The sequence below is a fragment of the Cydia strobilella genome, chromosome 14 (assembly GCF_947568885.1).
Source record: "Cydia strobilella chromosome 14, ilCydStro3.1, whole genome shotgun sequence".
NCBI lineage: Eukaryota > Metazoa > Arthropoda > Insecta > Lepidoptera > Tortricidae > Cydia > Cydia strobilella.
Window position 1 is genome coordinate 13,204,136 of NC_086054.1, and position 144,179 is coordinate 13,348,314.

The following is a 144,179-nucleotide window of genomic DNA, read 5'->3' on the forward strand; positions in this document are numbered from 1 at the left end:
TGTTTTACGCAATGAATGTAGTAGACAAAATGACTCCTTTTCTCATCAGGTGGTGCGGACGCAAACGCCAATTTGGCCACTTTCAACAATTTAAATGTATGGTGATATTTAAGCGCTCTAAAAAAACGCCCCCAAGCGCGAATACTAGTATCACAAATTGGTATTCTTGCGTCTGCACCCCATTTTATCGGTAATATCGGTCATAATCGGCGGTCGAATTCGGCGAGCCAAATTGGCGTTTGCGTCCACACGACAAATTAATCAGATTGGCGAAAAATTGTCCCCGTCTGGACAGGCCTTTATTAAAAAACGCCCGAGCACTGGCAAAGCAAAATGGGCTTTGTAATGTTTGTAATTTTTCTAAATAAAATACTCCAAGGTTATTTGTTTTGTTTTTATCTATAAATATGATAACTTATTATTATTAAGTATTATCCGAGAGGTACCACGTTCGTTTCGCTATGTTGGCACTCACGTTGCTTGACTCAATTTTCACGTTTGACGTGTTTCCTATTGTGCATGTGTCACTAGACGTGTGCATAATGAGGGCTAAGTGCGTATGAATTCGCCGCTAGGGGCGCTAGTGTAGATGGTGGTCTTTTCCATAGTTCGAAATGTCAAATGTCACTTGTCACTTCAATGACTGACAACTGTTCTTTAGTCTTTTCATAGACCTAGCATTACATAGGGACTTCCGGTTCGAGCGCCATCTTGATAGTTAGCATCGTGATTAATTACTTTGTTTTTTGCTCATTAATATTGTTTAAAGTGTAATATCGATAGCTTATCATACAGTAAACTAATGTGGTAGTGTGCAGTGAATGGAGAATTAATTTTGAAGCGCGTTTAACCACCATCTTGGAGTCAACGGCCGGTAGTCCACGTGCTTCTTGTAAAGTCTAGCTATCGATTAACAAGAGCCAACAAATCACCGTACACTGTCTTGTACAACCGTACAAATTTTGTCGTTTTTAAACCTCTTAATACCTTGATACTGGCGAAATAGTCCCACTGGGCTGAAGCCATAATTTTAAAAGAAGAAGCATTACATAGACCAGCTATACGCGTGCGCCCGTAAGGGATAGACATAGATGACGTCATAAACGTGGGGATACCATATTGGTAAAAATTACCCCAATATTTGATACCACGTTGGGGCGATTACCCTGGAGGCAAAGTTAGCTTGTTTGACGGTATTAAAAAATTGTTAAATAAAATGTCAATGGGCCGTTCTTTTTAGGCGTATAAACAATGAAATACCTCCTATAATTTGCGCAGGTGGTACAAAACTAAACATGTTTAGTAAATAAAACGTAAAATAAAATGTATTATGGGTTTTATCTTAAAGAAATCACAAATCGCAATCACACCAATTAATGTACACCACATTTAATCTTCACAACATTTGTTTATTTATTTTTTGGAATTAGAATTACGAAAAAACTTCGAGGTCAAAATTACCCATAAAATTATGATATTTTCATCTGGTATCCCTAACATGATTGTTATGCAGCTAAATTAAGAAGAAGTTTAAAAATGGCTGACCTCAGACTCGTACCTACCTACGTAATTTGGGCGGATAATTTTACAAATAATGTTTTGTTAATTTGCGTAAATAATTGTGATATTTTTATTGAAATCGTTTGATTCTACATTGCTTTGAGTGTAACGTAATTTTACGATGTTATTCTCACATATTGCGTTAAGAGGAAAGTGTAAAATACCGTTCTTACGTGTGAAAGGTTATGATCTCATATTTATGCTCAGAGCGGCTATTACAGCCGATTACAGAACAATTCACTAGTATTTTATCAAAGTTCAAGCATTTAAAACGCTAACCATCACTATATTTCATAAGAGAAAGCACAATTTCATACAAAACAACGATAATTAAACAAGCAACGAACAAACATGACATGTCATGTACTTATTTGTTTGCCACAACCTCGGTTGTGGCAGCGGTGGAAAAGTGAAACTATGACAAGGACAAACAATAACAGCGCTTTCTCTGCTACTCCTACTGAAAGATACATAAGACTATCCCGTTCGGTCATTTTCCCCCACCCCTCATGACCGATCCAGTTATACTATATTCATGAGTCTTTTGGACCACCATCAACAGAGGCGCCAACTGGTGAGCAAAAAAACGATAGCCCTCATTGATTCCCTAGGCTAGTAAGAAGGTCCCTTCTCTTAAAACGTATATATATTCTATGACCTATGACTGACAGGAGGAGTAGGAGGACAGATAAATAAAAAATGTAACGAATGATGAATGATACACAGAAAAGGTCCAAATTATAACTTCAAATAAAACAGTACTTTATGGTGATGAATTAATCCCAAATAATAAATTATTTTATTAAGAAAGGGACGATATTTAAAAATCACTTTTCATCAAACAAGTTACAGAAATACTAATGTGAAACAAATACTCTAAATGTAAAATCTATTTCTTGGGACGGCATCCGAGCTACGATTCGGACCTTTAAGAAATTACAAAAACTTTGATAGAAATGTTTATAGATTTTTAATGATTTAATTGTTATTATTTATTGATTTTGATAACTAAATAATTATTATAATAGTATACAAATAAAAGTTTTCAGATTTTCGTATATGGCAATTAATTCGTTACTTCCGGGCAATCCATTCGTTCCATTCCAAATTCCAATCAACCGTTCATTTCATTCACTTTGTGCCAATCACATTGTCTCTCGCTTTGCTGCCGTTTGATTTCTTAGTTCACACCGCCATCTTTCTTTTCCAACAAATTTTGTACGCAGCAAGGTACGTTGATGTTTCAAATAATTTGTATTAAATGGTTTTAATGATCTTTAATTGAACTTATAGTTTCCTTTGTAATTCGAGAACTCTAGTAAGTATATATTGACGATTCCTTTTGGCTAATATCAGCGTGGAACATTTTCAGCCATGTGGTCGGTCAGCGAACCGAAATTGGTTTTTATGTGTACTGCGCACTATGTTTTCGGATATGAAATCTTATGAATAGCCTGCATGTTTCATTGTGTAAATGGTTATTTTGCTTTTTGATTGCCAGTTAATTGATGACATTGACATGTGTATAGAAATTTAAATCGTTTTTTGTATTTTGTAGCCGGCACATCGTTTTTTTTTTTTAACGTGGCGGCAAACTTAACTTTGGTGTTGTTTTAGGAGAAACCATGGGTACCGTTGAGCGTGCTGGTGATGCGACTTCGGAGGTGGAATCCGGCGAGGAGGAGGAGATTGTTGGTGGTGGTGAACTGGCGCAGCACCTCATGAAAAGGTCAGTTCATGTTTATAGGTTATGTTCTTTGTGAAACTATTTGTTCCATGTAGTTCCTCAGTTCTTGTAGTTAGATATGTGAAATAACCTGTGCAGGGTATCCTTTTAAGGAAATCCCCATTAGTCACTTAATAAATTCATACGACCGCGGCATGATCATGTCCCACAACCCACAAGTAACATAGAATTTCTTTTGAATGTGGTATGTTCATTAAAAAAAGTGGACTGGACCATTTTATTGAAAGGAAAGTCAAGTAGTGGTGCAAATTAAATTACTATCTTCATTAATTACACATGAAACAGAATATTGTAGTACAATTAGGTTTACAATTTAATATATGTAGAATCTAGTTACTATTAGTTTATAAAACTTGTCCTAATGGTTCTAGTTCTACATAGTGAATATCGCAGATTTGTTAGGTCCTCTTTTATAAATATAAGGCTTGTGGAAAAATACTGTTATTCCAATAAGTTGAAATATAAACCTAATGAGATACCTACATCTTATGCCCTGTGTGGCATCAATAAGCAAAAAACTGGTACTTCTAAAAATTACATGCATGGTAAGACCATGCTTCCCCGTCACATGTTCAAACTTTAATTGAATGTGTCATGTGACCCGAATACTCATCCAATGAGTAATGATCTTAATTTAGGCAGGAATGATTCAAGAAGCTTTAACAGTTAAACTAAGTTCTGGTTAGTATATTTTGTTATCTACCTACCTACTTACTACCTTATGTCATTACAAATGACACAAGATAGTTTTATATTGTATTGATAAATAATTTTAAAACAAAACTTTCTTTTGGTTTCGCATTGTTTCACCTTTCTGAAGTTAAATTTTTCTAAAAGGTTTCTAAATTGATTTGATATTTCAGGTTTCTATAGCGCTTGCCTATCTAACCGTTAGTGAAACTAAACTTTTGTCTGGTTTTCTAAGGATTTATGAAGCCGTTAATTTCTCAAAGTGGCCTCTGTAATGTAACAAGTGCTTACTGACTTAGCAAGGTCTTCTATCACTACATAGTATAGAACAAAGTCGCTTTCTGCTGTTTGTCTGTCCCTATGTATGCTTAGATTTTTAAAACTACGCAACGAATCTTGATGCGGGTTTCTTTAATAGATAGAGTGATTCAAGAGGAAGGTTTATGTGTATAACTAGCGACCCGCCCCGGCTTCTCACGGGCGCAATGCTGACATTAAATATACTACACCCTGTGCAAAGCCGGGGCGGGTCGCTAGTAAACAATCTCACTCTTACCTGATGATAAGTGGACAGATGTGTCACAAGCATTGCGCTACAGCATGGGTATGGTGACAGATGTCATCCCCATACAATTTATAACTTAAAACGCATAATATTACCAAATTGTACATGACATCTGTCACTTTACCATGCTATTTGAAAATATTATAGTTGTGGATTATGATTATGATGTAAATTATTCTATGGCTATGGCTTCATAAAGTTCTCATTGAAAAAAGTTTCATCTGAAATATATTAAAAAAAACCATGTGTACATGTCTAAAAACACTTGCTTACTACGCACGAAAGCATGCTACTATGGAGCATTCCTGAAATAGCACGCCTCAGCTGACCTTGAAATATTTTATAGGTCAATCGTCTTTTCAACATGCTTCCTAATTCTACAGACGAATAAGGATAGCATCTAAAAAACAATAAGAACTTAATCTTTTCTTGTTCAGTCTTTAATGTAAGGTCAATGACCCAATGATGATTCACTTCATGCTCTAGTTCAAACTCAATCTAGCATGGAAATGAAATCACTATCTTGTCTTCACCTAGCTGATTTATAAGCGCACGATGTAATCATCCTAGATAAGGTATCAAGAAGATAAAAATAACCACTCATTATTAGTCAGAGGTAGATCTTAGCATAGAGTAACTTATACTAGAGCGGTACTGTCATAGTAAATTTTGTTACCCCAGTAAATTCACTGCCATCTGTCGACACACTTTAAAACTAATAATAAATATTTATAAAAATACGATAAAATGTATTTAAATATGGATAAATGATTTTTTTAATTTGCAATAATTATTTTTATGATTTTGACCCATGTTCTTTCACTGATATGCGTTAAAATTGTTAAATAACAAACGAAACCGTCAACGCCATCTATACGACAGTAGGCCAAAGCTAGTAGCGCCCTCTGAACGAGAATAAAATTTTCTTGATTTTCGAGGCACGTTTTTTCCTTAGACTGTATCCATCTATTACGGAGTTATATCTATCTTTGATCTTAGTTAACTACCTAGCTACCTACTAGACTTTTGTAATTGGCTGGTCTTCTGTAGTCCTCTTAAACAGCTTGTAATGTTATATTTTGTTATTAAACTGGCTTGCAAATAAAATATGTAGATATTAAACAGACCAAAAATGAGATAGCGGAACCATCTATACGCATTTTGTAGCAAATTGCGGGAACAAGCAAAAAGCAGCATGCATTATTGACTAAAGAAAGGGGAGGCTTTACCCAACAGAGCACAAAATCAGCTATTAAAAATATCTTGAAAGTCTTCCTTTTAATCAATACTGTTAAAGGATGAATAAACTTTTTTCTTTTTATCAATCAATTTAATTTAAATAAATATCCGTAAGATTGTTAGTAATTACACATTTACAAGACCTATCAAACTATGGTATGTAAGTAATTTAAAAATATAATAAACACGTACACATTGCCATGGTTACGTATCCTGAGAGTCCTGAGTTACCCTTCAAAATCATGTTTGCTTTGTTGTAGTAAAAATACTTCTAAGACCACACCATTATATCGAATTTAATGGTCACAAGACAGAATAACAAAAAAATGTTGCAAACCGGCCAAGTGCGAGTCGGACTCGCGCACGAAGGGTTCCGTACCATTACGCAAAAAACTGCAAAAAAATCACGTTTGTTGTATGGGAGCCCCCCTTAAATATTCATTTTATTCTCTTTTTAGTATTTGTTGTTATAGCGGCAACAGAAATACACCATCTGTGAAAATTTCAACTGTCTAGCTATCACGGTTCATGAGATACAGCCTGGTGACAGACGGACAGCGGAGTCTTAGTAATAGGGTCCCGTTTTTACCCTTTGGGTACGGAACCCTAAAAAGCTTAATTTATGAACAGAATTTCTAAAAAGTAAACCTTCCCTACTATATAACGACCTAAAGTGAAAAAGCTGTAAGGGTATATCAATAGATTCCGACCAGTCTTTCTTAGAAAAGAAGTTAGCTATCATGACTTGGCACTTCAAAAAAGTCTAGCCTTACTAGTTTTTCTACCATCATTGTTCTCTTCACCTTGGACTGAAAGTGCGTAAAAGATAAATGAGTGGGTTAATGACTGAAGTAATCATTCTTACTTTGCTAGCTATATGTAGGCATTAGGATTATATCTTGAATTTGTTCTTATAGAGCATTCTGAAGTGATTGTTAAGTGATGAATACCTATTAATCATTTCTGTTTGTGTTATATAACCCCTAGAGATGAAATTACTGATGTGCCGCCGGAAAGTTAATTGCCCCAAATGGAACAATTTCGGAAACTTCTCAGTTTTTTGTATGTAGAAACAAACATTCGGTAGAGTACATCTGTACTATCTGTAGATGTGGGATGAGATGATAGTCTGCAATCTAGTATAATCACGCTTCAATCGTAGTGTGTTTGCTGGATATTTACGTGCCGTCAAAGATGTTAAACAGCCCTACTCCGATTGTTTACATCGTACAAGACGATTGGCCCTATTTTTAAGAGGAAATACGTTCTTGACAGCTCTAGGAAACTCTATAAAGTCATTAAAAGACTCTTCTATAAACAAAATAAAAACGTAGTAGCTCCTGGTAATGTTTTATTTCTGAAATTCCGTTCGTAATAGTTGGATGAATTTGTTTTAGGGAAGGTTTCTTTTATGAAACAGATTCTTTTAGGCTAAGTTTGGTGTAGAGACTACATACAGCATGATTTTGTTGCCACGCTGTATGACCTACAGCCCTACAGGTCATACTGAACAACTTTTACTTTGGGGGCAACCCCGAAAACGCGAAAAATATTTTTGCCGCTGTTCTATGAAAACATGATTCGCCGAAATATACGGGACAGCAGATTATTTTTGCTTTTTCTGGGTTGGCTCCATAGTAAAAGTTGTTTAGTATTGTATGGTCATACATAACAAATCACTGTAAATGCTATACCAAAAGCCAACAATCTATTTATTTACCCTTGTTACAGCGGCATGACCCGCGGCGAGATGCTCGCGGCCATCACCAACCGCATCCACGCGGAGGCCATAGCGTCCCTCCCTCCCAACGTGAGACGGCGAGTTCGAGCGCTCAGGGCGCTCCAGAAGGAATTCGTTGACGTCGAGTCCAAGTTCTACAGCGAGGTGCACCAGTTGGAGTGCAAATATGAGAAGCTGTACAAGCCATTGTTTGAGAAGGTAGGTTATTCAAACAAAAAAATTACGGAGCAGTTATAGGGGCACTCTGTCAATGTGAGGCGGCGAGTGCGCGCTTCGAGCGCTGCTAAGGAGTTTATGGTGGCAAGAGTCTAAATTCTATGGCTATGCAAATATCAGAAGTTTTAAAAGTTATTACTTGAGAAGGTAGTATACTTGCTAGGTAGTGCTTGTTGCATCTGGGGTCACACCGGCAACTTGAGGCGGCGAGTATGCGCTTCGAGCGCTGCATAAGGTTTATAGGTACCTTCTAGACTCATTTAAAATTATTTTTACACATTGAGCTGAAGAAAAGGTTTGCACGGGCTGCACGGCGAATTAAGTTTCTAGAGCCAACGAATTTAGCTCAAAATGTATCATCATGTATTACCCTATGTAACTACTCAATGTCCTTGTCTAAACAGCGCGCTCAAATCGTGAACGGCACGTACGAGCCCAATGACAACGAATGCCTGAACCCGTGGCGCGACGAGACCGAGGAGGAGGAGTTGGCTCGCGCCGTCCAGCAGGCCGCGCTCACCGACGGTGAGGAGAAGAAGGAGGGAGAGGAGGTCAAACCGCCGGCTGAGTAAGTATCATAACAATTCTAAAACACATTGGTTGGGCTGTAAAAAGGTTGCTCATGACGAAGTCAAAAACTCCGTATGATTCTGTAAAATTACGTGTCGCCCCCTTTTAAAATCTAAAAAATGTGGGGATGCCTGGACATGATGATGCTGATGATGCTCTACTGACCGATTTCGGCCACAGCGACTGTGTGCTCTGGAGTAGGCAATTTTCAATTCGCGTTATTAGCGTGCAGCTGGTCCGCTCTCTGGTGCGCCCTTAGGTGGCTCACGTACCCTATCTTCTTGCTAAATACTCGAGCGCATTTTGGGCACGTCAGCGCACCACCTATTTACATAGTTGTAGGGAATCGAGGTTGGCGGCCGAGCCTTAAGCTCATCTCGTTTCCTGTCGAGCTCACTGCGGCGTTCAGTCTCGAAATCGCTGACTCGATCGTGAATGAGGCGCCGCCACTCGGGCCGCTGCGCTGCCTTCCGCTCCCAGACCGAGGGCTGCAGTTTGCATCTCTTCATATGTCTTTTCAGAACATCCTTATATCGTAAGTACTGGCCACCACTTTTACGCTTACCATTATGGAGTTCTGAAAAGAAGATGCGCTTCGCCATTATGTCCAGGCTGAACGCATGCATGAACGCTTTTTAAAACATTACGGAAAAGGCTTCTTGAAACAGCCCAAATCTAGGGATCGGAGAGATGGCAGCCATACTAAACAGAAAAATATTATTTCCACACATTATTTATCTAAGCGTTTCGTTTTCTGCAAAGTTGTGGAGTTAGTTTGATAGACTTGATAGAGAATACTACCTCCCTATGCTTTCCGGCTTCCTAAGTGTTACTTAGCAAAAACTTGTACATGATGACCTTCTTATCACCAAGATCTGAATGCCATGAGGATCCAAACATGCATCACCAACTGAGGCTCCACACCACCCAAACCCCTCAAACTTGTTTAAACCTGTCTCATAACCAGCCATACCATTTCAGGCCCCCAATGGACCCCAACGTTAAAGGAGTGCCCGATTTCTGGTACACGATATTCAGAAACGTGTCCATGCTGTGCGAGATGATGCAGGAACATGACGAGCCTATCCTTAAGACCTTGCAGGATATTAAAGGTAAGGTTGTCATTTAATTTGATGATATATTGAGTTAAATGTGATATAACTATCGAATCTGTAGGCCTAGCACAGGAACGGAACTCTCTAATAATTAATACAATGAGAAAAAGAAGTCTTTTAGTAACAGTAAAAGATACTGTCACGCCCCTCCTGTGCTAAGCCTACTGCTCACATATCGTGACAATCGGTTAAGACGGTAACTGATACTGATAGACAAATAACAGTGTGCATGACAGAAATTACTTTTTTAATAAAAGCCATGTAGGCTATGAGACAGCATTATATACAGTACCTCCTCCTAGTGTAAATTTTATTCGATAGCGTGACGTGACGTCCGCGTTTGCGTTAAGTCTCATTTTGTATGGGATTTTGAGTTTCCAAAACGTCCCGCTTGGCGCGCTGTTCAAAATGAGGCAAACTCGTACGTCCGCCACACTAAACTCTAACTCAAATGATTTATTTGTAAACATAGGTAACAGTGTTGGTACAAAATGTATGATATATGATAAGCTATGTTTCGCCAACAGGCAAATTTGAAATTAGGTATACACATACCAATTAAAATATGTACATTGTTGCATGCATTATATACTTAACTAAAGAAAAGAATATATGCTATCAAATGAAATTTACAACTAGGGGTTCAGAATTAGGAAAAACCGCAAATGATGATTTTTTATCACCAAGACCTGAATGCCATGATTATTAAACATGCACTACCAACTGAGGCCTAAAGCTTCCTTACCCACCACAAAATTCTACAAAAACCAAACTAAAAGCAACTTTTATTTCCAGTTCTAATGCACGAAGACCCAATCGGCTTCACACTAGAGTTCCACTTTGCGCCCAACGACTACTTCACAAACACGGTGCTCACTAAGGAGTACTCCATGAAGTGTAAGCCCGATGAGGAGAACCCACTAGAATTTGAAGGCCCTGAAATCTATTCATGCAAGGTATGTTTATATCATACTTGTTTGAGTTGTAAAACCAAATTGGTGTAGATCTTTCTCTTCTTAAAACGCTAATAAGAATAGCGTTTTTCCGCAGTGTGTCCCACATTGAACGAAATTTTTGTCAATACAAATTGTTGCTGTTACTAAAGTTTCTTCCTGAATTTATACCAAATTGCTTCAGCAACTAAAGAAAGGACTGTATCGCACGCGCCTTATTATATTTTTGTCCCCGCCCACCAATATAATTATGCGCGTCCTTTTTTTTAGTAAAACTGATCAATTTCGCTGATGTTTATATTGATTTAAAGAATTACAAATTTGCACAAATTATTACTGATTTCAAAATACATAAAACATAGGACCATAGGACATAAATCGAAACATTTTGCAAAACGCAAATACACTATTTAAATGATGACAAACCTTACACCGATATCTGAATACATTGATGTTCAAAAACATGCACTACCAACTGAGGCAATATTCCACCTGCACCACAATTTTCCCACTTACCATCCACTACAACCTCCCCTAATTACAGGGTTGCGAAATCAACTGGAAGAAAGGCAAGAACGTGACAGTGAAGACGATAAAGAAGAAGCAGAAACACAAGTCCCGTGGGTCTGTGCGCACGGTCACCAAGTCGGTGCAGGCGGATTCCTTCTTCAACTTCTTCTCGCCGCCCGCCATGCCGGAGGACCCTAACTCCACTCTAGCGTCCGATATCCAGGTAAATACTTCATTTTGACTGTTTCACCCTTAAGGCTACCCCCACTCTAGCGTCGGCGTCTAGTCAGCGCTATGGAAAATGGCGTCGCTGCGCAGTTGCGCCAACGTTGCGTCGAGCAGCAGCCAGAGAATTGAATAGGCCAAAGACGCGGGGCTTTCCCCATTTACCGGTCCCAGGTGAAGGCGGCATAGGGAGACACCCACGTCACAGATTATATAATAGTTCTTACGAACAGATACTTATCTCTCAAAGAAAACGCAAATACCTACTGTTTTGATACCTACACAAAAATACAATGGAGTGACCTTCAACGCGCCGCTCCCCGCACCGCGCGCGCCGACACAACGCTAGGGTTGCCGACGCTTCTTTTAAATACTTAGGTGTCTTAGGTAGATATCTAGCTATAAATGTGTCGTAAAATACATTACCTACATCTTTAAAACAATTTAATAGTACCTACGTAGCTTGTAACTATTATCGTAAAAATAACAGTAGGTGTAAGTACCTACATTGAGAATGTCTACTTACTTTTCCTCATCCGTCGAAAGAGGAAAAAGCTATATTTTTTATTTGTTTTGTTGTTTCTGTATCCATCCACACTACAAGCTGTGTTATTTGTTCGTGACGAAGACATTTCTTTGGCATAGCGCGCGGTGACGTGCGTGCGTGAGCGCGTGTGGCAACCAACTGGCTAACTTGAGTCCCGCCGGCGGGAAGCGAGTCATAGGTATAAATCCGAGTTCCATAGGCCTGCCCACGTCTCTAAATGGAGCATTACTGACCATTGAACTTTGTGCAGGCGCTACTGACGGCGGACTTCGAGATCGGTCACTACATCCGCGAGCGCGTGGTGTCCCGCGCCGTGCTGCTCTACACGGGCGAGGGGCTCGACGACGACGATGATGATGATTACGAGGAGGAGGTACGCACTAATACCACTACCACTACACATCCAGGGTTCGATAGAGCCATTCCATGAGCTGTCCCGGATAAACGCGTTTTTTTTTTCAATGGAATTTACTGAGCATTTACATCTATTGTGACAGAAAAAAAAGTCGCGTTTGTACGGGACAACGGTAGAAAATTTTGTAGATTGCAATGAGCATCTTAATCATTTTGAACCCTGAACACGTCTCATATTCATGTTATAAGTTGGCTACCATAACTCACAAACGAATCTGCATTAAAAACGCATGGTGTTGATACACGATGCATTATTTAACCTAGCTTTTGTTTGTAGGCAAAATTTGCCAAGATTAATGAAATTTTGATTAGTACAAATAATGATTCAAAATACAATAGATTGGAAGGCCTTTTGATCGGCGGGTAAAGGATAACATTTAGAACACTTCATACATTTTATATGTGTGTCATTTGTTATATTGCGAAACCTACTAAATCAATAGTTTAAAGTTTATATAGCCGGATTGCTATTTTGTGAGTTTTGGTGGTCAATTGACGATAAAGCGACTTTTGCAGCTATCACAAATTCACCCATTGCTCTTACTAAATGAAAGGCGCATAAACGAAATAGAAAGATTGGGTTTAATGGTATCATTTCTCACATCATTAAAACTACGGTGGTTTAGATGGTTGCATTCTAAGATGTAGCCATGTAAGTGACAGTGAAGACAAAAAATGTAGTTTTTTCATGATGCTTGCATACATATTACTACATTTCTCTTTAGATTTGTAAAAATCATGTTTGCTGACAATGCTTTCTTCCAACAAAAAAGATTCATAGTGTCACGCGAACACACATTCAGCAAAAATACTGCTGAATGTGTTTTTGAATATCATGCTAGCTCGTTGCGGTCTAGTCATGACAGACAATGAGCATTCACGCTTTCAATTGCTTCGGATAATGGTACTCCGTTCTTCATCATTCTAGCTTTTAAATTAGATATTCTATAGCGTTCTGTTCGGACCCATCATAATACCAATCGATTGATTTTCGACGGCGGTTACCCCGATTCATTTGACGGCCATAATATTGTGGGTTAGGTTTCGACAAGTCTTAAAAAGTCTGATGTTTCAAAGGCTTGAACTCGTGTATTAGTAACTAGTTACCTGGAGTCTTTATGACTTCTGAGGCCCAATTTTCATTATTAGTCGACCATTAAATTATGGGTGTAATAAAAATGTGTAGAATGCTATTAGGTATCGCCTTATTTACGTTTTTATCGATCATTGACTGTTTAAATCTTTATATACCTAAGCTGTGATCATTTATTATAAGTAGTTAATAATATTACAAACCTATCTATATTCTAATAAGACTATTTATATTTACATTACAGCATAGTGAATTCTACAGCCATCTAGCTCCCATACGTTTTAGTTGCATGGTAGATTTTTCAAACGCTTACGTAGTTAGTTTTGAGTGGATTTTATTTTGTCCCCTTCCCACCCCTGTTCAGACGAAGGCCCCTTGTTTGTTTTGATTTGCTTGAAAGTGTCAGTCATTTGCGGTAGCAACATAATAGATGGTATGCAGACTAATTTTTCTTTTTAACCCACTAGATATCTTTATTTTTGTCTGCGAGTGTTGAATGCTAGACAATATAAAGAAATGAAGAATGTTAGAAATTGAGGGACTTGGAAGTTATATTTGCATGTGTTTTGCGATTTTGCCTTGTCGATAATATCGACTGTACCTAATCTACATACCATTTATTATGAGTTTGCAACGCGTTGGAAGTGTCATGCGTCATGTCATGTATCCACGTCTGGAGGCGGGGCAGGGACCGGGACCAACGTCGGTGTTTGTTTCAGGAGGATTCGTATTCCGACGAGGATTCCGGTACTGAGGAGGTCTCTGACGCGGAAGACTGATGCGACCCTAGCCTTATGTAGCACCGAGAGGCCTTAATGCGCACATATCTATCACATAATATATTATTTAGATATTAAACACTATATCGCCTAGCGACAAGTGATAGGCTGTTAATACTCTGCGATGAACCCGGTAGAATTATAAATTCATAGTTAACGCCGCTAGATGTTATTAGGATATTATACTCGTGACCCTGATCTATGCATGGTTTATCCTCTGACCAGATAAATATGTAGTAGACCAACCGGTTGGCAGCTCGCGAAAGGTGCCTTCGATGCATGTCTGTTAAGATAACTTTATTGCATTTCTAGTTTAGTGTATACAATAATTTCGTTTTTATTTATTATTATAATATTAATATGATAGTGTAGTGTAGTGTATTTTTCTTTATTGGTTTTACATATTTGATTGTACTTTAAATTTTAATGTGATATTATGATTCACGAAGGCTATTAATGTTTTTTCTACTATGTATGAAATTGTAAGTGTCATTCCAAGGAATCTCTAGTGCCAAATTGCATTTCTACTCGAGCATCGCAATACCTGTGATCTTTCTCTCAGAGATATTTTAATAGTGACTTGACAATAGCTAAATCGATAGTCGTATATTTTAATAGTGACTTGACAATAGCTAAATCGATAGTCGTATATTTTAATAGTGACTTGACAATAGCTAAATCGATAGTCGTATATTTTAATAGTGACTTGACAATAACTAAATCGATAGTCGTATATTTTATTTATGTAACTTTTTATTGAAGTTAGCATAATATCGTCAAGTGTATCAGCTCGTCAGGTAGTTTACATAATGGTTATGGCTTGTTTTGGCATGATGTCGCGAAGATAATAAAAATTATATGCTTTTTATTCATGTGTTTTATTTTGGCTTGGTTCATATTGCATGTGTCCCCCTGTCCGTTCGTGTGTTGAATGCTGATGGCTGCAGAATTCACTTGCATAGTTACGAAAATAATTACAAAAGGTAATATTTATTCTTTAACTATTGATAATATATTTATTTATTCATTAGAAAATATTAGATTCACTGTATAACTGTCGGTTTCTCATTCTGTTAAGCTTTTGAGTGCCATTTGTAACTTAAAATGTTTCGTGCACACGCCAACATTATTAGTAAAAGCTACAAAACAACTTTTATGGAAGCATAGAAGCTTGTCAGTGTTTATATTGATTTAAACTAACACTATTTTCACAAATAATTTTAAACTAACACGGGACTAAATCGCGTAAAAACTTACGTTTATTTATGGCCTGACGTTTCGAACGTGACTTTACGTTCGTGGTCACAGGCAGACTGGCGAGGAATTGTATCAACATCTTGCTGCTCGGGTTTTGTGAACTACCCGCACTTGATCTTGATTATGAACTTGTAGGCGTACTTTGTCTACACACAACGCTCACAACATCACACGTCACGTTCGAAACGTCAGGCCATAAATAAACGTAAGTTTTTACTTGTCAGTGTTTGCCATTGCACTGACTATTAATTCTTGGCACTTAACATTAAAACGGAGTATTGGCGCTCAAGGGGTAAAAATAGCAGTTTTATTAGGCATTAGGTCCTCCCAATGGCCACTCAATCAAAACAACATATATATTATATAGGTCTAAACGGGCATTGCGAAAGTGCAATCTAGTAAAACTACTATTTTCAGCACACGATTTTTCTTTGACCAGAGAATACCTAACTTTCCTGTGCAGTGTCAATGGTATCCACTTTATATCACTGCAAAAGCCTGTCAAAACAAACTTATTTAGTTTAACAGTAACATGCCACTCGCTTACCTTTCACTAATAACGCAGGAGGAAGAGGAATGCTCAACCGAAGAAAGCGAAGACGACGAGCCAGCTCCCCGGAGGCCCCGGCCTAAGAAACCCAGCAAGGCGCCCCAAGAGAACCCCGCAGAGTGCAAGCAGCAGTAGCTTGTACATGACCCTAGCTTGATAACCCATGGGGTAAATGGTACATGGTGCTGTCAATTCTTCGTGCGAATAGCGGTGCAAGTTGAAGGAATCCGCTCGAAGCCGCATCGTTGCATATGTAAGGATTTTTTTTGTTGAAATTAAAGCCAAATCTGATGCATTTTTACATAGAAAGTGTCTTTTCTTTTTGTATCTGAAATTTTGTGGAATGCCGGCGCGACAATGAATGTAATGTAAAAACAGTTTCGTAAACTAGGCCACTCGAGCATATTTTACACGTTATCACATTTTTTAAGTGATGGTGAGTGTGCTTTGATGTAAGGTTTTTCTGTTTTATATCTCGATTTACTTATTGTGATAGCTGGTACTGTCGAGATTCTTGTCGCCCTTCGTAAAGAAGTTTTGACAGTTGTAATCGTATGTAACCTCGCAATAGTTTTCATTTCCCATACATTCCTTCTTATTTTGAATGTTACAATTATTTTTATTGCAGTCTTCATTTAAAAACTAATATAGTAAGAATTATCCGCCTTTAGCGTGGCCATTGAAATTGCTTCTCTTATAGTTTTGGTGCGTTGCGCCTTCCTGCCGTCCTAAAAGCGCAGTGGAGTATTTTCTGCGTTTTTCGTTTCGACAGTTGATTAGCGGTTAGGATAAACACATGTGATGTAGCAACAGCCGATAGGTTTTATAAAAACGCATTGTTTTAAGACTAATACATAGTTGTTTGTTACTGATGCATCGTTTAGAACGCAGCGCAAGTAAGCCCGTTACATAGGCGTAATTGTTATGTTAAGGAACACAGGAGTTGCCAATGTTTTATGGTGTAATAAGACATTGGATTTAGTATTACAATATCAACCGCATACACCAGCTATAAGGTATTTGTACACGTTTTTAAAATAAACTTATTAATTAACGCAACTTATTTTATTTCACCTCCTTTTCTTTTCCCTAGCAGTGTTGGCAGAGATATTTGATAAATAAACAACATTAATCGCGAATCCGCGATGGCCATTTATTCAGTATATAGTGGGACCAGATTTTTCCCCTTAGTTTTGATAATTCTGAAGATGGCCGCCACGTTGGCTACGCGCTCTGACTATTACAACCTGTACTTTCGCAGTGCTGCGTACTGACCGTGCTAAAGAATTTAGACTGCACCGTACAGCCGAAGCGGGTGCACATGTTTTGTATCCCAAAATCCTAACGTTACTTTGTATTTAGTTATTAAGTTGATAAAGAAGTACTATCCTGAAGTGAAGCACTGGTGGCCTAGCGGTAAGAGCGTGCGACTTTCAATTCGGAGGTCGTGGGTTCAAACCCCGGCTCCGTACCAATGTTTTTCGGAACTTATGTATTTGATATTTACCAGTCGCTTTTCGGTAAAGGAAAACATAGTGAGGAAACCGGACTAATCCTAAAGCGAGGTTTAGACTAGCAAGAACTTGCAGGCAATTTCCATTAGGTGTCTGATCAAACTTTTGAATGCAGTTTACCTTAGTAGTCGGCAATGTAACGTAAATTGCATGCAAGTTCTTGTAAGGCCTAGTTCCCCCTCTGTGTTGGACGGTCTGACGGCAGTCGCTTTTGTAAAAACTAGTGCCTACGTCAATTCTTAGGATTAGTTGTCAAGCTGACCCCAGTCTCCCATGAGCCGTGGCAAAATGCCGGGATAACGCGAGGAAGATGATAGTACATAGTACTATCCTGGAGTTTCTTCATTATTCACCACAAGAGCTTAATTGAGGAGTACATCGAACAAAAACGTCCGATCTACTTATTTCCTTTAGGATTACAAATGTGCAAGTTGCGAAAAGTTTCCAAGAAATTGGAAGTTCTCGCAGGAAACTTCATTTTGGAAACTCCGACGACACATCAGTGCTCACGATGTTGCTGTGGATATTGATCAAGCAGGTTACTCAAAACAAAGATAGATATAACTCCGTAATAGATGGATACAGTCTAAGGAAAAAACGTGCCTCGAAAATCACGAAAATTTGATTCTCGATTAGAGGGCGCCACTAGTTTTGGCCTACTCTCGTATAGAGGGCGTTGACGGTTTCGTTTGTTATTTATAATTTTAACGCACATCAGTGAAAGAACATGGTCAAAATCATATAAAAATAATTAATACAAATAAAAAAATCATTTATCCATATTTAAATACATTTTAACGTATGTTTATAAATCTCCATTTTTAGTTTTGAAAGAACATGGTCAAAATCATATAAAAATAATTAATACAAATAAAAAAATCATTTATCCATATTTAAATACATTTTAACGTATTTTTATAAATCTTCATTTTTAGTTTTAAAGTGTGTCGATAGATGGCAGTGAATTTACAGCGGTTACAAAATTTACTATGACAGTACCGCTCTATCTTATTATATCCTCTGCTCAAAACTAGGTAAGAAAATGAAAATACTGTTTTCGTTGGATCAATTTATTGACAGTTATTTTAACAATGTATCACGATTTGTCTTTTATTACATACCACGTTCAGATCTACATCGTGATAACTAAATTAATATTGCATTTCCTAACATTCTACTAAGTGGTCAAGCGAGCCACGCTCAGAAGGTATTCCTAACCCTTTCAACGCCACTTAACAATTGACATATCTAAAAACGTCCACGACAACTTTCGGCATCCTTTTAGCGTTGAAAGGGTTAAAAAGTAAACTTATTTTCGTCAAATTGCTTTTATGCCCTGAACTCTTATCTTGTAAATTTATAAAAAAATCCTGTTCTTTTTTTCAAACCTCGATAACAAATAATTTGCTAAATTATTACTTACATAATAGTTAAGGGTACGCGAACCCTTCATCTCATAATAACTTCAGTAGTTTTCTAAATCACAAACATTTGGGTAAATTATTAATCCTAACAATTTTATTAGCAGATAACATACATGGGGTTTCTAAGGCATAGTCAACGTTACACTGCTGGGTGCTTAGCCAATGTGCCAATCGTTAGCGCTCTGTAGCGTAGCCTAGTAGTCATCTCTCTTTATCACTCTTCCATATTAGTGTGACAGTTACGTTTCGTTCGCTTATACGGAGCGTTAACGATTGGCGCGTTGGCTACGCACCCTGATGTCACGATAAAAATGAAGAGTACCTAGACTACCTAGATAGGGACCAAGCTAACTCTGCATGGGATTTGCAATGTGATCATTAATGTCATATCTATGAAAATGTCACTCATAGAATAGAAATAATTTATTCGTTAGCACAAATAGAAAAATATACAAAACAGAGAAACATAAAAAGAAAAAGATAATGACACTTCCTCACTTTGTTCAAGTCGGTGCAAAGTTAGCTAAGACAAACTATAGTATATTACACATAGCTTGGGTACGGTGACAACTGTCATCTTTATACAATTTACACTACACCTTATCAAATTATATGTTCACGATAAACTCGAAAACTATTGAACGGATTTTCATGCACCTATCAATATAGTGATTGTTGAGGCAGGTTTAGGTTATTTAGGTGTAGGTATAATTTGTTAAGGTTTTGTGTAACCCGTATGAAGCCGGGGCGGGGTGGCTAGCCGCTAGTAACAATCATAACCTTAAAACGAAAATAATTATGTATTAAACGAAATTAAGATGACGGCTGTTACCGTACCCAAGCTATGAGAAAAATACTATAGTCACTGATAGATACGTTACAACAATGTATAGTCTAGGGTTCCGGCTTAGAGCATGCCGAAGTGTAAGTTTAGCCTAGTAAACCATCGGTGTAGGTTTTTTACAAGATTAAAATGGCAGAATTGACTCTCTAAATACCTTAGCGTTAAAAACATTATTGTCATCATACCTGCCATTTTAGTCGAGAAAAAAAAAACAATATAGCATAGAGCCGGCGGCAAAAAAGGTTCACTTGATGTACAAAATGCGCACGGTAGTGCATCAGCCAAGTTATAACATTAGAACCGAACACACTCCACGCTAGCGATTGCTTAAGTACAAAATTAATAAACTGACAACACTTATAAATGTTCAAAATTCTACGTTTCACTAAAACTCAAATAAATATAAAAAATCGGAACTGTGTGGCTTTATTAACATTTTATATGGGTGCCATCAATACAAAAGGACATAACAACCACATGTAGGTATATTTGTGACGATTTTAAGCAAAAGATAGGTTTTCTATGATATTGGAGGCAAACGAGCAGACGAATACCAGAGTTGTAAGTGCGTTGCCGGCCCACAGATTTGTCGGTTATCAGTAAGGCGTATTACTTACTACAACTTTAGGAAAATATCACCTTATTGGGCTCCGAAAGTGGCTCCCTTTTGCAAAAAAAGTCACATTAAGATAAAACAGCGAATAATATAAATTTGAGCCACGCGGTTTTTCAGTCTGACAACGTTCTTTTAGCACCGAATTACTTTAAAATACGCTACACTACATAGCTAGGGCGACATCGCTATCATACTACGCAAACGAGGGAATGATGCCATATGACTTGTCTAGTTTTACTATTTTTACTTACAGAAAATTGACACGTAAGTTTTAATGCTATCAGGGTTGGAAGTAAACTCGGAGACGGCAAAAACATTCGAATATAATGATGGGTGGGATGATAAAAACTGCAGTTAACTGAGAGAAGTTTGACGGGTTTGATCTAATATGATTACAGTGGAAGACATTTTGTGTCGTAATCACGAGAAAAAGTCTTCTAATTATTTTTTACTTATTCGAATAAATCATTATTTATTCTTAAATGTGGAAGGATTTCGTAACGAATAAGTAATCATAAATCCGAGTAACCCGAGTATCCGAGTTGTCTCAGAGTAAGCTATTGTTCGATATATATAGATATTGTATTATGAACCGTCTATAGCGAACATAAATACTTATATGAAAACCCTCATTAATAGGCTGTAACAGCTATTTACAAACGTATCTAATACATTTTAAAATAAGCGCGAATTTTATGTCAACATGAATAATTTATTAAAGTATAAAATACAGCTAATACCTATTGATTTGCTGAAATAATAGTAGTGATACATGTATAATTGTTTTTACAATGATATGCTCATGTATCACTACTAAGCGAAAGTATAGGCAGTTAGATCGTACAAAGCAGTTAAGTATCAGCACAAAATAGCCGAATCAGTCAAAATATAAAATAAGGAAGCCCCAAAAATAAACACGTGACTGGGTGAGTTAACAATTTACAAAAAAATAAATACGAGATAGTCGAAAATGAAACATTCCAAACAAGCATTTAAGAGTATATAAAAAAAAAACATCACATATATTTTAGGTAGGCCATTCCACGAGAATGTCGTTTACGTAACGCTACCTTGTATGGCATGGCAGCTACCTCAATCAAATTCGTAAAGTTCGAGAAAATACTGCCAATTTGTTAGCCAAGTCATGAAATATTACCAGACCCAATATTGCTTTCTCAGCATTTTCAGAATTATTAGAAGAATGGCTTTAGGTACGTAAGCTACATTCTCGTGGAATGCCCCTTTTGTAGTCGATCAGATCACTCAAACTTAAAACGCTATTTAAAGGATGGTATTTGAGTGAATTGCAAAAAACAGTGTACGTAACACAATGGAATATTCTCAAAAATTAAGAAAATGTACGTCACACAAAGGAAGCAAAAGTCGATGCCGCAATATGTTTCACCGCGTGTAGAATAAAAGTAGCGTCGAATTCAGGAATCCGCAAATACCATGCCAAATGAAAGCCAAGTAATTTATCTATAGAACAATGTGAAAACAGTAGTAGAAAACGGCTAGCTTATCAATGCTAGACAAAATACTGAAACACATTTTCTCACCACTGCTCGAAAACCAATATAGCTGACGACACGTGCGTTTGTGCCGGATTAGGTTTAAAGTTTTTAAGAAGTAATAATAAACGCATGCTTTCATATTCTTCCTTCAAACGTGCGAAATAGCGTAACACAGGTGGGTATCACAAAGGGACGAAATCTGTCCCCGATTTTCAACCCAAGATTATGTTCTATAAAATATACGTTAAAACCGTCTAACAGACATTTTGATAATAAGTTTTTGTTTGTATAAAAGACGTCATTTAAAAAAAAACACGCTAAGCCAATTTACACCAGTTATGAATTTTTATTTACAGTGGAGAAGTGTAAAATTCCTGTTAGCATTTGAGTATACACTATATGTTTAAAATTATTGTATGTGCAATATTTATTTTTTTACAGATATTTTAATGTTCAAGACATAATTTCATGATTCTGGAAAGTACACTTTTTTTGCAATTCACTCATTTAGGGTTGCGAGTTTTTTTATTGAGATTATAATATTTGGCGGTTTAAAGGATCAAAAAATAAACTACACACAGAAAAATGTCTGGCAACCCTTATTTCTTTGTCCAATGTGCACTGCGTCTCACTCTCTCATTAAGCAAAATGTGAGACGCAAATATACATTGGACCAAGATATTGGACAGATGGAATACCATCCTTATACAAATGCGATGTCACATGATTTGTTATTAACAAAACACTTGGCGGTTTTATGTCGGTGTGTTTTTTCGTTTATATGTGACACAGCATCTCACATGGTATTACATAAAATAGGTTTATATACAATGTCCACAATACTCCGTCGTTCGTAATACTTGACAACTTTAAGTACATACGTCGGAACAAATAATTAATAAAATTATTTAATTAATATAATAAATTTTACCTAACCTCTTCAAAACATGTGTAGACAACAGTAATTAACATATGTGCAAAAGTGCTAAACACACACACACTTAGGGATAAACTATATCTCGCTCACTCATAAATATAATATGTTTTATTTATTTACAGTCCATTTGGAATAAAAAACTAATGCGATAATGCAGACGGTTCGGCAAAATATATGCTCGACTTGGCAGGGGCACTACCGTGCCCCCAGATTGAACAGATTATTGTCTCATTGGATGATTAGATTTATTAATTATTACCTTATTACATGAATCACATAAAGTACTCGACAAATGTAGTGGCATCTGGCATCAAATTTTTGCAGTATTGCAAATTTCTTGAAATTACTAAGTACGAGTAAGAGCTGTTTCCCACTTACGTCCAGTTTTTTGCGGGTACGGTTTTCTGCAGGATCCAGTTTTCTGAAAACACGTGCAGTATCCCGCAAACAGAATGCTCGTGTGAACGTTATTATACTAGCACATATACTACTAACGAGATCCCGCAAAAAAACTGGACGTAAGTGGGAAAGAGCTCTAAAAGGTTGTAGGCCCCTCAATATTTGCAATATGACCAGTCGGAAGCACGCTATTAGACCTATGGTCTGTTCTTAATTATTTAAAACAATGTAGATAAAATGGACATATGAAATGAGGGTGAAACAGTCAATTTCTTATAACATAAAATTCTCGATTACAAAAATATTTTTTTACATAATGGCGCCACTACCGATCAAGTTTTGAACATTTAAGTTCAATTCTACGCGAACGAGATAGGATAATATGGAGTCGATATAAAGGCGCCACATTTTTAAAATGATATAACCGTGCTGTTAAAAGTCAGGAGTTTTAACCGCATGAGGCCGTTTATTTATTATTTATAACGGCAGTTTAGAATGGTACTGCCATTATGTTACGAGTGACGCCGTTCTGCCATACAAACAAAATGCATAATTTCAAATAGCACGATGAATGATGGTTAAAGTTTATAACAAACCAAAGTTAAAATATCAAAGGGTATTTCCACCAAAGCTGACTGAGGTAGGTTCGCTAGTTACATTACTAATACGTCACTTATAGCGCAAATATAAGCGAGGCTTGATGGACTTTTCATAGGTTTTAGACGTATTTGTAAAAGTAAAGTTTATACTCAGTGGATAAATGTTTAAAAAACTTCCATGGTTTTAGTTTTTACGCAAAATGAAAATATGGTTTTTGTTTTCAAAATTTTCTCACCCCTTTTAATTTTAATTTCATTAACATTTTAGGCCTTACGCGTGACCTAGGGCCTTACCGCACCGTGGCTTTGTGCTCGGTCACGCCGGGGTCTTGGTCTTCTTATCGAAGGGTCGCCGCCGCGGCTTGGGGACCCTGTCCTCTTCTACTAGAGACGAATTTTGTCTCCCTGAGAGCAATTATGCCCCCTACGTGGGCTTCGTGAAAAAGTTGTCACGAGTACTAGATGTATTTGAAGTACTATTATGTGAATTGATCGTAAATTATAATTTATGAAATTTTGCAAGAAAAAGTTATGCGTTTCGTTTTTATGCAAAATGAAAATATGCTTTTTGTTTCAATACAAAACTACCGCATACAGGCCTTACCGCACCGTGGCCTTGTGCTCGGTCACGCCGGGGTCTTGGCCTTCTTGCCGAAGGGCAGGTGCAGGCGTCGCCGCCGCGGCTTGGAGACCCCGTCCTCTTCTACTAGAGACGAGTCCGTGGATTCCTCCTCGGGAGGCGTGATGCTCGATGGGCTTGGGGCGTCCACGCTCATTGAATCTGAAATAAGTTTTATCGAAAGTTTAATGTTTAAAAGTAATTAAAAAGATTGAAAAACCGTGTAAAGTGTAGCCATTTTTGGCGAGTGTAAATTTTGTGAAGTGATCACGATCCTCAGTAATGAGGAACCGACAAACAAGAAGTAGGTACCTTTATAATGTACTCAGTCTCAATCAGATCAGAGGCTTCTGTTTGGCCAGCGTCGGTCTCACTCTGTCCGGATCTAGTCCTACTATGTCAGTGGAGCGACTGGAGCGAGACCGCATGATCTGGGCGGGAGTGCGACGCGGCGGGGGGAGCGGGGCGCCGCGGAGGGAGGCGCGCAGGGCTGGTTGGGAGTGAAACCGCATGATGTGCGAGGAGACGCGATATACTTACTCTCAGTCAAAGGCTTCTGCTTGGCCAGCGTCGGTCTCACTCTGTCCGGATCTAGTGCTACTACGTCAGTGGAGCGAGACCGCATGATCAGTGCGGGTGTGCGGCGCGGCGGGGGGAGCGGGGCGCCGCGGAGGGAGGCGCGCAGGACTGGTTGGGAGTGAAACCGCATGATGTGCGAGGAGACGCGATATACTTACTCTCAGTCAAAGGCTTCTGCTTGGCCAGCGTCGGTCTCACTCTGTCCGGATCTAGTGCTACTACGTCAGTGGAGCGAGACCGCATGATCAGTGCGGGTGTGCGGCGCGGCGGGGGGAGCGGGGCGCCGCGGAGGGAGGCGCGCAGGGCTGGTTGGGAGTGAAACCGCATGATGTGCGAGGAGACGCGATATACTTACTCTCAGTCAAAGGCTTCTGCTTGGCCAGCGTCGGTCTCACTCTGTCCGGATCTAGTGCTACTACGTCAGTGGAGCGAGACCGCATGATCAGTGCGGGTGTGCGGCGCGGCGGGGGGAGCGGGGCGCCGCGGAGGGAGGCGCGCAGGGCTGGTTGGGAGTGAAACCGCATGATGTGCGAGGAGACGCGATATACTTACTCTCAGTCAAAGGCTTCTGCTTGGCCAGCGTCGGTCTCACTCTGTCCGGATCTAGTGCTACTACGTCAGTGGAGCGAGACCGCATGATCAGTGCGGGTGTGCGGCGCGGCGGGGGGAGCGGGGCGCCGCGGAGGGAGGCGCGCAGGGCTGGTTGGGAGTGAAACCGCATGATGTGCGAGGAGACGCGATATACTTACTCTCAGTCAAAGGCTTCTGCTTGGCCAGCGTCGGTCTCACTCTGTCCGGATCTAGTGCTACTACGTCAGTGGAGCGAGACCGCATGATCAGTGCGGGTGTGCGGCGCGGCGGGGGGAGCGGGGCGCCGCGGAGGGAGGCGCGCAGGGCTGGTTGGGAGTGAAACCGCATGATGTGCGAGGAGACGCGATATACTTACTCTCAGTCAAAGGCTTCTGCTTGGCCAGCGTCGGTCTCACTCTGTCCGGATCTAGTGCTACTACGTCAGTGGAGCGAGACCGCATGATCAGTGCGGGTGTGCGGCGCGGCGGGGGGAGCGGGGCGCCGCGGAGGGAGGCGCGCAGGGCTGGTTGTGACTGCGAGTGTGATGCTCGTGTTAGGTCTTCACCTGTCCAGTTTACGCTGAAAACGGGATGATATACCTACATTAGTTCCACCAGAACGTATTACCTATACTTTAAAAACACCCAACTATATACACGGTGGCTAAAAATAAGTGCATTCCCGTTGCCAGGGAGGTTTTAGGATTATACTGAGCAACTTTTACTATGGGACCAACCACGTAATCGCGAAAAAAAATTTTACCCTCCCATACAAAATAGACCAGCCAAAATGTATGACATCCAATTTTTTTTTCGCTCTTCACTCGCAGCTCTACTCTACGGTCGTCGATCAAACTACCAATTGTACCGACTTGTCTCTATCTCTAAGCTACCAGGCATCACTCACTTGTCCCCCCCCAGTATGAAGTGCACGGGGTCCGCCCGCCGGCGCTCGTCGGCGGGACTCCTCCGCAGGTCGCCGTGGGAGCTCTTCACTCGCAGCTCTTCTCTGCGGTCATCGATTCGCCGCTCGCGGGCTTCTTGAGCTAAGCGCTCTTCTAATTGTAACCTATAGCCAATAGATTAATGAATAATTTGGTTGGATAAAGTGAGATTCGGTTAACCCTTATGAACAATTTAAATTTTCTGTAATCTATGTTGTTGGTCAGATATTTAGTTTTATTAAAAAGTTCTGACATGAATTAAGCTGATTAGTTATTAGAGTTAGACCAAGATAATTATGCAACGACTTTGATAGCACACGCAGTGCAAGTGTTATTTTAAACGTCAACTATGAAATTATAACGTATAAATAACACTTGCACTGCGTGGGCTACCAAAATCGTTGCAGACTTACCTCGGTCTAACTCTAGACAGACACTCAAGAAGCAATCGTGTAATAATCTGTACAAGGATCAAAGTGATTGCAGGGTACAAAAACGAAATTATTTAAAGCGTCACAAGTCACAACTAAAGTCACAAAACTTGCGCGGTGACAAGTATCCTGACCGTTCACTGCAAACGAAACAAAATATGAATTTCAGAAAGGTATAAACACAAATATACAGGACGTTGAAATGGCCTGAGTGGCTTCGAGAAAAGGATGGTACGGCCGTGCCTCTTTGTTTTGCTAGACTTGCCGTGATCCAAGATTATGCAAATATGAACAAATTATTAAATAAAAAGGAGATCCCCTGACAACGAAACTAAACATTTTAAAAACGATTAGATTAATGAATGCTTTTGACTGCTTTGTCGCATATCGCGGAGTTTTCAATACATGAACGTTAATTTGGATACTAAAATATCCGAAGACGTTTCTCGCTTATCTTAAGTCCGAGTAAAACTAAACGACATCACAGTATTTATAAACGGTCTAGTTGTTTAATATAATGATAAGTTAAGCCCACCTAAACCGCGGGACCGATATATAAATAAATATCAGGGGACATCTTACACAGACCAACCTCGCCCTAAACTAAGCAAAGCTTGTACTATGGCTGCATACATAGAAAACACCCATGACTCAGGAGCAAATATTTGTGTACATCACACATATAAATGCCCTTACCGGGATTCGAACCCAGGACCATCAGCTTCACTGGCAGGGTCAACACCCACTAGGCCAGACCGGTCGTCAGGTAAATACTAAATACGGGTAAATGTGACTGCGGGATACGTATAACTGGGGGCTTTACACACTCAAGTGCTTAGAGCGATTTCTAACATTTGCCACTAAACGCAAATGTATGAAATCCAAAATGTGAAGGCCAGCCACATATACCCGTATTGACATTATATGTGTCGAAGTTTAGTCAAAGGTCCAATTTTGTAGCTTACCATAAGGACGTAATTTGCTTGTATCTTTATATGAATAACCTGTCAAAGCGTCCTTATGGCAAGCGACAAAGTGGGACCTTTGGATTGGAAACGACACATATTTTATATTACTCTAGGTTTGGTTATTTAACAATGAAATACTTTACCTAGCTTCAGCCAATCGCAAGTCCAGAGGATAGTGGGGTGCGTCCGCCTCGCTGCCCGATGAATCCTCCCGCCATCCGAAGTTGTCGGCCACTGCACAACAACCATGTTACAACGATTACTCGTATAACATCTAATGTACCGTATAACCGATTATTAAATATTAAATTGATTATATTGTAACTGTTTTATACTTGTGTCACAAATTCATTGACCCATATCGTCGCTATACTTACTCAACTTTATATCTGCAACAATCATTTGATGAAAATGTAGCTTTTCTTTCATTCGGAATACAGGTGTTTTTGTCATCAAATAAGTGTTGCAGATAGAGGCGATATATGCCCATTGGATGGTTTCGGACCCACTAGCTTGAAGTGTCTACTACTTATTAAAATTAGTGGGAGAAAGCCTGTAACCACAAGGTGTTGAGATCAGAAATGATAGACAATAGAAGTTTTAAATATTTTTTAGTCTTAGTTTTTTTTGAGCTATGTTAATAAATAAATAAATAATAAATAATTATTATAGGACATTCTTACGCAGATTGACTAAGTCCCACGGTAAGCCCAAGGAGGCTTGTGTTATGGGCACTCAGACAACGATATATATAATATATAAATACTTAAATACATAGAAAACACCCATGACTCAGGAGCAAATATCTGTGCTCATCACACAAATAAATGCCCTTACCGGGATTCGAACCCAGGACCATCGGCTTCACAGGCAGGGTCACTACCCACTAGGCCAGACCGGTCGTCTTGTTAATGATTAAGAATATACACGGTGGCTAAAAAATAAGTGCATCCCCGTTGCCAGGGAGGTTTTGGGATTATACTGAGCAACTTATAACGTTTTTTTAAAGTTTCGTTATATCACAAACCTCTGGAAGGACATTAAATTGTATAACTTTGTGTAATAAGCAGACAAGACAACGGGAAATAATAATAATAACTTTGAGCACATCTAAAAATCTTAATCTTATAAGTAAATTATTTTACGAGCTAAATTACCTACATAATTTTTTAATGTACAAATTGTTAATACATAGTCAATTAATTTGCTACTCGTGACTAATAAAGTGATAAGAAGTTAATGTGTAAGTAAATCACCTATTTTTTAACATTAGATCATTATATAAAAACCCTTATGTCAATTCTTAAAAGCATGTATGAAATATCATATTTTCGATTAGACCATTTCATGCACCTACGAGTAAGTAATGACCTGTCGGTCCGTGGATACTTTATGGTAGTCAATAGTAAATTAGTGCGTTATCATTATTAATAACTATTTTAAGAAATAAATTAAATCAAGTTAAGTACATATTTAATGACAATACAGTTCAACGGACCTTCAAGTATAGAAAAGCAACATAAAGCTCAACATAGGCAAAAGCTGGCAAATTAAAAATATCTTACCTTAAACAGAAAAACGACCAAACTCAAGGTATCTTATAGTTTGCGTAGTCACTATTGCGTACAGACAAGGAATTTGCAGTAGGAATTTCGTACTCTGTTATAATGACCATCAATAGCTTGTGATCTCATATGGGGCATTTTCTATGAATAGGGACCTTATTGTCGATGGCGCTTACGCCGCACAGCGTCGCGCGTCATTGTATTTATATCAGAGCATCGTTTATAATAGCGTAAGCGCCATCGACAATAAGGTCCCTTTTTATAGAAAATATTATTGTCACTGTGATAAGCTACGAAACGGTACAGATATACAATTCCTTAGCAGTACAAAACGGGCACTAGAATAACCAAAGAACGCTTGAGTAGTCTGGCGTCAATGGAGCTCGAACGAGTCTAGGTAAAACTTGCAAAAGGTGGTTCAAATAAAACACAATCACAATCGTCAAAAGCTTTCAAACGTGCATTGTACAACTACTGTATTATATATCTCTAATCAAAATAGCTACCGTTTAAAGAAATTAACGTGCATGTTATGGGGAATACATCTTAGTCTTATAATTATAACTATAAACAATATGACGAATCCTGTTTCCACCGTGATACAGTTTAATACTAATACGGGGAACAGATGTAGCTTACTTTATTCATAAAATGTTAAAGTACCTATATTATTTTGTTGTTATCTTTACTGGACAGTGCAGTTGACTGACCAATTGTAGACCTTATTCTAACGACTTAGGGACGTCGGTTGGTCACTTAACTGTACTGCGCCTAGTGACCATAAGGTCACTAAACTATGTAGTTGTATAAAGATGTAAGCATATATATGTCTTTTATAATACTGAATAAAGATATTTTGTATTTTGTATATTTATATCAGCTTTTACGAAACTTTTCTGTAAATAACTGGAAAGAATAGGTAAAGTAACTGTTTTTTCAACTAATCTGATCAATATAATCGGAAAAACTCACACAAGAATCAGTGCTTTTAAGATTATAACCACATTCTAAAAAGTCTAATCTACGAATGCTAAACAAGCATGTTTTTTTTACACAACAAACACTGCATTAATATTTTGTCAATGTATATGCTGTGCATATTGCTTCCCCTTCGCAGGTTGTATCACATTTTGATATATCTTTCTTTCTTCCGGGGTATAATTTTTAAAATAAAATGACCATCGAAACCCGTTTCTTCTTGAGTGTATTAAGTAAGCAAATGCACAATGCAAATGCAAATGTACAGCACAAAATAGGTCGGCTCCGGATCCGGACCGCGGTCCGCCATTTGGTGATCCCTGTTTTAACCACTTGTCAGTCCGAGCCAACAGCATAAACATTCCATCAAAACTTTCTAGATTTCAACACGAATCTAACCAGTATATATTTTTGATAAATGCACTTTGGGTACCATAGTATCTACGGACTGATAACTTGATAAGTCATTAAGGTAATTTGCGAGAAGCTTGTAAGCAATTCTGAAATCTACGTTAATCAGACAAGGAATTTAATTAATCATGCACAAGGAAAGAAACCCACACCAAAATTATGTACAATTTAATTTATAATAAATTACTAGTGTGAAATGAGTGAGAAGTTATACAGTCAAAGGCATAAATATATAAGATTGGAGCTAGGAATGTTGTAATTCTTGTTCTTTATAAAAATAAACAGTAAAAAAAATAATATATATATATATATATACATTCCCAGTTTCAAAAATATGCGTACGCTCTTACACCTTAGACAATAAAGACGTGTTCACATATTTTTGAGCCATTTGTCTGGATCGATATTTTTGCCTTCGACTGTACCTACGTGTTGAAAACGTCATGAACAATGTGGCAACTAACGTTTAATTGTAAAAAAAACTACTGAGTGTCAATCTTGGGCTCGTTTATCAAAAGCTTGTAGCTTGTAATAGGTACAAGTGGAAGTCCCTTTCTAACAAAAGCTGTCAAAAAGGGACTTCCACTTGTATTACAAGCTACAAGCTTTTGATAAACGGGCCCCTTGCCTTTTTGTGCATCCCAAATACAAACAGGAACATTTGTGTATCATAAAATTATAATAGCCAACACACACAATTCGCAGTTTTTGCACAAAAACACCAACATTAGGGAATAAACGGCGAAGTGGGTAGACGCCATAAGAACTGTGCGCAAAAATTATTTGACAATGTGGTTGAGAAAACGGTTTTAAATTTTAAATTAAGCTCTAAGTAAGCACAAGATAAAAGCGTTATAATATATAGATAGAAAGAGTGTTGAGTGTTAAGCTTATTTCACACGAGTTAATTATTGTATAGTATACCAAGAGATGACTCAAGATATACTAAGAAGGCATAGTGGAGGCATTACAAGTGCCCCTTGAAATGGCTTGTGTATGGTTTCGGCGCACAATAAGACCGTTTCTTTAAATACACATTTGGTGTATACCACCACCATTCCTATTTTGACACTGAATCGCACGAGTGAGTATTTTAGTATCCTTAAATATTCCCTCATACAATAGGTACACCCCAGGCCAAAAGTATGGAAACAACGTTGTTTTCTTTAATATCTTTGTAGTTTACAAATATATACAATATTTTTTGTTTTTTGTTTGTTTGTATTTGTAAGACTTACATTAGGCAAACCCAAAAGATTAAAAATACACGCTTAATCATAATCATATGTTGAATTGGCAACTATCACAGCCAGAGTAATTTAGTTTTAAAATGTTCCATTATCATTTTATTATTTTTACCAAATTGTCAATGAGTAGTATAAAATCCATCGCTTAAAATATCACACTTTTCTATTGAAATACAAGCTTGTTTCCATACTGTTGGCCTGGGGTGTATTTAAAGTAATGAATAGTGTCCCAAAACCAATGTACAATAATCAAGTGTTTTAAGTATTATTTCATACATGCTCTAGATAACTTTTAAAATAATATACTACAGCCTGAAAGCTTCCTATCGATTGTGATATAAATTACGTTTTTTAAATACTTTTATTCATAATATAATAAAAAAGTTAAACACCAAAAAATATATTTTAATACTCATATACTTAATGAAATAGCTTCAAATGTCAGATCTATAAGGAACTCATCTCTTATAGTACAACCGGATTAAGTTTCATCTCGAAATCCTACCAAAGTTATGAAATTTGGTATGTATGTTAATTAAAGGTCTCTTTTTCATGTCCACACTATTTGACATTTGGGGACCTCGAGGAATCGCAGCCATCTTGGAAAATGTGTACCATCCTGGAGAAATTTGCGTTTTACTCTAAATATACGTTCTCTATGAAAATATGGTGTAAGGCAACATTAAAGCTTATTAAATTCTACATAAAAAAGTTCTAGATAAATTTGCGGAAAAAATACATCTTGTTATAGAAAATAATAGCTGAATCCAGATTTAGCCCTTATACCCTTTCAGGGGATATTCTCTTAATATGAAACTTGGAGGAATATGAATTCCACTTTTGTCTATACATTTGTACACGTTCTACTCCAATATCAACATTTTACTCGACTGCGACTTAAACAGAAAGTAGGGTTATGGGTTTAAATACTGAAAATCAGTACACCCTGTAGCTCAGGATACTGGACGGTTTTTTAAAACGACATATTGGTAGATTCCTCTTGCCCTTCACAACTTGTTTATACCTGTTTTATTAAAGAAAAATCAATACAGCTTCCTTGAGAGGACGCCGAATAGTAAATCATATTTTTACTTCTAGCGCCTAAACTATTGCGTGGATTTCAATAAAATAGACATCAGTAGATCCATAATTGGTACACGAGTGCTATGCAATACAAATTTACTAAAATAAATGGAGGAAAAATGTGTAAAACTTAAAAATGTGACTATAAAAACAAATTTTAGGTCTTAAATGGGGTTTAAACAATAGTGACAGTAATGAAATTTGACACCTACAGTCCCCGTGGTCCCCGAAGCTCCAATTTTATGACACGCAAACAGGGATCCCTGAAATTGTAGGTGTCAAATTTCATTACTGTCACTATTGTTTAAACCCCATTTAAGACCTAAAATTTGTTTTTATAGTCACATTTTTAAGTTTTACACATTTTTCCTCCATTTATTTTAGTAAATTTGTATTCCATAGCACTCGTGTACCAATTATGGATCTACTGATGTCTATTTTATTGAAATCCACTCAATAGTTTAGGCGCTAGAAGTAAAAATATGATTTACTATTCGGCGTCCTCTCAAGGCAGCTGTATTGATTTTTCTTTAATAAAACAGGTATAAACAGGTTGTGAAGGGCAAGAGGAATCTACCAATATGTCGTTTTAAAAAATCCGTCCAGTATCCTGAGCTACAGGATGTACTGATTTTCAGTATTTAAACCCGTAACCCTACTTTCTGTTTAAGTCGCAGTCGAGTAAAATGTTGATATTGGAGTAGAACGTGTACAAATGTATAGACAAAAGTGGAATTCATATTCCTCCAAGTTTCATATTAAGAGAATATCCCCTGAAAGCTAATAAGCGCTAAATCTGGATTCAGCTATTATTTTCTATAACAAGATGTATTTTTTCCGCAAAGTTATCTAGGACTTTTTTGTGTTGAATTTAATAAGCTTTAATGTTGCCTTACACCATATTTTCATAGAGAACGTATATTTAGAGTAAAACGCAAATTTCTCCAGGATGGTACACATTTTCCAAGATGTCAAATAGTGTGGACATGAATAAGAGACCTTTAATTAACATACATACCAAATTTCATAACTTTGGAAGGATTTCGAGGTGAGACTTAATCCGATTGTACTATTAGCCGTTATATTTACTGGTAAACAATAGAAAAATATATAATTACATTAATTCTTAATTAGGTAACAGGGCATCTTTGTGACATGTGACAATAATAGAACTAGTAATATTAAAATTCATAAATAAATAAAAGATAAAACATGTCTCCTTGGGGGTGTAACTACTCGTTCCTCAAAAATAATTTGACCTATTTCAAAATTTTCACTCCATTTAAGTTATTTTACTGAAAACAGTTGATTTGTTAGAAAAAATCTAAGAATCATCAATAAATTTAGGTTTGTTTTATGACATTCCTTAAGATTGTATTGATTATTGAAAAAAAGGCATGTTTCCATTAATTATAGAAAAAATCATCACATTGCACCAAAACATTTGTATATCACCCCGCCTACAACTGATTTAAATAATAATCTAGGTATGTTGAATAAAGTTCAACTGCTATTAAAGTTAAGTACGAGATGTAAGAATGTGTTAAATATATCGCTTTGAGCAACTAAAAATAATTGTAGATTACTTTATAGGTTAAAGGTTATTTAATATAAATAGTTATCACATAGCCTTAGTATGGTTATATGTTGATTTCAACTCGCACTTACTTGTCTTTTAAAATTTAATTCTATATTAATTAACGTATATTCAACAATACTAAAACAACATCCATCTGATATGAAATTTGCTGTAAAATTAGCTGCGTTTGCTTATATTCATATTGCTTTAGATAATTAAATGTAGAAATGGCCATGATGCCCATGGTTTTTTTTGTTACGTCGAATCAGAAGTGAACATGTTTCGTGATAATATTAGTAAAATAAATTATTTTAAGCCGATATGCACCAACAGAGCTAGCATACTCTTGCATTCAAATGAACGGTAGATCTCGAACATCATTATGAAATGTTACGTAGACCATTTTATCTGTTTGTATGAACTTATTTTGTCTACATAATAAACGGTTTATGAGTATGAACGTGGCACTAAATACGTATAGCACTTAATATTCAGAGTAGGTAGTAGAAATTTTAATAACAAAACTTCCGTGAGACTCGGACATATTAAATATATTAAGAGCGTTTTTCAACTTAAAATACGTAAGTGACCAGTTCTTAATATAATTAATAGGTAGTAGAAAGACATCTGAGTAATTGAATCAGATTGAATGCATTTACCAACGTAATAATTGAGCTATAATGGTACCTTATTATAGAAATGCTCTCTAAAAAGTAAACATATGGCTTACGCCTTACGGTATAATTAAGTTTGATTTTGCGAGGTTCAACTATCCGAAAATCTTAAAACCCCATCGTTCATTCAAGTAACAAACTCGCAAAACAAGTTACACTCCGTCTAAGCTAACTTTGCACGTCGGTGCAAAGTCGGTTCAAGTCGTTGAACAGAACAAAGTGTGCAGGTGTGTCATTGTCATTGTAAACCTCGTATTTTCATAGGAATTGGACATTAATGATGCCATTATCACACTTTTTCATTGCAAATGCCATGCAGAGTTAACTTGGTCCATCTTTATGACTTTATTAATCTATTTTTCGCATTGTGTTTCCAGCTGTGTTTAATTATCCAGACTGTTAACTGAAAATAAATCTTAATAAAAAAACATAACGTCCTGCGATGGCCAGTTAAGAGTGTTTCTTTTATATTAGTTCCTTGAGTGAACGACAGATATATACAAGTTCTATCAAACAGCACATGCCAAAAACTGATCTATGCGCTTATTTACAAGGTAGGTAATCCAATGTAGATAATGATATAATAATATAGCTTTAGGTCTTACATGGGACTACAGAATAATATCCTAACCCACATTGTAATAAGAAGAAAACTAACTTTAACTTTACTAACAACTTATGTTTAAGGAAATGTGAGTTAAGGATGCTATTCGGCTTAGGGCCACCCCACACTAGCGTCCCCTGAGCGTCAGCGTCTGGTCAACTCTATGGCTGTTGCTCGACGCAACGTTGGTGCAACTAACTACGCAACGACGCCATTTTGCATGACGCCGTCACTCATAAGACGCTAGTGTGGGGTGGGGTCTCTCTCTAACGCTTGATTTCCTGCTACGCTGACGTCGGTTAACGTTCTATGGGACTCGTCGCTCGCTTCGTCGCTCGTCAGCGCCGCGTGCGCTCGCAATCGCATTAGCACCAATCGCGCGCTCAATGCAAAGCTCAAAAGCTAACCGGTCCGCTGTACGCACGCGTGCCCAGTGCAGGCGAGCAGAAAAGCGCCCAGTCGTAATTATGGACGTTGACACAGAAATAGTAATTAGTGAGGTGCGCCAGCATCCTGAACAACTGTGGGATTTGTCTCATATTGTACAAATATCGGTAAGGAAGCGTGGACGCTAATTTGCGTAAATTTTCATTATCAAAAATTTCAACACGTAATTTTGCACACGACTGATCCGTACAGCGATCGGTTTCGCAGTACGGGTATTTTCTTTTGTCTTACGCGACCGACGGTACGCCCGGCCGACGTCAGCGACCGATGTCAGCGTAGGAGGAAATCAAGCCTAAGGGCTACCCCACACTAGCGTCTTTTGACCGTCGGCATCTAGTCAAGTAGCCAGCGCTATGGAAAATGGCGCGGGTTGCGTCCAGCAGCAGCCATAGGGTTGCCTACACGCCGACGCTTATGTGGGGTGTTTAAAAGACGTTCTAGTCTACATGTAGATGTTCGTAGAGCAGCGATTTGACGTCGTGGTCGTCGATCTTACCTGAGCCGCAGATCGACGCGTCATCGCCGACGCTCAGGTCGTCCTGCGAGCTGCTCATGCGAACTAGAACATGGAAAACGGTTTGTAGAACTAGTAAATGGGACATTTTTAGAAAAAGTTGTAAAAACCACTTTTGAAAATGAAATAATTTATCTCAAAATCATAGGCTCTTTCGATCCCAAAGAGACAAAAAGCAACCCAATATTTCCATACTTTTTCATATCATCCATCATCATTATTAAGTCTTCGCAAAATAGTATACGGAACGGTAAACAAACTTAAAACATTTTTTCTCTTACGTTACGAGGATCAAAAGAGAAATAACACAAATATTCTAATTTATAAAAGTGGTGTAAACAAATTTTTAAATAATTGGTATACCCGTTTAAAGAAGAGAAGCGTACCATATTGATTTTAGTACATTGACCCGCCTGTTCACATCTCTATTGCACTCGCATTATTTTATTGGTGTCCCGCCCATGATGCCGGTTGTCAATGTCACTGTGCGAGCGTGACAGTTATATAATAATGCGCGTGCAATAGAGATGTCAACAGGCGGGTCAATGTACGAAAATCTATATGGCCCGCGTCTCTTCTTAGCAGTGAATGAATGAATAAATGTTTATATGCACCAAACAAGCGTAGGGTAGGGTGGTCTAAGACTGCGCGGTCGATAAGAATGCGCATACGTCATAACTTAAATACAATGTGAAGTTCGTGGCTAACTTCAGTGCTGTTTTGAAGTGTAATAGCACCTGTTACTGCTCCCGGAATCAATTTAGTTTACTGTGAAAATAAGATACTCTAGGTTAAGTTTGAAGTTTTTATCACATTTTGATCGTATTTTTCTTCAACGTAAATGTATTGTCACTAATAAGACCTAGGTAAATTAAAATATGAGATCTTGAATTTGGATCGCGTATGCGATGGCGCGTTTGAACGGCCGTCGCTAGTTCACGTCATTTTGCATAGGTGGCGTTACCAGTATGTTTTAGTGAAAATGGAGGAATGTGTAAGAATGCGCATGGTACGAATGTGTAAAAATGCGCGCGCAGTCTTACACATCCATTTCCACATGAATGTGAAAAATGGCTCAGAAATAACCCAGGAAAAACTATAAATATTCCAAATGTTTAAAATCTTCACTCCAGCTTATCCCAAAGCTGCAAACCCCGCATGCGCTGCTGAAAGTTTTAAACCTTTAGGAATATCACCTTGTAATCCTGAGTTATTCACTGAAGCTGATTTCTTGGCTAGTTCTGTAACCGAACGAGAAAACACGAGGCTAATTTTGCTGAAGCCAAAGAGCAATCTACAATTTATACAAGCTATGTTGTTGTAAATGATGTTGACCCTCTTGGGCATGCCCGTGATGTGGCGAAATCTATAAAGATCCAATTACTGAAGACTGGATCACGTGTATCGCTTGTAATGAATGGTGGCATGATCAATACACAGCGCACACGGGTGCTGCCGCCTTTGCTTGTGACTTATGTAAATAATTAAACTTGGCTGGATATGCTACCGCGTTTCCTTAGGTATCGCGCATTCTTACACCACCCGCGCAATCTTACACATCCTGCTGCGCATTCTTACAACGCGGGTAGTGTAAGAATGCGCATTTCTCGTTTTCCAATTATGCTCTAATATATCAAGATTGGTTGATCTCATTTACTAATAGAGTTTAAAATTATGTTGTCTTGTTATTCGGGAAGAAAATAACAAAAGTTGACTTCAATGATACCGTTTGTTTTTATTTTATCACGTCTCAAACCTTAAGTGCGCAGTCTTAGACCACCCTACCCTATATATACAGGTGTTGCATGTTTGTTTTTGAACGATCCTAGTTTTGTCATGACTGGCGTACAAATATTGTTTTTATACTATGTAAATTGACTATGTACAAGGTACTATAAACCTAAACTTATAGACAACGATTCTAATTTATAATTTCATGCAATTCATGCAATTATATACATAATTTTCCAATTAGATTTTATATAAAATTGATGAATAAGTAGTACCTACAATTGGCGGACATATTTTATTTTACAATCATATTAGAGTAGGTAATAAAAATTTAACATTACAATTTACATTTGTTTATAAATTCATCGACAGAATAATAACAATGTTAAATTAAATAATTAAATAACTTCTTCCTAAAAATATTCTTTTAGTGAAAGCCTTTGTTTTATCCCTTTTTGTAAAATACTGTGCCTTTTCATTTAAGAAATAAATAGATCTAATCTAATCTATTCTATTAAAAGGTATTTCTTAAATGTATCGGTGAGAATATTAAATATCTTAATAGTCATACAATAGGAATTTTGTCGTGATAACGCTAGATTGGTTTTCGGTAAGTTTAACTTATTCCTATGTGTCTCTCTTTCAGAGTTAGTGACCCAAACAGTTATATATATTTATTTACAAAGATACACATTTCAAACACATATAGACATGGAAGTGGATTGGTAAAGTGGCTTACAGTGGTCTAACAAATCAGCTCCACATAAAGTGCGGATGCATTTTTTTGTATTTTAAAAATTATTTCAGCATCCGTCGGAGTTTCCCCAGAGTATGAGTCCGTACCGTAGTATTGATGCCACATAACCGTGATATGCAGAAAGAGCTGCTTCTTCTGAGACTACATTCCGTAACCGATAGTGACCACGAGTGCTGCTAAAGGACTCAAAATGTCCGGCTTGATTTGTATTATACGTTTAGGTATTGTTAAAGCTCGCTTTCAATTATTTTGTGATATATCTCACTCACCTCTAGCGCCAGGACGACCGTTGGAGTTCCTGTACAGCATGCCCTCTAAGAACTGAATGCCGTTGTTGTTGATTATGTTGAAGCCGCACAGCCGCTCGATCTGTTTCCATCTGTGCATCCTCTCCTGAAAATTAATAATTTGAATTGGAAAAAACGATTCCTTAAAAAAAATTTTTGGACTGGATATGTACATGTATCCAAAGGTATTATAATATTTTTAATTTATAACAATGTATGGTTGGTAGCAGTGCAGACATGTTAGGCCTGCGAAATCCAAATCAGAGGTAGTGATATACTTACGTAACGAGCCCTTGCTAGCGGAAATATCATTTGATATGTGCCAATTGCTTTTCAGTAAAGCCTTACCTTCAGTTTTTTAAGGAACAAGTTGGACAGCGCTGAAGAGAAGTATATGACAGTTTTCTAGTACATACCGATAGCTCCTGAGTGACTTCGTTGAGCGCCGTGCGCGCCTCGACGATAGAGCGGTCCACGTCGTCTATGGATTTGCCGTGCGTGGATACAAACGCTCCGACCAGACTCGAGCGTTTCTTGCGGAGTTTTTCACACTAAAACATGAAAAAATATTTAGATAACAGCTGAAATGTTCCTTTCGCTGATTCTAAGATGCAATGTTTTGCGAGTGCTATTAAATATGCCACTCTAGAGAGCCGTATCTAGCTCTGACTGTGAGATACTTCACATTTAAGTAACACAATTCACAGCCACTTTCTCAAATAAGACGAAGCGAATCGTTATCGAAAATAAACGGCCTGCGTTCCCCCTCCCCCATTAATTTGTAAACACATTGGACACTTACCACGTCTCTGGCTTCTGTTTCTTACGTAGGTACTAGGTACGTTCTGTTTTCCACTTCATGAGTAAGGACAAGGAGCAACTGTTACAGTCCGTATGATATTGTCATTGATGTCCACACCTATCCGGTCCACCTGTTGTTTCTTACGTAGGTACGACCTGTTTCAACCTCATGGGTAAGTTGGAGCCACTGCTGTAATCCCGAGGGAGTTGCCCACACCTGTTCTCCATCACTTAGTCCCGTCTAAACATCTGTGTAACATTGGAACACTTACCCCTTCTCTGGCTTGCTGAAGCTGTAGGTCCGCCTGTTGTTTGTTACGTAGGTACGACCTGTTTTCAATCTCATGGGTAAGTTGGAGCTACTGCTGTAACCCCGAGAGTGTTGCCCACACCTGTTCTCCATCCCTTAGTCCCGTCTAAACATCTGTGTAACATCGGATCACTTACCGCTTCTCTGGCTTGTTGAAGCTGTTGGTCCGCCTGTTGTTTTTTACGTAGGTACGACCTGTTTTCCACCTCATGGGTGAGTTGGAGCCACTGCTGTAATCCCGAGGGTGGTGCCCAGCACCGGTCTTCGAGTTCGCCTTCCGCACGCCTCAATTCTCCTCTTAACATCTGTGAAATATAAAGGATCACAGTGAGATTCCAACTGATCATAGAGAAGTCGATCGCCCGTCATAGAAAGAAAACGAAGTGTCGGAAGCATCGGCCCGGGCCCGGACCGTTCTAACGTGAGTCATCCTTAACTTTGTAGAAGTAGGGTATCTTGTAGAGTTGTGTCAAAGGCTCACCTCAATCTCAGCTTTCAGCTGGGTGACTTCAAGATCTGAGGAGGCGGAGTTGAGTAGCGGCGTGTCGCCGGCCTCTCTAAGCTTCTTTTCTAGGTTTTTCTTCTCTGTGGTGGCGCTTTCCTGATAACAAATTACTTGATCTCAGTTGATTAACTCTTGGCTAAACAGGTAGCTTGGTGAAATTAAGTGGCACATAAAGAAACGTACATCATAGGAGAATCATCAGCGAAAGATTTGACAAGTCAGATTCGCAACTTTTATATTCTAATACCCACAGACATGTAAACATTCTCAACTATGCTATTTCAGAGATTAAGATGAATTAGCAATACGTGACCATCTCAAGGAATGTAGTAAACATTTCATGACAGGGTCGCCATGTGAGACTCTTAAATATCGTACGTAGCCTTTTTTTGTGCTGACTAACACGTCTAACTCACCACCACTCCACAACCAACTGATTAACAACATGTCGGTACCTGTTCTAACCGCGCCTTCTCTAGTTCCTTCTGCATATCATCCAGCGCCAGCTCAGCCCTCCGCAGCTGCTCCATGTCTCTCAGCATCCTCTGGACCTGGTGCCGACTGGCGCGACCAGCCCGCAGCGCCGCCCAGCCGCCGGCGACGGCACCGAGCATCAGCGACGCCAGCAGCCAGTCCTTCCAGCGACTGCCTTCTGGAAGAAAGCCCGGTCTAGGTAACTAGTATGGGTTGTTTTGATGGTGGCATTGGGAACACTTACAACCGGGCCGTTTTACACTTGTATCACAGAATAAGCAATAGTATTATCATACAGAACGGCCACGCACCGCCCCGCCCCGATTCGAATCACCTCGCCCCGCAGCAGCAGATTGACGACCTTTTGCCGACCGCTCAGTACTGTTTTTAAGCAACTTACTCACACAAACACACAATGACGCATGCCGCGTGTACAGACGTGCCGTTCACACAGAAACGCGAGTGATTTTTGATGTATAGCGTGTCCGCCCTGTGCTAGTACGCTACGCTTTTTTTTCAATTTTGTAAAGTTTTACGTTATTCGTACTCGGAATCACAATCCGTTTTGACCCTAAATAGATAAAAAATGAAATATTAAATAAAATGGCCCAACTAGTATAAAAATAGAATAGTATGGTCATTGTCAATCGTTATCGTCACTAAAGGCGCAAAATTCAAACGGTCTAAAGAGCCATCTCTTCTGGACCTTTAGGTAGTGAAGATAAGAAGTATAAGAACTTGCTTCCTTTAAAAAAAACTTACGCGTGTAGATTTCTCATGTTTGTCGCCGTTTTGTAACAGAAATGATTGACAATAATTGAAAGGCTTATGAACGTCAGTTAGTAAGTAATAAGAATAAGTGGAAGTTAATTCAATAACTTTAATTAGAACAAGGGAATAAATGAAGGCTACACGGAATGAACATGTCCAGTCACTTTTTTCGGAAAATGAGATTTTCATCTCAAAATGTAGATTATTTTTATCTATTGCTACCTTGCTACACACAACTTTTTATTAAGTTAAAAATGACCTGGTTACGGAATTACCATATATTTTAACATGGTTAAATTTTAAAATCGCGATTACTCGAAATGTGACTAAAGTGACTAGACATGTTCTTTCCGTGTACCCTTCAAATGTTAGTGATTTTCATAAGTAGTACCTGTGAATAACACATACATATTTAAGAACTGTAAGGTAAAAGAGAGCATTCTCAAAATATTTTTAACCGATTGGGTAAGTAAGTAATGATAGGTACAATAAACAAATTTAGTTTATGTCGTGGCGAAACCAGACCTGCAGACGTATTGGCTTTACCCACGAGATAAAATAAGTGTTTTACGATATTCACGACAACAGTATACAAAGGTATGCCTACTTGGTTATACACAAAATCTCACAGATCAGCACACCTATAAGAGCCAACCGCAATAGCGAGCGTCGGCGTCTAGTCAGCGCTATGGAAAATGGCGTCGCTGCGCAGTTGCGCCAACGTTGCGTCGAGCAGCAGCCATAGAGTTGACTAGACGCCGACGCTCGGGAAATGCCAGTGACGGGTGCTCCTAAGCATAAGCATAGCTCATAGCACAAATGTGCCGATTGCGCGATACTGGTATCTTTTTAGCTGTAACTATTAGAAAGAGATGGGTAGTCGACACCATGCGCGTGCACGATGCAAGCGAAGTTAAATAGTAGATTGTTAACCAAGGGATGAAATGATGCCTTTCTCCCGAGTTTAACACTCTACTTTTCATTTCGAATACGAGGAAAGTAAAATGCATGTAATTTTTTAAAAACATGACTAAGTATACATTTATATAGTATTCCTTGAGGGTACTTTCTATTAACAATTCAGGCAAAAGTATCGTTATTTATGGAATGGAGAGTCAAATATCGGAATGGAAATTTTATAAGAAATCCATTTAAATTCAAATTTCAATTTCTTATCGTAAAAAAATTAAAAAAAATCGTACTTCGAACGTAAAATGCTCTAGTGCAGACACGTATCATTTTCTTCACACCTTTTAGAACAACAATGACCCTCTTTGAGAGCATGAGAATCAAAAAGTTTAAAACTGCAAATCTTGAAATATAGAATCAAAATTGCAATAGCAACATCTCACGCAGCCAGCGAGGTTGATCGTCCTTGTGATAATTGCAGCAATAATTACAGAAGATTCACTGTAACCTTAATTTAAAAGTAAAGGTTAGGTATAGTTAGTGGCAAATGACTCGGGTAAACACGAACATGCCTTCACGACGGTGTAAAGTAAACAATCACTGCTTGCTATTGCTCCCTGTTTGTCTTTTGACTGCTGCCTGAAAAACCGCCAGTGCAGTATCCTCAGGCAGCGCTTGAAGCGTCTGTCCCTGGTCCTTACTCTGCTCACTGCCCTGCCCTCAACGGTACTATTACTAGTTAACTAGGCCGCCCGGAAAACTGCCTCTGACGGCAACCTACACTTTTCCCAGTTTTCCCCGCTCACTGTTTTGCATTGAGCGGTAACATGTAAATGGTGTATTAACTTTTAGGTTAAGAACAAAACGCAGTAAAACCAGGGTTATCAGGATACTGAGTAGTGGCTAATTTACATGTGAATCTGATTGTAAAATGGTATAATTACGTACCGTACAGTTGATTTACATATTATTCGACACGGGCCATATTCCACTTGTTTTGACATCTGTCTTTCATCATAAACGACAATATCACTACAACTTATACAACAAAGTCCGCCACCGCGTCTGTTTGTGTGAATGTATGTTCGCGATAAACTCAAAAACTACTGAACGGATTTTCATACGGTTTTCACCTATCGATAGTGATTCTTAGGAAGGTTTATGTGCATAATTTGTTAACCCGTGCGAAGCCGGGGCGGGTCGCTAGTTTTCAAATGAATATTTTATTATGATGACCTATTAAGGTGATATTTGGGCGTATGTAATGATGTTTCTATAAATAAAACTGGACTATGACACTTTGACACTCATATGGATGTGTTGTAGGATATTTTAGCTTATCAGGGCAGTTACACAAAGTGTGAAAGTGCAAGTAAAATGCCATATTTTTATAGGAATTTGACGTTTATGGTGGCACTGCCACACTCTGTAATTGCAAAGTCGGTGCAGAGTCACTTGTTCCGAGTTTAAGGGCGTGTGGCCTTTACGTCACATATAGCCCACATAGATAGGTCGTCATTGTATTCAAATCGGCCTGGCCTGGACCTATATCGCTTCGCCTACGTAGTACGCTACGTTAGCAGGCATGGAACTCTGCAATTTTTTTAATATTTACTAGCAACCCTTCCGGGCTTCGTACGGGTAGTAAAAGCGTGATTTTTCCCGACATCATTAGCAAACATCGTTTCAACCAATTTACACAAAACCTTAACAAGCTTAACAAATTATACACCTGTACCTTCCTTCTTTCCGTTTTTTTTAGTGTTTGAGCTTACTGAAGACTTCATTCAGTAGTTTTTGAGCTTATTGCGAACATACAGAGTACAGACAGAGACGCGGTGGAGGACTTTGTATTATAAGGTTTAGGATAAGCACGTATTTCATGTTTTATTTCTATGACTGTTTGATAGTATCAAATCAAATTCATATCATATGATATTTGAATTATAAGGAAAACTTACTCAAATGACTATAATTATTCAGAAATAAACAATTCATTCTGACGAAAATATATATAGGTAATATGAGTTTTTTTGTTTATTAAAGGTCGGTTTTTGCATCAAAACATGTTACTTACCGTTAAACATTCGCAAAATTTTATTGTATGAGAAGTTTAAAATTCACTACTGAGTGACGGTGATCAGTCCGTCGATTTGTGAGATTTTACGAGAGAAAATAGAAAATATATAATTATGTAAGTAGGTAAGTATGCATTATTTCTATAGAAATACATTTTGACATAAGCTCTTCATGCCACACTATTAGATTTGGACTGGCTACTCTAGCTAGAGCAACTGGTTATTGTTTATTACACAACATATTTCCTTAAACAAAATATTACCGTCATCATCACTCAAATTCACGTATCGGCCACTGAACAGTAAAAACACACAGTAGGTCGTCCCTAGAGCGACCCAAGTTTCGAACATCACATCATAACATTACATTCATGTCACTGCGTTACGAACATCGCGAAAACCGGCGGTGCGGACAATGCGGCGCGATCGAGTGATATCATTCGTGGTAACCGTGATGAGACGGTGACCATGATAGAGGACAATTTTTTAAACTTTGTATAATCGATTGATATCACAAAAGGTAAGCGTGGTGACCAGGCATAAGGAATGGTTGAAGCACAGATTCTATAACACTAGTTTGAAGTTGAAGGTACAGTTTTTTTTGTAAAGACTAGACCGATTTGCAAAAACCAGCGGCAGACAATAAGCTGCGATAGAACAGTGTTGGGCCGGTGACCACGCGTAAAGGCCGATGGAAGGGATAGTTTTTACAGTACTTTTAAAGACTAATAGACCGCCTCGTAAAAACAATATATCGCGTCGGTAAGCGATTTTTTAATGGTGCATATCCTATCACAAACACCTCCGATACGGACAATAAGTGGCGGAAAACTGATATGTAGTTGGAATATCGAAAGCGACAGTTCTTTGGACTTTTAGATGATTCTTAAAAAAACTGCGCTTTGTTTGATAAGATATTATGTTTTTGTAAGATATTATTAAGTGTGCGAATACGAATTGCAGTCGTCAGGTGACGTTTGTCGTTATAGGCAGTTCAACAGACGGATCTCGAAGTCTCTGAAGCGAGATATACGCCGATTCAATACTAACAGTATTGAAGAGGCTATCAAGCGCAACAGAGGCTCGAAGGTGTTTGCCAGAGATCTGTCTATTGGCCAAAGCCAACTGACAAAACTGAAGACCGACGACGGCAGGATCATCTCATCCAAACCTGAGCTCTTGGGAGAAGTCGAGAAGTTCTATGGACAGTTATACACAACAACCCGAGCACCCGTCGTGGATCTAGCTAGAGACCCTAGAGCTAGACTAACTCGACACTATACCGAAGATATCCCGGACGTCAGCCTGTACGAGATTAGTATGGCTCTCAAACAACTTAAGAATGGCAAAGCCCCAGGTGATGACGGAATTACGGCCGAACTCCTGAAGGCGGGTGGTAAACCAGTCCTTAAGGCCCTTCAGACGCTGTTTAGTTCCGTCATGCGCGAAGGAAAAACGCCGCAAGCGTGGAACAGAAGTGTGGTGGTGCTCTTCTTCAAAAAAGGTGATAACACCTTGCTGAAGAATTATAGACCCATCTCACTTCTGAGCCATGTCTACAAGCTGTTTTCGAGAGTCATCACGAACCGTCTCGCACGCAGGTTTGACGACTTCCAGCCTCCCGAACAAGCAGGTTTCCGTAAAGGCTATAGTACCGTAGACCACATACATGCGTTGCGGCAGGTTATACAGAAGACTGAGGAATATAACCTCCCCCTTTGCCTTGCATTTGTGGACTACGAGAAAGCCTTCGATTCGATCGAGACTTGGGCTGTGCTGCAGTCTCTCCAAAGGTGCCAAATCGACTACCGGTATATCGAAGTGCTGAAGTGTCTGTACGAAAACGCCACCATGTCCGTCCGACTACAGGGCCAGAGCTCGAAGCCTATTCCATTGCAGCGGGGAGTCAGACAAGGAGATGTAATCTCCCCAAAGCTGTTCACCGCTGCATTGGAGGATGCCTTTAAGGTTCTGGACTGGAAAGGACGAGGCATCAATGTAAATGGCGAGTACATCACTCACCTTCGGTTTGCCGATGATATCGTAGTCATGGCTGAGACCATGGAGGACCTCAGTGCGATGCTCGCTGATCTCAGCAGAGTATCTGAACGAGTTGGTCTGAAAATGAACATGGACAAGACGAAGATCATGTCTAACGTCCATGTTGTGCCAACTCCCGTATTAATCGGAGGCTCTGCGCTCGAAGTTGTTGACGATTATGTATACCTAGGACAAACAGTCCAGTTAGGTAGGTCCAACTTCGAGAAAGAGGTCACTCGTCGAATCCGACTCGGTTGGGCAGCGTTCGGGAAGCTCCACAGTATCTTTTCGTCCAAATTGCCGCAGTGTCTTAAGTCAAAAGTCTTTGACCAGTGTGTGTTGCCAGTGATGACATACGGATCTGAGACGTGGGCGCTAACGATGGGCCTCATAAGAAGGCTCAAGGTCACGCAAAGGGCAATGGAGAGAGCTATGCTCGGGGTTTCTCTGCGTGATAGAGTCAGAAATGATGATATCCGCAGTAGAACTAGGGTCACCGATATAGCTCGCAGAATTGCAAACCTTAAGTGGCAGTGGGCGGGGCACATTGCTCGCAGAACTGATGGCCGGTGGGGCCGGAAGGTTCTGGAGTGGCGTCCGCGTACCGGAAGACGAACTGCCGGTAGGCCTCCAACGAGATGGAGCGACGACCTGGTGAAAGTCGCGGGAATTCGGTGGTTGCGAGCGGCACAGGATCGGTCGGAGTGGCGAGCCTTGGGGGAGGCCTATGTCCAGCAGTGGACGTCTATCGGCTGACATGATGATGATGATGATGATGAATACGAATTGGCGTAAAATTAGTGAGATGAACGCAGAAAAATTTATTTGACCTTGACGAGACAGCAAGTGATGACCCGCAAAGTATATGTAGTAAATATGCGCGCAAAAAACGATTAAAGAATATGCTAATATTTTATTAAAGAAACCTGCAAAAAATGTCAGTTATATCGAACTATGTTCATGTTAAAGTAGTATAAGTGGTAGGTAAGTTTGATTTAATATTATTCCGAAATTCAATCCGAACTTCGTGACAAATCGCAATGACTGAAACAATGATAATTGACAAAATATCGATATTTATTTAAAACGAGTGCTTTGTGTAAATATACAACGAGAAAATAATGCTAGAGTAGGTAATATAGATACATACACCGAAAAGAAGAAAAAGCCACGGGCAAATCGTTAAATAACATGTTTTCAGGTCTGTCCTGAAACTAATGTAAAGTTTATGGTGTCACCAGTAAATATGACTTAATAACACGTTGGATGTAACTCGCGGTCGGATATTACGGACTCAGTCACAATTCGATGCCTCGACTGAATGAAAATAAAATTGTACTTCAGTAAGGCTCTCGTGTGAGGCTTTAGAGTGAGACAGAGGATAAACTATCATGTGAATTATGATGGGCACTGTTAGTATTAATCGGAATTAATTGTATGGGAAAGGTACTGGTTTGCATTCGCTCGCTCGCGTAATGCGTCAGCCCGAAAACATTAACTAAACAGCACTTTCAAACAAAACTTGGAGCGATGATTAGTACATAAAAAAAACATCGATAATTCAGCTTATCAATATATGAACTCCATGCCTGGCATTAAATGTTGTCCCCTGAAATCCGACGTCTGGTGATGACACAATCTTGCGGCGAATTACGAGTACAATCGGTAGGGCTATTTAATTTATGGCAGCAAATAGCACGAGGAAGGAAATATGTATTGTGGTTTCAGTTAAACAGTACGAAGTAAATGGTTCTCGTGTGACGTCAGCTGACATGGTTTTCAACAAATGGACGGTGTAAGGTCTAAGAAAAATCGCGCTTCGTATTTGAGGGAGAAGCGATAACTGTCAGTGATGCGTGTCAGTGCCAGTCATATGGACCGTTTCTCGAAGTCAAAAATGTAAGTACTAAGAGCTTCGTCTATATATATATATATATATTCCGTCGCTGTTATTAGTCAGGTCATATTTTTTCCCGTTTTTACCCTTTAGGTACGGATCCCTAAAAATATATAGGTCTCCATACAAGGAAATCATTAGGGTCGCTATGTAGGGTAATAATGGCCGCCATCTTGAATACCTCACTTCCGGTCAAGATTGCGATCGGGCAACCGGCAAATTCGGATTCTTCTTCTCTTCTTCTTTATCGTAACCTCATGGCTGAGGGACGTGACGAGTGTGGACACTCTTCACCAGTGCTCTCCAGGCCGCTCTGTCTTGGGCCCAGTGCATGCTAGCCTGCAGTGTGGCGTTTTTAATTAAATTCGGATTCAGCGGGGTCAAATTGGGTTAAAAACTCCGGTTGCCAAAAAGTAACATGATTTGCCAGTCGCATCAAGAAGGAGAGCGATTTTGAATTTTTTGCCCAGACTATATGGGTCTACTATCTCAGGCGGCTAGTAAAAAAGTTGCGCGATGATTTTCTAAATGAATGAGTAACTTCGTAGTAAATAAATAACATATTAAGCCGATAGAGAACAAACACAACAATTACCAATTGTACAAACTATTTGAACAAATGTTCATTTATTTTAGTTGTTGACTAATATCTTCATTTATGTACTTGGTCTAAATATTATGTTTAGCGTGGGAGAGTCCATATAAGGTGCGGCGATTTACCATCACTGCTGTGTCATCGATGTTTTAGTAAATAGTATAGTGCTTAAAAGCAAAAAAAAACTCGTCAGATAAACACCACAAAAAACTTGTAGTTTTTATAGTCGACTTTAGCGGCAACATGACATAATAGCGGGGGAATTCGTATCTACACTCAGAAGGGACTTTACCTTTAGAAAAGTTGATCCATTTTCATTGACGTTGAGTGTATTTCTCAGATGATTTTTCGGGCTCGGTCCCTAATCTCTTAAAAACTTTTATTGAAGTGGGTTCAATAATAATAACAAAATCCATTCTAGTCGAATAAAAACAAAAAAACACCTCTACATAATAATGTCAATGATGTCACAGAATTAATAATATAAAAGTTTCGAATTCCTTACTTGTTGTTTTTCTTATTTTTTCGCAACTGTATTAAAAAACGTCGTTCGATACACGTGCGGAAATGTCATTCTTCACTCGTCCCGAGTCTTGCCACTCGCCTACGGCTCGTGCCAAGATATCTCGGTACTCGAGAAGTAATTACTATTATGCTAGTGCGGAAAGTATGTCATTACTTCTCGAGTACCGAGATATCTTGGCACGAGCCGTAGGCGAGTAGCAAGACTCGGGACGAGTGAAGAATGACATTTCCGCACGTGTATCGAACGACGTTTTTTAATACAGTTGCGAAAAAATAAGAAAAACAACAAGTAAGGAATTCGAAACTTTTATATTATTAATTCTGTGACATCATTGACATTGACATTATGTAGAGGTGTTTTTTTGCTTTTATAGGTTCAAATTTAAGTGACAGCTCAATTCAGGAAACAATCAGGGTGGTCTCTTCTTTGGAGATAACAAAACGTGTTATCTCCGAATGGGCTGTTTCATGAATTCGAAACATATAAATAGTTTGGTATAGCTTTTTAAACGGGCTTGTTCCTGTAACCAAAGAGGATATAATATAGAGCGGTTTCATAATAAATTTTGTAAATTCACTGCCATCTATCGACACACTTTAAAACTAAAAATGAAGATTTATAAAAATACGATAAAATGTATTTAAACATGGATAAATGTTTTTTTTTTGCATTAATTATTTTTATTATTTTGACCCATGTTCTTTCACTGATATGCGTTAAAATTGTTAAATAACAAACGAAACCGTCAACGCCCTCTATACGAGAGTAGGCCAAAGGTAGTAGCGACATCTAATCGAGAATCAAATTTTCGTCATTTTCGAGGCACGTTTTTTCCTTAGACTGTATCCATCTATTAGGGAATTATATCTATCTTTGCTGTAACTTATGCTGGTGCTATTAGCAGTAAGCAGTGTAACCACTGCATAAAGGAAATAATCTTTTGTTTAACAGATTAGAGCCCGAGCCCGAAAAAATCACCAGAGATAATTCATACTATAACCTACTACATAAAGCAATTTGCTATGACTGAGCTGTACTGTTGACAAAAATAATTACTATTATTATAGATCTACAATGATGACGCTTACCTACGCCACAGAATAAGTAATACTTAGTATGATCATACAGAACGGCCACGCACTGCCCCGCCCCGACTCGAATTACCTCGCCCCGCGACAGGAGATTGACAAGCTTTTGGCAAACGTAATTATCAGTTTTTATAAATAAAAAATAGAGTTTACTGTAATCTGATAAAAAACAGTGATGAGTAAATAAGGCTCAGTTTTGCATATAGGTACTTAATAATATTATTATAATAGGCAGATTTATAGCTATTCCTTAATAAATACTATACTTGATCATACATCACAGACATGAATATCACATATCCCAATTTTTTAACAGACTATCGAGAGAAACGGTAAGTTTACATAATTTTGTGAGTACGAAATATTTGTTTCAAATTTTTTTTGCGAAGGTAATAGAGACTACAGAATAAACATTTGTGATTATAATTATATAAGTACAACGACCGATTTTTATCAACCTGTTCATTGAAATTGTGAATAGCCAACATTCCCCTTTTTTTATAAATAAATATTATTAAATAAATAAATATTAGGGGACATGAACAAGTTTGGGAACAAATCAAATTATTTTATTAAATATTTTGATTTGTGTTTTTTAAGTAGTTACACTACTATATATAAATATAGAGCTGGTCAAATACGCCTAGTCTTACTAAGATGGCATATAGTCGAGAAATTCGGACGGGCACCGCCGTGGCGGGGTGGCCTAGGGGTTCATGGCGTTAGCCGCGATAGCTAAAGACGCCGGTTCGAATCCGGCCTTCACCACTGGAGGGCTTCGTCACTTTTTTTTTAATATATGACATCTATTACAGTTTTTAATTAGGGGACATCTTAACCTAGCTCCAAACTAATCTAAGCTTGTACTATGGGTGCTAGGCGACAATATACATACTTATATACATTTATTTTTCAGCACGTGTGACATTACAGTAAAACATACCGACAGCCCAATCGTGAACATTGTAATGTGTTATTATAATAATGTTGGGCCATTACCTTGCGTCGCCTGTTTATAATAAATGGGGATCATTAACATAAAAAAATAATCGGTTTGTAATGTGAGGTTGATGTATAAACATCAACACTTAACTGTCAACCGATGGACCCTATGCCTTTTAAATTAATTTTTAACAAGCAGAAACGTCTGCGAACCATGCTATTAAGCATTAAGCTTAGAAGTAGAGTAAATTGGCAGAGCGCTGGAGTATCGATTCAGAGGCTGTGAGTTCAAGTCTCACCCAAGGCAGTAATTTTTCCACTTTTAAATTTATTCTAAGCTTAATAGCATCGTTCGCAGACGATTCTGCTTATTAAAAATTAGTTTAGAATGGGTAGAACATCGTAAGTGGATAATTTCCAATATGATTTGGAACTCCGGTGGCCGTTTAAGAAGTGTAACGCTCTTACGGTAGATGTCGCTAGGGTCCCCTAGACTAGACCCATTTAGTGGGAAGATTTGTTGACTATGGATGAGGTCTTGGTGGCTCAGTTGGCAGAGCGCTGGAGTATCGATCCAGTGGCCGTGAGTTCAAGTCTCACCGAAGGCAGTAATTTTTCCACTTTTAAATTTATTCTAAGCTTAATAGCATCGTTCGCAGACGTTTCTGCTTGTAAAAAAAAATTAATTTAGAATGGGTATCACATCGTAACTGGTGAGTTTCGAATATGACTTGGAACTCCGGTTGCCGTTTAAGAAGTGTAACGCTCTTACGGTAGATGTCGGTAGGGTCCCCTAGACCCATATAGTGGGAAGATTTGCTGACAATGGATGTCTTGGTAGCTCAGTTGGTCGATCCAGAGGCCGTGAGTTCAAGTCTCACCCAAGGCAGTAATTTTTTCACAAATTTATTTTAAGCTTATGCCTTTTGTAATAAAGTCCATCGGTGGACCGACAGTTAACAGCGTGGGCGATGGTGCCTACTGGTTTTAAACAATATTTGGGCGATCGGGCTATAGTTAGGATATGTTAGACATGTAACAAAACCTATACAGTACGACTCATTGACATACTATAAAGAAGGAACATTCTTATTTTTATGATATAAGCTTTTCTGAATTTACTTCACTTAAATAAAACGGCATGGCAGCATAATTCACAATCTATTAGGGTTTTGTACCCAACGGGTAAAAACGGGACCCTATTGCTGAAACTTCTCTGTCCGTCTGCCTGTCACCAGGCTGTATCTCATGAACCGTGAAAGTATTTCTGATGCCGCTATAACAACAAATACTAAAAACAGAATAAAATAAATATTTAAGTGGGGATCCCATACAACAAACGTGGTTTTTTTGCCGATTTTGCGAAATAGTACGGAACCCTTCGTGCGCGAGTCCGACTCGTACTTGGCCGGTTTTTAGTAATTATTTAACTACAAAATATTACTCATTTTATTTCTCATTTTAAAACTAGTAGCTAGTTTGCTCTGAAACTTTGTACATACAATAGGATAAGGTATGTATATCTATCTGTAATTAGTGTATGTAGCTTCAGATACCATACTCGTAGTTAAAAAATACAGCGTAGGTATTTAAGTTTTTCATACAAAACTAGTTTTTGCTCTATTTCAGTTGTTTTATAAACTGGAGCTATATAAACTAATTTGAGACCTAGATATACCACATGTCATTGTGTGTGCAAAGTTTCATTACAATCCAACACGTAGTTTTAAAATGAGAACGAAACTCTGTTTGTATGGGAAGGTGAAATTCGGCCGAGCTTGCAGGGGACTCTTATGACGTCACACGACTCTCAATACAGCCTTAAACTTGGCAACATAGCGCGCCATCTATGTATAACCTTCAACAACGCGAAGTCACATAACTGCGCTCTCCAGCGCAAACTATACTCATGGCAAATAGCATAGATTGAAGTTACATTTTCTGCCGACAGGTGGAACGGCCGGGCATGGAAGAAAAAAAAACTGACGAAAAAGGAAGTAATGTTTTTCGAGTTTATGTTTGTTTGTACTTATTTAGTACACCATGCCACCAAACGGATAGGCAGATTGCAACGGATATAATGGACATAAAATTCAAACAGGTTTTGGAACAATCATATCATCATCTATTTCATGTTCATGGTAGTAAGAATAGATTGTTGCTATTAAATTTATCTTTATTTTGCGGGGTCAAACGAGTTCTAGATTGATCAAAAACTTATATGTGTGTTGAGGACGATCCCTCCACGTTCACTGATTATAAAGTTACATTCTCGAGAAGTTTTGCCGATACGTCATTTTTGTACTTCGTAGTACATTGTGGTATTTGTGGTCAAGTCCCGTATAACATCGAAATCGGGATTCTACTTAACATTTTTTCTAGTTTACCTAGAACATTATCTGTAACACACGGCAAACCATTGTAAAACAATATGTGATTGGTCAACAACTTGTAAAGAATCAGCGAGAGAAATATTAGTACCTATACTCTAATTGAGGTAATAGTTTGCGGTATAATTTCGTAGGTTTTTTTTTTATAAAACCAAGTTCACTGATGTTTGAAATAGCTATTTTGACTTGATTCATAGATCCATGGCATCTTTCGACTATAGGTTTTGAACAATATTTTTTTTATATCCTGTACTCCATTATAATGCGTTAATAATGATTTAATAACATAAATTATGACATTATTAACGTTTTATTTGACTTTTGACTTCGAAAAAAAATATTTTAGCATATGACGACTCCATGGATTCTAGAACCACGCGCTTACGTTTTGGTCGTGTGGTACAGGTTGCGATTGCGACAAATTCATTGTTTGGCCCATACCAATAATACACCTTCTCTATAGTAATCCATACTAATATTATAAATGCGAAAGTCTGTCTGTCTGTGTGTTACCTCTTCACGCTTAAACCGCTGAACCGATTTAGTTGAAATTTGGTATACAAATAGTTTGAGTCCCGGGGAAGGACATAGGATACTTTTTATCCCAGAACTCACCCCTCAAGGGGGTGAAAAGGGGGGAGGAAATTTGTATGGGGAATCAATAACCGCTGAACCGATTTAGATAAAACTTGGTATGGGGATAGTTTGAGCTGTGGGAAATGATATAGAATAACTTTTATCCCCGAAATCATCCCTTAAGGGTGTAAAAAATGGGGTGGAAATGTATAGTGTGGACCAATTTGGGGGTGAAAAAGGATGGATTAAAAAGCAGATTTGTTTAAGAATTAAGGTACCCAAATTACTAATTCCACGCAGACGAAGTCGCGGGCAAAAGCTAGTAATAACTAAATGCTTTGAGCGTCTGTTGTGAAAGTCTCCTTGAGAGTAAAATAAATTATTAGTACCACTGAAAATCCATAACATGTCGAAGACCAAATAAAATCTTGTCAGGGTACAGCAAGTGTATGAACTCGCACTAAACACCAATCAATGCGTGAACAGGCCCTAAGACAAAACTGTGTTTTCATACGCCAATTTCGTCGTCTCATGGACAAAAGGCACACGTTAAAAGCTCTAGGGCTGAGTGAGGAATGGCTCAAATCCGATAAGATAAATGAGTATGTGTGCGTGAGAAAACGGCTTGTCATTAAGTTACATTTTTGTCTTAGCGACCAACACTGTATCTGTGATAATGTACAAATACTACAAATAAGAATGGATTTTACCTTTAGGGGGCCCGAAGAGGACCACGTCCATGGCCTTGAGGGCCAGTTTCTGCTTGTGTATGGGGTCCTTGATGCCAAGGACGTTGCTTACGTACTGCATGTTGTTCACCGCCAACCTGAGGAAGGAAAGATTTTTACGAATATTATTTTAAACGCGCGTTTGTTTTATGCGATAAAAGCAGCGTTGAACGCATGCGCATGCTTCCCGCTGCATTTACGGCAGAAAACAATATAGTGTTTTTAGATTATCTGATGTAAAATGGGTGTGCGGCAAACGCAACCGCGCGCTTTCAACCAACAGCAGTGTTGATTGAAACCCATCTAATATGTGATTTATTTATTTGTTACAGGTTAGTAAAAAGGCTATTATTGACACCATGAAAGGCCTACTGTAAGGGGGTAAAGGTAAAGCTTCAAAAGTGAATCACTAGGGTAGAACTTTATGAAACCATTTTTTTTAATACTTTTGTTGGTGGGTGGTAAAGCTTTTTAGTGTTATACGTAAATAAACACCACCTTTACATCAGAAAAGGATGACCACATCTACTTGCGCGGCGCCGCTTCAAAGGTTTTGGCGATTTTAGTTGATAGTTCCTTATTTATTAACATTTTTTTTCTGCATTTCTGCATGAAACGTTGACTGCTTTCACTTCTTTCTTTACAAGACAGAGCGTTTTTACATTGTATAATCCAAAACTGCTAGAAAGTGCCATTACAGCATCAAGTCCGTTTAGTTTAACCAAAGAATAAATAATAGTACTAGGTACAGAAGTTTCACTCTCCAACAAAACCCGTCTATTATGGCAGATATGAGCGCGAGCAGGCGTCCGTTCCTTAGCGGTGCAATTACTATGGCTAGACACCAAAATTGGTGTGGGCCGCATGTACTTGTAGCGACGCGACGAAATCGCGGAGTGAGCCACGCCTGGTTTAACTAACGCTTTCTTTGACTAATTACCATTTACTAAATTAATTAATAAAAAGCTAATATTGTCTTCGGTTACCGCGATAGTTACTCATGAAATAAAACTATGAAAACGGATTATATCGCGTATATTGAATTTATAATACATCCCGACGTTTCGAACCCTTTACAGCGTTCGTGGTCAACGGGTGACTGAGGAAAAATTACAAAGTGCAAAAATACCCACATACTAAAATAATGAACAATCATAGACTATAAACTTTAAGGCTGATTGTACATGCAAAATCGGTTCATAAGGCTAGTTATGCACTACAATTATTATGCATGTACAACCAGCCTTAAAGTTTATAGTCTATGATTGTTGTGAGTGTTGTATGTTGTAAAAAGCTACTTTTTTACATTTTGCTTCTTTGTGGTCGTATCAAACAACCGATATCAGATTAAACAATGTGAAAACACTGAGTGTACGGTCTAAGCGGCGAACATTCAGCGGAGCGTTCGGTAGGGCGTACAGCGTAGCTATCGTTCGAGCGTTCACTCAGTTCATACAATATGTGGCGTTCCATGCCTAAAGGGTCCTTATGCTCCATGTGCATAAGGACCCTTCTCTGGTGGAATGCGGTAGCGGTAACCTGGGCAGCGTAGCGCCTGTGACTTTGTGTTGCAGAAACAGACTCCTGTACTGCGGGAGGTCTACAGACTAGGCCAGCCATTCCACCGTACAGATAGACGCTAAGCATAGGTACAAGACAGTAACGTTTGCTATCTCTCAAAGACTAACGTTACCTGGGCAGCGTAGCGCCTGTAACTTTGTGTTGCAGAAACAGACTCCTGTACTGCGGGAGGTCTACAGACTAGGTCAGCCATTCCACCGTACAGATAGACGCTAAGTATAGGTACAAGTCAGTAACGTTTGCTATCTCTAAATGACTAACGTTACCTGGGCAGCGTAGCGCCTGTGACTTTGTGTTGCAGAAACAGACTCCTGTACTGCGGGAGGTCTACAGACTAGGTCAGCCATCCCACCGTACAGATAGACGCTAAGCATAGGTACAAGACAGTAACGTTTGCTATCTCTAAAAGACTAACGTTACCTGGGCAGCGTAGCGCCTGTGACTTTGTGTTGCAGAAACAGACTCCTGTACTGCGGTAGGTCTACAGACTGTGTTAGCCATTCCACCGTCTGCTCCGCCGTCCAATTGTGAACCTGAAATGAAAGTTATAAATCAGGGCGATAGTACAAAAAGATAAAAAACCGGCCAAGTGCGAGTCGCGGACTCGCGCACCGAGGGTTCCGTACTTTTTAGTATTTGTTGTTATAGCGGCAACAGAAATACATCATCTGTGAAAATTTCAACTGTCTAGCTATCACGGTTCATGAGATACAGCCTGGTGACAGACTGACAGACGGACGGACAGACGGACAGCGGAGTCTTAGTAATAGGGTCCCGTTTTTACCCTTTGGGTACGGAACCCTAAAAAGCACGATTTCTCAAAAACTGCTGGCTGAACCCACTGCACCTTCAAGATAATGTGCAGAAATTTTTAAACACATCGCGCTCTTAGTTACTTCTGCTGCTATCTGAACAAAATAACGATATGTTGAGGTAACTTACTTCTGATTTAAGCCAAGCCTCCCAAAGCTCCTTGACGGATATGTGCATGTCATCGTTGTGGTGAAAGGCTCGCTGTCGCTTCTCGTAACCGCTGTCATATTGCAACTCCTCGCGGAGGAACTGGAATAAGAGACAACTTAGGTCATTATTAAGAAAGTAGAAGCTAATCTGAACAGGAGGGGGTGTGTCTGAGGTTTGTATGGTTAATACCGAGTATTTTGGATTGAAAACTAAAGAAAATCTGACAGCATTACTCCTACTGAAGTCCCGTTAACATCGATAGTTGCTTGTGGAGTTGCGTGATGGCTTCAAGCCCTCGGTACTGACACCCGACTCTTTAACATAACCTAATAGTTTGTGACAGTAACTCACATCGTCACTCTCGCTAAGATCGACGTTGCCGTTAGCATCGTCGTCTAGTTGCTTGTGGAGCTGCGTGATGGCTTCAAGCCCTCGATACTGACACCCGACTCTTTAACATAACCTATAGTTTGTGACAGTAACTCACATCGTCACTCTCGCTAAGATCGACGTTGCCGTTAGCATCGTCGTCTAGTTGCTTGTGGAGCTGCGTGATGGCTTCAAACCCTCGGCCCTGACACCCGACTCTTTAACATAACCTATAGTTTGTAACAGTAACTCACATCGTCACTCTCGCTAAGGTCGACGTTGCCGTTATCATCGTCGTCTAGTTGCTTGTGCAGCTGCGTGATGGCTTCGAGCCCCGCTCGGTCCTGGAGACATCCAGGCTCGTTGTGACATGCCTCCACGAGGACTGGAAATAGAAAATGATATGGTCAGATTTGTCTTAAGTTGCATGGCAATTATAGGTGATCTAAAAAGTAACACGAATCCGATAAACACCTACGAGATACTACTTTCAAGTAGTTTTTAAGTTTTAAACACATAGTTTCGCTATCAGACTTTATTAATCGATGATTGCATGATCAGCTGAAATTGATCATAATGCAATCTGTTTTTGGGACAGAAATAGCTTAACGAGCGAGGTGGTCAAAATGGTCTGAACATAACTTTTTTGTTAAGCGAATGAGCAATATGAGACGGGAGCATGGTTGCATGCTTTGCCGTCTCCGCACCTGGGCACACTGTTGGACAACGACTCTCTGAGAATTGCAGTGGCCCTAAGGTTGGGATGCAAAGTGTGCGACGCGCACCGATGCACAAATAAATAAATAAATAAACACCACTTTTTAAATGAAATAGTGCGGCGGGCAATGGTGTCGGCCAATATCCCGTGCATATTGGAACCGCCGGGCTTGTCACGGTCAGACGGTAAAAGACCCGACGGGCTCACCTTAGCTCCCTGGCGGAGGGGGCGGTGTCTTTTATGGGATGCAACATGTGATAGCACATTTGCTGCGTCCCAATGATTTTTGTTATTATTAAGGATAATTATAGAATAGTATGTTTAGAATAGTATTGTAATGTAATATGAGCATGTGTGAAAATTATTTTGAACTCTTCGCCGTTCGCTGCTGCCTGGAAATATTTATTTGAGTTTAAATAAATACCGTCTGTCTTATAGTGTTTAACTGCTAAGTAAACTTGAAGACGAAAGTTTGTTAGAAAAAAATCATACACTCGTAGCACATAACATTGTAATGTAAGATAATTATGACTTTCGAATTCATTTCAGGCGAATGAAATGATAGTTAATTTTCTGTTGTAGTAAACAAATGTGTCTGTCTATATTTACACCCTGTACGCATATTACATCTGCTAACGATAAATCCTACTGCTAACTATCAAAATGAAAACTTTGCAAATTGAGCTTGAATTTCATGGTAAGACGATTATAAAACAGCAGAATACGACTAGAGATAGGAGTTTGCTAGAGTTATCGATGAAAATTAAATGCTACCAAATGTAATTGTTTACGTGTAAGATAAGCAAAAGTGCCTGTTTTTCGCCCTACGTTACAATCATTATGAGAACATGTACGATATAAATCAAAATTAATTTAGCTTTCAGTTAGTAAGCTTACATGCAACATTTTAATTCGAAATACGTTCACATGTATTTATTTAAAACACCTACTAATTGACACCCAATTTGTGCATTACTGTACCTACAGTCAAAAATTTAATTTCCGTACCGTTATTTGGAAAACTTACATCTCTTGGGTTATTTTGACTCAAAATCGGATGAAAATAAAGATAAAAAATACCGGCCAAGAGCGAGTCGGCAAAAAATATCACGTTTGTTGTATGGGAGCCCCATTTAAATATTTATATTCATTATTATTTATCTCCACGGGACTTAATCGCGTAAAATAGTTTTAAATATAGTTATATAGTTTTTGTGTTATATTTATATTATTCCGTTTTTAGTATTTGTTGTTATAGCGGCAACAGAAAGACATCATCTGTGAAAATTTCAACTGTCTAGCTATCATGGTCCATGAGATACAGCCTGGTGACAGACAGACAGACAGACAGACGGACAGACGGACAGACGGACGGACAGACGGACAGCGGAGTCTTAGTAATAGCATAGAGTAACTTATACTAGAGCGGTACTGTCATAGTAAATTTTGTAACCCCAGTAAATTCACTGCCATCTGTCGACACACTTTAAAACTAAAAATAAATATTTATAAAAATACGATAAAATGTATTTAAATATGGATAAATGATTTTTTTATTTGCAATAATTATTTTTATATGATTTTGACCCATGTTCTTTCACTGGTATGCGTTAAAATTATAAATAACAAACGAAACAGTCAACGCCCTCTATACGAGTGTAGGCCAAAACTAGTGGCGCCATCTGATCGAGAATCAAATTTTCGTGATTTTCGAGGCACGTTTTTTCCTTAGACTGTATCCATCTATTACGGAGTTATATCTATCTTTGGTAATAGGGTCCCGTTTTTACCCTTTGGGTACGGAACCCTAAAAAGTATCCTAATAAGCATCCTAACAAATGTTAAAAGTATCCTAAGCTTATCATACAAGGTAAGGTAAGGTTATTCATACCTATGGGTGTCAGTTTTGTGACGTTCCATACAAAATGTACGTAAAAATGCGTCACAAAACTGTACTTTTTTTTCGGACACTTTTTTTCCTATTTAAATAATTTATCGAGTCCACGAGGACTATAGTCATATAGAATCACGAGATTCTGAGTAGAAATAACCTAAAAATTGATGGTTTTTCTACAAAAAGTAATTGGTACACATTTTTTTGTAGATGCTCATAAACACGACCATCTAAGACCACTGTACAACTGAGAAAACTTTGAAAATTATGTACTTTATATCTATACGACGCACCAAACTAAAATCACATGGCACAAGGCATGTCCATTATTTATATAATTTAAATAGTTTACTTTTAGGCTAACAGGTGTGAGTATTTAACACGTCGTAAGATAAGTATCTAAATCTATTTTAGACAAATATTTGATACTTGACACTTTAACGCCGGATGGTGAAACCGTGCGTTGAAGGTTGAAGGTCTTCAATCAATCTTTATGTACCTAGTCGGCTCATAAGTTCTGTCATATACATAGTATCAAATAAAATCAAAAGTTTAAGTTTATTCCGTATAATTTGTACAGCGTTTGAAAGCTTATAAACTAGAGAATCTAAATGTATAACATTTATTCAAAATGACCGCCATAATTATCTACACAGGCTTGAAGTCTTCGTGGCCAGTCGTCAATGGATTCACGCACCACTTTCATGTCGATATTGGCCACTGCCGTAGCAAGAGATTTTTTCAGCGAGTCTAGATTTGCATGAGGTTTTGAGCACACCTTTTCCTCTAAATACTGCCATATTTTATAGTCTAAAGGATTAAGATCTGGGCTAGAGGAGGGCCAATCTTCATGCCGTATAAAGTCGATTTTATTGGAGGCGAGCCAGGCTTGTGTAGACTTTGCCTTATGGGCTGGAGCAGAGTCCTGCTGGAAAACCCAATGCTGGTTTAGAAACATCGTATGGGATAGTGGTTTCACAATATTAGTCAACACCGTGTCTTGGTACACTTTGGCACTAGTTTTTACTCCTTTCTCACAAAAATGCATACTAGTGACGCCCGCATAAGAAACTCCCAGCCAAACCATCACAGATGAAGGGTGATGACCTCTTTGAATACGGGGAATGCTATTAGACGCTTCTTTACTATTGCGAGCGTACACTCTATCATTTTGTTTATTACAGTTTTCTTCTATGTCAAAAATTTTCTCGTCCGAAAACAGTATACAACGGTGCTTATTTTTAGCGTACTTCTTCAATAAAGCTTTAGATCTTTTAAGCCTTAAAGCTTTAAGCCGACCATTGAGAAGATGGCCAGTTTTTCGTTTATAAGCACGAAGTCTCAGGTCTTGATTAAGCACTCTTTTCACCGTGTTTTTGCTCAAACCCACCTGGAGGGCCATAACTTTTTGTTTCCTAGCGGGATTTCTGGCAATGCGTGCCCTAATTGCTTGTACAACCGCTGGAGTCCTAGCTGTACGCGGACGACCGCTTCTTTTCTTGTCATTTAAACTAGAGACCTCACTGTATCTTTCTATGGTACGATACACAAATCTTAGAGAGAATTTTAAATTTTCAAGTAGCTTAAAAATTTTAGTCGGCGAGTGACCACAACGATATAGTGCAATTATTGCGGTACGGCTATCTTTAAGCGTCCACTCCATGTTGAAGAAAACAGAAAATTGCAAAATTATACTACTCAAATATTTAATAAAGATTCGAAATTCAAATGCAGAACGGTTTTTGTTTTAGGAGTTCCAAATTTAAATTTTAAAGGCCAGTGACAGAACTTATGAGCCGACTAGGTAGAATGGCTCCATCGATACTGTCGATGATTTCGCCAACGTCAAAGTGGGATCCACGTGGGATCGAGTTATATTTCTTCAATCTTGATGTAAATCAGCCAGTGTACGGTAAAAGTATAAATAATACAATTATGGCCTCTAGCGCTCTATCCAGATACGGTTAGAGGTAGAAATACCAAATGCTCTTAGAGCACGACGTTGTTCGGTAGTTGTGATATTATGAGCTCTTGTATAGCGATAGCGACTATACAAGGGCCACGTGGAGCTACTTGGCGTTGACGCCAAAACGGTGGATAAACTCGTATCTAGATTAATTCTTCATTATCCGCACACGTCTTCATTAGTTTACTGCATAATAAGCTATCAGTATTACACTTCAAACAACGTTAATGAGAAAAAACAAAAAATTAATCCCGACTCGATGTCGCCAAGATGGCGGTCGTCAAGCAACTCCGAAGGTCTTCAAACTCGCGTGTGCTGACCGTCGACTCGGTTAACCTTTTCGACGCCGTGTCAAACACAAAAGCAGTCATCCAGACGCCACGTCACCGAAGTGTCAAAACTGAAATTGAACTTTATGCATATGCATGTAGGTCTATGTTGCTCTGTGGTCTACGACCGATTAATCCGTCTTTGGCGTTGAACCTACGGTGCGTATATATTCCAAAAGGTTAAATGACCATGATTCGTACACTTTATTAAATTATTACAAATAGGTAGTCTACAACGAGGTATTTGGCTATTTATAGAGGTGTGTCAAAAACTATAAAAATGTTAGCCTATAGTTTAAATGCCAAGTGCCAAGCTTAATTTTTAAATAGTTCGCTGGCCACGCACTTCTTTAAAATAAACTTTTCTTTGGTAGGTGTCGTTTAGTCTGATCTTGTGAATTGTCGTAGGCTGTGTTACAGACATTTAAACTAATTATGTGCTATATAGAATAGAACTAGGTTAATCTATAAAGTAATTAAGTTAAACCGAATTAATTAAATTGTAGTTTCCTAAAATAAAGTTTGTTTGTCAAGGTAAAGATGAAATGAAGATCATTTGCAAGTGAGTACAGTACTAACAAAATATTATTTTGCTTTCATCATAATATATAAAGTACAGTTTGTTAAAGTATTCTTAAACAAAAACATAAAACACGTGAATCGGTCATTCGGATATACTCGTAAATATGTACTATGATTGCCTTCATTATATAAGTATATCCTAGGCCACATGAAGTACTAAGTAATACGCTGTCCGTTCAGTTTAGAGAAATATAAATATTAAAAATTCAAATTATTTACCTACTTTAACATTTTAGCACCTGTGATAATATCTTGGATAACGCAACGAATGATGCAAAAATAAAAGCTCAAACAAGATTGTATCAGATTTTATACGCGTAGGTATCATTGTGCAAAAGATGTGCATCTTTGTGAAGCCGACTGTATCAAATAGTCGACACAAGTTTGACTCACACTTTCCGGTTTTTAAGCCTCGCAAGATATTTGAGTAATTTATAAACACTGTGTAATGTGTTGATGTGAGTTAAAAATAATTCAATTTTATAGATTAGTCAAATGTATTTTTGATGTAATGGCAGCTTTCATGCACGAATGGGAAGCCAACAATAACGGAAAACAACGGGTGGATTTATTGTTAGATTTTTGGAGGCGTAAAATGGGATTTATCTGTAGGAACAATTTTACGGTATTGAGACAAGCATATATATTAAATTAGACACACCCAAATTATTATTTTTAGACATATCACGAGTAGGTATATGCTTATTAACGGGGTAACCACATGTGTCTAGGATTAACAGTTTTTACATATTTTAGTATATGCATCATTGGTGTTGGCGCAAATGTTATGTGATTGAATCTTGTCAGCACTGTAATTACTACTATCGTCAGTGTATCATTATTAGTTTAGTACCTATCTACTATACCTACCACACATGTTATAAGTACCTCAATCCGATGACAATGCCACTTATACACTCTTGATTTATAAATCTTAGTGGGAATTGTCTCAGGATGTAGGTTGCACCTATTAATGTAAAAACCATTCTCTTCGTTTTATATTATCTTCCTATGTCTGTTTTTTTCCCCAATAAAGAAAAAATAAAAATAAAATAAGATGTTAGGTATTCCTTGGACGGCGCGCCGTACTAATGCGTCAATCCTGATGGAATTGAAAATCCAGTGCCGTTAATCAGCCATTTGCCTCCAGCGGATCCTAATCTACTATGGACACGTGGCCAGACAGGAGAAGGACAACCTTGAAAAGCGCATTATAGTTGGCATGTTAAATGCAGGACGGGGTAGTGGACATCCACCAACCCGCTGGGTAGACACTGTAAAGGCCTGCCAGGGATCTACACAGGCGCCTATTATCAGGAAGGCGGAAAATCGTGCAGAATGGAGAGCCTCGGTGTACAAAATAACGACCTTTATGTGGTCGCGACCCTCAACAATGCGGAACCGAGGAAGAAATGAAATGAAATGAAATATATATATATAAGAAGATGCATCATTGAGTCAAACCGCTAAAATCGACGCCAGACGAGCGGTAGACGAAGTTATTTTTGGCCAGCCGATATCGTTATCATTCCGAAATGATATCGCTCTATTTACTATTCCATAGAAAAGTACTCTACTGGTATTTTACTTTATCGTCTAGTTTATATTTTGCTTCTAATCTAACGGCCTAAATTCATTTTCAAACCTAGATAAATAAGTTAAGTATAATACACCGTATGGGACAGTTACCTACTTATTTTTTGGAATTTCGTGGTTAGTCCCATAATAAGTCAGCATGACACACAACACACCCGAAACCCCGAAACCCCTTTACCCGAAACCCGAAATCTCTTTTTAAAGCATTTGGAAGTCATTCAGGTACACATTTGCTAGCAAAATAAGTGTCATCATTCATCAAACAAATTAAAAAGTAATGTCTTGTTCTGGACGCCTGTACGGTTAAAGTATATTAGAGGGTGGGGCGGGTGAGGTGTTCAAAATGACCTGCAAACGCCCTTATTCTCTTAACCATAAAGTTGTGTTAAGTTCATTTTGATCATTTCGCCCGCTTGGCAACTTCTGCTGCTGACTGTACAATAGTTATTTGTTATACAAGGCTGCAGTGGTTATTTGGTGTGAGTGTTGAAATTGAAAGCTGAGCGAGCGAAGGAATCTGAGATTGAACCATGGGCGAAGCGAATGGATCAACGATATATTCCTGAGCGTAGCGACACGAGACGCCAAATAATTTTGCAGCCGTGCGGAACACACGACTTTTCACCTCACTACAGCGAGGAAAATGCGATGCAAAAAAATAAAATAAAGCCCTCTATTTAACCTATCAAATGTAAGATATAACAAACTCAAATCCAAACAAAATAAACAAGCGAAAAGCACACATATTCATCGTGTTCGAAATTCAAATGACTTTTGCACGCTAGCGGATAAAATATATTTTACATTACATATGGTGCTACTTTTTCGCACTAGTGCGTAAAAGAGCACTTTTCGTGCATATGACGAAAGTTTAAAGGGCCATATGTACTGTAAAACGTTGTACGATACACGTGCGAATAGGTAATTCGCAACTCGTGTCGATTTAAAACACTCCCTGCGGTCGTGTTTTAATTTATCGCCACTCGTTTCGAATTTCTTTTTTCCGCACTTGTATCGTAAATAACTATTATGCACGCAGATTTCGCGCTATAAACTGAGGTTTTCCGTACAGGGATTTGTCAAGATTTATCAAATTATAAGGAATGAACACGGGAAACAAATGAAACAGTTTTACATATAACTGCCTTAGCTGCCTGCGCTATTTTTTGTTGAAATTAGTGTCATGCAACTAATTACGTAGTGTAAATGCGACGTGAAAACTAGTGTCGTGAAAGTGCCTACGCTGTGCGGACGTGTAACTTCGATGCTGATGGGGCCATGGTAACTGCGATACTATGAATTTCACGACACTAATTATTCCACGAAATTACTTTCGCATATATCGAAACTACTTTCGCGAAACTGATTTGAACATGCATGACACTAATTTCGTAATGTAAAACCCGCCACAGAATAAATAGTAGTACTAGGTATACAGAAGGTTCACTCTCTAACCGCGTCTATTACGTCAGATAAAAACGCTAGGTCGCGCAAGCGCGAGCAGGCATCCGTTCCGTAGCGGTGCGCGGCAACTACTATGGCTGGACATCAAAATTGGTGTGGGCCCCATGTACTTGTAGCGACTCGACGAAATCGCGGAGTGAGCCACGCCTGATCCCGCTTAAAATAGTTCCATTGTCAATATTGTCATATAAAACATTCACTGCCAACGTTTTCGTAGCGTTACGCTCGTAGCCGATTCCCGGCACTTAATGTGTTTAAGATGTCAATGATTTTGCCAGTTTGTGAAATTTTTAGTTATCCTCAATTTAAGCCGTATAAAAAACCATGCAATGTGGGCTACAAAAATATCAGATTATTACCTAGAGGGAACTGAGTTTTATACTCGTAGCGGTGTCCTGAAAAAAAAGAATCAGTTTAAGGTGTGTGTCAGTCTAAGAAAATTCTTAGAGATGCAAGTTGCATCATGAAACGGATAGTTGTTTGGCCGGATACCGGATGTTCGGCCTGGTCATCGGCCGAATATTCAGTTGGCGGAACTATACCTACTGTCCGCGCGCCAATTCCGTGCATTCGGAGGTCGAGGAAGTGGGGGGTGTGCGCCGCGCCCGTACGTACAAAATAACACTACTCTGTCATGACGCCCAACATTCCTAACATTCCTGAGCCGTGCACGGAATTCGCGCGCGGACATTACATTTCGGTTTTTCAGGTGTGCATTAATGTAGAAACTTTTTATTTTACAAAACCTAAAACACAAATTTATGGCACAGAATAGGCAGTACAAAAGCTAACGTATCCCTTTAAGGGATTTCTTCCAGTTAACCTTTACCAGTTAACAGCTGATATTATTGATATCAATGCAACCAATCCTAACTAAACTTGTGACGACAACGCTCGTGTGTCATACAGTTAGCCAGTTACATGCGTGCATATCTAGCTATAATAGATAGCTATCAGCATTAAGCTATAAAAAATCAAAATAAATAAATATACAGTCAACAGCCGATCTAACTAAACGGACAACATTTAACATCTATAGTTTCTATTAAACATAATATATCCACAACACCTTTTGCCGTGTAACTGGTACGATTGTGTATTAAGCAATCGTACAGTCGTTTGTAGATCTTTATGAGCTCTTCGTCCGTGAAGATATCACTGCTGCCGACCGATTGTCCTGTGAAGATGGTAACGATGAATGAAAAATATTTATTTACTTGACCCATTCAGTTTAAATACGTCTAGGATAAAAATACTGTGTTCTTTGTTATCAGTATATACGTTTGGTTATCTCATTATGTTTTGTTTATATGTATTTGTTTTATCGGCGACGCCAATCGGTAGTGAACGATAAGCTAATAATGTCCGAGTATAATGTGCAATAAATACCTATTAGTACAATTATAGAGTAAGCATATACCTACTGTCCGCGCGCGAATGCTGTGCACGGCTGAGGAATGTTAGGAATGTTGGGCGTCATGACCGAGTGGTGTCATTTTGTACGTACGGGGGCGGCGCACACCCTCCCACTTCCTCGACCTCCGAATGCACGGAATTGGCGCGAGGACAGTAATGGAGATGATCTGCTAATTGAGAATTGAAAAACGAAATTTCGTTATCTGCCTCTACCGCTCTTGCAAATTCAAACCATAGAGGCAAATAGACGAACGAACGAACGAAGTGGTTCGCGGTATTATAAGCTCTGTGGTACTCGTATTATACGAGTACTTCCTTACAATGCCAACTGCTACATTTGATAACAGTTCCTACGTTGCTAGCGAGACAGGGGAACTTTTTATCTGAACGACCTCACGCCTGAGGTCACATTGCAAATAGGTCCAAGCGGACATTGTTGTGTATGTCTAATGTGTACATTGTGTATCCAGCGGTGGCATTTTTATCGCCTGTCACTTTCGCACTTACATACTTGTTAGAACGTGACAGGCATGGTGACAGGCGATAAAAATGCGACCGTGCTTAGCCCGCTAAGCGCAGTTTCTGAATGGATTATGCGTAGGATAAGATAGTTGCGAGCACTTGCAGTATAGTATAAAGTAAAAATAACAGAACTGGTACTTGAACCTTGATAACTGATAATCTACAGAGTGATTTTCTTATGTCTGAACATACTCTGACGGGTGAATATGTAATACTGAGCAACTTTAACTATGGGGCAACCCCGAAAACGCAAAAAAAATGCTATCCCATACATATTTTCTATGTAACAATTTTTTTTTGTGATCTCGGTGTTGGGTCCATAGTAAAAGTTGTTTAGTATGAATGAAGTACATATTCACCCCTGAGAATATGGACTGACATAAAAGAATCAAATACAAATAAGTCCATTTTAACAGGGGTCAATATAATCTAGGAAACCATTTACTTTTGATCCCCGACTGACTGTTCCAAATTAAAGTATAATTAGCTCTTGGCAGGAATGCGTCCAATTGAGTACCATGGCGTGCATAAACCTTGTATCTTGTAAAATATACACCCAGTATAGTTTTTATGGATGTCAATCTGCCTAACTACACGGCCGTTGTATCGTCCCGCCATCTGCAACTATCGTCCGCATCTGTTACCATCCAATCCATATGGCGGCCGGCAATAGGATATGCGAGATCCTTGAACTTATCATATTCAATTTAACGTTCCGTTATGACTAGTTTTGAATGATTCACGGTTAGTTTCACTAGACTTATTTATCTTAGGCTATCTTCAGTCACCCGTGAACATGATGCATGTAACTGCGTCGAAATATACCGTTCAATATAAATCTAGTTCCGTTATGACGTAAATTTTTAGATCGAACAGTATTCTTACCAGCGGCCGTAGCACGGTCGCATTTTTATCGCTTGTCACCATGTCTGTCACGTTCTAACAATTGTAAGTGCGAAAGTGACGGGCATAGCGACAGGCGATAAAAATGGAACCATGCTGCGCCCGCTAGTGTTTGACACTGACTTATTCGCCAGTGGCTGGGTAAACTAAATAACTCACAATGCATATGCCTCGTATTGAGATATGTGCAACAAGCGAGATGCACTGGCGTTTGAGTTGACGCAGTCGCTAGCGTAAGGCCTCGTAAAACTCATGGTCAGGGTACTGATCGTTGTATTGTCCCGCCATCTGCAACTATCATCGCATCTGTTATAGATCGAATCCTATCAACTGAGCTAATAATGTACTAACAATGGCATTGTATTATTACAATACTATTATCTGCTTTTGTTCTCGTAGCCGCCAACTAGTTACTTACAAAATAAGTTAGAAGTGCATTGCATGTATATTTAATTTTTAACCTTATTCCTTGTTGAATGGGGTTAAAATGGTCTAAAACATGTTGTAACAAATGGTTTTCTACAGAGTGCATTCGTTTTGGGTGTCGACGGTTGTAAAATGCAAACAAAGTTATGTTAGCCATTATTTAGTTAGTGTATTTTGTAGCCTATTGTTAAAAACTCACTACGACTACTCATAGTGTTGTGTTCCTGCCGGTGAGTCAGGTTGCCAGAGCTCAACAAGGGAGAGGAGTGTTAGGGTCGGCAACGCGCGTGTAATATCTCCGGTGTTGCAGGCGTCCATAGGCTACGGTAACTGCTTACCATCAGGCGGGCCGTATGCTTGATTGCCACCGACGTGGTATAAAAAAAAATAGAGTCGTTAATCTATACTAATATTTCAAGGCGGTTATAATCTGCTTTTACTACGAGGTAGTTATCCTAATTTGTGGTTTACCATAGATACCAAAATATATATTACAGTTTCGTGTGTGGACTCTCAAATAGTACGTAAAAGATATCGGCAGATGCCGTATCTTACGGTATCTGCCGATATATTATTGCTCCGTCTGTGATGGGCTTAAGTCTTAAATCTGTCAAATACCGCAATGTAAGGAAAATCGTGAGTTCTCGCACGGCCTAAATGGGGCTTAATAGAAAACCTTCATAAGCTTGTTTTGACATGTGACATACCCAAGCCCGATAGTGATCAAAAACATCATAGTTATCTAGCGTCGCGTGCGCATATAACCGTTTAAACCGAGCTTATTGACATCAATTAATGTTGGGCCGCAAACGAGTGTACTCATTGAAACCAATATCATACTGCAGGCGAAGATTTGTGTGTCAATTGATCACGAACGTAAAAACATAGTGATATGACTTTGTGTGTTGTAAGTGGCATGTACCTATTTTTAAACCGTAAAAAGGAGGAAATTCTTAATTCGTCGGGATCTTTATTAATGTTCCCAGATTTCTTGAAGACGTCTGGAGTATCTGGACTGACATCGATATTTTGTTAAAAATGGTATTACTTCACAGGTGTCCCTATTGCCATCACATCGAGATCTGGATGATGGTATCCAGGTGAAACCGAGAGGAATTTGCTGCTCTAGAAGGAACACCCAAATTTCATGAAGTGGACTTGTATGTAGACCGTCAACGAATTTGATTTCGTACCTTGTCACAGTGTCAATCAATACAAAAGCCGCTAGGGTTCTCATATGTGGTATTTTCCATAAAAAGGGACCTTATTGTCGATGGCGCTAACGCCATTATTAACGATGCTCCGATATAAATACAATGCGCGCGACGCTGTGCGGCGTAAACGCCATCGACAATAAGGTCCCTTTTCATAGAAAATGCCCCATATTATTGTCCATGTGTCAAGGTACTAAATTGCGCAAAAAAGTATTTATTTATTTGAAGTATTTTCTATAAAAAGGGACCTAATTGTCGATGGCGCTTACGCCATTATAAACGATGCTCCGATATAAATACAATGCCGCGCGACGCTGTGCGCCGTAAGCGCCATCGACAATAAGGTCCCATGCCCCATGTAATCTTTATGTCATAGAATAGGTAACTTAAAACGAACAATATAGCGATAAATAATATATACGGTAATATACTTACATAAATATACTATAATTAAATAGACGTAAACTTGTACACATAAATTTAATTCCTTGGCAATAGTCTGTTCGGAAAGAGAAGTTGTGGAATGTATTGGGCTCCATACATTTCACGACTCTATAGTATATATACATATGTGACTTTTCAACTAAAAGGTACCACATTGTCGGTTGTCGATAAGGCTGATTTCAAATTGAAGCTTTATGCAAATAGGGCCTTATTGACATCCGACAATAAGTACCCTTTAGGTTGAAAACGGCACATATAGTCATGCCACATAGAAAAGACAAACAAATGTGGAAGCATAATACAAAAACATAGTTCATCAATATTCCAAACTTTATTTGTCAGTTGTCAAGTACAGTTAGGTCTCAAAAAGGATCTAGTTATAATAATAAGTGTCAGCTTACGCAATCTAAGCTTTATTAAGGTTGCTTAATGTTTAATGCAAATTCGTGGTTTAATGGCTATCGTTGAAGTCTGAAAGACCTATTGTCTTGAGCCAGTCGCGATTATTATGTCTGATTTGACTGAAGAAGAATTTATGTGATATTTGTTTACGGAACCCTAAACACAATCTTTACTTAATTAATTCAATGCTTCGCGCAGGTAGTGGGAATGTTGCGAATTGTTTAATCCAAATTTAGTTTTGGCTTAATTTTGGCAGGTCATATCTTACAATGACATCGCAGTATTAGAAAACACAAGTCGTCATAATTTATATGGCGAAAGTTTAAATTTTTGTATCAGATGCATTTTTATCCCGGGACTCATCCCTTTAAAAAGTCTACATAAGTGAACTAGATTTTTTAAATTAATTCTATCAAGTTTTCTAGGTTTCCGTATTTCTTTATGCATCTCTGCCCTATGATTGACTGGGTGGCTAGAGTATGAAAAACATGAAGTCTGCCATTTGTATTTTGTGACATTCAGTTCTATTACAAACATATTACTGCAGGCGAAGAGGAATAATAACTCCCCACTTCACTTCGCCGTCTACTTTGACTTTGTATAGACGACATGACAAAGTAAAGACCGTGACCGATATCTTGTGTAATGATATTGTATTGTAAACATAAATATACCGACAAAACAAAGTCAATAACCAACAAACAACATACTAGCGACACATTGCCAACACTTCTGCCGTAACTGCAAGTTTGTACTACATATAAAGCCCGGTTCACATTTGTCTATCGTGTCGTGTTGCACGCATATCACGCATTTAATATGATTGCGTGCACATTTGTCTGACGCAGCGTGCATCAGACAAATGTGAACGCAACCATATTAAATGTACGAAACCGATATACGTCACGAGTCACGACACGTCAATGTGAGTTTTGTGAGTGTGTAGGTACCTAATCTAATTTACTGTGTGTGTTGTTTTTGCTTGTTTGCTTCCCAAAGATTTTACTAAATAAACAAATATACATCATACATTGTAATATGCACAATTATGGCTATAATTGTTGCCACTTGCCACGGAAACGATGAAGAAGTCAGAACATCATAAAGTGAAATGGTCATTATTTCAGCCTTATGTCGCCGAATGCTGAGCATAGGTCTCTCTCTAGGTCCAAGACTTGGACTCCAAGTAGGTACCTACGCCACTTGTCCCGGTCCTGAGATAATCTCATCCAGAACTGACCTGCAAATCTTCCGATTATTGTCCAGTTTGTCCACCCATGTCATGTAGTAATGGAGCATTCCATGTAATAGGTAGTTGTCGACCGTTGTCCCGTACAAACTTACAAACCCAACATTTTCTAATAGTCAAGTTTTGATTTTAATATTTTTGACTCAAAACTATGCCCAGAAAAAAAGGCTTTAAACGCCGAAAAAAGTTTTAAGACACGAAATAATGCGTTAGTACGGGACAGTCCGTGGAATAGTTAAATGATCAGTAATCGATCGTCATTCGATCGAAAATTCAGCACATTTGTGGCGTCTTGATACAGATAACCCAGTGATTATTTTTCTCGTTGCATGGACATTTGGACAAGCGTAATGCGTACGATTTCATTAGCTACGGGCACGAAAAAAACCGGCCAAGTGCGAGTCGGACTCGCGTTCCAAGGGTTCCGTACATTACACAATTTAAACAACGTATTTTTTATGTGAAATGTCTTTAAAAAACCCGTAGAGGTCTGATCAAAAACTAAGTAATTAAGTCCGACTCACGCTTGACTGCACATTTCTAATAATTCACAAACATTTTCCGGTGATCTATAGGTAAAGATCTATTTTGTGTTTTTTTTTTTCAAAATGTTTGACCCAGTAGTTTCAGAGATAAAGGCGGGGAATGGTCATTTTTTGCCTATTTTCTTTATTAACTTCGAAACTATTTATCTTAAAATTATAAAAAAAAATTATTTGAGATTCTCACAATAGGCTCTTTCATTTGATATGTAACACGATATAGTTTGACAAACTTTATTTTTTAATTTTCTCATTAACCCCCCAAAAGTGGCCCCCGTGTTTAAAATTAATTTGTTTACGTTACATGTCCATCTTTGGGTCACAAACTTACATATGTGTACCAAATTTCAACTTAATTGGTCCAGTAGTTTCGGAGAAAATAGGCTGCGACAGACGGACAGACAGACGCACGAGTGATCCTATAAGGGTACCGTTTTTTTCCTTTTGAGGTACGGAACCCTAAAAAAGCAGATTTTGCTCATGCGCGTGAAGATCTGAACTGTCAAAGCGACCATCATTCGACACAAGCAAGCAAAAGTTTTATGTTTGTTTAGTAGGTAACATCATCAATTTTGCTCGGACCGTTAGGCACGCAGTTTGACCAGTCATCAAACACCGCAGATTAGATTCAGAGTCCACGGGCCTGACATTGAGAACCCATGATTATAGATTAGTCATGCTTTTTATCATGCGTTTTGATTAATCTTCCATCCCTCTCGTATTATGTTAAGTGTTAACAAACGAGTTCTATTGCGTTAGAAATTGTCAAATAGAGGTTAAACTAGTTCTGATGATGGGATCCATGAGGAATCAAAGAAACTCAAAACTTATAGGCGTACATATAGTGGTTATCGTATTTTAATCAGCAAATCAAGCAATTTTCGGTAGCTTGTTATAGAATTTTATACAATTTCCCAACAACGACTTTCTTATTTCTATATAATTCTTTCTGGGCTAGATAGTCAGTTTAATCTTGTTATTCGCACAAGAGTTCAAAGCCCTGCCTAAAAATAGACTAATAAATATGTAAGTACAATCGGGGACATTGCCGGTGAACCACTAAAGAAAATATTTATCTCAATCCTTACGAGCGAGCTAAACTCAGCCTCCCATAGAAATAACCAATTACGTTGCATTTAGGATTCTTTATCTTAATAATGGAAAGGGTGATAAAAAAACAGGTAATGAGACAAACAATAGGTAATAAGGACAGTTTATTAGTTCGCCTCCCCATAAAGATGACCAATTAGGATGCATTTTGGATTCCTTATCTTGGTTCGCAAATGCCGGCCGTCACAAGACAATGGACTGCAATAAACTTTACCTGAGCTAACCTTTTTTTCAGCACCCCCATTTTTATGTGCCATGCAATGCCAATGGTAATCACTTTTATGATATCGCCTGACCGTCTGCAAGTCGTTTAAACGATTTTCCTCCTTAATCGCCAATGTCCTCGATTGTACATGGGTTAAATCACACGTCTGGAATAACAAGGAAAACAGAATGTTCCAAAATAAGTCATATTGACGTCATGTAGCGACAATCTTATACTGGAAGTGTACGTGCGCCATCAGATATATCGGAGCGGCTAAGGCGCTCACAAATATCTGTACACGCGTCTATTGTCAGGGCGTTAGAGTGCGTGTTCAGATATTGTGAACACCTTGGCCGCTCCGATATATCTGATGGCGACTGTACCGACACCTATCCCTCTCGCGTCCCTATGACAGTTCGTTTTTAGGGTTCCGTACCCAAAGGGTAAAAACGGGACCCTATTACTAAGACTCCGCTGTCCGTCTGTCTGTCACCAGGCTGTATCTCATGAATCGTCAGTTGAAATTTTAACAGATGATGTATTTCTGTTGCCGCTTTAACAACAAATACTAAATGAATATGAATTGATGATGATGACTATCAATATGAATAAAAACAGAATAAAATAAATATTTAAGTGGGGGCTCCCCACAGACCAGGGCTCCCATACAACAAACGTGATTTTTTTCCGTTTTTTTTTTGCGTATAACGGAACGGAACCCTTCGTGCGCGAGTCCGACTCGCACTTGTTATATATATAGAATAGCTGTCACGTAAAATGTTTATAGTATTTTTTTAGAAGTTTAGCACATTTATTTAAAATAAAAATTAAATAATACCTATTTGATCGATTATTTTTTAAATTAACTGTCGAAGCGTGCGCGCTGGCGGATCTGCTGCCATCTTGTGGCCAAAATCGGAAACATAAACACAACTGAAATTGTTGTTGAAAGTATGAAAAAACAAAACTGTATTTCGAGGTAGCTACAGTTGAAGGCTCGGCACGTTTAGTCATCCAATTACTCCCATAACAAAAGCCTCGTATATCATGTGATGCAATCTCACCAATTACGAACATGCTTCTATTGCGAAACTACAGATACTCTATGAAGTTTGGAAGTATAATATACTCGGCTTGGTTTTGCACAAAAGAAAAAAGAAAAACGCTGTAAACCCATAGAAATCTGTGAAGCTTTTCATATTAGTTAAAGACAACATTTCCATCATTACCACTTAGATAGTTGGCAGTCCTCAGCTTCTTACCTCGCACAGCTTAACTGTGGAATGAATTGTCGCCTGCGGTATTTCCAGACCGATACGACCTTCAAACCTTCAAAAAAAGAGCGCACTCCCATCTTAAAGGTCGGCAACGAACTTGCAACCCCTTTGGTGCCCATGGGCGATGCTCACCATTGTTTGGCTGGATAGTTGCTACCTACTCGTAGATAATACAAAAAATAAGTTTTAACGAATTACGACGACGTTAACTGATGGTTTATTTAGTGACTTAGATTAGACTTTTAAAATCCGCGAATTAGACTTAGTACGTACTTAATATTACTATGAGTCTATGACTTTGACAATGCACATACATAAACCAATAGCTCGTTAACTGCTTTTGAACATTTCATTTAGTGATAATGAGGAAAATATACATTAAATCGTCGGCCTTGAACAGATGAGCAGATTTGAATAGCCACATTTGCTACTACGGGGTCTCATGACTCAAACTGATTGTGTAATACGTACAGTACTTTCCTGGTTGGATTTTGTTTACTAAATAGGCAATTACGTATGGAAACTGAGAGGAAAGATAGATAAGGTCAATTACGGAAGCTATCTATTTCAAACGTACACAGACTGGAGAATATAAATCATGCGAAGAAAGAACACAGAAATCCATGTGCCCCTTTGTGTTAGTGTTATTCCAGAGGGCTACAGGATAAAGAACGCGTGATTATTGTGGGGGATGTTCTAGAAAATCAATTTGTCTTTCAAAATTTGTACGGGAGTTCGACAAGGTTGAAGAGATAGCAAATCTTTCGCCTAGACCAACGGCAATGAAATCTAAAATGTCGAATGTTTTTGAAGAAATACCCCACAGAAAATGTGACAAAAAAACTACAGAAACAATGAAAATAAAAACTAATTGAGTATCAAAATTTAAAACTAGAACAATGATAAGAAACACAATACAACACCTGACTCTTATTAACAAATAGAGAAGTCACATGCATGCCTACATACATTGATAAAACACGTATCTACGCATTACTCCGCATCAAATTAGCATAAGAGCCTTGGGCAATCGTCGTAGATATGTTGTTTTGAAACTGAGCGAGTGTATATTTACTTATACGAGGCGGTACAGATTTAGCGATGGAATTAATCAAGACATCGGCGCATGGGTGCCAAGCCGTGGTTTTGACGCGGTCACTTCCTGAAGAGATTTCATAACCGAACATGATGACCGATGAAATTAATTTGTATTAAAAGCACGGCAACTGAACTAACCTATTCAGGGCAAACATGAGGTGGTTGAGTATAGGTATAGTCGCTTCTATACCTCGTTTTCTAGATCTCACCGGTTACTACAAAACATACAAATGCTATGCCCTTCCACATGCTCTCGAATTGCTCATGCTCGAAATTTTGATAAAACCGATCGCCTAACCAGGTCATCATCTCGGCGGCTTTGGATGCCACTAGGTTTTTAGGGTTCCGTACCCAAAGGGTAAAAACGGGACCCTATTACTAAGACTCCGCTGTCCGTCTGTCCGTCTTTCTGTCACCGGGCTGTATCTTATGAACCGTGATAGCTAGACAGTTGATATTTTTACAGATGATGTATTTCTGTTGCCGCTATAACAACAAATACTAAAAACAGAATAATATAAATATTTAAATGGGGCTCCTATACAACAAACGTGATTTTTTTTGCTGTTTTTTTCAGTAATGGTACGGAACCCTTCGTGCGCGAGTCCGACGCACTTCGCCGGTTTTTTATGATACAGGAGGCAAACGCAAACGTGCAGACTAATTGCCTGATGGTAAGCAATTGCCGTTGATCATGACCATGGACACCTGCAACACCCTCCGGTGTTGCAAGGGTTGCAAGATGCCTTGCCGGCCTTTTCTTAAAGGTTTGAAGGTCGTATCGGTCCGGGTATCCGTGGGCGAAGTTCATTCCACAGTTTGGCTGTGAGGCAAGAAGTTAGCGAGTTATAGCTAGTGTAGCTGCATAATTAACGACAGTTTTTGTCAAGACTACGCTCAAGCTTTTATCAAGGGCCCAGCCATATATCGTTAGTAGCTTAGCGTTTGTCAAATTTACGTCTCCATAAGTAAGGCACATCTGTAGCGATGGCTCTTGGCGCGCTAGCTGGATGGAAGTCTCTTATTTCAGAAGGCTTCCGTTTAGAAATGTTATTAAATGTAACGAATCGACGCGCGACGTGTGATAGCGACACTGCAATGCACGTGTTAACCTCGGCTGTAACAGTATAGAATTGCTATCGTGTTCCTAAAATAAGACGATAGCGGGTCCGGTCGTCTGCCATTGATTGCGATCACTGACTCATTGCAACGTCTGCAATGGTTAAACGTAACGCGTAAAGGATGTACGGAATTCCCCATCTAATCTACAGCGTAGCTCAATGGGTGACAATCGGGAGATTGCGGGTAACTTCTGCATGCCATGAGATTAGCTCAGGTTTGATGAGACCTGAAAAAGCATAGTATAATGCTCGGCAATGGGCAATAAAAAGCTGAAATGATAATGATGAACGATGATTGATGATGATGATGAATCTATAAACACGAGTTACACACATCTAGACTATTTATCGTTTGTTACCTTACTTTGTGACTGGCGATTAAATCGTGTTTTGCCTTCGCATTCGCATTTGTTAGTTATACTGGGAATTTTCCGCAAAACGACAACCATTAAGCCTTTTTTGCGTAAATCTGAGTTCTTTGTATTTTTTTATATCCGACTCGACTTAAAATGACCAGTTTATGTACGTTTTCCGATTTCTCGAATACTGCTGGGATGGATTTGAAAAATCTTTTGTTTATTACTGGAACGGAACAGAATTTACAGAATAGTCGTTCCATTGTAATAGGGAATATTACGCGAAACTCTGCGTAGAGGGCGAAACACGATGATCGAATGTTGGGTTTCTGCCTCTCTATCATTCTTGCATATTCGATCGATAGAGATAACGAATTTCGATTTTCGCGTTTCGCGGTAGGCCATCTGTAAACAAACCGCCTTGATGCATCAACGTCATAGTGAAAACTTTAAGGCACAGTATACATTATGTGTAAGTTACTCTATGGTTTTCGATAGGTGCTAGTGCTGCACTCTGGCGGCAGAATTTTGCAGTAATACTCCCTATTAGACCCTATTAGATATGATTATTTTTATAGTAAATCATTCATATGGTCTCAAACCGTAATTGTAATTATTATGAGAAGACGTCTGACTATCCATACCTACATAATTTTGTAAGCATTTCAAACTGATTCATATTTTATTTTATTTTGCGGTGTTGTTGGACGTTATTGTACATATTTCATTTTAATATTCTAGAACACTAAATTCCCAGCCATTATTTTCTTTGTATAGGTATCCAAAGAACAGGTTAACAACATAAGCAAACACCGCGGACTGTGCGATAATCTAAATTGTAAAGAGATGACGCCATATAGAGATTTCTAATATACACGAATTTAAATAAATTGAAATTTGTGAATGCTAGAAATCTAGAAGATAATGGTACAAACGTTATAAGTCTGTCTTACGAATATTCTTTAAATTTCTGTGGCTACGCCAGATAGTAAGTGTAAGTGTTCTCCCTGTGGGCGTTGGGTTGGCAACTCAAGGGTGTCACTCTATCTGTTGTACCTAAATGACAGATCAGTTGAACAAGTTGGTGGAATCAAACCATTGACGTAACATATCTCAGGACGGGCCTTAACGGCACTAAGAATGGTGCTAGAGTGCAGCGGTGTGCCTCACGAATCGCCAATCGTGCAGTCGTGTAGTTGCGAGTGCGACCAATCGCGCGCGTGATGCGAACTCATCAACCAATTGCGTTGTAGCGGTGGCTTACCGCTGTACTGGCCCCATTCTCATTGCCCGTAAAGCCCGTCCCGAGATATATAATAAAAATAAATAAAGACTCCACAATAAACCACATCTCAGTCATCAAACAAATTGTTGAAAAATGTCATGAATACAGAAGACAATATTACGTGGCATTTGTAGATTACAATAAGGTGTTTGATTCACTTAAGCATAACAAGATATGGGAAGCACTCAAGGAACAAGGAGTCCCGGAAAAATACATTAGGATTATAAAAGAAATCTACTCAAAAAGTACAGCAAAGATTAAATTAGAGAGAATACGTGAAGAATTTAATATAGGTAAAGGAGTCAGACAGGGTGATCCTTTGTCAACAAAGATATTTATAGCAGTCCTCGAAAGTGTGTTTAGACGGATGAACTGGGGGAGCTATGGGCTCAATATTAATGGAAGAAAACTTAACCATCTACGTTTTGCAGACAATCTGATTTTGTTAACAGATAATCCCACAGAACTCCAGTACATGCTGGAAGAACTAGACACACAAAGCAAGCTGGTCGGCCTGTCCATGAACATGTCAAAAACTAAATTAATGACAAATAACTCCAAATACCAAATCAAAATAAACGGAAATACAATAGAATATGTATCTGAGTATGTATACTTTGGTCAAATAATATAACCATCAGATGAGTCTAACAAGGACATTGAAAAACGAATATCAAATGCATGGAAGAAATTTTGGTCATTAAAAGAGGTTATGAAAACAAAAGAAATACCAACAAGCCAGAAATTTAAAGTTTTTAATGTGTGCATTATACCTGTACTCACCTATGGATGCCAAACTTGGGCACTTATGAGAAAACAAGAAAAAGGTTTGCTCATGTCAAAACAACATGGAAAGAAGCGTGTTAAACATTAAACTCAAGGATAGAGTAAAATTGTCCATAATTAGAGCCAGATTAAAGTGTGGGAGAGTGGTCAAAAAGGTCAAGCAACAGAAGTGGCGGTGGACCGGCCACATCATCAGAGAAGGGCTAGAAAAGTGGACAAAAGACCTTATAGAGTGGTACCCAAGGGGACACAAAAGGAAGAGAGGAAAGCCTACTTGTAGATGGTCAGAGGACTTTAACAGGATGAGCGGAGTGGACTGGCCCAGGAAAGCAAGAGACTGCGGTACCTGGAAGGACTTGGAAGAGGCCTATGTCGGAGGACAAGCTGAAGTTGTCGATGGAAACTAGAAAATAGTAATATACATATAATGGTATAGAGAAAAATAAGGTATATTTTTAAGTAGATAGACTATCAGTGTTACAAAACTTCAGTAATAAAGGCTATTTTTATTTTTATTTATTTTATACCTATGTTATATTTATGTAACTTGGCGTTATTAATAAACTATTTGTATTTGTGGCCGGTTATTAAACAGTTGCCAGTTATTGACGATTTTCCGTTCTGTATACTTTTGCAACCAACGGCTGTCATGTCAAATTAATTATTAACCTTTTGTATGCTCCTGTCAAAAAAAAATGATATTTAAATAGCAATCTAGACAACTTCATGTTTAAGTTGAATATATATTGAGCAGATCTGCTCCTAAGCATACCAAAGGTTAACTGTAATATAAGAAAGGTTAAAAGGTAAGTTAAAGACAAACATGTTATCAAACTTGTTTATCATGCACCCAAATAAGTCGATACTTCAGCAATCACTTTGTTTTTGAAACAAAATAATAATAAATAATAAGTGAAAAAGCTGATGGCAAAGAAGAAAATAATGACTTTTTCAAAGTTTCCTATATGTATACTTATTACAGGGTATGTATTTGCCTTGCAGGGTATGCCAACGTCAAAATTTACTAGAAATGTCTGTCTGACCGCTTAAGGCAAACAGATGTTTAAAGGCCAAACAACTTAGCAACCTTCACCTAGTCTATTCAGAATGACTCACGCTGCCCTAGAACATTTACGTGATAAAATCAGTGTTAATAAGAAGGAAATACCGTGACCCGATTGAAGGACACCAACAGGTGTCACGAGCGTGCAGCCAATCAGTTTGGTGCCAACAAGATTAAACTTACTCTGTTCATTCGATGCGGCGATCGCAGACTCGCTCACGAACGACCCACTCCGCACTGTTGTCCCCCACTGCGGCCTTCTGGCACCCTCCCTTGACTCTGTCCTCTCCACATCTTCCGCTTTGCAGAGATGCAATGCTAACACGCACCAATAAAACACAATTCCTATACGCATCGTGATCCTTCAATAACACTTAATGCACTGACCGCAAATGATAATATGAGAGCACTTCCGTTACACCGCACTCTATACGCATTCTAAAATTAATTATTAATTTAAAGATCCACACTTGTAAGGCCACACATTTGACAATCGTAAAAACCTACGGATTTTATCACAGCCAGACAGCAGACACGAAAAAAACTGGAGGTCAAAAAATTTGACATTTGATTTTTTTACATAGGCTACACTGGCAAGATTATGTTAAGTGTGGCAACACATTATTTAAGGGTTACATACACTATATGATTTTATGAATTATAGTTGGTCAAACCAAATTGTCAGTAAATAAGAACAAAAAAACTATACTCATTCTATTCTTTTGGGTGCTAGTGCTAATGTAAGACAAAGATAGTATGATTCTCGCTGAGTTTGAAATGAGACAGTCCTTTGACAAACTATACTCAAATGATTTCATTAATTACTTATATGGCTACATATAGCAATTATCAATCTGATGGCAAATAAATCGTAATTTTCCCATGATTTTCCCATCATATTATTATTAATTTTTAAAAACTGAGTGGGTCGTCCAGTCGTGCGGTACCTGTACGGTCGTGCAAAACCTTGTTATATAGCATAGACCATACACTATTTTTTCCTAAGCATATACTGTCTCTGTCTGTTCGATACTAATTTACTTCTTTTCTCTTATTTACTACTGCATGAGCAATGAAGTTCAATTTTATTTTATTAGCAATAAAGTTTAGTGTTGTTTGAACAGGTTTCTTGTATTTAATTTAAGGACTTTAGACTTTATCCACAAGTCTAGCGATATATGCAGTGAAATTAAATTATTATTTTAACCGTCCACTTTCCTATATAATCATTTAAATTTCCTATATAGTTATTATAATTCTAATCAAATTGACTCACTGGAAGTAAACAAGAAAATCAATACATTTGTGATGTCATAGTGACGTAAAACGTCTATTTACCAAAATATGTCAAATGACCTTGCTAGTTTGTAATTTGTAAACATTACTTCGGTAAAACATTTTGAAAATATTCTCATTAATATTGAGGATTTTGCATCAATCAATCACTTTTTTCGAAAACTAAGCAATACCTGTGAGAGTACAAAATGAACATCGATTTTGAAACCATGGCAGTGTTAGAAGAGGAATCTCAAAACGTGAGTGTTTTGTCCTTTGTTGTTAGAATTAGACCAATCTGCATTATCTGGGACGGCTTATCGGAGTCATGTGTTAATTTATCTCGGTTTTGCTCGGAATCAAATGTTTAATTCGAATAGGTTATGATTAGACTTCCTGGTTTATTTTTGTTTTTGTTGACTGGGCTTAGATGAACTTGTTGCAAGGTATTATTGCACAACAAAATGAAGGTCTTTCATGGCCGATTTTGAAGGTTTCATACTTATAATTTTTTTATCAAAACTTGCTAAATTGGGTGCTAAATATTTTCAAATTAGATTAGATTAGCAAACCTCTTAAAACCAAGGAGTCCCCTGGGTTGGACTAAAGCAAAGGGGGTGCAGACACTTAGAAAAATTTTCATCAGTGATGTTATTATGACACCTATTTTTTAGAGAATATGCTAAAATAAGCATGTTTTGTAGGTAAAACTTTTCTCTAAAATCAAAAATGGCCGAGATATTTGACCCGCAAGTTGGAACAGTAAATTTAAGTAACAGAGACAAGATAGGTGCGACGACGAGCGAAGCGAGGAGGAGTGTGTTAGGTTGACCGCGATGATCAGACATGTTATTGTACCTACTAAAAAAATTCTAAGTCTTTTTTTTGCACCCCCTTTGCTTTAGGCCAACTGTGCCCTGTGTATGTAACTCAAATTATGTTTTGAGAATATTGTCTTCGGTTACCGCGATAGTTACTCATGAAATAAAACTATGAAAACGGATTATATCAACGTGGTCAACGGGTGACTGAGGAAAAATTAATGTAATTTTTCCTCAGTCACCCGTTGACCACGAACGCTGTAAAGAGTTCGAAACGTCGGGATGTATTATAAATTCAATATACGCGATATAATCCGTTTTCATAGTTTTATTTCATATGTTTTGAGAACCTAAATTAAAAATGTATTTTTCTAAATCTACTAATTTAGACTATTTGAATGAACGATGTTATCCGTTTAAATAGTTTTTTTCCATGAATAACTATTGCAGTAACTAAAGACAGTATTTTAGACATATTATAATAAAAAAAAAATTATACATATATATATCAAATCAAAACTACTTCACAAATAATTGGAGAAAAGTACCCTTTATAACTTGCATTTATAGCTCTTGTAGCTATTAAATGAAATATTAAACTAATAGAATTGGATACACATTTAAACCGCAAAAAAAATTTTGGCTGGTCCACTGGCACTTATTTTTTTGCCACCGTGTATACATTTTGTGAAACATGTACAGTCACCATCAGATACATTGGAGCGACCGAGGTGCTAAAAATATCTCGACACACACTAACGCCATAAAAATAGAGGTAGTGTTCAGATTTGTCAGTAGATTGGTCACTCCAATATATCTGATTGTAACTGTTCCTACAGGTTTTGTTGGGCACCTATCTGACCAGTGCTGACCGAGCAACAGTGAAGCAACTAGCAGTTAACTATTTTTTAGTTTGTGTACAAGCACATGTTAGGCCCGTGTGAATAGTAAATATATATCTATCATGTTTTTCACTAATTGTTCATACTGCTGGCATAGAGAAATACCCTAGTTAACTCTGCACACTCAAATCAGATCCCTGCGTCAATGAAGTAAAGTAAAAGTAGTCTTTATTTGCCTTTAACTATATTTGTAATATTTTTTGGTTAACAGTGTTTACCATAACTTTATTACAGCAGGGTACAATAATTTGTGTTACATTAAGCTTTCAAACACATAAACACAATGTATTGTAGTTATTTATAGATACAGTACACGTTAGTTTTTTTTTTTTAATAAAAATATTTTTATTGACAGAAGCAAGTACAAAATAGGTTTTGAAGTCCCTGACTTCTGAGCTAGGTAAAAACCTGTGTTACAGATTGGTCATAAATATAACAATGCATGACAATCAACTTCACGAAACATAGACTTTGGAAGTACTAAAGTGCAAATTAATAGCTCATATCAGTTTCCAGATAACCATTCGACCAATATTATATACGCTATTTGACATTACTGAATTTAAATAATACTAGAATTTATTTTGATTATGACGCCATCTAGCGCGCTTCGCGTAAACTATTGTCGCGCGTAGTTAACTTGAGTAGTTTTGAGGTGGTTTGGTAGATGGCGCTGTCGCCAAAGCCTGGATGTGGTTTTGAAAAAAAAAATGCACTTGAATGTCTTGAAGCCCTGAAAATGCGCAGCAAGGCGGCTCTCGTTCTTAAAAGGTCAAAACGGGCTTCCCTGGTGCCGAGGAAGGCTGGATCTGTCCCAACGGTGAGTAACTCTCTAGAAAATTTATTAAAATTGTGTTTTTCGTGTGTATTATTCATATTTTAATTCTAGAATACCTATGTCGATAGATCCAGGCATTGGGATGGCGGGTATTGATTTTTCAAGCAAGTCTAGGATATTCTTTGTAAATGACGCTGAACTATTAACGGCTACAGTAACAAAGCCTAAGGTCCGATATTTTTTTTATTTTAATAAGGGCACGGCTACTTTTATTTATACCGCGATATGTGGGAATAACGTAGATAGCTACTTACTTAGGTTCTGTAGATCTGACCTGCTAGCATGAGTTTTGTTCGCGGGCGCGGCTGCATACATCTAGCGCGACTACAACTCACCGCGCCACAGAACAAATAATAGTACCTACTAAGTACAGAAGGACCACTCTCTAACAAAACGCGTCTATTACGACAGATATGACCGCAAGGTAGCGCAAGCGCAAGCAGGCGTCCGTTCCGTAGCAGTGCGCGGCAACTACTATGACTATTAGATTAGGCTGCTCGCGCGCGAGAACGCAACTTATGCTAGCCGGTCTGTAGTCCAGATCTTTTTAATAGGTATTTTACATGAATAAAAGAGTAAAACTTCTCTATTTCTCTAATTACTAAAATATTTTTGCAAGTGTCTGCCTACCTATTACCTTGTTTATTATATATGCACAACTTGTATGACTTATCGTAGACATGACGTAATCTATTAATTATTGAAGTTCATTTTGGGGGAAGAACGGAACGGACGGGTGCGGTAGGTAATAATAATTATACTCACTGTGCTTACTCTGTTTAATTAAAACTGCTAGAGTTAGACCAAGTGTCTGCAACGATTTTGATAGCACACGCAGTGCAAGTGTCATTTATACGTCATAATTTCATAGAAATTTGACGTTAAAAATAACACTTGCACTGCGTATGCTAACAAACCCGTTGCACTTTTCTTGGTCTAACTCTATTTTAAGCAAATCTAATATTGATGCATTGCCTAAAGAATACGAAAAAAAATCGTAGTCCACTTTGAATGACTTTCAGACTTTTCATAACCGCAGCTCTGAAATCTTTCAGTCAACTTCAGGCTAGCTTTCAGATCATAGCCACGTTGCATAGCCATCTATATTTCATAGGCACAGTATTTACGTACAGTCACCATCGGAGCGGCCGAGGTGGTCACAAATATCTGAACACGCCTCTAATGTCATGGCGCTAGGTGCGTGTTCAGATATTTTTGAACACTTGGGCCGCTCCGATATATCTGATGGCGACTGTACCATTGCCTGTTAAAGAGGTATCATTTAACTGAGGCGTTTTGAAAGAAGTCATTATGGTCAGCTATGGACTGGCTGCATGAATCTGGTTTTTATTGTGTTAAGTATGTAAAAATGTAACATGTGGACTTCAAACTTCGTAGGAAGACACTAATTTATATTACAACACACGAAAAGTAAATTCAGCGTTTAAATAAAAATTTAAAGCTAGTAACAGGAACGATTTGAGTAGGGACTTGAAATTCGTAGGAAGACAAGACAATATTATAAAGTAAGAAAAATAATTTCAGTGCTTTTGAGAATGAATCGCCTAATAGGGTTAAAAACGGGTTGAAAGGGTGTATCGGGAAATAAATCTATGCGAAGTCGTGGGCAACAGCTAGTAAACTATAAAGATTTTCGAATACACTATCACCCTACCTACTACCATAATTTGTCCTAGCTAAAAGCTAGTCAAACGCCGACGGTTTCTATGTTGTTACGTGTCGTATGTCTGTAATACTTTGCTATTTCTATGTTACATACCTAAGGTAGAGGTACTTACCATAGAGAGGCATTATAACGAAATTTCTATTTTCGCGGTAGGCACTGTGCTCAAAATTTATACTTTTTCGTGCCAATAAGTATGATTATATATGAAACTTCACGGGTGTTTATCGTGCCCACCCAGCCAAACACGTACGTTTGATAAAGATAAAGACTTGAATGTTTGCATTTATAAATAAATAATATGTCTTTAGGTATACTAGATTTGTAAGCACTTGATTATATTTTTAACTAGTATATAAATAAATAACTGCTATCGATACTACTTACGCAGCGTAGTCCGTAGGCGAACACCACGCGAACGCCAAGCGAAGCGATGCGGCGCGGGGTGATTCAATCCTTTGATACCTATAGAAGTGTCCTACGTGCATGGGCGATCTCGTTACGAACGCGAACGCCGTGGGTCCGCCACGCCGCAAACCGCCCAGAAATAGGAGCCCCGCTTGGCGGGGCTCCGTCTAGTTAAGTTATGATGTTTAAGTTTTTTTTAAGTCATGGTCACCCTAACGAAATTGCCTTCGACAATTTGCAAACCCCTTCGCGTTTATAAAATAACGGCGCCGTTTGTAAACGGCGGATTCTTACAAAATGCCTGCGACATATTGTCCCTAAAACGAGCTAGACTGAAAAGGTTGGCGGGTGGACCTATGAAATATTGCATTATTTCACGTGAAATGTAGTGTACCTTCAGTGGACATGCGTAAACTTTTATTAGAAATCGGTATATCTATCCGAATTCGCATACATATACACGGTGTTTCATGACCCACTGAAAACCTAAAAACAGTTTGTTCAGAATCGATAGGAGAATCGATTGCGCTATATTTTAATGGGGATAATTTTTTTATATTTTTTTATTATTTTTACATGCCAAGTCTACAAGTTTGTAATGCGACAATATCAATAACTAGCATTTGACACGTTATTTGTCAATGAGCAACACCCTTAACTGGCCATTGGTAAACATTATCTCGTTGCAGTAAGGTATGCAAATGGTCAGTTAACAGTGTTTACGATGGTAACTAGCAATTGTTTGACGTCACTCAAACGACGAAGTATCTTGTGTAGAATTACCAGTCGAATACAATTGTTAAGAACAGTAAACAACGAATATTTTTTTTAAATATGTATCGGATTAAAGAATAAATACTCAAGATGAGATCAAAATAAAAAAAATCTATTGGGGTGTCTCAGGTTTTCAGTAGCTCAAGTAACGCCGTGTTTAAGTCGGGTGACAATGCAATATTATGGTACCATCGAGCTGATCTGATGATGGAGACAGGACGTGGCAATAGGAACTGTGATAAAACAACGAAACCTAATTGTTTGTCTTGATTAGTATTAGTTGGCTGTGGAAAGAAAAGTACAGTCAGCGATAAAAGCTTGTACCAAAAATTAAATTATTAAATTATTTAATATTTAATAATTCGATTTTTATTAAATTTATATATTAATGATATTATTTTAATTAAGTACATATAGTACTAGAAATGTAAAGATACACCTAGATTTAAGAATGTTGCAGTGCCCTACCAGGGTGTCATGTACCTACAAATGTATTTATTGTAATACCTGTATTATGATGAACATGATAGCAATAAAGATATGAATATGAAATAAATTTATGCCAAAAACTTATAGTACCTGTACATGGAGCTAACTACCTGTTTTTAATTCATAGTTGGGTAACTATTTTGTCTATTTTACAATAAACAAAGTTACAAATACACAAACTCATTTACGCGCCCATAATTCCGGGGTATGGTCCCTATCCTACTCTACGTGTCTACGTTCATTCAGTCGACGGTCGACGAGTCAGCAGCAGAAGTTGCTAAGCGAGCGAGGTGTTCAAAATGATCTTGACGCGACTTTATTGTTAATAGAATAAGAGCGTGTCAAGGTAATTTTGAACATCTCGCCCGCTTGGCAACTTCTGCTGCTGACTGTGTACAGTCACACACAAGAAAAGACAGGGATGGCGATTCGATATGGAAACAATTTATTAACTGCGCAATAGTAAACGTGGTTGTAATGTGGGTTACCTTTTCATACAAAAGGTAGAGTCAAACCAAGCCAACTCTGCAAGTCGGCACAGACTTTACAGTGAGTGTGTGGTGGTGTAAGTGTGGAAGTGCTACCAAAAAAATCCTATAAGAATATATAGTTTGTAGTGAAATTTCCATACTTTGTCACGTCTACGTCGGTGCACAGTTATTTAGCTTAGTTACGCAGCGTCTTACGTAAGCGAACAACTCGCGGCGCGGCGCGGCGAGCCTACGGCGGCGTTCGCGTTCGCAACGAGATCGCCCACGTGGGACACTAAACTTGAATAGGTATCAAAGGAAGGATTGATTCACCCCGCGCCGCATTGCTTCGCTTCGCGTTCGCGTGTTGTTCGCCTACGTAGTACGCTGCGTATGACGGACTCTGTCTAACTACAAATCTGATTTCTACTGAACCTCTAAAGCAGTAAGTGTATAGTATATAGAACGTAACAAATGACATAATAAGAATAAGTACCCTTTTGGTTGACGACATGACAACTGCACAGTAATTTTTAATTTACAGTCGTTCCTTTCAATATTTTTGGCGGATAAGTAATGTAATGCACCTCTACCATTCTCTACCATTTTACGTTTCGTCCTTCCTTTTATGAATGTTTTGGTTTTAATATTCGTAGGTATTTAAATTTTTCAATTACAAACTGAGCTCAACATGAATTCGTTCCCTAAATTATTTTCACAGCGAAGTCGGGAATGTATGAAGGTCATATCTGCATGCGAGTTAGGGTTAGCGGTTAGTACCTATTATTATTACCACGCTATGGCTATATTTAGCCCTTTCCAATGGCATATCCACCTATTGATATATAGTATTTAGATATTTGCGTCTCAATTTAATTTACTAAATCTTTTAGTGACCTAGGACATTATATGCGCAGTTAAGTAAAACGCAGTAAATTTTTCACGGCTATGCATTCATAAAGTAAACGCCGTAAACGCACTAAGGAAAACGCAGTCATTCAGCCAGTATTCCTTAGAGCGTTAAGGTCACTCGAAAAAGGTAATCTATTGCGTTGCAGTTTCTGGCCGGTTATCCGTCGAAAAGTTTTCTTTTATAAATAAAGAACGCAGCTCGTTCTGCGCAGACCTAGCGGCGCAGTCAGTGTGTGTTCGAACGGTAGGAGGAGCGGACACGGCGCGGCGATCCACTGGCAAAAACGTAAGTTTTAATCTGATTATAACAAGTTTCTTGAATAAAAACCTGTGTCAAATAAAAGATTATATAATATTGCGTGTTTAAATACAAGTTTAAACTAGTTTTTAGTTTAGGAAACAGTTTTGTTTTAAGGTTAGATTTACTACGTCGCAAATGAGCAACGTACGACGCAGTTCGCGCGTGCCGGTGTTGTGTTGCTAACCGCGATACAAACAATTAACTGCGTATTTGCTACAATGACTACAATGTGACTAAATGTATTTGAATGGTAATTAGGTGTTAGGATATTATATCTAGATTATCTAGTATGATAGGTCATGGCAATTGCATATTGCAGGGCGTTTAAGGCATGCGCAGTTTACAGAATCCCGGTGCATTTCATCGATTTGTATGGTTTATTAATATAACTGCGTCGTATGCATTTACAACATTCTCACTTATATATATGTAAACCATGGATAGCTTTATGCAATAGTATGTAGCTGTAACTGCGAAGCGAAATTTCGTTGGTGTTTTGCCATTACAAACGCAACGTTTTTCGTTCAAAAGAAACTTAGGTATTACTTACTAGTAGATAGGTAGGGCACTAGTAGCTACCAACTGCGCAACATCGAACCCTATACTAGGAATCGGTACTTATCAGCTACTGAATGTAAGGTATTCATCTAAAATGTGCAAACCCAAAATCGTAAAAGGGCCACCAAATAAAAAAAACCGGACAAGTGCGAGTCGGACTCGCCCTCGCCTACCGAGGGTTACTTTACCTTATTTTTTTGATAGGTATTTTTAATTTTTTTACAAAATTATAGTTTTGAGATTTTTCCCTGTACCTACTTGTAGTCTAAGACGATATTACTTGCCAAATTAATAGTTCTAGGCCATCGGGAAGTACTCTATACATTGTGATTCCTGTGAGTGTGACGAAATATACGTTTTTTGTAGCATAAACAAACCTACATTTTTTTTACATTAAATTTGAAGTTTGATTTTTTCACAGCTTCAAGGTACTGTAGACCTAAGTATATGGTTTTAATTTCAACTCCATACCTCTACGCGTTCTCGAGATAAAGGGTCTAGACAGACGGACGGACGGACAACAAAGTGATCCTATAAGGGTTCCGTTTTTTCCTTTTGAGGTACGGAAACCTAGTACCTAACTGAATTATGGAAACGGCAAAACGCATTTGAGGTAAATGCAAAACCAATGGCCGCTTTTATACCTACTTTATCGTATCGCCCACGGTAATGACACGATTTTATCGTCACGTCACAATAATGGAGGTATAAAAGCGGCAATTGGTTCCCTTTTGGTTTAGGATATTCCAATTGCTTAGGTAGATATATAGATAAACTGTTTATTTGTTTGCCACAATACACACAAAATATACAAATACAAAAATGACATAGGTACACAGAACAATCCAGAAAAAAATAGAAATTACAACAACAAATAAGAGTCACACAGATTTTTACATAATAGAGAAAAAGGAAAAATACATATAAATACTGTTTTATACAAATAAAAATCCTGTGTGCGTCGCAGCAAAACAAAAAGGTTCTGGCTCAGTATTACGCTTCACCCATTAGGAAAAGCACTGATTTTCTGCCAGGACCAGATCACGTCAACAAAAAATAGTGGAAAATAAGGAAATATTCGAAAGTTAGTACTTACCTAATTAATTATTAATAAATAACTAGTGACACAGTTTAAACTATAGAGACATATAATACTTGTACATAGTTGTGACATAGAAGTGTCAGTGTGGTTAGCATGTATGTAGTTTCAAATGTGATGTAGAGAAAATCTTTATTTTTAAGCAGGATTACTAGGACTAAATTCGGTAATCAGCAACCAGGTAACCGTGAGGAATTCCCAAACTTTGCTTCTCTAAAAGGAATTTTTTGAAATGAAATTTGAAACTACGCATGGTTTTCATAACACGAATAGGTGGAGGAATATTGTTCCAACACCTACCTACCAACACCTAGGTACAGTGAGGTTCGAAATTGCATGGAGAAATTATGAATGAATTCCATTCATAATTTCTTTCTTACTCAACTTTAATTATTTATTAGTAGCCAGTGTAGCGCCACCATCAGTACCATCTGTTTTGTTTTAGGATTCTCTTGGATTCAAGCGGCTTGAGAGGTTTATAAGTTCAAAATTTGTCACGTACTAATACCTATTATCTATTACGTGTTTTTCGCACTGTATCGGTCTAAAATCCCCAGCCTTAAAATAGTGTACTAAACTAACCGATAGCTGCAGTATTTGATGCAACACGCAAAATGGCAGAGGTCATAACTTTATGACGTCACCCGGGCGGAGGAGAGTGCGACCCTGAACACCCTATTTATATCCTGCTGCATAAGCTCCCTTTTATTGATTGTAGAGATGTATAAATTAAGAATTAGTGGCTCTGATCTGTAAACGGACAAGTATTTTTTTTTTACAAATTTTGAGTTTTGAGATTTTTTCCTGTACTTGTAGTGTATGACGATATTACTTGCCAAATTTCATTAGTTCTAGGTCAACGGTAAGTACCTTATAAATTTTGATTATCTTGAGTGTCGAAATATACGTTTTTTTCTGCATAACCGGCCGTATCTTTTTTTACGTTAACTTAGAAGTTTGATTTTTTACAGAGCTCTAAGGGACTTTAGTATATGGTTTGGTATGGTACGGAATCCTAAAAATAAAAACGGAATCGAAAATAATATAAAAATATGTATAATTAAATAAAGCAATTTTCCTAAACGGGAAAAGCCTCAAAGGCAAAGTAAATGAGCTTTCCAATATAGGGATTAAAAACACATTGCACTCAATCCCTACCTAATAAGCTATCAGCGCTAAACGAACAATAAATTAAAAAGCAATCGCCTTACCTCATTGCAATTTCAACCATACTGCACTTACATTAAGGCGCAGTAATCGTTGCACCGCTTATCTTGTGCAAGTCCCAATAAGGTTTTAGTGTCAACGACCTAACTGTTTGTCGCGTTATCTGAGGATATTACTTTCAGGGCCAGAGAGTATTCGATTGGCACTGCACTGTGTTTTGAGAAGACCAACTGGCTGGGCATAATTTGTTTTTTTATTATTATTATCTACATCCATTAGGAAGACAATGAAAATAAACTGTGGACTGTATTTTTTCACCTCAGAATTCTTATTCTTGTCTGAACTCAGATTTGGTATTGAGATGTGTGAAATTAACGGTAATGTATTGGGGTAACTTCGAAAACTAGATAATTTTGAAAATAAATAATATCTACTAAACTTCAAGCACTTTCTGCTGTAGCAACTAGCAACATTAAGCAAGATGCCTTGGTAAGAGTTGCAGTGCTGACTGCTGACTTTACTTGAATGGATCTGATCTGCTTCTGACAGTCGTAAAGTACAGCACTCATAAAGGCCAGGCTTCGTATGCGTAGACGTGAACGTGCGCGCGCGCGCTAAAATCTTGGAGCCGTGCACACACAAGCGGTGTGCCGTCTCTCATAAGGATCTGTATATTACACCGCGCACATGCACGTCTACGCACGGTGTTCACGGGCCTTAAACACGCTTTTACGACATTGTTTTTTTTTACTAGACATAATTTAAAATCTAACCGTAAACGTATTGCCAACAGGAGTCCATAGACGGCGTATACGGGTCGCTCGGCGCGTCGGGTCCGGACACGGAGCGCCGCGAGAGCGGGAAGCGCGGCCGGCGGCCTGGCAGGAAGGCGCAACTCGACAAGCAGGACATGAAAGCCAAGCTGGGTAAGTATTTCTCTATCTCTCTCTCTTTCTATGTTCTAGAGCCTACAGCTAGTAAAGGTTAATGGCAGTCAGCTCCGCACATTTCTTCCAATCTTTAGCAAGGTTGAAATGGTCGTCTTTTCCAATTCTCGCCCATTCTCGGATGCTAAGTGGATGCTAATGCTACGCAGCTACTTTGTCTTTCTACAACAGTACAACTAGAACGTCTTTTTCCAGCACTTTTTGGGTGAGTAATATGTAGGCCGACAGGGATAGACAGGGTTGCAAACAAACTGGATATGAAAGCTAAGCTGGGTGAGTATCTATCTCCCTCTGACAGGAGTCAGACGGCGTATACGGGTCGCCCGGCGCGTCGGGTCCGGAGACGGAGCGCCGCGAGAGCAGGAAGCGCTTCCGGCGGTCTAACAGGAAGCAACTCGACAAGCAGGGTATGAAAGCCAAGCTGAGGTGAGTATGCAACCATCAGGGACAGACTGCCTCGAGTCCGGAGACTGCACACACCAATAGTGAAAGACATCGGGTCCATAAACTGAGTGAGATACTATGTATTTATTCCTTTGACATCGAGTCGAGAGTGCTGCGACTTGCAACGTCGTTCAAACCTGCCGACCCGTTTTCTGTCCGCAGGTTTTAGAGTTCAGTACTTATAAGTTAAATAAAACCATAGAAGATTTATAAAACAGTTACTGGTTCACGCCTTAAACCCCGTTTAGATGGTTCCACTACTTGCATACAATATTCGATCCATTGCTAACTACCTACAGAGCACAATCAATTCAGTCGATCGACCAAATACGAAAATCGCAGATTTTGACGTAGCCTTCGCAAAATCGAGTAAGTGCTATATTTTCAACCGCCCCTTTTCAGAGCGGAGTAGGCAGTCAGCGCGCGAGTGCCGCGCCAGGAAGAAGCTCCGCTACCAGTACTTGGAGGAGCTGGTGGCTGACAGGGAGCGCTCCGTGCTTGCACTCAGGAAGGAGCTCGACAAGGTAAGATAAATAGTGAGTGATTAAGAATCAAACATCTATAAGGTACAAGATTGCCTGTCAACGATCAAAAGCGCTACAAAAATCGAATTGTCAAGTGTCAGTGGAAGTAATTATTTGCTTTAGTAACAGCTAGGGTTTGCACGACGGATCTGAAATTTATGGGAAGATCCGCGGATCCGGATCCAGATCTGGATAATTATATACATATCGGATCCGGGTTGTAAACCCTAGTAACAGCATATTCCAAGATTATAGAGAGAGAGATATTCCAAGACCACCCACCGTATCTCCTAAAATCCTGAATGTAGCTTTTAGTAGCTGGCGGTCTAAAAGTGAATTTGTTGCCTTTGTCTTTCGAACTCATGAAATGTTCACATACGTGATGGCTTCCCTTTTGCCAGGCGTCTCTCACTCCGCGATTTCGTCGCGTCGCTACAAGTACCTGCGGCTGCCTCAATTTTGAGGTTTTACCATAGTAATTGCCGCACACCGCTATGGAACGGACGCCTGCACGCGCTTGCGCCGCCTTGCGCGTAGTAGTCGCTTTTTGTTAGGGAGTGAATCTTCTGTACCTGGTACTATAATATATTTTCTGTGCTTTTGCTCACTTAAATTACGAGTATATTTAAGCGTAAGCGTCATTTTAGATTGTGTGGTACTCATCTGACTCGTAAGACCGTGTTTTACTCCTTGGAACGTAGACAGTTAGCGCCCCTTGCACCATCCCACTACACTAACCCGGGGTTACCGGTTAAACCTGGAGTTACCATGGTTACCAGTACAATTTGACACTGGGTTAACGGTTTAACCGGGTTAGTGGGATGGTGCAAGTGACGCTTAGAGTGATATGATAAGCTGTGTATGTTTTTTAATAAATTAATTTGCCAATTATGTCTAAAATGGATTGACCAATATGACTACGGATTGGCTGCGGATTTTAGATACACCAGCAAGTCCAAGATAGGTTCTAAACACAACAAATATTATAATTAAGGGGAGGTATTTTACTAAGTCTTATTATAATTTTTATAACGGTTATAGTAAAATGAAGAAGTTTCTACTTTTATTTAAATAAATTAAAAGTTCTAAACAATTTTCATACAGCTAATTTGTTATTCATGTTCATGACCCCATGACCAACATGAAAATTAATTTCGAATTTTATTTAGATAAGTTTTGATCGAAATCAGACAGTTTCGTTGTTTGGTTTTTAATTACAGTAATTACAATTTTCACGAGCGCTCAAAACTATTGGCCACTATGAGATGTTTTTATGAAAACTGAACAAGTGACGTCATGGTATAGTCACCCTCCTTTTTTTGGTTCTACCCGATTTATTTAATAGAAATTGTGACAAAAAATAAATGCTGTCTAGGTTTTTCTAATAATTTTCTGGTACTTTATTTCGTGCATGGTATGAAATAATTTATTTTAAATACAGGCAGCATTCCTATTAGGAACTGATTGTAACCGAAATATTTTAACATTTCAGTATTACAAATGGAACCAAGAGCTAGACCAGGGCCGTATGCCCGAGGGTCTGGAGGCGATGCTCCAAGAGCTAGGCGTAGTCAAACAGGAGGAGAAACCCTTCTAGGCCTGCCGAGGTTCCCTGCTATCTCCCCCTTGGAGGAAACGAGGTAAAATCTACCTAAAATCTTTTTTTACCAAACCCCGGAGACCATCAAGAATCTTCATTGGATCTTACATCAGATTTTCAAGATTTCATCTCTTCGTTTGGATCCTTAATAAGATTTCCAACTTACGTTTCCTTGTAGTTTACTAAGATTGAAACTCTTTGTATGTTCAAATTTAAAGATTGACTCTTCATGTAAAATATTTGGATCATAATTTGTATGATTTTAAGAAGTAGATTCGATATGTTTACAAAAACGTTGACCAATTATTTAAAATATTTGGATCCTCAATTAACTTATCAAGACTTAAAATACCTATTTATTTAGATTCTTATAATTTTATCAACTTAAAATTTATTTACACGAAAATTTTGCAATGTTACCGTTTATATTTAAAAAAAAAACTGAGTGTATGACACTATTATTTTTAGAACAGTTTAAAAAAAAACTTAAAACGTATCATGTAAGGGACAGAAAAGCAGGGAATTGAAAGAGTTGTGTATTTTCAGATCAAGTATACAATATATTCCATATACATCACTTTTGATTTTGCGGAGTAACATACAATAAAATATATAATGTATTATTAATGATTTCTGAAGCCAGAATATGCCTTATTAATCATAATTGGTTTAGTTATTTTCATTATCAGTAATTATACTCAGCTATGTCTAAACACATTTAATAGGGGATAGGACTGTAATCAAAATAATTATTTTATATAGTAAGATATTAAAGGAAATATGAAAATACACAGAAATAAACTTATTTTAGGTCTTCTTTTATTTATTTATAGTCAAAGAATATCGTACTGATGGTTTGTTTTGATATTTCGAAAAAGTAACTAATTTAAGCTAGTTCTATCCTCTATTATAAGCTTAAGTCTCCAAAAAGCCTAAATAAGTATAATCTTAGCATTCTTAGCTGTCAAATAAAAAGAAGACCGGTATTCTCCGAAGTTCCTTTAAACTCCGCAAAATTGAAAGCTCTAGGCGTAAGTTAACTTTTTTTTATTGATGTGACGCACATATTTTTAGCGGGTTATCTTATTATGAATAGTCACAGTAATAGTTTGTTAATTTAAGTTTTAGTTTTGTGTTTTTATTATTATTATTATGAATCTATGAATATTACTTACGTTAAGTTTTGTTATTTGCCAGTTTCCGGGATCATTTACTTTTTATTAAACGTCTACCTTAATCAATTAGTTATGGTTATATGTTAGGATTAAGCTTATCTTTTGAATTGATGGAAAATTACGTGGTTTTCATTATTTTTAACGACTTTGTTTGGAATAACATAATTAAATTGTGTGTCAGGATTATTTTAATGTGATTTAAGTTTTAGTACCTAAATTTTAATGAAATATAATATTATTGGTGTTTGATATTTTCAATCTTAGCTGAATTTATGAAATGTAAGAAAATTTGTTTTACCGTTTGATTATTATATCACTTCTATTAATTTGACTTGACCGTTATTCGAAGCTTATTTAATTGAGATAGGCTGCACGTTGCACTAAAATTGTGCTAGTTTCTATTAAAATATCTCAGTTTTCCATGTAAAACAAGAATAAGATTGAACATTTCAAACTAACTCATGTGTCAATATTTTGGGGCAAAGGATCTAGTCTTTCTTTAGGAAGTGTGTAGTGTAACGTACTAGAATATCTAATCTCAAGGTATCTTTACTAATTCATAAAAGCACCATAGGTATAGTTATTCTGACCTATGGGTATTTAGATATTTGAGAACCATCCAACTTGATTTTTTATTTTTATCGAGAGTGGATAGACATATCTTAGGTAAGCATGCTCTATTCTAGATCACATCGGCACTTACCATCAGGTGAGATTGTGTTCAAATGCTTACCTTTATCCAATAAGAAAAGCTTTTGATTGTACTGCTTGTCTAATTGAGGCCAGATCTTTTGTTTAGTGTTGCCACTAGTAACATATTATATTTACATAAATCTAATACATAGTTTATGTTATATGTATTTTATTTACCAAAAAAACATCTAGGGTGGTATACTCGTCAACGGAGTGATAAAGTAGTTCATGCACATAATATTTGAGTTTTGCATCGAATATTTTTACTTATTTAATTAAGCTAATTAATACATTAACTTATGTTTACTTTATGTGATTAAGTCATAAATTGAAAGAAAGACTTGCTGTCTTTACTTTCAATTTATGGGAAAAGGTAAATAAAAATATACTTATGTTTTGCGTGATAAAAAAATTAATTCTAAAGAGTACTGAAATGTGTATAAAAAAAGAATTTTCGATTTATATTTAATTTAATGCTTTAAAAATTGTTTATTTGGCAAAGCATCTGTTTTTGCGTTTCCTATATTCATTTATAATAGTTACTTTTATGATTTAAGGTTTCTATCATTTTAATTAAGTTAATTTGCGATATACTTCCTTCGTTCAATTATTAGTTTTTATTTTAGTTGACAGTTAATAAATTTACCTGCACGTGGCTTAATAGTCATTTAGAATATTAAGTTTTTTCTTTAGTTCTTCAGTAGATTTTCTTTAGTTATTAATGACAGTTCCTTCATTTATTAGTACCTATTAAAAATACATAAATCAGCATATAAATTTTGTTAAATCATTTGGAGTTACATATATTTATAATGTTAAACCATAACTTGAAATTGACTTATGAATCAAAAGTCTATTATAAATATTAAAATTTGCCTTACTATTATAAATAAAATTGGAGACTTGACAGTGACTGACGTGATAAATGCTAAAAACTGTTTTTTTAAAATAAATTCTATAATCAATGCGAACGAACCATTTAACTTGAATATTTAACTACTTATTATCTTTTTCATCGGCAAATGGTACAGGGCTAATTTACCTGTTACATAGCTGTGAGCAGATTTAAGACGGTTAAATATTTCTTAAAATCTGCAACCCAAAACCTGACTAAAATATTTTTTTAACAGAAGACGCAAGTGTGTACTATAAACAGATTAACAGTCGTTAATTTGCATAAAAAAATATCCGTTATTACACATTACAAAATAGACATATAAACATTATATTTCCTTTAGCGATTCAGGTTAGGTTTTCTAAAGAAATATTTAGCAAAATCGCACCAAAAGTGACACCCGTAGGTACGTATACCATACCTTGTCTATGAAAATAATAATGGTTGGTTTATGAGTTAAAAAAAATATGTTTTTAAGTGTTAATATTATTTTTAATAAGTTTGTCGGCAATCCGCCTTCCAATCGCATTATCAATTTTAGTAAAAAAAAATATGTTTTTTTTTGTCGTTTTCAAATCAGATTTTTATATTTGTAAAGTATTTTTACAAAGAAAACAACAAAAACTAAAATTGTGGGAAGGCAATCCTTAGTGAAGGCTTGCCTAACACTATGATATTGTATTGTAGGATATACTTCAATACAATGTTATATTTTAGCCAAAAAAAGGAATACTTCATACAACCTATGGAAAATCCACCTCAATAGAATTAAGATTTGAGTATTTGAGTTAAGTACTATAATAACTGCATGATTGTCAGTTGATTCAATAGTTAAATTACGAGTTCTGTTAGAAAGGCTTATTTCAATGACGAGAACTTGTATTTTCCTATTGAGAAAATGAGGGTCTACCGCAAAAATCGAAAATAAAAATTTCGTTATTTATTTCTCCATCACTGTTGCATAATCACGCGATAAAGATACCTCCTTAACGAAATATCGATATCGATGTTTTATTTTTGCGGTAGACTCTCTGGCATTACATAGCTACTCGTAAGTGTAAATATAGTTAAACGTACGTAAGGGTACATTTACACTGGCCCGTTTAGGCTGCGTTCGCTTTGCACATTGGATGCAGTCAGCGGAACAGTATAAAGCTATTTTTAATGTATATTATATTGGTTTTTAATGTATTCATTATTTTGTTTTATTAAATTTATTACCTATTTATATAACCTATAAGGGTATGCTTAGTTTTTTTAACGATTTCGATAAATTTACATTTTTCTTGATTAAATATGAGTTTTACTCGAGACTCTTGGAGCTTAAACTGCAATCAGCGGAACAGTATAAAGCTATTTTTAATGTATATTATATTGGTTTTTTAATGTATTCATTATTTTGTTTTATTTAATTTATTACCTATTTATATAACCTATAGGGTATGCTTAGGTTTTTTAACGATTTCGATAAATTTACATTTTTATTGACTAAATATGAGTTTTACTCGAGACTCTTGGAGCTTAAACTGCAATCAGCGGAACAGTATAAAGCTATTTTTAATGTATATTATATTGGTTTTTAATGTATTCATTATTTTGTTTTATTTAATTTATTACCTATTTATATAACCTATAGGGTATGCTTAGTTTTTTTAACGATTTCGATAAATTTTCATTTTTTTATTAAATATGAGTTTTACTCGAGACTCTTGGAGCTTAAACGAAAATGAGAAACCAGAAAATATTAACAACAATTAAAATAAAAAACAACAAAATAAATACAAAATAGATTAAATCGGAGAACTTGCCCAAAAAAAAAAAAACATGTTGAATAAGATTTTCACTTACTTTTTCGAATACAGTACATACTGACTACAGACGGTTCGTCATATTTTTGTTACACCTTGAAAAATTGTAATATTTACTTATAACATATATAGGTACATAAGTAAATTTATATAATTAATATAATATATTATTTACTTATTAAGTATGTTAAGCTTCTCTCAAGTCCCTATGCAGTGTTAGATAATAAGTTATAAGTATTTATTCTAATTATTTGTCGTAAGCCATGTCAATATAATTTCAACTAACGGCGGCCCGTGTTTCTGAAATCAAATATCGTAAGCGATTACAAAATAAAGTATAATGTAAGTGCTATAAAAGTAGGTAGATATAATATAGGAATACGATTAAGATCGTAAGTTAGAGCTCTTAGTTTGTGACATATATAATTAAATATATTAATGGTGTAATATAAAGATGTTAACATTAAGAAACTTCCACAGTAAAGGCTGTAAAAAAGCCTATTAAGCTAACCTTAACTCGGTCTTTAGATTATCGGATATATTCAATGTCCGGTATTGTTGCGAACTCTTTTATGATTAATGTCAGATATTTAAATTTATATTGTTTTATGATTTTTACATCAATGTCACTCTGAAATAAATGGCGAAACGTTTAGTGCGTGTTTTTCATCCGGGCTATATTTCATGCAATTTTCTACATCTGGCGACCGTGACAAGACCTCTCGTGACAGGTATATTAAGTTAAGCTAAGCTACAATATCTAGTATATCAAGGTTGCGACAGTATATTTAGTATATTAATTAGAAATCGCTTTGTAAGATTTAATTATTAAGTATTCGCCATTTCATTGCTACGATAAGATACGGAATAAAAAATCGCTATTTCAATGTTTATATTTTTCTTTAAATTAGGTAAATAACTACTACTTGAAAAACAAAAAGTTTTTTTAGTAATATCATAAAAACATTATTCAACCTTTAATAACTGTCGAAGAAAAGCTTCCAAAATAGCTTCCTCCATTGTCATTTGAGAGTTTTAAAGCTTTCGTTCTGATCACGTTTCGTTTCATACCAACACACTGGCTGAAAACCTTTGGCTATTTTGAAAGTTTTTTTCTTGAGATGATGAGCACAGATATTTGTTCCTGAGTCATGGGTGTTTTCTATGTATTTTTAAGTATTTATATATTTTATAAATTCGTTGTCTGAGTACCCATCCCCGTAACACAAGCGTCCTTGAGCTTACCGTGGGACTTAGTCAATCTGTGTAAGTATGTCCTATAATATTTATTATTTATTTATTATTATTATTATTTATTTATATGACCAATACCCCTTTGCTTCGAACAGTTAAGTTGCCCTTATGACCTCCCCAAAAGTCACCGATAATCGCATACGATTTGAAATACAGTCCGGCATTTGGTTGATCGATTGAATTCGTTGCTCCTACTTAGCCAGCAATTATTTAAAATTGCATGCCATTTGTTGCAACGTCTTTACGAATGTTACCAACGAAATTTAGTTTGCAAGATTCGTGAGGTTGCTTTTGTAAACTTTAAATTCAAATAACTTTATTCTACAAGCGGTTCTTATCGTGACTGCTGTAACTACAGTACGATTTATGAGCTGATACCACTTAAGTATCATCACAATGCCGGTATAGTGCTAACAAGAATTAAAGAAGAAAAACAAGCTGGAATGAAACATTGAAACCTAAAATGGTACTGGAGTTCTAGCTGTTACTAGGCTCAGTTAAGAACTGACGACTCCAAATTTTTTTTTAAGTAAATATTTTAGGACATTATTACGCAGATTGACTTGAAGTCCCTCAGTAAGCTCAATAAGGCTCGTGTTGTGGGTACTTGGACAACGATATATATGTATAATATATAAATACTTAAAATACATAGAAAACACCCCATGACTCGGGAACAAAATATCCGTGCTCATCACACGAATAAATTCACTTACCAGGATTTGAACCCGGGACCATCGGCTTCATAGGCACTACACACTAGGCCAGACAGGTCGCCAAGAAACAATTAAATTAAAAAGCTTTTATTTCGGATTAATTACATCCGTAATTACAATACAATACTCTTTATTACATCTCACATCTCACACAGTTTACAATACATGTACAGAAACAAAGACAATTTGATTGGGGCTGGAATTAACATTCTTTTAATTATTTATAGTAAAGCGTAGGAATTACCAGTGTACATTAGAACTCAAAAAATGGGAAGCCACTTTTAGTACTAAAACTAAAAAAAATATCAGTAATGCAATAGTTATTTGTTATACAAGGGTGCAAAGTTGTATTTTACCTGCGAGTGTGGAATTGAAACACGAGAAGTAAAATACATTTGCACCCGTGTGTAACACAAAACTTTTCCCCTCACTATAGCGAGGAAAGTGCAACATCCACAGGCGTTAGATCATCTTCATCAACTGGAATCACTAATTTTTTTACGATATTATAACAAAAATCTCTGGAAATTCTGTACTTTTACGTGAGAAGTTATTAAGTAAAATTTTTGTTGACAATGTTGACATTTCTGACGTATGAAATGTCAATGATGCGTTTTGAAATTGCATCGACTTAACTTGTGCGTTCAGAATTATATTTAACATAATTATTAAAAAACAAACGTTTATTATGGAATTTTAAAGTTTATGACTTAAAATCATTAAATAAAGCTAAATCTGGTATTTTCTATTAGATTCTCAAACCATTTATTTAATGATAATTAATATCGAACGAACCATTATTATGAGCGTTTTACGTTTTGTTATCTGTCAAGCTACTTAAACACGCTCCATCCAAGGTCAAATTACTTTCCCCACTAGTGGATAAAATGCGTTTTCCCCGCTTGTTTTAAAGGATAAAAGACGGCTTTCCGAGCTAGTGAGGGGAAAAACAAATAATTGTAAATACACGAGGAGCCTAAATGTTAAATAAGTTATTGTAATTGAGCTAAGATTGTTAATTGAGTTTTAGACGTACATATAGTAGAACTCGTAAGTTAAGACAATACATATGTATTATACCTACATTTTCATGAAAACGAATTAACTTGTATTTGTATTATTAGGTAGGTGTATAATTAATAAATCTAAAAGGAAAACATCTTCCAATAGAAAGTTGCTTTAACTTTGGCTCCTATTTCTCCATGTCTTTAACGTCATTCATCATCATCATCCTTTTAGCGTTATCCCGGCGTTTTCCCACTACTTTCATGTTATTGTTTTTATAAGGTCAAAACGGGTGTGGGTTTATATTGGGGCCAGTTTACACATTGATAATTGTTTCTTGCGAATTCATACATTTACAACTAAACGCAAGTAGCAATAAACACTAATCAATGTATAAACAGGTCTCAATGTCAAGGGCAGCCACACTTATAGATAGCACAGTGTAAAAAGTATACAGTGGACCGACGCCTTTGATGTGTACCGAGCTACTAACAATGTCGATGTATGCAGCTCGGGTGCGCGCGGTACACCCCTCGCCCCCCGCTACGACGAACCCTAAACGAAATCCGAAATAAAAAACAAAACCAACCAATCATTATTAACATTACCTCTAAAGACTAACCTAATAGATAACAAGATGACACGAGGCCTATCAACGCGTCACGCGGTCCAAGACGTGACGGCTGGGATAGGACAGAAACTGCACCTAGCCCCAGGCCTTCATCCTTCACATCGAGTCATCAAATTACATAGCCAGGCTATCATAGACCGGGAAAGATAAACGAGGTCTTAAACACCAACGGTAAAAAAAGGTCAAATCTGGACAAAAAAAAGCAAGGAAATGCTCAAACGAAAACAAAAAATAAAAATAATAAACGAACCAAGTAAGGATTACCGATAAGGGAAGGGCGGACTAAAGCACATTTTAGAATTTTGAGAAATACTGAACGGGCCGAAAGAAAACCTCCCTGTCTAGACGGCTTCGTCGAATGACTGTATTGTTTTATATACTGTGCTTATAGTATGAATTATCTCAGATGAGTTTTTCGGGCTCGGGCCCTAATCTGTAAAAGTAAAGGCTTCTGGGCTCCTCCTCCTCCCTTCCGACAGTTCCGACGTGTCGGAAGCTGGTGTTGCTCGAAGATTAATTATTCTGTGCTAATGTTACCATATTAATTAACATACATTTTTTAAACTTAACTTGTTCGCGTGCATCTGATAGCCGTTAGTAAAAAATCGTTATTATTTTTTATATAGCTGAGTAGGTAAAGGTACCTGCCGATCTACTTTCTTTTTCGTTTCGGTATTATTAGATAGGTAGGTACTTAGATTTATATCCATTGTTAAGGTTGTACAATATTACATATTCGGTGCCGTATGCACCGACGGACGTGATATCTTAATTAGAAACAGTAATAGTAGAGGTGTCTAGGTATAGTACATACTCCTGCCTGAGTAGTTGTTTGCCGTTGTTCCCCGTAGATAATCAAGTTAGACAACTGGTTTTATACACGGTGGCTAAAAAATAAGTGCAATCCCGTTGCCAGAGAGGTTTTGGGATTATATTGAGCATCTTTTACTATGGGACCAACCCCGAAGTCGAGAAAAAAAATTTGGCTGTTTCATACATTTTGGTTGGTCCATTTTCTATGGGAGGGTAAAAAATTTTTTTGCAATTTCGTGGTTGGTTCCATAGTAAAAGTTGCTCAGAATAATCCCAAAACCTCCCTGGCAACGGGAATGCACTTCTTTTTAAGCCATCCTTTATAAGGAAAAATAATTCTTCCTAGCTAATCCAGTTATGATATAGGATTTTGTTTTCCTCGTAGACAATAAGATCTTCATCGTAGGAAACCAAATAAAATAACGGTTTTCTACGATGAAAACTAAATTCCATTTTATGAAATGGCCGATATGAAGTATTTTTCCTTATATAAACCAGTTATTAAACTTGGCTTTAGATTTACCTATATGTAGGTATGAATAGGTTTTAGAATGAGTAGAGGCAACCTGCGGTTTTTGCAATAAATATATATTATCGCTTTTTTTCTTCATTTTTATGGCTAAGAAACAAATAGTTTATTATTACTATTTAAGGTGTTTTGTTTAATGTTTAAGGTACATGTATAAAATGACGGAACTGACAGAATAATCAGTAGGTAGCACGTAAGTAATTTAAGTTTACGTAGTTATTAGTAATTCCAAAGTGCATAAAAAGTAGTCGTGATTTTTTATTATTTTTGTTTACAATTTTGCATAATACATCCTTTAATTGCAATGAGGCGAGAAGTACCTACTTACCTATTGTTAATAACAACAAAAACGATTAAGTCGACTGTATGTATTATTTATTTATTTATTTATTATTATTCGGAGATCCAACAGCTGTTAACACGCTATAGGTTTTATAAATATGATACAAAAAGCCAATTACAGGTTCACACCAGTAGCTACATATTAACAAAAACAATTATGTACAAGGCCTATTGAATTCCTTAGAAACATATGACCCTTTACCACGTGACTATTTTTTCTTTGCTATTCCTGGTATCTATCATACTGGTATCATTTTATCTGTCAATCTCATGTCAATTTAGTTCGCCTAATTCTCGAGGCAAGTTTTTCTAGTTAATATCGCGGGAACTACTTACGTTATGTACAAGGCTAATCCAGACGCATTGAAAGTGTTTATTTATTTATGAGTATGGAAAAAGCATGAGGGAGTGGGAGCTGTGGCAAAATTTCAAAACCTAGCTAGGCCAACTAGGGTTTGATGAAAGAGCTTGAGTTTCACATTCTAAAAAGATTTATTTGTACAAAGAAACTGAAAGGTTTATGAAGAAAATGTACAAAACATATTAATTATTTTATTATCGCACTATAATTCATCATTAATATTTAACATTAACTATCATAATATTACAGGAAAAATATAATGACATATCTAAACTTGATTTTTTATAACAAAAATCATTTCCCGACTTAGTTCGCAACTTAAGGTGCAGTAAGTTCGTGTTCTTCTCTTACTAAGCGTAAGCGTGAGCGAGATGGAAGTTCGTGCCCGGGAGCACGGTTATCACATTTTTTAATTTTCATTTTTGTACGTTGGATTAAATGAAAAAGTAATCATTACGTTCCCCCAAACATGACTTTTTTTAAATCCGTTTTCTGCACCTACTGCACCTTAATGGCCATTGTGTTTATTTTTAATTTCGTTGTTATGACACTAAAAATACCTTTTTTCAAATAAAAAATAAATAAATTGGTTCACAAGATAAATAATTTTGCCGTATCCCTAATTGAAAACCAACGTACATAAATTATGTCGCGCACATTAGTGAGCCGAATTGCCGATAGATGGCACTGTACACAACTACACTTGGTATGTGATCAAAATTATTTCTTGTTTATAGTTACATGAAATAATTATAAAAGATTTCATCTAGGTACATCCATATCATAACCTTCCTATAATATGTTCAGAAACGATAAGCTAAGCCTATATTAACAAACCTGTATATATCTGTGGGTGCATCGTAATTTTAACTTTACGTTATAGAAACCCGATACCTTAATTACATTCATATTTAGAGCATCTCGGAGAAACAAAGAAATTTGATTTGACCTCTATTATAATATCAGTAGAGATGACGTTTTATTCGAAATGAAGTGTCAGTTAGAATAGAATAAGAATAAAAATCATTTGATCGAATTTAAACTATCGTGAGACATATTAACTTAACTAACTTAGCGGTTTCACTCACGTATTTTTAGTACGTACTGTTAGTGCTTGAAAATGGAGACCTAGGCTCTCTGAAACATGTCGCGCGAGTGACTAATAATACGTGAGTGAAACCGCTAAGTTAGTTAAAGATCATTTATTTCAGCTAAAGGCTACAGACATATACCAGGGGTCTCCGCCTTGCCTGTATCGCGGGGAACCAATTACAATTTAAAATATCAGAGCTGTTACAATTAAAAGCTATCATTTAGTAAGAAACTACTTACGGTCATACTATCTTATCTACAAACTAAGGCTAAATCTAGACACAATATTAAAACAAAATTTTGTTAAATATGGCTTCTGTCTCGGCGTAATTTTGTGAGTGCAGCAGTTTGAAAAGCAGTGTTTTCGCTTCCATTTGAGTGCAATCCCTGAGGTTACATAGTTTATTTATAGCATTGTATGTATTAATGTAGATGCCCTGATGCGTTCCCCAAAACGTTTGCCAAAAGCTGAATTTACTCTTGGAACGGGTAAATTGAGGAAGCGTTTTTGTGATAATATATATATGTTATAGTCCTTTGATAATTTAGACGATTTATGTGTTTGTAAGCAAATTTTGTGTATAAAAAGTTGACGAACAGATAGAACTTTAGTTTGAGCAAAGTGATCAGAAGTTGGAAAACGGAAGTTGCAAACAATTTTGACAAAACTCGCATGTTTCTTGATATCGAACGATATGGCAGTCGGCCCCCAACTCTAGTTTGTCTCTGAATTTAAAAAAAAAACAACGGTTTTCATTTCCCGCCATTTGACGTTTAGTAGGTTTGTAAGTTTAAATTAGTTTGTTTTGTTGAAGCTTATGATATGGATATAGATAAAGCAGTGTATGTAACTGTACATAATTAGTCATTAAAATACTCGTGTCATCCTTTTATGAAACTCATTTCATTCGTTTTCATAAACCCACACTCGTATTTTAATGCCTTTCATTATGTAGCAGTCACATAAACTACTATTACGGAACACACCTGCGAGTTTATATCCTCATTGCCAGTCTAATCGAAATCGATGCTAGAATGTTTTGGGAAAAAATAATCATGCTGACTAACGCACTAGCCAAGTATTTCATAAGTAAATCTATAAAGGTAAGTTAAAGTAAGTACAGTATGGGGTTCTTCAAAAAAGGAGTGTACAGGTTTTTAAAGGGTCGGCAACGCGCGTGTAATATCTCCGGTGTTGCAGGCGTCCATAGGTTACGCTAACTGCTTACCATCAGGCGGACCGTATGCTTGATTGCCACCGACGTGGTATAAAAAAAAAGTGGGGCTCCCATACAACAAACGAGATTTTTTTGATGTTTTTTTGCATAATGCCCAACTCGCACTTAGCCGGTTTTGTTCTTAATATTTACTGACAATTTGGTTTGACCAACTATATTTACGGAAAACTAAAAAAGGGACCTGTACACTTTTCTAATCAAGTATTCTTCAGGTTCTAACAATCTGCAGTCCTCAGAACCCAGTAACGCGCACGCACTCTTCGAGCAGCGAGTGAAATATACGTGAACTGGATATTTCACAAAACTAACATCTGCGAAAAGCGACTTTATGTAGGTTGGATAGTTTAATTTTTTTTTGTCTCGTTAGGTGCAAATTTTGTCATTTTTAGGATTCCGTACCTCAAAAGGAAAAAACGGAACCCTTATAGGATCACTTTGTTGTCCGTCCGTCTGTCCGCCCGTCCGTCTGTCTGTCAAGACCCCTTTATCTCGGGAACGCGTGGAGGTATCGAGTTGATTTTTATACCATATACCCACGTCCACGGTCCTTTGAAGCTGTGAAAAAATCAAACTTCTAAGTTAACGTAAACAAAAGATATGGCCGTTTATGACGCAAAAAACGTATATTACGACGGGTCTATGTCAACGGGAAGTTCCCTTGCACTCAAGGGAATCAAAATTTATAGGGAACTTCCCGTTGACATAGAACTATGAGATTTGGCAAGTAATATCGTCTTACACTACAACGACAGGGAAAATACTCAAACCTATAAATTTGTAAAAAAAATATATAATTAAAATAAGAAATAAGTTAAATTTGTACGGACTCGCACTCGTCCGGTTTTTTTTATTCATTATGTATCATAATTTTGATTTTATTTGATATGACATGTGATATTTTGCAATTGTGAATAATTAATTTTTTTTTGTTTCGTTAGGGGCAAATTTTGCAATTTTTTTATTCATTATGTATCATTATTTTTATTTAATTTGATATGACGTGTGATATTTTGTAATAATGTGAATAAATGCTATTAAAATAAGAAAAAGTATAAAATACTAGTACAGTAAGTGCAAATAAGGTTCCTAACCAATGTTCTCTATAATTTCATATTCAGTTATTTTTAATATAATTAAGGTACAATAACCACTTACCTACTGTATTTTGGGCGTTTTCTAAAATAAATATTGAAAACCTGATTCTCACAGATCCTGGTGTTTTCGGGTTCTCTCAACTCGGAGTCACTAGCATATTCAACCCTGATGATAAAACAAATGTCCCAAAAATTTGTATGAAAATTGTACATTCCCTACGTCACGCACATACAAATGAAAAATGTTTTCACACTAAAACGTTACGTAATGGAATAGACATTTTGGGACATCTTTTTTTAATGGCAGGATGGACAATGGTGTCGATTCTGAGTAGAATGAGCCCAAGAATGTCCAGATTTGAAAGAATCAGGTTTTCAATATTTATTTTAGAAAACGTCCATTTATACCCCGTACAATACAAACTGGTTCAATTCTCACATTCCATATTATTGTTATTATATTCAATGGTTATTCTATTCAAGATAGAATTAAGATACATAATTCTGTGTTAATATTATAATAATGTAAGTAACGGGTTCTAAAGGACACCTAATCTATTTATAGGACATCCACATATCGAAAGTTAAGACGAAAGTGGACGACCGGGCGAAACCACCTTTCCATAGGTACATACGTAGTTCCCATATTCCTCTCCGGATATTAAAATTATCGAAAATATTTTGACACGATTTGACATATCAAATCAACCATATGCAGGGGTCGTCTGTTTTTTTTTGTTTTTTTTTTTTTTTTTTAATTATTATAAAAGCATTTTAAAATTTATACGGAATTTGTATTCGCTCCTAAATCTTACAATAATCAAAAACTTGAAAAAAATCAAACGACCCCTTTGTTTGATTTTTTTCAAGTTTTATAGCTATAGTTAATGTACACATAAAATTATGTAAAAATATTTACCGTAATGTCAATATCCAGAGAGGAAAATGGGGACTACGTTTGTATTAAGCGGTCGTCCTCTATCCTCTTAAGAACTTGAAACTTAGGATAAGTAAATCACGTAAATTTTTTGAAACTATGTGTGTTTCTCCAATTTGTCAAAACCTATTACGTATTTACATTTTGCATAACAACCTTTCTTCCTATATACCTAAACTTCCCTTTTCACCAAATGTTTCTTTAAGTACCGCGTGTATCAAATGCGAGTGTCGATAAGTTGGTAATTTATCATTCGTACTTATATTATTTCTCGTTTTTCTTCAATTTTGCTTTCTACTTTCCTTACTTACTTGTTCTCTTAAAATATAAGTACATTTATCCTTTAGGCAAATGCACAGAAATGTCAACATAATAATAATGAATAATGTATTGCTAAAATCCAAGAAGGTGAAATTAGGCGCGACACGAAAACTGAGCATTGCTTTAATCGCTTTAGTGAATGGATGGAGACCATGCGTGTTGGAGGGTCTGCCAACCTCGAGACCTGGGCTATGACCGCGAAAATCGAAGTTCCCAAATTACGGGCATCTTTCTCTGTCACTCTAATTACGCCTTCATTGGAGTAAAAGAGAAAGATCCTCGCAATTTGCGAATTTCGCTTTTCGCGCCCCGTAGACAACATGCCAATCGCTAACGCTACGTAACGAACTAAACGCAACTATCACTGTCACACTAATATGGAAGAGTGATAGAGAAACACAAAGCGATTCGATAGCGAAGCGCAAGCGATCATAACCTTGGCAAGGCCGCCTTAAAAGCGAAAACAATTCACGCTTCTAAGCAACACGCCCCCTACACTTCACGCTGGTTCTATTTCGCATAGTAGGGTCTGCCATCTAGTGGCTTAAATCTAAAACGGAAACTTGACATAATGCTTCGCGCCAATGCATAGGGGGCTTATTCAATTAAATTTATTTATTTAAGACAACACTGGCCCATAACGGTTAGTAACAATTAAGGTTAAAAACTAAGTGTTAGTGAAACACAAAAAACAGAAAACGACAAAACAAAAACAGCAATAAAATTCTTACAACTGACCTAATAGCGGTTATGACACATTCAAAATGCCGCATTATAGGTGAGTCGTATCGGCCCGCAACAGTGGTCAGGATGGGGTTGGAGCTGGCCCGCACTCTGCAGAGCAACGAGGCAATTCTCTTGCGTATTATGGCATAGTAGTCATCCGTGTGAGCTTGCGCAAACATGCCCGATGCGCTGCAGAAACGGGACAGCCCCAACAACATCCTGAAACCATTATTATATTGGACGCGCAGGGAACTGATGGTCTTCTGCGTATAACTAGTCCAGAGGCTGCACGTGTAGAATACCTGACAATAGGCTTTAAATAACGTTACTTTTACCTGTTGGCTACATTGTGCAAACCTCCTTATTAGCATGTTGCATCGGACTGCCAGTGCCCTGCGCTCCCTTTCTATATCTAATTGGTCTTTAAGGTCGTCGGTGACATAGTGTCCAAGATATCTAAATGTGTACACGCGCTCGAGTATGTTATTATTAAGTTTTATGTCAGGTACACTTTCCGGTAGCTTGCCCCCGACGGCCTTAAATACCATATATTCGCTTTTCTTAGCGTTATACCGTCAGCCATGTTTACTTACGTACTCTTCACATATGCTTAGTAGTTTTCTCAATGCCCTGACCGTTGGACTGAGCAGCACCATATCGTCTGCGTAGCTGATGTTGTTGATACTAACATCATCAACTTTGCATCCTACTGGAGTGCTGCTCAACCCCTCGATCAGGTCGTTAACGTACAGGTTGAAGAGCTTAGGGGAAGTAATACCCCCCTGCCTCACCCCACACTCCAACCTGTACGACTGAGAAAACCTACCAGCCCATCTGACGCTATTGCTCTGGTTAAGGTACCAATATTGAAATATTCGGAGTAGCTCCGCCGGTACTTTTTGCTCCCTTAACTTGTTCCAAAGGACATCGTACGACACAAGATCAAATGCCCTGGATAAATCCAGGAAACATGCGTATATAGGTGTGTGACGCTCAGTGTAGTACTGTACCGTGTGTTTTAGACTTAAGATGGCACTTTCCGTGGATAGACCCGGGCGAAACCCGAACTGCGCATAGAAGCTTATGCTGCGCTATAGAGGTATAGTCTGCGAGCGTATTATGGATGACTTTATCCACGTGATAAAATAACTGTCACTTTTTAATACCCCGGGATAGAAAGTGACAGACACAGTTTTATCACGCTGTCACGAAGACAAGAACGACCATCATATCTGTGGCCTATCCCACAAAATTTACAATTACAATTTTACAAGTGTCAAGTTAGTAATAATACAAGTGTGCGTACCACAAAATATACAAGTAACAAATTTGTAGTGGAAAATTCTTACATATATGTAAATTGTATCGACAAGTCTACAATTTATTGTATCACAAAACTTTGCATACGATACATATATTTTCCGGAAAACGTACAAATTTGTAGCTAACAATTGTTTTGTGCTACACTATATTGTAGTAATAATTATACATATATGTAGAATTGTACCTACAAGTTAACAATTCTCTAAACGTGTGTCCCACCCTCTTGCTAAGTATACGAATACTAGTAATTGCAGTATATTTTATCATATTTAGCGATTTCAACCCTGTGTACCACGAAATGTTTAGTTCAAGTAGCAGTGATAGTGAAGAAGAATTAATTGTAATTCCACTCCAATTTTCCAATTTTGCCACATAGTATCCCTAATCCCTTAAGTATTTCCAATCTTTCTCCATTATTCCCAAATAATCAAAATCTTATCTTATCTCCTTCCATTTGTTTATTTTCACAGTGTGCGTCAATTTATCACTAAATAAATGTTTTCGTTTACGAGGTCTAAAATGGTCAGTTTAGCTTGTACCTTTTTTTTTGATAGGAGGGAAAAATGCATTCCGCATACCACCCGGGTGCGGGGGGTGTCCCGAGTGGTTATGTGGGACTCCCGTCTAGGCTAATGAGGCCCACGGTGTACCCACTAAACAACCCCCCATATGCCGCCTCGCCGCCCTGTTGGTGAGGTTACGGGAACGCTCATGTACTCATCCGTGACCCCACCGGCGGCAGCCGCCCACGAGTGGCTTCTTCGCGAATGCCCGAAGGCCCTTCACGCTAGGCGCGCCAGATGGTACAACGCGCCTTCCTCCTCGGCTTCCGTTCTGCATTGTAGCGGACCCCCCCGAGCCCGCCACAAGGAAGCCACGGGCGCCAGAAATTTCCCCGGCGCCCGGCGACAGATCAGGTCTATGGTTCTGCCGCAAAACCACAACTCGGCTGCAGAGGACAGGGAGAACGGCAGATCGTAACCCCGACACTCCTCTTCCTCTGCAGCCCCACTAACGCCGCTACAGCGGAACGGCCCCTCTAAGTTCGCAGGGGATAGGGAGAGTGGCGCATCGAAATACTATCACTCCTCTTCCCCTGCGATCCCACCTCGGCCACCGAGGATAGGGAGAACGGGTTACCGCAATACCGACACTCCTCTTCCTCGACGGTTCACCTTCGGTGCATCACAAGCGGGCTAAACCAGCCCACTTGGAGCGTCCTCCTCGGGCCAGCCCGCGCCTCAAACAGGCCGGCCCTGGTTGCCTCTTCGCTTCACCGTGGGTGACCAAGCCACGGTTAAGCCACGGGTAACCGAAGGTTAACCTACCTTAAACCTAATTAATAAACATGTATTGTATTTAAATCCTTTATTGAAAATTATATATGATTACATTGATATATGATTATACATTGATTATACACACATTATAATTCCAAATTTTCAGATTTCCACATCTTCTCCCATGTATGCGGTGGAATCTTTGCAAATCCCGACAATCTCCAATGAAATTCAAATCTTATCGTTCTCTCATCTATCGCTTGCTTCGCCATTGGCACCTTGCATTACATCTCAATCGGATAATTACTACACGTGTACACGGTGCAATTGTACACATCACATTTTTTTTTTAACTGTTCATAATCATTGTCTTTCCCGTGGCCGGGGATCAAAAAAATAAATTGTTTCGCTTACCCATTCTTGCTGTAAAATGGTAATATGTTGCCTTTATAAATGCCTCTCTATTAATCTTGTTTTGTTCCAATATTGTGTTCATCAATCCGTCACAATAATCCATATGTTCGTCCTTGTGCAATTCAGCATTGTCCTGTTCCCACTTCTCTTTGGCTCTTTAAAATCGTTGTTTTATCGATTCTTGAAATACAAAAATTTTGGCAATGTGGATGTACGATTTGATCCGCTCGCCGTATTGTTTGCCGCAGATAAATTCGGTCCCTTCAGGCGTTCGCGCAAGCACTTTCATAGCTCTGGCTTCTGAGAAAGCATAAAAGTAAAATAATATTTGTATTTCCACCGTAGACGCTGCTATGTTTTCCATACTCATTGGTACTTGCGATATTATCTTTTGATCCGAATAGAATTTCCCCCTCTTTGGACTGTACTTTGTCTCCCTGCCAAAGTCGTTTACGTACGTTACTGGCAGCGGCTTCACCAGACTCGTCCACCAGTCCATCGTGTTCATCGTGAGATGTTGTGCCTTGTACGCAAAGAACTGTATCTCCAGCTTCGGCACAATCAGTTTCGTATGTCTTTTCCGTCCATTGATCAATGCCCTCCATTCCACATTGATGTCTTGCGCACTCACAAGTTTTAATAAGTTGCTCGCCGAGAACATCTTGTAACACTTGACAACTATTGCCGGAATAAATATACTTAGACAAGCAAGACAGTTAATCGAGGCACATTTGTAGGGTCTTTGTCGAATAATTCTCCCCAATCGAGAGTTAAATCCCCACTGTTTATTTTTAGATATGTATATGATATGAGGTGCCAATGCCGTCTCCTTGTTCCGTAATGGACAGCGATGAGTTTATAAGGTCCGTTATAAACTCCTGGCATCGTACCTTCTTGCTCTGATCTATATGAACCAATTGAAGATACACATTCCACCCCTCCATTGTTTTCTCCAATTCGTTCGCAGCTGCCTCCTCTGTTACTATATCTTCTTGTTCTTCCGTTTCGCCACAAAACTCTGTACTTGCCTGTTCCATCAGGCTCCCCAATCCCTTCAACTCCAGTGCATAAGTTTTGTTCATTTTCATTTGAATCGCTTCTCAATCCGGCACCTCTTCCGTCTCGCTCACCGGACTCGGTGGTCTGCTCGATGCTGCTGCTGCTGGAATCCCGTACGGCTGGAATCCCCTCCTTTCCGGTGAATTCAAATGTTCCGCTGCCGCCGCCGCCATTGTCTTCTCCGCCGCTGCTGCTGCTGCACTCTCCCCTTTCACATTTTTTCCAAGTTCTGGGGTTGTAGGTACGTAGGTTTAATGCTCGTAGCTAGCCCACTATATAATTATAATAAATGTAATTCTTGCGTATTTCATATAAAGTGAAACTACCTTCAACATCAAAGGAGCTAAATAAATTATTACATATTTGTAGTTGTAACATTACAATTTTTTGCTTGTATATTCACAAATCAACAATCCTACAATTATGTAGCTGTCGTGACATACCTGTATTCTTTGTGATACGCTTTCACAAAAGTGACATATTTGTACACTGCAAACTTGTAACGAATACATATTTGGAATTATTGTGGTACATTTTTTTGTTTACAATTTAACAATTTTGTCAAATTGTACACTTGTAAAGTTTTGTGGGATAGGCCACTGTACTACTGGTTTGACAATGTGTGGCCGAAAAAAAGTGACAAATATGAAACTGTTTCTCGAATAGATAGGGCGCGATTATTAAACACGCACGGCTAAAGCGCTTCACACACCTTACTTAATTCAGTAACTGACGACAGTATCGCAGCAATACGTACAAGTGAGATGCAGATATCTTTACCGTGTCTAAAGTATAGCTGCGTTCCTGTCAGTTACTGAATTAAGATGTATCAAGCATCGCTTAAGCTGAAGCAGGGAACAGTAACCACGCATTCACACTGTTCAAAGACTGTTTCTCTGCTTAAATTAAATTAAATTATTTTACTTGCATAAAATATGGTACAACAAGGTGATATTGGAAACTTGGAAAGGTTCTCATCTAAATTACACTGTTCCTGAACGCGAGGCTATAATCGAGAAAATCGAAGTTCCTAAATTGCGGGCATCTTTCTCTATCACTCTTTTTACGCCCTCATTGGAGTAAAAGAAAAATATCCCCGCAATTGGCGAATTTCGGTTTTCGCGGTAGCCCATCTACAGGAGTAGTGTACAGGCCCCAAAAATACGTTGCTGTGACAAACATTTTCAGAAAATGTTATAATTTTTTTTAACTAGGTACGTTAATTGATTGATTGAGGGTACACGGAAAGAACATGTCTGGCGACATGACGACGGAAAGAAATTAAATGGCAGAAATTAGGGCCTATTACGCAACGTCGCGCGTGTGCACGCGGCGGGTGCAATTGTAGGTAAAATCCGCCGCACGCGCCCGCGTCACTCAGCGGCGCTCATACTATTTCTCGTTAACCCACTCGCCCGCTCCGTGCACACGCGCGACGCTACGGAGGCCCTCCAAGGGGCCCACTAGAACAAAAATTTTACAGTTCCGAACAACTGACACAGGCCGATATCGTCCGGCGGAAGGTGGGCCCCTTTAGACGCAACCGCAGACATATTGCTAATAGACATTAAGTTTAAGTTGAAGTTGACAAGTTGAATGAATGTCAATCGCAATTCTCAATTTAAATAAATAGCTTTTAAATCTGACATAAAAAAATCTTCTAAGTGTATATAATGCAACGCTTTTTAAGATAAGTTTTTGAATAAATTTAGTTATATTGTCTAGAAATACGAAAATAATCCAAAAACGTTACATATTTTGAGTATTGTATATACATTTTACTTTATTTGTAATCATATGTTGCCATTATAAATAATGTCTGATCTAATTTAAGAGTTAAAAAGATCCATGAGTACAAATTGTATGTGTTAAGCTATGATATGTTATTTTTTTAAATATAATTTGCCTTAAGCCAATCATGATGTTTTATTTGTCAAATCATTTGGTTCACCTTAATTGTTCAAGAATCATGAAACTTACAGGCCAAATCGAACGTACTCTGACATCAGAATACTCGTCCCCGCCAATATGTACATGTAAGAAAAGCAAAATGCACGATAAGTGAATGACATCAGTTAGATGTTATTCTGATATCAGGTACGTTCGAATTGGTCTGCTAGACAATAAAACAAAAACAAAAAAACGTATTTCCTTAAGTTGATTTCTTGTCTAGCCTGTTTATTATAAGTCGCGAGCAGACATGCGGGGCTCACCGAGTGCTGAGCCGATTATTCGCCGAATAACAAGTGAGGATGTGTAAATTGTGAAGGTATGTTAACTTAAAAATATAAATCATCACCAATAGATTCGATTATATGGCCTTTGCAGATTTAATCGAGAATCGTAAATAGTTATTTGTGCAACAAGAGAGGAAAGTTGGTTTTTCTTGCGAGTGTTTATTTTTTCCTCGCTACGCTCAAGATTCTATCTTAGAATCACTCGCTTCGCTCGTGATTCAATTATAGCATCTTTCGCTTTCTCGGGACTCAAAAACACGAGATATAAAATAACTTTGGTCTCGTGTTGCACATATAATTTTTCACCTCAGTAGTGAGAACGTATGAAAGGTTAAAATGTATTTCGAATTACACAGAATAATACAGAAAAAAAACGAATTTGTAATAGAAGTATGAAGTGGCAGTTCATGGCCTTCACTAAATTAAAAAGCTACTTTGTTTCACTACCTGGAGTGAGGAAAGTCGCACTTTCCTTACTCCAGGGAGTGAAGAAAGTAGGCTTGTTCGAGCTGCTGAGGTGAAAAAATCGTTTTCGTAATGTACTTACCCGTGGCACAACCAGCTGGACATAGCGGTCCACGGCATAGAGTATATTGAATAGTAGCACGGGTCGGGAGCGCAATAAAGCTTTCTCGAGTACTAGACGGTAGGTACGAACAATTTAAATCGAGTTCATTGAGATTATGTTTGTGTTCAACTTGGAGACCTATTAATTAGCTATTGAATTTGTAAACTTTGTAATAAGACACGGCTTTGTAAATATTTTATGCCAATGGATAATAATTATCTAGCATATACCTACCTACATATACCTATAGTTTCTAGTTATACTAATTAGTCCGAACTATGACAAAGTCGTATCACGCATTTTTTTTAATCAAATGGCCTTGACACTCCTAATTAGAGGGACGGAACGCACTAACTGTTAACGACCTATCTACACCGTGTTTTTATTGAATTCCGTTAACTTCGGGATTAAGTTTAAGAAAACTAAATGACATAGTTAATAAATAAAAAATATTATTTTTATTAAATAAAGTAATTAAATGTTGCATATTGCTTTGTTGTAACTTGTAACACGGGCATTATATTTAACTCAACCAAAAAATTGAAAACTGTGACAAATCAATGACATTTCGAACATCGATCGTCCGAGATTATAGTAGGTACTTAACGTTTTAGTAAAAAATGTATAAACTAGTACTTCGCTGTCGTTGACTTTGGAATAGTTATAGTGCAATTTTGTAGTTGAAAGTATTATGCTATATTTAATTTCATTATAAAATCTAAGAGAGACCGATGATTGGTGAACATCAAGTAGCTAGTAAAGAATCTGCGAGAGTCGTATTATATTTTTTGCTGCTCTCCTTGGCTACAGTAGTCATTGGAACGTTTTGTTGTCTACTTGCCCTGGTAATGACCTCCTTAAATGCTTTTCGATACCTGTAATATAAAACGATAAGGGCCGTCCACACTCATGCGCGTTCGCGGCTTCGCGCCGTGATTCGCGCATGAGTGTGGACGGCCCTATTGGTAAAAGTTGACATTCCATTGGAAGTAACTATAGTGTTTTTTTTATGACGGAGGCAAACAAATCGCCCGATGGTAAGCAGTTACCGTTGCCCAAGGACAGCTGCAACACTAGAGGGATTGCAAATGCGTTGCCGGCCTTTCAGATGGGAGTACGGAGTCGGGAGTAATTCTCCGCCTTTTCTTAGAGTTTGTAAAAGATAATAAAAATCGAGTAAATAATGGAGTATTCCGAGACGAACGAATCTCCACACTCCACAGTTGTGAATTATTAAATATTAAAGAAATTGCTGATTCACCGTTGTGAATTCCCTTGAATTTTACAAAACGCTGGCGCCCTTTGTTTCTGTTATTCTCGGTTAAATATTGATAAGGAGATTTAAGGGCAGTTTTTTAATTCAAGGCCGATGAAGTGTGTACAGTCGTCATCAGATTTCGGATTAAATTCTCAAAATATCTAAACACACTCTTTAATTTTTAAGTACTAACATTATTTTTAAGAATATACTAACAAAAATTAAGATCATTGTTATCTTTATTTAATAAATAAATTGAATTGAATTAAATTTAACATCTTGATAATGGCGTTGTTCAGATATTTGTGAAAACCTTGGCCGCTCCGAATATAACTGATGGCGACTGAAGCGGGTATCGCCGTTGTATAAATATTTTAAATCATAATTAATCCATTGAACGCTTATTACGACTATCACGAGACATAATCTATGCCGCAGTAGGTACATATCGGGAAAACTATGCTGTCAGCTATAGCTATGAGCTATGACGCAGGTAGGCCATTTTTAGTGCTCCGTACAAAACTTTGTTCACGGACCACCTATGTTGTCAATTTTCCTTTTACGTCAGATTTTTATAAAATTTGGTGGATAGATAAAGTTCGTATATACGATACGATACGGTGAAATTGCGCTTATAGTGTACAGAATATGGAACTTTATCTATTCACCAAATTTTATAAAAATCTGACGTAAAAGGAAAATCGACAACATAAGTGGTCCGTGAACAAAGTTTTGTACGGAGCACTAAAAATGGCCTATCCGCGTCATAGCACATAGCCATAGCTATGTCCTATGTCCTACGCGTATGTCCTACAAAATCTTTCTTTGAGTTACAAAAACATACAGCTTTTTCTTACCAACGGAAAAAGAAATTATATCTTCATTCAAATTGAGATTTTCGTATTCATGCCGCCCAGAATGAGGAGCTCTTTCAAACTTACCAAAGTTTATCAGTATCTGATAAATAAAACGTCAACAAATAAAAAAAAGGCCGGTAGCGCTACGAGCGTACATTACTAGTGAATGAGTAGAACTTCAATTTATTTATTTCCTTTAAGTACAATTTTAAATTTACATCATGTTGTTCATAAGAGCAGGAAACGATTCCTCCGTACTAGTAAAAACTGTATGACGGCAGGACTAATATTATGTAGTCTGAACATTTTTTACAACCCTTTTCTGGGCAAAAAAAAACATCGTGGTTCGAACCTTTAAGACTGAGCTTACTCCCATCTTTAAGGCCGGGAACGCAATCCCTCTGGTGCTGGAGGTGCTTACCTTCAGGTGATTCGTCTGCTCTTTTGCCTGTACTATTGTAAAAAAAGAGTTCAGGCCTTGCCTTGTGCCTGCTAGAGCAAAAATTTAAGGAAAAAATACAAAAACGGTGAAAAATTATGGGATAACAACATAAACGCTATGTAGTGTAGGCTTACCTTTTGCTCATAGCATTGTAGAGAATGGGATTGATTGTGGCCGACAAATAATAAAACAGCGCCGTGAGCACGAACACCTTCCTGTGGTACTCCGGGTATTCATCCTGTTTACAATACAATCGTCTTTATAAATAATCGTCTTTCCAGCTTCACTGGGATAAGCTGCACAGGGCGTCTAACTGAATCGTTAGTTTTATGATATTAGTGTTAATTTTAGTTTTTATTGATTTGAATTTTAATGTTTTTTTTTTTTATTGATGATTGTTGTTTGTGTAAATAGTTGTAATTATGGATCATGTATCTGAAATAAATAAATTTATTATTATTATTATTTATTGCACACTTCAAATTAAAATAGCTGATATAAATAAATTAGGTTACACAGGTTACGACGGGTAGTTCTAACGTTTCTTCATCTAACGTTTAGCGGTGAAGCTCACCTAATATAAGTTTTGAGAAGACGAGGAATGTTTTCAAAGTTTTGATGTACCTATAGGTGTAGATTATGTAAAAAAATCTCTTCTTTATTCTAATATTAACTTGCCTGAATATTCGAATGAAATATATCAGAAATCAGAAGGTTTTGGAATAAAATTATTTTTGAGAAAAATTTGCAGCTGGCAAACACAGAACAGTATAATAAGGTTAGAATGGCGATGCGAGCAGTACGTGTCGCCGCGCGGTTTTGAGCAAACGCTCGCAAGCCAATACAAGCCCTGAGCGCTTGCCGCGGTAAATTATTTCAAAACGAAGTAAACATGCTTTCTTGTGCCGTCATAACGTGCGGATTAAGAAGCCAGACATCAAATCTGTCTAAAGGAGGCATATCCTTTCACCGGTAAGCGTAAGTGGAGGGGACCGAGCGGCGACACCGGTTCCGATACCAACTGATGCGTGCGATCTAACCTCTTTAATATGTTCTGTACTGGCAAATTATTTCGTATTTATCAATACATGTCTTTTTAGGAATATCGGACTGTAGCTGTACCGAGTCAGTGTATATTGTAGTTAGGCGTTGGTAGTGGTACGGAGCGCCACAAATGAAGAACGCAAGCACCACTGCCACTGAAAAAAAAAAACATAAAATTATTGCGGTACAGTCGAAGGCAAAAATATCGATCCAGACAAATGGCTCAAAAATATGTGACCACGACTTTATTGTCTAAGGTATACACATACACATATTTTTGAAACTTTGGGAATGTATATTTATTTATGCCCTTGACTGTACATCTCCCCCGTTCGGAAATAGTGAATTTTCTCAAATGATTTTTAGGCCTCGGACCCTAATCCGTTAATCAAAAGACTGTTTATTTTATGTAGAGGCACCTTAGTCGCGTGCCGAGCGCGTGCCAAAGCAACCATGTCGTTAAAAAACAACTATCGTGATAACATTACGGTTCAAAATGTAACAGCTCAGACAACGAGTTTGGGTAAAGTTGCCTGTATGTGGCCTCAGAATACAGAGCTGCTACATAAATTTGAACCATATAGGTAAGTAGGACGGTAAAATTTCTTACGGTTCATATTAGTTACGGTTTTTGTCTGCCATTTTATAAAATACCTATGTGAGGAGTTTACTTCCACAACTTTATAATATACAGCGTGTTGTAGCGTGTAGTGTCGAATTGAATCGAGGCGTAGGTTTTAAAACAATTTCTTTTTTTTTTCATTTAGTCTTAACTAACAGTGCAATTTATTTTTGAATTCTTTTCGCGCAATGTATTGCGTACGTCGCGCACGCACGTCAATAAGTGTGACATATTGAATAAAAACATTGCATGCTGAATTATTTTATAAGGAAAGATAAAAGTTTTTAATTTTCACTTAATAATCATCATAATCATAATCATAATCATTTATTTGCACATAAAAAGGGTTTTACATAGATATTATAAAAGTTACATGGTCTAGCCTTTTTAGCTGTTTTTGGCAGCATAACATTCACTATAACATTTGAAAGTTAATTTATTTTGAGCCTATATCAACCTTACCCTTAGTGGTCATATTAAAAATACACGCTGTAGCCATGTTGTACCTATATACATATATTTTTAATTTTTACTCAATTTTCAGTATAACATTTGAAAGTTAATTTATTTGAGCCTATACCCAACCAACCTATACTTACCCTTAGTGGTCATATTAAAAATACACGTTGTACCCATGTTGTACCTATATACATATTAATGTAAAAAAATACACGTGTGTAAAATTTACCTAATACTTTGAAGATTTTATTGTCCTCCGAGCTTCGACCTCTGATGCCGTTGTTCCTCGCCAGTTGTCTGTGCGATCTGAAACCAACAAAGTCAACAAACACAGTTACAGTTTTAGCGGACGGGAAGTTATTACTGTATTGTTTTTACCTTTTAGACATGTTTAGACTGAGAAATCAATGTATACATCCAATATAACGTTTAAAAAACGATAACGCAAGGCGTTTTTCGAAGTGCGTTAAACTAAAATAAGTTCAACTTAACAAGTTCAACTTAGTCGTTGAAATTACACAATTCTATCTCATCTATCAATTTTACATTTTTGCTCCAAAATCGTTACCCGGCTCTTAATAAGGTAACCTTATAAACTCTGCAATTCTTTTAAAATGAGAGCGTAACTTCGATTGTATGGGAGCGGCTTTTTGGCGGCGGGTTCGAGCAAAGCAGTCATATAGTCGTTGTTATTGTTTACCTTATAAACACTGCAATTTTAATGTACACCAACATTAGCACGACCATAGGCAAGAAGAAGAAAAGCGCGCAAGTGGTGGCGTACAGGTGGTTGTAATATTTGTACTGGCCGTCTCCAGGGACACGGCACAGCTGGGTGAGTAAGGGTACCTTTCCTGTTCCTGAAAATAGTAGAAAAAAATTAAGTAGATTTGCGTTGTTGTCTTATGGCACACGAGGTGCAAAGGGACTTCACAAGCTCGCGCCACGCCTTCCTGTCTTCAGCGACCCCTCTGGTCTCGCCAGCTCAACCCGACCGCTCGTAGCTCACTCATGACGGACCGCTGCTAAGAGTGTACTGGGCGTCCGGAGCCACGGCTTCCGTCCCGCGGTTTCCAACCGAAAGCGATGGTTGCGTTATTCGTAAGTAGATTGGGCTTGACTTGACTTATTGTCCTATGTCCCCTAGATGGGACAGAGGGCGTCCATAGTGCGCCGCCATCTGGATATCTTTTTATAATTATAGTGTGACTACTTCAAACAGAAACCAAAATATTTAATAAAAATATTTTATATGGTCCCTAGTTGTATTTGTCTAGTGTTGAGACTCAGAAAATTCGACTAAATTTTTCACTGTTGTAATTATGTCAAAAATCGAGTTTTTTCAACTTGTTAGAGTCCCGTGTTTTTTGTAATGACTTGAGACCTTTTCAGAGAACTCAAAAAAAAAAAAACAAAAAACATTGTCCCCATGTATGTTTAACATATTAGGTACACAAAAATATTACAATGCCTTTTTCTTACAGTTTAGTTAAAATCTACAAAATTGTTGATAGGATTTTAATTGGAAGACTTGGGTCCTTTTGAGTTGCGCTTAAAAGAAGAAAAATAAAAGAAGAATTCCACTCGGAAGAATTTTAAGCTCTGAATCTTGAAAAACGAGTAGTTATTCAAATTTAAACTCAAAAGACTCCAACCCCATACATATCCTACCAGGATACACCACCACAGGGTTCGTCACAACATGATGCACATGCACCCCTGGCAGTGAAGTCGCGACGCTGATGCTCCAAATGGCGAGTATCGCCATCGCAACTCGCCTATGTTCCCGCGAACGGGAGGGTGAGTGATGGCAGATCGCGGTGTAACGCTCTATCGAGAACGCGACCACTGTGAGCGCTGATGCCCAGGTGCCCCTGCGAAGAAAATCATCTGATCCGCGCATTCTTCAGAATAAATAAGTATCTACAGAACAAATATAGACATAAATAAATAAGTACATGTATGAATTATTTGGAAGGTGTCAATCCATTCGACTTCCCGTCAAATGTTTCTAATAAACCTGCTATCTATCTTAACCCAGAAACTTCCAAATTGCGAATTATAAAGGTGGCGCGAGCGTCGCAGTATACGAAAAACCACAGTTTGGGCATTGCCTTGCAAGTGGTATTTGCTTTTGATCCCCGATGCAGAAAGAGGGATGTTACTTACATGTTTGACGCCAATGTCTTTATGTCTGTCTGTAATCTGTGGCATTGTAGCTCTCCAACGGATGGACCGAATTCGATCCGGTTTTTTACCCGAAAGCGAGTTTCCTTGCGGTGGTTCGTAACTATGTTTGATAGAAATCAATCCAGCAGTCGGAGATTATCAGCTCTTTTTCAAAATGATGTAAGGAATTTTTGGCATGAAATGATTTTTTTTGCCATACCTATAGCGTAGGGGGTTTAAAAAAATAATAATTTAATAGTTATTATTTTAGAGATGTGCCCATAGCTGACTTTTGTTCCGAATTGAAGTAAGATCTTGGCTTCGCTCGATCGATAACTTACGTGGCTCTAAGGAAATTCGTGAGACGACATGTGAACTCGCCGAATATGTACGGGTACATCTGCCAATAGTACCATAGCTCGGGTGCCAAACCTAGAAAAATATTTTTATTAATTTTTATTGGTAATAAAAAAATGATTTTACAGAATACACAAATAAATTACGAATAGGAAAATAAAAACTTTGATACTAAAAACTAGGTTAAATAATAATTAATTTATATATATAAATACATATATGACATCTATTTCAGTTTATAATTAAGTTTATTTATGTTTCGTATATATATATATATATATATATATATATATATAAAGAAAAAGGGACGAAGCCCTCCAGTGGTGAAGGCCGGAAAAATATTTAATAAAATATTTTGATTTGTTGTTCCCAGCTTTAAATTTGTTTATGTTATTAAACTTAGGTATGACGGCACTTTTTATTTATTAAAGAATATCACATCAATTTCAACTTTTTTGTATGATTTATATGTATTTGGTTTCACAATAAACTAGCATTATTAAAAAAATCCTTTGTGTAATTTTCTGTAAAATTTCAGTATATTATTTCTAGTCGGAACTACGAGCTCTTTCCATCCCAACAATCCATCCCAAAAATTTGATCTGTATTATAATTCAATATTATTATAGAATAATATTAACATCAACAAATTGCTCTGATAATTAGCTTAAGATAATATATATGTACGTAATATTTTTCATTCATCAATGGAACTTGCCTATGGAAGTTTGATAACACGTAGGAAAAATATTTTAGTACACCAGTTTTATGTTTAGAATCCAATATAATTTTACATTTATAAAAGTACAATTTTCTTAAAGAAATGCTTAAGCATGGTTTATCTGCTAATATATCGGCATGTCTGCGAATGCTTTAAATTAAATTTATAATTATAAAATTATTTATAAGTAGCGTCACGGTCTCTCGGCGTAGGCTAAATTTGCAAGTAAATAAGATAAGATTATTTAAACATAAACACCAAAAATATCACGAGATAAGTTTACGAGTTTGCTTTTCACAAAAGGAGATATTACTGGAAGTCGTTTCTAATTTAATACTTTTGTTATGGTTTTGATACGGCCTTGACGGTCGTCTTGGTAATTGACGTTAAAACGGTAACACTAATAATAAAATCAGGAAAGGGCTCCAAGAGCCATAATAATAATGAAAACGTGTTTTCAGGGGTCTACAACCTTTCCAGACATTATTGAAGATATTGTCAGTACTCCACGGTCAATAGACTCTGAACTGGCTCCTTGGACAATTTACTCCATCATAACTCGTTGTTAATGAAATCCGAAATTACTCTGCGACCCTTAGTAACGAGGAAAAAGCTGTTGTGTAGAAATAATGAACATGTTTTTCCACACCCACGTTAGGTAACCAATCTTTAGGTATACACGTATTTTCTATAGACTTTCCCTTTTAAAATATGCTTTTCATCATCATAAAGGTCAAAAGCCAAAGAGATGTGTCTTTGTAAAATAATATTTTGTACCTTAGGGAAAAGAAAATATGGTAATTGGGCCCATGTATCTCCATAAGCTGACCTTTGTCTGATATATGAAAAAAATCACTGCTAACAACTGCTACAACCTAACCGGTTTTTATATGCCCGAGACGATTGTGATTGTCAATGTGTCGTAAATTAGATGTAAATAATATTCTACTTAGGGTATTCTAGGGCAAGAGTATTCTAATTTGCTGTCCTAGTGTCTTATTTACAGTTTTGAGTTTGGATAGTGTACGTAACTGTACTGTGTGTTTATGAAAAGAACTTTCATCTTCTACATAAACTGCCATTAAAATATCGGTTGAATACATTCTAATATTAAGTTGCGCTTTCTACCTATATACAACATATACATATAGTCATAGGTGATTTAGAAGACGTGAGCAGGATCAATACTACGCATTTCGTAAATTACAAGCAACTGTTTCGTATCAGTATTAGTGAGATTAGGGTTTTTTTTAGTCGCGCTAAAAAAAGAAGTTATTAATCTAATTACGACACGCATGGTCGCCCTTCAATTAGAATAAGTACTAAACTGCCGATATTCCGTGTCAAATGGAGTGTCATCACTTCACCACTGTCATCAGAGTCTGGTTACTTTTGAAAACTCGTATCTCACTCAAGTTTGACAGTTTATTTTTCTTCATAATCAAAATGCTGTCATTACGGTTAAAGAGGTTTTATGTTTATTAATTAGTTGTTGTAGGGTAACCATGATTGTAGAGAATTAAATTTGTCCTCATCAAAAAGTAAAAAATCTGAAAAGTGTGGTATGTTTCAACTAAACCCGGTGGTGATCGATCAATCAACAGTTACTGAGTGCGCAGGATTAGTCCTGCTCACGTCTCATGAATCACCCTGTATATGACTATATAGTCATATATATGACTATATGTATACTCATTAAATATGATGTAAACAAATACTCTCAGGACCATTGAAAGCGGATATCTCTAAAATAATTTCCATACAAGATGGTCCGTTTTCATGGCTCTAAACTTAATTGGGTCCTTCATAAGGGATAATCCCTTACTAAATATCAAACAAGATAATCTATATTACTGACGGCAGGCTTCAAAGGAAGTATTTTAATAAACGAACTGATTACTGGACACGATGTCGAACTAAAGAAAAAGGTACCCAACAAACAATTAGGCGACACTTATTTTATCACCTAAAACGGCACGGCACGGCGCTGTAGAATAGCCATAAATTCTTAGCTTACAGGCTCTGGTGACAAAAAGATCTTTAAGAGGTCCATCTACAGCTTTAATATCCACAGTAGCTGTTTTGACCGCTATAATGCATGTTAAGCAGCTAGTGTTATAGCTCAAAGTGAATTCTACAACCTTAACATCTATATGATATGAGTGATAAGCAGCTGCAATTTTCACCTAAGGTTCTAAACAGGCAATACAAGTCTTCTATAGCTCCGTGTATCGCAATCGCTACTTAACTCTCTTGTATCACTTGCAGTGGATAAGAGAAGTCATTATTGTAGATCATGCTGTAGTTACACATATACATGTATATACATGATACTTGTTATACATGATATTAACTAGCCTGCGTTCAAGGCAGCCTATTGTGAGGGACGCGTAACTACGGAACCCTACATATTAAATCACATTTACAATCGGATCTATCGCGAATTTATTTTGTTACCTTTATTTACCGACTGGTTTCACTGGTCGTGGTCGCGGCTAACTGACGTCCCAGCAAAATAGCTATCACGGTTCATGAAATGTGCTGAGGAATGATAAAATACATAGTTTAAGTTTTTACAGTTTTTAATATTGTCTTCGGTTACCGCTATAGTTACCATTATATAGGTAATCCGGTAGTTTTATTTTACAGTTTTTACCTATCTTTTGGCTAGTGTACAACATTCCCACACCCAAAACCCTGAGGTATGATAATAAAGATATTTTACGTGGGGTCGTGACCCCTTGGGAGTGAGGACAAAAGCCAAGTGGGTCGTGTAGAGCTGGGAAATCAAGTAATAATACATGATATAAATACAGGTTACAAACACAAAAATACAAGTTCAAATATTAAGTACAAATTCTAAAATTAACAAACATATTATATTATATTCTATTCATTTATAATATTAGAATATATGTGAAAAAACATTTCACCACAACAGCTCGTAAAGGCTCTAAATTCTCCAAAAACTGATAAGAAAGTTGCATTTTATCCACAGGAGCGGCAAAGTAATTTGATGCAAATTTTGAGTTTTCCCTCATTTTGACTGATTTGATTTGTAATGTTTTATTTATAGTTAGTATTTTCCTCGTGTTGGTGTGGTTACAAACTTAGAGCAAATCTTGGATGACCAGTGGGAATATGAGAAAATCATTATTCATTTTTATTTAGTTATCGATATAGGAGTTCCCTACCTGTCATTACATTTTGCCCCCTTTAGGGGAACGTGGATGGGTGAGTGAAAGGTACCGTTGACGGATAGACAGACTGATTTATTAAATCATAATCAAGTGTTTTATACATCTCTAATCTACAGCGGCACAGACATTATCTTAACCGAAGCAGCGCGTGCTCTAACCTATACTAAGTTATCGACACGCGCCGATAATATTTTGCTGGCCGCTATACCCCCAATATTCCGATGTCTGGTTATGATAAACACTTCTATTGCATAGACTGATTGTTTCCGCCATAAAACAATCCTCAGCTCTTCTAAATCGGTTCAGTAACGTGTTTAATTGACAGACAGGAATAATTTCGCATTTAAAATTTGTAGAAACCTTACTGCGCAGGTTTCCTGCTGAATTTCAGAAAAAGACCCCAATTTGTTTAAATTAATAAATTTAATACGCCAATTAGTGATTCCTTTCGTTCCAATTATCATGCCTGATTATCGTACGCAATAGTACAATTAACACGTCAACATTTTAATTAATACATATCAGTTCCTAATTGGTAATTAGCAGTAACGGCAACATTTTAATCAGGATCAAAATACATAACACATAAGTACAGTCTGCACCAATAGCACCCAATAGTAGCGGATACGAGTAAAACAACGTGCCAAGAGTATCTGGCATAATGTCTTCTACTACTTTTACATACAAGTTTCGAAAAGTTTCCTAAAGGTTGTAAATTTTTTAGGAAATTACCGGAATATTTTACAAGAAATAAACATACAAACATACACTGAATACGTATTTCATTTCGCATACGAAAATATGGGAATATTTCGAAATCAGTCCATGTGCATATTTCTCAATTTTTGAAACTTACCGACGACGGTGCATCAGTACTTTTACAAATAGAGATGTCTCTACAGGTCACGTTCAAATCAAAACTATCTTCTACAGCTCGTAAAGTATCTCTTTACTATTCAGTAACAGTAACAGATGAGAAAGTGGAAGAAGAATGACATACCGTGTGATGCAGATTTTGAGTTGTTTCCTAGACTCATGTTGGCCGGTGATTTCTTTAAATGTTTAATAGGTATTCGCTTTCATTTGTATTTGGGTCTAATGTTTTACAGTTAACATTTTCTTCGATAGCAAAGTTTGTTTAACCCGCTTTGACACCCTCGCAATGCTCAAGATTTCACTTCTCGTACTAGCTACTCTCGTGGTTCACTTTTAAAATCTTTCGGGTATCAATATTAGCTTAAGAAACAATTTACTATTGTCTTCGGTTACCGCGATAGTTACTCATGAAATAAAACTATGAAAACGGATTATATCGCGTATATTGAATTTATAATACATCCCGACGTTTCGACGTCTGTAAAGAGTTCGAAACGTCGGGATGTATTATAAATTCAATATACGCGATATAATCCGTTTTCATAGTTTTATTTCATAAACAATTTACTATTTTATAAGCCATTAGAGAATAGTAGACTCTTTTGGCGCGTAGTCTCGTTACTATTGAAGCTAACCGTACAATAGGCTGATGTGTGCGCGCACTGCGTCCTACGCAGGCCTTCTGTAATTTGATTACGATTAGGATGTATCGTTTGCCGATAAGCAGGTATCTGCTTAAATTGAATAATGAACTGAAATATAAAATAAGTGAATCATCGTTTCAACTGAATAAATTCGAAACTGAAATAAACGTCATATATTAAAGAAAAAGTTACGAAGCCCTCCCGCCAGTGGCGAAGGCCGGATTCGAACCGGTCTTTAGCAATCCGGGCTAACGCCTTGAACCCCTAGGCCACCCCGCAAAGTTGTGAATAAATTCGGTCTTCTATGTTGTCGTTATACTGTCTAAAAAGTAAGTATGTAAGTGCGATAGTGAGCCATGATGACAGACGATATAAATGTAACTATCGGGGGAAGTCCCGTAACCACGGACGGCATATAGTATACTATCTCGATAACTAACAACGAAACAACGTGAGAAATTGAAGGATAAGTAAAAGTGGCGCGGGACGACGTACTAATGTCGAGAAACGGGATGCGCATTGCTTGTGACGCGCACAGCGACTGTGGGAGCGGTTTTTTTAGTGTTTTTGTAGGGAAGTCGCTGCGTCGCATAGGTTTCGGGTGAGTGTTTCAGCCTAGTCTTTGTGTTCAGCTGGATCTCTTTATTTTTACTGATCACTTAAATTTTGTAGTCTTTAAAAGTTTATTTTCATAATCGTTCAGGTACACAATCAATAATTGCAATGATTTCCTATCCCTCAGTACCCAGTAGTGAATAGTAATTTTTTTTCAGTTGTTTTTTTTTCACCTACGATGTTTCAGATAGAAGAACGGGCAAGGAAAAATGGAAGAGAAGACAAAAAAAGGTCTGGAACACACCTTCTTGTGAAAGAAGTGACAATTTGATATATAAAGGAAAGCAAGCTAACAATATAAAAAGTAAATAAAAAGGTGAAGCTGAGGGGAAACTAAATAAACAAGTGAAGAGCGAAGTTAAAAAAGGAAGAGAAACAACACCCAGTTGGTTGAAGCAGCCCGTAGTATTATGTTTAATAGACTATGGCGAAGACTGGATACAGTGCTCCGGTTGCCATGGCTGGGCGCAGGATGCCTGTGCTTGACATTCCAGAATGTTCAGAAGATTATATTTGTGATCGATTATATTTTGTATGTTGGGTCTTAGAAAGTTAAAAACATTTTATACGGCCGGGCCCCCGAAGCTAAACCATTACGTTTATCATAACAAAAAAACTCGAATAAAACTCACCGAACAATAGTAGAAGCATATCACTGACAGCCAAACTAAAAAGATATACGTTGGTATCCGAGCGCATGCTCGGATGTTTCAGTATAACAGCGCACACACTCAAATTTCCGAACAATCCGGTGAGGAATATCACCACGAGAAAAACAGTAACTGGCACTAAGTATCCTAAACCTAGTATTCTTTTAGGATACATAGCACAGTCTACGAAATGTGTCTCCGTGCATACACTATAATTCGCTGTAGCTTTGTCAAAACATTTTTCGTTGCAAAAAATGACGAGTTCTTCAAACGTCGGCATTTTTAAATCGATTTTAGACGCGTCCTGATTATACAGCGATTAGGGAAGAACTGAAATGAAACTGATAAAAATGTTTACAATTAATTACGTAGCGTCACGTAGGCGAACGACACGCGAACGCGAAGCGAAGCGGCGCGACGCGGCTAAATCAATCCTTTGATACCCATAGAAGTGTCGTACGTGAGCGATCTCGTTGCGAACGCGACGCAGGGCGAAGCGGCGCTTTGATTTAAAATTAAAATAAACCGGCCAAGTGCGAGTCGGACTCGCGCACCGAGGGTTCTGTACTTATTAGTATTTGTTGTTATAGCGGCAACAGAAATACATCATCTGTGAAAATTTCAACTGTCTAGCTATCACGGTTCATGAGATACAGCCTGGTGACAGACAGACGGACAGCGAAGTCTTAGTAACCAACGGAACCCTAAAAATAAGGAAGGGTACTTCATGTAGGCATATGTAACTAAAAGTGAAGAAAAAAAAACAGTAATCGTGGGTCCAAAACTATAAAAAAAAACATGAACATTTAACTTTAATGCTTTTGGCCGCATCTACTATTCTATATTTTATAGGTAAACCTCAAAATGAGCATCGTATTCAGCAGCAAAATAAGCAGCAGCAAGAAATGACACAGTAAATCCACGAAACAATATTAATTTGACTTTAGAGTGGTATCAGTCTAAAATGTATCATGTTACCTAAGTATATATAAACAGTTATAGGTAATGTATTCTATTAAATACATAATTGTATTTGAGCACCTAGCTGTAATATTGCACATTTAATTAAATATTTGCACAAGCTCAGTCACATACGCTGTTTGTAAAATAACCGCACAAACCAATACGATGCCACTCTAATCTTCGTCGGAAATGTCATAATATAATGTCATATATCCATACTACTCGTAATATACTAAATGCGAAAGTCTGTTTGTCTGTCTGTCTGTGTGTTCCCTCTTCACGCTTAAACCGCTGAATCGATTTAGATGAAATTTGGCATAGAGATAGGTTGAATCTCTGAGAAGGACATAGGATAGTTTTTATCCCGAAAATCATCCCTTAAGAAAGTAAAAAGCGGGGTGGAATTGAGATAATTAATGAAGTGTCTGCTAATTTGTGTGCATAATATGCTCAAATTGAATAATTGCTATAGGATTTTCTCCAGACGCTATTCTTACTCTAGCTGGGGTTACTGTTACTAAGTCTACGCAGACGAAGTCGCGGGCAAAAGCTAGTGTATATATATATAGAGGTCCTCCGGGCTGCCTTGGAAACGTCTCTTGGCATCGTTCAAAAATGTGGAGGGTAGTTTGATCTTCAAGGCAGCAGTCACATTTGTGTCGCATATAATTGCACCTGCCATGACCTGTGCGGATTCGGTTGAGGCGGCCCCAGTATTTCCTCTGCAGCAAGAAGCCCTTCGGCTTCTGAGTAGGGTATTGGGTACTTTTGTGGTGACCAGTCCAGTCGTTGTTGTGTCTTTATATAAAGATTCAAGTTCCACACTGAAAAAAATATTTGACCTCCATACAAACTTTCAACCCCTTTTTTTACCTCCTTAAGGGATGAATTTTCAAAAACGCTGAAATTAGTTTTCTTCTCTTTTAACCTTTTTACGAAGTTTTAAATTCCTAGCTTAAAATAAGATTGGAACCCTATACAAATTTTCAACCCCTTTTTTATTTTTTTAAGGCATGAATTATTAAAAACTCTGAAATTAATTTTCTTGTATTCCAATAATATACAAAGAAATTATTTTTTTGTAATCATCTATTATGCCTTTCTAAGAAGTTTCATAGCATTTGTAATGGATTCAATAGTTTTCTTGTATTTTAATAATATATCTTTTTACGAAGTTTCAAATTACTAGCTTAAAATAAACCTTGAACCCCATACAAACTTTCATTCCCTTTTTAACCCCCTTAGGGGTGAAATTTCTCAAATTTTATAGCCTATAACCTGGCTGTGGAGTTTTTCGACAGATTAGTAAAGTTGGCATCAAAATCCGTTTAGCCGTTTTTATTTGATGCGCGGTCAAATAAACAGACAAACAGACAAAAATTCTAAAAACTGCCAATTTTTTTTGAATATCATCCATGTACAGACTCGAGCCTCTTCCGCTTTATTATATGTATAGATATATTGCACACCTCATGCATGAAGTAACTATGGTGATTTGAGCTTATTTCTATACTGGATTGTTTTATTGTGTGCGTCGTGAGACTCATGAATGGTAAAGACGTGACCCTGTCAGACATCATCCATTTGCGAAGTTTGGGTTTATACAGGAGCTGGTGCAGGAAATATGCAATCAATTATATTAAGGTGCAGTAGGTTCAGCTAGCAGTTTTTGAAAAATCGTAGCGCTTTTTTTTAGATCATAATACGGTTGCCAAAAATACGAATAGCAAGCTTGGGGCCTTTCTCTAGTAAGTTCGATGATTCGAAACCTGATTTCTTGACATTCGCTTCGCAAAAACACGAACATAGGTCTAAAACTAAAAAGGGTATTTTCCACATGTTGAATTTTATAACTAAATATAATTAAATAGATAGAAAATAAGCAATTTCTCACAATGCAATACAATAGGGTTTCATAAATAAATACATCAGTTTAAAAAATATATATATTTCCAAATAGGAAAAAAATAATAGTACCATTCGATTCCTTACATTTTCTTAAAAAAATTTGTATAGCAACAATATACATAAACGCAATATATCACCGACGACCGTCGCAATTTCTTTGTTTTCCACGGCTTCTAACTCTTCTAAGCGATAGCGACGTTACATGCTGACGTCACGGTCACGATGTAATGTCATTTTGTATGAAGCGTTGCGTCAGTAAAGTGCGGGTGCCAGGCTTTGACCATCATTTGTGACTTTTGTATTGCTTTAAGACAATGGGTCCCAAACAGACATTTGATCCTCAAAAAAAACCTGATCGACTGATATCATTCATAAAAAAATGTAGAATACCCTATTCAAAAACATGATATACGCGCTCCCGGGTCCCGGGCACTCACAGTTGTCTCGCTCACGCTTAAACTCAGTGACAGTGAGAGAAGAACCGGAACCCAAGGGGCCTTAAGGGGTCAACCACGCTTTAAGTTGAAAATTGGTCAGCATGCGTGGCCCTTTTAAGTATATTTTATACATACATACATACATATAATCACGCCTATTTCCCGGAGGGGTAGGCAGAGACCACGGATTTCCAGTTGCTACGATCCTGACATACCTCTTTCGCTTCCTTCATTATATTTTATAATTTATAAAAAAATATTTTTTTAAGAAGTATAGAGAATTTTCTACCTATTTTTATAAATAAATAAATTTCATAAATTAATTCAGCAGGTTTACACCCTTAAGAGGATAGTTGAGGACCGCTTTTTCATACCTACAAATGTAGTCCCCATTTTCCTTTTTTAAACTTTTGGAAAAGGAAAGAAGTTATTAAATACACTTTTTAACAAATGAAAATCGAGTAAATGAAACATTGGACCAAAAATTCCTCGGAAGTAAGTAACCTAACTCTAGCAAGCTTAGAAGTTGTGTGTACAATGTTGTAGGTGATCTGAATGATCTGAAATGTAAAGATTAGAAAGGTGCTATGCTCTCCAAAGGACAAGGATCCGCTGGGTAATCCGGGCGTCTACGAGATACCATGCTACTGCGGTAAATCCTACATAGGAGAAACCGGACGCAACGTGTCCACTAGACTGTTAGAACACATACGGAGTGTAAAGAAGATGGAATGCAGCAACTCCGCAGTGGCAGAGCACGCCCTAGATACAGGCGCGTCGCACTATCTTCGGTTTGACAAGGCGAGATTACTGGTACGAGAAAAATGCTACGTACCACGTAAAATACGTGAAGCGATCGAGATTGGGCGGCGCCCTAATTTCAGTCGGGATAGCGGCTGGGCTGTGCCGCCAGCATGGAAGCCTGTGATTCCTCAGCAGAATGCCGGTGAGTGTTGTGACAGTGTAGTGGACAAAGTGAGTTCGTGCTGTATGGCGCTACAAGTGTTAGGTGACCCAAACCCAAACACACCACTGTGCCCGCCTACAACGATAGCGCAAGACCTCCCCCAACCGGCTTTCTCAGCGCGCGCGCAGCGAGCGACGCGGCGCGCGGCAGCGGCAGTACGCAATACACGGTCGTCGTGAACGCTGCTCGCACTATTAGTGCTTGAGAAAGGAGACCTAGGCTCTCCGAAACATGTCGCGCGAGTGACTAAAACAAGTGAGTCTAAACCGTAAAATGATTTAATGTTAGTATGTCTCACAACAGTTTAAATTCGATTAGGTGATCTGAAGTTTCTGACGCTATCTCCTGGACTATAGCACTGTACGTGCCCGCGAATCAATCCCACCTATTGCCTCGTCAGTGTTATAACTTTACTCATATCACGAGTCGTAACGTAACAAACTTCAACAATCATCGTATGGGCTTGGAGTCCTATCAAGTTATCATAATAATATCATAATAATATGTGACGTTTTTAACCAAAAGGTACCACATTGTCGCTTGTTGATAAGGTTTATTTCTAATTGAAGATATATGGAAATAGCGCCTTACTGACAAGCGACAATAAGTACCCTTTTGGATGAAAATGGCACATATACTTACTTATACAGCGTGCGCTTGACAAACAGGCCAATATGTTAAATGTAGTTTTTTTGTTAATAGTAGATTATTAAACATTATTAATTTCACCTACGCGGCAAGACGTTTTTTCAAAATCAAACTCGCATGAAAAAATTGTGATTTCGTCGACAAATAAGTCGAAGAAGTTTGTTCGGTGCTCAAATATCAAATTATTTGTTCAAACAATTTTGTATGACGAAACCCGATTAAGATTTAACAATTTGTTACGGTTTTAAACTGGTTTTGATACGATCTTGACGATGTTCTTGGTAATTGGCGCGTATCTCACGCAGAACTTACACTTCATTTCGCATGTACCAATCTTCAAGGTCGTATCAAAATAAAATCAAAACCGGGCTCTAAGTGGTCGTGTTCCCCTTGCCCGTACGTTCAATATTGTGTTTTTTCTCGTCATTAATTTGTATTTTACACGGTGAAAAAGCAGTACATAGTTTTATCTAACCTTTGCATGACATAAAGCTGAAAAGGTTAATAAACTTAGAAAAAAAAAATGTTACCGATTTAGGCCCAATACTCACCACTATTTGCCTATTTGCGTGGGTTGACTATGCCAACGGTCAGACCGACGGCGATAAGCGAGAAACGATACGGTTTCTTTGGAGGCGCGTGTTTTGTCGAGCATTTTCACATTGGCCGATTCGATATCTACGACGATGTCGGAACGGCTCAAAGAAGTACCTACTTAATATGTGTAAAAGTGTCATTCCTTTTTATTTTTTCATTTAATAAATGATTATTGGTCAAAAGAAAACGTTAGTGCAAAAAAAGGACCGAAGTCCTTTTTTGCACTCTCTAGCAGTTATCTTCCTTCAAGGGTTATCCGACATCCGATATCGGATTGGACAATGTGAAAACGCTCCAACGTTTAAATTAGTAGTATATATATATATATATAGATAAATTAATAAAATAGCAGTTTATTAGGAAATTGAACATAAAACCAGATTGAGAATCTTTAATAAAAAAAAACTGTAGATACATTGAACATAGAAAAAGTTCAGCCGTTTTTCGATGAAAAATAACACCCATTAAACTATACAACGAAATAAATGTCATATACGACGGAAAAAATGGCCAGGGGGCGCTACAAGGCCTTTAGGAAATGGTCATATACTTGAAATTTCGAACCATGCCACCGTGACCGGATGACCGAGCGGTCTAGGCATCTGTCTCGTAAACAGAGGACGCTGGTTCGATTCCAGCCCCGGGCACTGGAGGCCTTGGTAATTTTCCTTCGTATATGCGTTTATTTCGGTTTATAGTTTAAATACTAGTGTGTCTACTTGAAATACCATAAATTAAAATATTTTCATACAAAGTAATTTAAGTAATCTAACTTATTCTTAGAGTAAAAAAAACCGCCCAAGTGCGAGTCGGACTCGTGGACGAAGGGTTCCGTACCATTACGGAAAAAACAGCAAAAAATTCACGTTTGTTGTATGTGAGCCCCATTTAAATATTTATATTATTCTGTTTTTAGTATTTGTTGTTATAGCGGCAACAGAAATATATCATCTGTGAAAATTTCAACTGTCTAGATATCACGGTTTATGAGATACAGCCTGGTGACAGACAGACAGACGGACAGACGGACGGACAGACGGACAGCGGAGTCTTAGTAATAGGGTCCCGTTTTTACCCTTTGGGTACGGAACACTAAAAAGAAACATAGTGAGGAAACCAGACTAATCTTAATAGGTCCTAGTTAGGGTCCCGTAGCCAAAATGGCAAAAATAGAACCCTTACTGTTTCTTTGTCATGTCCGTAAGTCACAGCCATTTTACTCAAAAACGAAGCTATTAATGAAATATAAATAAAGGTGTAATTCGTAAGTTTAGAAGTTAAAATTATAATATTATATAAGTATATTTTAAGGAGCCCCTCCTCCATATATTGCGATGTCTAGATACGCCCTACGTCACTTCGTAGCCGTCGGTCGAACAATTGCTTAAAGCCACTATTTGTGACGTTTTCAACCAAGAGGTACCACATTGTCGCTTGTCAATAAGGTTGATTTCAAATTGAAGATGTATGGAAATAGCGCCTTATTGACAACTGACAATAAGTACCCTTTTGATTGAGACTGGCACATTTTATTGGATTCACTATTGTAACGGGTCAAAGAGCTTCAAGTTGCGTAAGTCAAATTCTATTTATTTACTTTGAGGCTACAGTCATTGAAAATGGGTAGGGTACGGGTTAAACTTAACAATCCTTGTATTCAAATAGGCTGGAGAAATAAGTATTGTAGTAAAATACCAACAAAACCTATTGTTAAATGTATTTCTAAGCAGGTCCTTAATATTTTCTGTTGCCCGGTCAACCTGAGCAACTGAGTATGAAGTGGGTAAATTCCACATGTGTGTAATTAATATAAATTGTAATAATCGCAGTTTTCGTCCTATTTTTAAATTCTTTTATAAAACGAAAGTAAAAAGTTCCAATACCAGAATCCGATATTTCTATATTGGTCCTCTGAAATTGAAATTGATTATTTATTTGTCAATAAAAAGATTAATAACATAACCATCAAAAGTAACGATTCCTTAATTACCCTCCTAGCTTAGTCAGTAGTGACCCCTTTTTTGGAGTGGGTATGCACTAAGAATAGTCGAAGGATGTCGTACTATACCTGAGTCGCTCCGTAATATATTTATAAATAATAAAATTTTGTATTGCATACCCACAATTTGTCTGTATCTTCTGCTATAAATTAGGTAGTATACGATTATGTACATGTGGTCGACACATATTATTAACTAGTTACTATAGTTAGTTCGTAGTTGTGACCCGACGTCAGTTCACCAACTGCAGTATATCCTGATTAAAACGTTCACAAGCGAACATATCCAGTTTCCAACTCCAAACTAAGCCAATAACACTTACGACCACTAACTCAAACAATCCGCTTAGCTTCTATGCAGATTAAACGACAAAATTTTGTATGCAATTCTCGCCTTATCACAACGCAGTAGAGATCAAACGTGTTTACATATTTTAGACGTTGATGCACGTGTTTGTTGCTAGAGCGAATGAGTGTTGTAAATTAATTTTCATAACCTTGCATATAGTTAATATGTATGTTGTATTTAAACAGCAAATCCGTTTGGTGAAATGTATGGGTCATTATTGCAAAAAAAATACCTAAAAGTTTCTTTAAGGTATTTAGCTTAAATATCCAGTTTGTGATTTTGGTTTTTAGATTTTCTACCTTGTTTTAATAATTATAGTCATAGGAGGCGTGTTATTATTAATAGGTATTAATTATACCGGGTATGTCCTGTAAAACGATTACAGATAAAACAACTGAAACTATATAAAGTTACTTCTTCCTCAGCTAACTAGATTTTAATTATCACCCAAACATTATGAGATAATAATTAGTGCAACTGCAATAATTTAGCCGAGAACTTAGTTTATAGTGGGTCGGGTCGGTCGGGTCTCATAAAGCGAACTGAGTTCAGAAGTTCTTGGAAGCTCACCTGAATACGCTGACTTAAGTACCGCTTTACCTTTCGCTTTACGATTCGAACCCAGGACAATCGGCTTCACAGGCAGGATCACTACCCACTAGGCCAGACCGGTCGTTACGGTCGTAATAATTATACTAAAACTTAAGGTTAGCGGCGCGGAAAATACAAATAGATTCTGGAGATCCGGCGGGTAATTACAATATTTTGGAATATACTGGAAATAATTTACGCGAACACATATTATTTCGGAATACGTCCAATGCAGTGAACGGAAATATACCTGGAAACCGCCTTTGAGAACATTACCGTTCAAATTCTCGGGACAATTAGCACACATACTCAATTACGCCTACATTTAAACTATGGACGGTATAGAAAGGACGACAATCTCTTATGGCAGAACTATTGCAAAAGTGATCAGCTTTCAGCTGTAAATAAATAGTTCCTAATCTCTTCGGTGGCGCTAGTTAGGCTCTGGGATATGAGTATAACATGAACCATATAAGGCAACAAATAACCCCACCAAATTACGTAGGTTGTTTTTGGTAGTATTTCGGTGTATGGTGGCGCCGCCTAATTACTGTTTTTTGATGGACACTTTTCATACATAGAAATTTGGCTCGGGGCGACATATTCGTTCACTCGAAAAAGCCCTTTAATAAAGAAAAAAAGAAAAAAAAGAAATTTGGCTCCTTTATATAGTCCCCATGTTCAGAACATGGAGACTATATATTTACTATACATATATTATTATACTCTTTGTCTTAAATGCGGCTTTTCGTATAGCAGTCCACGCTACGTCTTACGTAAGCGAACAAATCGCGAACGCGAAGCGAAGCGGCGCGGCGCGGCGCGGCGCGGCGGGCCCACGGCGTTCGCGTTCGCAACGAGATCGCGCAGCGCGCACGTAGGACACTTCTCATAGGTATCAAAGGATTGATTCACCCCGCGCCGCCGCCCCGTTTGCGTGTTATTCGCCTACGTATAAACTAATTT

At 37.7% G+C, this 144,179-nt stretch overlaps 5 protein-coding genes and 1 pseudogene across 8 annotated transcripts; 2 read left to right on the forward strand and 4 right to left on the reverse strand.

Annotated features, from left to right (window-relative positions):
- The first annotated feature begins 2,659 nt into the window (after positions 1–2,659).
- LOC134747227 (nucleosome assembly protein 1-like 1) lies at positions 2,660–16,823 on the forward strand. 2 transcript variants are annotated; one of them, XM_063681830.1, is made up of 9 exons: positions 2,660–2,790; positions 3,178–3,289; positions 7,533–7,740; positions 8,163–8,326; positions 9,310–9,440; positions 10,239–10,399; positions 10,941–11,129; positions 11,929–12,051; positions 15,787–16,823. In XM_063681830.1, the coding sequence occupies exons 2-9, from the start codon at positions 3,186–3,188 to the stop codon at positions 15,904–15,906; spliced, it is 1,200 nt and encodes a 399-aa protein (XP_063537900.1). In that variant the 5' UTR covers positions 2,660–2,790; positions 3,178–3,185; the 3' UTR covers positions 15,907–16,823. The 2 variants fall into 2 exon arrangements, with proteins under 2 accessions (XP_063537900.1, XP_063537901.1); XM_063681831.1 differs by lacking the exon at positions 15,787–16,823 and adding an exon at positions 13,905–14,391.
- Positions 16,824–18,339: 1,516 nt separating this feature from the next.
- LOC134747158 (uncharacterized) lies at positions 18,340–24,946 on the reverse strand. The gene is made up of 2 exons (XM_063681739.1): positions 24,778–24,946; positions 18,340–24,399 (listed from the first exon to the last, which is right to left on the reverse strand). The coding sequence occupies exons 1-2, from the start codon at positions 24,944–24,946 to the stop codon at positions 24,245–24,247; spliced, it is 324 nt and encodes a 107-aa protein (XP_063537809.1). The 3' UTR covers positions 18,340–24,244.
- A 34-nt stretch (positions 24,947–24,980) lies between these two features.
- On the reverse strand, positions 24,981–83,675 carry LOC134747254 (stromal interaction molecule homolog). 3 transcript variants are annotated; one of them, XM_063681862.1, is made up of 14 exons: positions 83,300–83,675; positions 59,403–59,533; positions 58,759–58,878; positions 58,237–58,349; positions 56,218–56,333; positions 41,677–41,873; positions 41,198–41,317; positions 40,854–41,021; positions 40,022–40,156; positions 39,588–39,711; positions 36,813–36,875; positions 27,872–27,962; positions 26,293–26,454; positions 24,981–25,965 (listed from the first exon to the last, which is right to left on the reverse strand). In XM_063681862.1, the coding sequence occupies exons 1-14, from the start codon at positions 83,469–83,471 to the stop codon at positions 25,653–25,655; spliced, it is 2,025 nt and encodes a 674-aa protein (XP_063537932.1). In that variant the 5' UTR covers positions 83,472–83,675; the 3' UTR covers positions 24,981–25,652. The 3 variants fall into 3 exon arrangements, with proteins under 3 accessions (XP_063537932.1, XP_063537933.1, XP_063537934.1); XM_063681863.1 differs by having other exon boundaries at positions 41,677–41,870; positions 83,300–83,674; XM_063681864.1 differs by lacking the exon at positions 24,981–25,965 and having other exon boundaries at positions 26,289–26,454; positions 41,677–41,870; positions 83,300–83,667.
- Positions 83,676–84,492: 817 nt separating this feature from the next.
- LOC134747229 (REPTOR-binding partner) lies at positions 84,493–102,287 on the forward strand. Its single transcript, XM_063681832.1, has 4 exons — positions 84,493–84,651; positions 95,608–95,740; positions 96,608–96,729; positions 98,222–102,287. Exons 1-4 carry the CDS (start codon positions 84,601–84,603, stop codon positions 98,324–98,326), a joined length of 411 nt encoding a protein of 136 aa, XP_063537902.1. The 5' UTR covers positions 84,493–84,600; the 3' UTR covers positions 98,327–102,287.
- An 11,758-nt stretch (positions 102,288–114,045) lies between these two features.
- LOC134747159 (uncharacterized) lies at positions 114,046–120,842 on the reverse strand (annotated as a pseudogene).
- A 743-nt stretch (positions 120,843–121,585) lies between these two features.
- LOC134747160 (neuromedin-U receptor 2-like) lies at positions 121,586–128,128 on the reverse strand. Its single transcript, XM_063681740.1, has 7 exons — positions 128,033–128,128; positions 127,194–127,396; positions 126,223–126,382; positions 125,752–125,828; positions 124,520–124,596; positions 123,532–123,635; positions 121,586–121,715 (listed from the first exon to the last, which is right to left on the reverse strand). Exons 1-7 carry the CDS (start codon positions 128,089–128,091, stop codon positions 121,586–121,588), a joined length of 810 nt encoding a protein of 269 aa, XP_063537810.1. The 5' UTR covers positions 128,092–128,128.
- Between the last annotated feature and the right edge of the window lie 16,051 nt (positions 128,129–144,179).

What these genes read in the sequence shown, in the direction of transcription:
- LOC134747254 (XM_063681862.1), bottom strand. Translation starts at nt 83,471, where the DNA reads ATGCGTATAGGAATTGTGTTTTATTGGTGCGTGTTAGCATTGCATCTC. An exon ending in CCTCTTCGGGCCCCCTAAAG is followed by an intron (nt 41,874 to 56,217) that starts GTAAAATCCATT and finishes GCTTTCTTCCAG; the next exon opens with AAGGCAGTCGCTGGAAGGAC. An exon ending in AGAAGGCGCGGTTAGAACAG is followed by an intron (nt 41,318 to 41,676) that starts GTACCGACATGT and finishes ATTTGTTATCAG; the next exon opens with GAAAGCGCCACCACAGAGAA.
- LOC134747227 (XM_063681830.1), top strand. Translation starts at nt 3,186, where the DNA reads ATGGGTACCGTTGAGCGTGCTGGTGATGCGACTTCGGAGGTGGAATCC. An exon ending in CTGAAATCTATTCATGCAAG is followed by an intron (nt 10,400 to 10,940) that starts GTATGTTTATAT and finishes CCCTAATTACAG; the next exon opens with GGTTGCGAAATCAACTGGAA. An exon ending in CTCTAGCGTCCGATATCCAG is followed by an intron (nt 11,130 to 11,928) that starts GTAAATACTTCA and finishes AACTTTGTGCAG; the next exon opens with GCGCTACTGACGGCGGACTT.
- LOC134747229 (XM_063681832.1), top strand. Translation starts at nt 84,601, where the DNA reads ATGAACATCGATTTTGAAACCATGGCAGTGTTAGAAGAGGAATCTCAA. An exon ending in TAGAAGAGGAATCTCAAAAC is followed by an intron (nt 84,652 to 95,607) that starts GTGAGTGTTTTG and finishes TATTGCCAACAG; the next exon opens with GAGTCCATAGACGGCGTATA. An exon ending in TCAGGAAGGAGCTCGACAAG is followed by an intron (nt 96,730 to 98,221) that starts GTAAGATAAATA and finishes TTAACATTTCAG; the next exon opens with TATTACAAATGGAACCAAGA.
- LOC134747160 (XM_063681740.1), bottom strand. Translation starts at nt 128,091, where the DNA reads ATGTACCCGTACATATTCGGCGAGTTCACATGTCGTCTCACGAATTTC. An exon ending in CCCTGTGGTGGTGTATCCTG is followed by an intron (nt 126,383 to 127,193) that starts GTAGGATATGTA and finishes TACTATTTTCAG; the next exon opens with GAACAGGAAAGGTACCCTTA. An exon ending in TACAATGCTATGAGCAAAAG is followed by an intron (nt 121,716 to 123,531) that starts GTAAGCCTACAC and finishes TTTATATTACAG; the next exon opens with GTATCGAAAAGCATTTAAGG.
- LOC134747158 (XM_063681739.1), bottom strand. Translation starts at nt 24,946, where the DNA reads ATGCGGTTTCACTCCCAACCAGTCCTGCGCGCCTCCCTCCGCGGCGCC. An exon ending in GCAGAAGCCTTTGACTGAGA is followed by an intron (nt 24,400 to 24,777) that starts GTAAGTATATCG and finishes AACTTATTTCAG; the next exon opens with ATTCAATGAGCGTGGACGCC.